We start from the raw sequence: 144,179 nt of genomic DNA on the forward strand, positions 1-144,179 counted from the left end.
AATCACATTAAATTACTAAGATACATTTGCCATCATTCCATAAAAATTTGACATGTGCATTTTTATTTGAAAGTTGCTAATACCTTTATTTAATTATATATATTAAATTTTAACATAATATAAAATTAATTATATATTAAATTACTAATATTTCATTAAGATTATCAAAATGTTCTTATTATTCTTTGACAAGGAGTTGACACGTGTTTTAAATGATTATAATGTAATTTTTATTATAATTACGAAAATTTTCATTTTATTACAATTAATTAACATTACTATGATGTTTATGTTAACAAAACTAGTTAAAATTATTATAATATTTTTATCATAATTTCAAAAACATTATAAGAAGTTGACATATAATATTTTATTTAAAAATTATTATAATATTTTTATTAAATTATCTAATAAAATAATAATAAAATTGATAAATAATAATAATAAAAATTTTAAGAAAAATAATTCACCTCACCATTGTGGATGGCTATTTCTATTACCGTTTTCATATAAGCACTGTACTTTTTTTCCAGAAATATTCTCACCAAATACATCTCTGCGTGCAAACAATGATTGGAAACTAAAATTGGCAAATACCAAATAAATATGGTCCTTTCAATCTGCTGCTCATCCTGATACGACAAATGCATAAGATGTTATATTATATTATATTATATTAAAAAAATTTTAAATTTAAATATTATATTAATATTTTATTATAATTCATGAATCTTTGTAATATTAATCCTTTGAATTATGCAACATTCTTCAAAGGGGGAAAAAAAAGCTATGTGCACAAGAAAATGTAGTTTTGACTTTTGGTCAATGGTATTAAAGAATGTAATCAAGTTAAGTAAGATGGAGTAGTCTTAAAAATAATAAAGTAATATGATTTGATCCCCCTTAAAAAAGGCCAAAAGCAAAAAGAAAGAGATAATCCTCTCTTAATTGTAATTAATTAACTAACTAACAACCCTCTTTTTCTGTTTGGGAGTTCAGAAAATTGCAAAAGCAATCATTGGAAAAAGAAAAGAAAGAGTAGTTTTTTATAACCTCTTTGTTTTCTATATTTTTTAAATGAAGATCGAAAGCAGTTTTGGCTATCAAAAGAGATAACGTAATCTCCCGATTAGTGTCATTGGTATCCAATGAGTGCACGTGGCAAGGACTGAACCTTATATTAAGAATCTAAGTAAAAGTTGAAGGACAACTTCATGTAACTGTTGTTGTAAGTATGCCGCATGGCAGGCACTCACTAAGACTGAAAACTTGCTTCTCTCTTTTTCACACATAAATTTTTTTTCTTCTTTTGTTGTGTACCCTTTTGTTAGTAGTTTTCTTTTTCAGGGTTGTAATAAAGAGAAGCTGCAAAAAGAATTTGCTATATCTTCCACGGATTTAAGTTGCAAGAGGTATGTGGGTCTCCATAGATCAGGCATCTTTTCTCACTCGGGTATTATCTCAATTTGTGGAGGTTTTTGCTGTAAATTTTTAGGTTCATCTCTTGCTTTCTGAAATCTGCATTTGTCTGAACTTGATATGATGTTCCTTTGTGTAATTTGCTTCATGTTTTTGCTATGTCATACTCATAACTTTGCTTGATTGGTTTCTTGATGATTTACCTTTACAAATTTTACTGCCATTATTGTTCAGCATTTAATTTATGTGGTGGATAACTTTTTTTTTTTTCTGGTGCATATGGAGTAGATAAATTGTTATCTCACTTCCCCTCTCTCTTTTGCACGTTTATTTCAATTGCATTGAATCTTGTTATCTGTGAGCCATGCAAAGTTTGAATCATGTTATTAGGAAGATATTTTCAATGAAAATAAGAAATTGTCAAACCGTTGATTAATGTAATCACTCTTAGTAAATGGTTCTCAGTAGGTTTAGGTTTGAATTTTAGCACTTGCAAGCTCTTTATCTATTCTTGCTTTTGTATAAAAAAATTATAAAAAAAAAAGTTGTCTCTGTATTTTGCTATATTTTCATGTTGCTTGGTTTGTTTGTTTTTCTTAATTAAGTCCACTACGCAGAGAGTTCAAGTAATTCAGTCATTAAGCTTAATATTTTTGTGGGGAAGTAGATATAATCACGTGCTTGTTTTGGAAACATGTATAAAATGGACTGGTTTCTGGTGCAATTGTTCAAATGATTACAGGATTGAGGTTTTTTTTTTTTTTTTTTTGCCACACATGATTGAGGTTCAAGAGAAGCCAATTTATGTAAAAAATTCTAAGGTTAACCTCAACTAAACCTATGCCAAATAAATAACAAATAAGCTGCATCAATAGCATTCATGGTTATATGAACTTGCTTTCTTTGGAGCAACAATGTCAATCGACCACTGGAAGACTTGCTTTTGGCTTGTGGTGCTACACATGCAGCCTTTGCTTGTAGTTTGATCCCTATATATTAACTGAATGATAGACGAACATCAAAACTACTATTGATTTTAGCAAAATATTTTAGGGTATAGGACCTTATTTTGTTTTTGGATTTTTATTGAACTCAATGTACTGTTTCACTAGAATTCATTTCTATGTGGTCTTTGAGATAAGAAATTAGTCACTAGCAGCATTTAAATATCTATAGAGCTCAGATATGCATGGATTGAGTGGTGGATATACCAGGGAATGCATAGAAGAAAATTAATATGTTTTTTAAAATGCAAATTTTCATGCAAAGGGATTTTTTGTAATTCCTAATCTACCCTTAATCTCCCAACACCTATCTACTTAACTCACCTGAGGAAGACATTACGTGACTAGGTCTTCTTGATCCTGCAACCTCCAAGAGTCTGTCCAGCATGCATGCTATTTGAGTGAAAGCTCAAATTTTAATGTTGTTACTGTGGGAACTGTAAACAATTATCCTATGCAATGCTGCCAACTCCTGGACATTCAAGTTGTCTTGCCTTTGAACTACCATTCAGCTACTAAAATGAATTTGGAATGGTTAATATTGGATTTCCATGATAGAATTGCGTTTGATTTGAATTTTCTTGTTGCTGTTTCAACATCCTCACTCTTCTAGTAACTAATGAAGTTTCTGCAAAAAGTCCAATGACTTTGTTAATTAAGTTGCATATGCACGGTGGCTTACTCACTTTATTATGTATCAGACCGAACTACTAATTAATCTGCTGTGTTACAGACAAATTAGCTTTGATCAATGCTTTTCCAAATTTGGTATGACATGTTCTTTAGCAGCATATAATTTTATTTAAAAAGGAATTCAACTGTTGCTGATGTAGGTAGACAAAAATTTGTGACTTTATCATGCAGTAATGTACTATATGAGTGGATTAGAGAATTGGACGATTCTCAGTATGAGATAAATTAGTCTTTTTTGCATACTATCTTACTTTGGGTTGTTGTCATTGATTCTAGATAACATTACCCGTACTTCCGATCCATAGACTTGAATAGTTAGTTTTTTAATGCCTAACAAACAGAAAAATCTTGTTTCATTGTCAATTTGTTTTTTGTACAAGGGCTATCAGCTTTAGTAATTATTCACTGTAAGAATTTAGACCTGACATTAACTCTCATTTCAGGGTTGCAAGCTGAAGGGGCCATTCAACAAAAATGAACGTGGAAAATGAGAACGTAGATCTGGTGACTGATTTAGGACTTGCTCTGGGGTATTCCAATCACAAGATTCAGAGAATATTGAGCAATGATCTCGGTGCAGGTGCAAATGCAGCTTCAAGGATAGACGTGAAAGTTGTGGCCACCGACCCCTTGTCAGAATTAGTTTGGTCTCCACAGAAAGGTCCCAGTCTCAAATGTACTGACTGCAGCTTTTCTGATAAAAAACATTCCATTGTTTTGGGTGCAGGACCAAGCAATGTGGTTCTTTCACCACAACAAATTAATAAATCTGCGAGGTCAAGTAATGACAAGCCTATAGATGAAGAAAATTTCAATACATCCATATCCACATTTCATGATATGAATACTAAAGTTGCCAATATAAATAACTTGGACAAATCTGCTAGGGATAATGATGGCATCAGGTTGTGTCATGAAAAGCAGACAGAAAATGATAATACTTTCCAAGGCATGTTAAGTTTGTATAAATTATTTAGTTTTTATTTTTATTTTTATCTTATCGAATCTTTCCCTCCTTTTGCCCTAAAATTGCCAAGAAACTCTTCTTCTGCAGGAACTGCTGGCTTTCTAGAGGAGATAAGCACAAAGAGAGGAGAATCTGATGATAATCTAATTGAAGAGAATGATCTAGGAGATTCTAAAGGAGCATATTTATATTGTAGAGACAATAGCCAAGTCGCCGAAATAGCTGAGGCAATGGAAAACAATTTTCGAAGTTCACCAGGTGCTTGAAGATGCTGACTTTTTCGCTTATTTAGTACTTTGAGAAAGTAAAATGTCCTAGAAAGTCTCACAGCTTCTGTTTTGTGTGATAAAATGTTACAGATATATGTATATACATATCTATTTTGACTTTCTTTAGTTGAATAGAGTTGACATGTAACTGATATATTCTTTTCTTGACAAGCAACAGATGAAAGGAAACTGAATGAGGCACAGATTGAATCTTTGTTCAACTATCGTGCCAATGAAGCCAGAGATGTTGGCAGTGGGACTCAGTTGTCAAGAATGGAGATGGTCTTGGCATCTGAAGTTCAAACTCACAATGAATGTGAAGCTTGTGGACCTCCAGAGAAAAATCTGATATCCCCTGGTAGAAAACAGGATGAATTGACTTCATTAATGGAGAAAAAGGGAAAAAGTAAGATGAAGGGGGACATTTCTTCTAGTCATTGGCCTACAGAAAAACTGGAGGCAACTGCTGAAAATGATTTGCAGGCCATTGGTGATGCATGTGTTGCAACAAGTAAAATTTCAGGTTCAGAATCTGCATCTGAAGCTGAAAAGAACTCTCAGCACCCTAAGGAGATATCACCAGAGAAGATGTCCACTGATGAACATTCTGCCACTCACAGCAGCATCCGTAGATATAGAAGAAAAGGAAAGGAAAAAGCTTTATCTGATGGCGATGTTAAAGGAATAATATCAAAAGAGGAGGATGACAGCCATGAGAGTGTTGAAAGTTGTAATAGTGCTGGATTATTCTCTACCGGCAAAAAACGGTGGGGCTTTGAGCAACAGTTGATCGTGGGGAGCAAAAGAGTGAAAAAGCAAAGCAGTGAAAGTCCTTGTTCATCATCATTTAAAAAACAAGATAGCTCCTTCATGAACTGGATATCAAACATGATGAAAGGTTTTTTGAAATCGAAAGACAATGCACCATCTTTGGCGCTTGCTGTTGCAAACCCTAATCAGTCACATGAGAGTCCTGACAAGAAACTTGACACAAGCCATATGAACCATGAACCTGGGTGCAGAAATATTGGGTTTCAATCTTTTTTCCACTCAATATATTCTCCAAAGACTAAGGTCCAAGGAACAATAACACAAAATGAAAATTATCAAACGGGACTTGAGCTGACTAACAAGATTTGTGACATTGATGCTACTCCAATTGCCTATCATGGAGAAAATTTTAACTTCCATAAAGTACTTCTGCTTTCAAATGAAAAGCTCAAAGAACCAATTTCTAGTGGCAGAGCAGGTCCGCCAACCCAGCCAAAGATTTCATCCATGAATTTTTCTCCCTGTAAAAGAAGTAGTGAGGACAATTCTGCAGAGAATAAGAATTCATGCAACTTGGCAGTGGGTGTGGAGAAAGATAGAGCAAGCTTTAGTTCTTCTTTGGGTAAGCGTAAGTTGATGAACACTGAGAACAATGATTCTGACCCACCATCCGATGGAAAGACAGTTCATAACATCGGTTACAAAAGCAACCTTCTAGGTAGCTTGTGGATAACTCGATTTACTCCTAAGTCTTCTAGCAACTTGTTAAACCAGGATGCTGGTGGTGCTGTTGGGTGCTCAAGTGACTGCATGAAGCTTATTCCTTGGTCCCAGGACTATGTTAGTTTTTCTGGCAATTTCAAGATTCTGGAGGCTAGGCAGCAATCTGACGAAGAGCCACTAACCATCTCTGGTAAAGAATTACAGAATTGTGCTACTGAAATTGAGGCATCCATTGGTTTCAATAAAATTACAGTCCAAAATGACCAGAAATCTGAATGTAAAGTGAGCCCTATTTTACCCTCCCCTAGATTTAACGATTCAGAGGCCATGACTTCTCTTTTTGCTAGGAGATTAGATGCCCTCAAACACATCATGCCTTCTGGTGTATCAGACAATACAGCTTCTTCGGCTATCACCTGTTTCTTTTGCAAAAGAAAAGGCCATCATTTGCAATATTGTCCAGAGATAAGAGATAATGAGATTGAAGATCTTCTGAGGAATATGAAGTCATCTAATAGATTGGATGAATTATCTTGTGCGTGCATTAGATGCTTTGAGCTTGATCATTGGGCGGTTGCGTGTCCTAACACGTCCTCAAGAGGTCAACATCAATCAGCATGTAGAGCTTCTTTGCCTAATCTCAATGAACTGCAATGTTATGTAAGGTTTGAAGAGACTAACAAACTTTTAGATGACAACCAAGAAGGTATAGCTGCACGTATAGTTTGTGATGGGATTGATATCAGAAAAGGCCCAAGTACTAATTATGGGTTTACTGTAGACAAAATGAGATCAAACATCAATGCGAGTAAGAAATATGTAGCTTCCAGTTCCAAGGAAAATGAGCTGAAAGAAAACCAGATCACACCTTGGGGTGATTTCATCAATCAGCAGGTTTCAGATATGCCAAAGGCGATCTTCGATGCTGTTAGGATGCTTCGTTTGTCGCGGACGGATATCCTGAAGTAAGTAGACCATCATTTTCATTAGTAAATTCATTCTTAACTTGTGCTGTGTCAGATATTTTGCTTAAAGGTAGAGGTAACAGATTCAATCCAAGGACAAATGGTTGTAGAATCAGAGTTTCTGGCCGCTGTGTTTGTCGTTCTGGCTGATGACATCAGGAGAATAGGAAGACATGGGGACACTAAATTGCATACCACTAAAAGCATCCTCCTGCTTTCTTATACACGTTTTGACCCATAAAAGCTTGACTGTGAAGTATCTAAAAGAGTGGGAAATAAATATGATTCATTGAAGGGTGGCTGTATGCTGCTAGTGTCTTTTATGTTACTTAAAATTTAATACATTTGAATTTTTAATGCTACATGAACATCAGGTGGATGAATTCGCAAATATCACTCTCACATCTTGAAGGCTTTTTCCTGCGTTTGCGGCTTGGGAAGTGGGAGGAAGGATTAGGGGGAACTGGATATTTTGTTGCCTGCATTACTGGTATGATACTGAGTAGATTGTTAATTGATGCATAAGTTATGTAGGGACATTTTCCGAGTTTTCTCTTTTTTAGTTTTTATTTATTCATTTTCCTTCTTCTAAGTGCACAGGGGCACACAGACAGGGCACACCATGCAATTCCAAGAATTCCGTCTCTGTTAATGTAGGGGGGATCAAATGCTTAGTTGAGAGCAAATACGTTTCCAACCACGATTTTCTTTTGGTAAATATCTTACTTCATTTTCTACCCTCCAATTCAACTGCTTGTTTTGTGTGTTTCTTTGTTTGTAAGCTGTGAGGGTCTTTTTCATTTTCCTGTAATAGTCATCAGTGACAAAGGAATTTACTGGCATTCAACTTGATGATAGCCACTTTTGCCAAAGGGATTCTCCTTTGACAGTTCGATGCAGAAATGTCAAGACACTCTATATCATACATGACACAATTTCAGGAAATTTAATCATTTTGAGTAGCTCCTAGCGGCCGTACCAATGCCATTCATGATAATACAATAGCCAAGCATGTCACTCGTAAGATGACAGTCAACTCTTAGAACCCAACTTGGTAGGGAGGTTACTTAGGTTGAAAGTTTGTGATGTATAAAATCCGATTCCAACTCTCATTCACGTTCATATTTTGCTTGAGTAGACAGCCTAACCAACCAAGCATTTCGCAGGATGAGCTTATGGCCTGGTGGCGTGCAACCACAAGGAGTGGTGGCAAGATTCCATCTGAGGAAGAATTGATAATGAAAGTTAAAGAGAAAAGAATGCTAGGCTTTTAGGCACTTTTTTTTTTCTTTCAGTTTCAGCAGTTTATATGCATTACCTTGTTTCATACAAAGTTTTTTATTTGTATTCAATTTTTGCTTTCTCCATTTTTGGAGTCTTTGGACCACCATTTTTCTGGAGCTTAGTGCAAACAAATAAATAACTCCCACTACTTGTAGCTCTTATATTGTAGAGCTCTTATATTTAAAATATATATATTTTAAAATTTTTAATCAATATTTTTTAGCTAAACTGTAGGATTATTTGGATATTATATCTTTTACAAATTTATTTTAACAATATATCTGTACATATAGCTTACAAAAATTTATGTTTAAGCAAAATGAATCTCTAATCATCCTATTGAAATTTATTTACATTCAAATGAATCTTTTAATTTATCATTTTCTAATTCATTTTATCAAAATGAAAAAAAATTTCAACAATAGTTATTTTTTAACTATTTTTATAATTAGTTTATTTCTTATTTATTTATTTACGTAATATATTAACTAACTTCTTTGATTTTAAATTAATAGAAAAATAATAATGTAGAAAATTAAATATATAATTATTATAAATCACAAATAAAATTATTACTTTTTAAACTTTAATTTAAGTTTTGATCATGATTAAGTATTAAAATGAATGAGAAGCTCAATAATTGAGCCTAAAAGTAAAAAAATACCTGATTCGTCTTTTATTAAATAAAAAAATAAACTTCAATCCATCCATAAGGAAGGTGTTAATAAAAGAATAAAAGAAGTCACCTAGTCAACTTTTACCCTGTCATGATCTTTGATGTTATCTTTCATACTTTAAAATTGCATGACAGCCACCCAATTTAATTAATTAATTAATTAATTAATTTTTGTCTAGAGAAGCATGAAAAACACAAGTTTTTATGCACGGTTTTAAATGCATCAAGAAGATTTGCAATCCTTTAAAAAAAAAAAAACTGCAATTTCTATTTGTAAAGTTAAGATAAGAAGAGAAAACTAAAGCCTTTATCCATTAATTTTTATTTTATAGGGTACAAATTAATGCATAAAATGAAAAAGAATGTATTAATTAAAAATTTATATTTGATATATTATTAATATATAAATTTTATAAATTATAAATAAATTAAATAATATTATTTTATTAATAAAAAAATAAAAATAAAAAATTTTAAAAATAAGTAAATTTTTTTAAAATATTAATTTTTATATTTTTTAAAATTAACATTTATTTATTAATAAAATATTATTATTTAATTTACTAAAATAAATAAAATTTATAATTAAAAAAAATCAAATATAAACTCTATAATCACACTCATTAGTTCGACTGACAGTGTACTTATTAGTATTATTTATGATATCTAAATGTGTTCCCAGCTCATACTAATGCTTGCGGCTGCCACATGAATCAAGCAGGCTTTTGGACTTGAATTTGTAAATTTTAGTTTAAAATTATTATTATTATTATATTATTAAATAATGTATTTATATTTAAATTTTAATTATAAAATCTATTAAGATTATATTTGATATATAAAATGATGAATATGATTAATATTTATCATTTTATATTATATTTAATTTACATATAAAAAATTAATAATTTTTTAGATAAAAGATGATTTAAGTTTTTTCAAGTGAAAAAAATTATTTTTAATTTATAAGATTTAATTTACATATCTTATTATATTTTTAAAAATTATATCAATAATTTAAATTATATAAATTTTAAAAAATAATTTTAATCAATAAATAAATTATTTTATTCTAATTTTTATAAATATCAAATATAAAATAAAATAATTTAATTTATAATATTATATTATATTATATTATTTTATTGTAATATTACATATCGAACACATTCTAAAATATTAATATAAATTTTTTTTTAATAATTAACACACTTTAAGACAGGCCGATTTCATGCTTTTAAAATATCAACCCGACCTGACGGGAGCAAGTTGAGGACATGAGCACCTCGAAAATTTCTATTTTTTAAATTATTGTTTTCCCTAAAACAAACGTGAAAAGACTGCTAAAGTAGAGTTAATTTTAAATATTCTAACTTTGAAAAATTCTTGTCGAACTTTTTTGCTTTCTAAGTTTGAGCTAGCAGATTAGATCAAACTGTAAGCTTTTTGTCAAAAAAAAAAAAATGCTAAATCTCGGATTTAATCAAATTCCATTGATTTTTTAAAGTGGGTGGTTGGAATTTTTTAATTATAATGAAATATTATAAATATTAATATTTAAATATTTTAAAATAAAAAATAAAATTTATTAACAAAATTAAATTTTGAACCGAATTAGTTTGAAATTTAAAAGTTATAATTGAAGCTTGATTTATAGATAAAATAAAATTCGAATTTGTATAATTGAAATTATACATTTGGTGGACTTAGAATTTCAATTTTTTACCATACAAAAGTGATATTCGTCCTTGAATGGGTTTAAGTAAAGAAATGGAAAACGTCCCTAAAAAAAAGTAAGAAACGTAAAACGTGTTGACAAAGCAAATAGTTTGAAGCTATGGTTAGAAGGAGCAAAATTATTACTTTGCCTTACTTTTTGGGAGCAACTTTATTTTTGGACTGTGCCATTAATTGTATTATATGCGACACTAAATAATTCATGATTTGTAATTTGGTATTAGAAAGTTTTGGTTGCGGTTGGTTAATGAAATTTTTTTTTTATTTTTTGAAAATAATTTTTACTTTTTCTTTTTTGAATTTTAAAAAAATATGTTTGGTACATAAAATGAAAAATTGTTTTTAAAAATGAAAATTGTAAAAATGTGTTTGGTATGTATATTTTCAAAATAAAAAATATGAAAAATAATAATTAAATAGTTAAGTAAATTGCATCTTTTAAAAATGTAATTAAACAATAAAAGCAAATTGCAATTAAAATAAATACAAAATTTCATATAAAAATCAATTCATAATGTTAACAAAAAGAACAATAAAATGTGCTTTAATATTGAACAACTAACATGATCTTTTAATTGTTATGGCTTTTGAAATCTCAATTTTGCCTATAACTATTTTATAAAGATGTAGCAATTTCTTCTTTAACTTGAACCATTTCAACTGTTTTGTAACATATTAAATGCAATATGCTCATTGTTCAAACTAGTAGAAGTTGCTTTTGTGTTATCAAATTTTTGCATGTTTTTTCCTTCACCATTTTCAAACAATTAATCTTTTTCAGCTTCTAACCTAATGAAATTATGTACAGTATAATATGCTTTTGGTATGTGACGTTGTTTTCTAAATGGATAGTTAGGTATATCCCTCAATATGGTAATTTTTTTCAGCACTCTGATATTTCATTCAATCACATTATGAATAGAAGAGTGCCGTATATTAAATAATTCTTCTTTCCTTCTTGGTTGGTGCCTGCTTATAAAGTCTCATGCATGATATCTTTATCTATGAAATGGCACTAAAAATTTAGGTATGTTTGGGTATCCGACATCCACCATGTAATATTTACCTACAATATCATAAAAAATATGAAAATAACAAAAACGACATTAACCAATTAAGTAGTTCTTATAAATAATTATACAATTAAAATATACAAGCGCTTGGCATTGGAAAAGAATTTTGTGAAGTAGAATTACTTAATATTGTATCAACAAAAACTCTTATGTCATGAGTTGTTTCCTTTTATCCAACACACATAAATGTAAAAAACATGTCATGAAAGCAAGCTACCATTACATTTTGTGACATATTTTGCTTTCTATTTTGAAATGGTACTTGTTTCGATGCAGAAGCCCAAGTAAATATTTAAGTGCCATTACAATCCTTAATTAATAAAAATAAATATATATAAATTTTGTTATACATAAAAAAAAACAATTTTTCAAAAAAATAAAAAATAAAAAATATATTATTATATATAACATACCTTAAAATATATGAACCAATAAGGATTTCTAGCAATTTATGGTTAAACCTCACCTCGATTTCTAGGACAAATAATTTTAGTTCCTAATTTACAACCAACAATAAAATATTTTTCAAACCATAAAGAAACAATCTTAGTTGAATGTTGCAATTGACCACTCGTAACTTTTTATGTTCATTGTGACCAATTATATATAAAAACATTGCAACTACTTCTTCCATAAATACCAATTTTTCATTTGTAAAAGATGTTCCATTTTTAACCTATCACAAATATTAAAAAATAAAAACGTGTTTTCTTATACGAAATATTTCATAACATGCTGTAAGATTTTTATTTAAAATCTCCATAACATATGCCTTTCTACTTAATATAGAAGTTCTACATGGCATCTTAGGTAAGTTGGTCTTGTAGTACTTACTGACAGAATTTATAAGTATAAATCACCCCATTTCATCATCTAAATCAAACGAACTTTTTGAATTAGAGCTAATACTCACTGTAATTACTTGTAAAAATGACAACTATTAATGTTTTATTAATGCATTATACTTGCTGTAATAGTTACTATAACAAAGCAAAAAAAATATTTATTATTCATTCAATAACCATAAATTTTATAATTTAATAATAAAATATCATCACATATTCTGTACATTCTACATTTGAATGTTAGAATATTTTTACATAACATAAAAAAAGAAGTCAAATAGAAGTCAATTATTGATAAGTGAAAAAAAACTAAGCTCAAGTAAGACTATCAACCTAATCTTTTCATTTTACATCATGCATTTCAACAAAAATATATCTCTATTTTATTGATGTGAACTTTTCTATTACTTTTTATAACAACAGAAAGAAACACCTTTCAATTTTTTCAAAAGACCCATGCATATACTTATAAAATAAGGATTAGAAAGAAAATCATAATTGATACTTTCACTATTAGTAAATAATTTGTATCTCTCAACTTTTTATTTAGCATCTTATTCTTTTGCATTCAATGCAGTAGCTTACTTTTTCAAAAATGAATCCATCTTATCAATTTTATTCACCTTGCTAGATTGACGCTCACCAGGAATTGAATGAATATGACGTTTTTTACCTTGTTGATCATTTTCACCTTCTGAATTGTTATCACTTAAATTAACATGCATAGTATTAGATAAAAATTTTTCTTTCAAACACCTTTTTTTAGTAAGAGATAATAAATCTTCAGTAGATAGTTGTTAAAGCTTTCCAGTTGTAGTCTTTGTGTTGAATATTTCACCAAGTAATTCATAATCTACACAACCTTGTTTTTTAAACTTTTTGAAATCCTTATTTTTCTGTGCCATAAAAAAACAAATGCATAAGATAATTAAATATATATTATAATCTATAAGATAAAAGAAAATTGTAAAATAATTATACCTTAAAAAAATCTTTCTAAACTTGTTGTGTTGCATTAACAGTGTTAGATGTCACATCTCGTTTAACTCTAGTATGTCCAATTAATTTGGAAAAATAACAATACTTTGTACATAATCGATTAAACTTACCCTTCAATCTTTCAATACCATAATGTACTCTAGTTGTATCATGTAACTCATTATTTATCTCTGATCATACTTCTTTCTTAAACGTAGATGATTGTAACTTTTCTTCTCTTACTTTTTCAATTAAGAGATGAATAAATGACGTCTCATTTGCTTTTGGCCAATCTTTCACATCAACATTTTTATCCTTCCCCCCATTTAAATACTATTTATAATATGAGTTAATCATCAATAAAACAATAAAATTTTGCAAAACATATGCAACTCCAAACTTAAAGGAATTAATAAAACTAAAAGGAATATATCATAACAAATAAAGGGAATATAAATCAATTATTCCTAGGGAATTAATAAAACTAAACTATTTACAAACTCTTATTGATGGCATTAAAAATCAATTATTCCCTAAAGACATGTTTGATATAGGGATGCTAGCTCTCAACTAGGAAAGTATACTTTTTTAATTAGCGTAATAGGCTCTTCTACCTCATATTGGGAAAATTTCTTTATTAACTCTACGAAACCAATTCAATTTGGAAAATACTCCAATTTGTAACTTGCAACTTCAATCCTTGAAACTAGGGAACTACCATGTCTTTTAATAGTTTTCTTAAGGTTGCAAGTATTAATCATCAAATGGTATCCTCAATAATGTACTATATAAGCTCCATAAATCTCTAAAATAAGCTAATTATAGATAGGTTAAACCCTACACCAAAGTTATTATTCAAAAATAAAATGTTTCTCTAAATAGGACAAGTTGTTTTCTAAACCCCCACCTAAAATAAATGTGTACAAAATTTAAATTATGGTCTTTATTATAGACTTTAGTACATTTTACTCCTCAATATTTGTAAAGCAACAAAGTGAGTTGGTGTGTCTATTATGCCAATGGTTTAGTTGTACAAGCAAATTGATAAGAAACTTCAATTAGCATAAAGTTTTAGTTAAAAGATTAAAATAGTGATGACTAGATAAACCATCCAATCAATAAGGCAGGCACTTAGACCTGTGCCTTTAGAAGGGAATGCTTTTATGATTATTATAATTAATATTATTTGGTGTTGTTGTTGTTCTTATGTTTTATTTGTTGAAATTATAAGCAGCTTGTGCAACTTGTTATTCTTTAGATGTTTTTCCTAATTCAAATATAAACCATATTTTAGAAATATTTCATTATTAATTTACATTGTTTATTCAATTTCTTTTTTCTTGCTATTCTATTGTGCTTATAACTGACAAACTGAAATGCAATCATAGAAAAGATTACTGCAAAAGATTTTTGACAATGTAATTCTAGCTGTATAATTTGGTATGTTCTAATCCCTTAATGATTGAAACATGGATTGAAACATTTGAAATGAAAACAATCCATTTGGTTGAGACAAGTAGACATTTTGACAAAGGTTTACACTTTTGAATCTAAAGATTAACTTTGCATAAAATAGAAATGATTTATAGTACTTTGTTTTAGTTTTGGACGTCTCTAGAATGCTATATGTTTTCTTCTTTTAAGTTTTCTTTCTTTTATATCATATAAATATTATAATTTTTAAACATAAAACCAATATACACAAGAAATAAATAAAGGACTAGATTGCCAAAATGATGTCTAGAAGATCTAACTAATAACTATTTAAATCATTCATGAGAAAATATTGAACTGAACTATCTTGTATTGTACATTCTCCAATTTTGTTAGTTCTTATAAAGTGAAATAAGTGAAATTATGGAATACACACACAATATATTAAAAAGAAAGGCATAAAAATAATTTCAATTTCCTCCACATCTGAGAATGAACCAACAAAGCCAATGTATTTAATCATTAAAATAAAAAAAAAGTACCCATAAGCCGAAGAACCAAAAATATTTAAAACATGGTACAATATAAAAGCAAAACGGGTGAAACCTAATAAATGATGAGATTAACATAATAAAAAAAAAGTAATAGGATCATGGTTTATGGGAAAAGAAAACATGAAAATAGAGTTCAAACTTCTAGGTTTGTTTCAGAGAGAGAGGAAAAGTGAAAATCCTTTTAGAAAAAGATAGATGAAAATGAAAGATATTTAGGTTTTACAGTAGAATAAAATATTTATTTTGGAGACATAATTATTTGAACAAGGCTTTCCTAGGTACTTGTCTCAAAATACAACAAAAATTTTAAAAATCCCGTGTTTTGAACTTTTCCATTTCCTCTAGATTGTTTTCATTGAAAAAAAAAAATCAAAACAACAATTTTTTTGTTTTCTAATTTGGGCCTATTTTCATTTACATTTTCAAAAAAACATTTTTTCAACTAAACAAGTTTTTTTTACTCATTCTCTATTTTTTATGAAAATGAAAATAGAAAACAAAAATATTTTCATGAACCAAACACATACTAATATTTTCACTGTATACCAGTCATTTAGTTTTACTGAATTTAAAAATAAATTGATGGTGATAAATATATATTGGCACACAAACACTTAATAAAATTGTTTTTTTTATTTGGAATAATAAATAAGACTTTGAATTTGATAAAAATAATAATAAATTAAATTTTTATTGTAAAAAATTAAGATTATAAACTTTTTTTTATTATGATTAAAACCTATATGTTATGAAATATTTCATATTGGTTAAAATCACTTCCACTAAATGATATAATTTATAAAAAAATTATTATCATGGATTTATTTAAATGAGTTAAATGATAAATATTTGAAGGAATGTTATTTTAATAATGTTGGTAATTAAAATTTATTCACTCATTTTCAAGGTTCAATGAATATAATTATAACAAAATAAGAGTTTATAATATTAATTTCATATAATTAATAAAATATAAAAGATTATTTTCATTTTTTAAAGCTCCGAACTTATTTATGTGTTATCTCTTTTTAATGTTTATCACTTAAGTTTATATTCCATTATACGGTAGAGCAAAATTTGGTTCAAACTAAAAAATCCAATCAAAATAGATGTTTTCAATTAAATTGATTTAGGTTTGTCAATTTATTTGGTTATTTTGGTTAACCAATTGGGTCATACGATTTGAGAGACTAGTTTTCAATCTTAGATTTTAACACTTAAACCAACTGAAAAAATTGATTAAAAATAATTAAATAAAAATATTAATATTATTTTTAATTTTTAGTTTTACAAATTACAATATTGTTTACTTTTCTTTTACAGAAAACCTTAGCCTTAATCTAAAACTCATTTTCATTTTTTCATATTTCCTACCTCCCTCACATTCATTCTCTTCTCCATTTCTCTTATCTGACATTTACTTTCTTTTTTATTGAAATCCTAGCCCTAACACCACCGGTGCCCTACCATCAGTGACCTTTCAACCTTTAGTCCTTCACCTTTGGCTATTTTGAGTTTCGATAATCAATAAAACTTCGTAGCTTTTCGAGTTTATACCATCAATCGAAGGTTAATTGGGCAATGGATTGGTTTCACAAATGGTTTGATGATGTAGTGGCTACTGGTTTAAATGAACCATATGCTATGACTTAGATGAAAAATTGTATGCTTCTCTAGTTTTGCTTCAATTATTCTACTTTATTCATACTTTTTTCTTTTTCATGAACTTTAATTCCTTGAAGCTGTAAAATGTGTCAATTTGGGTTCTTATTGCTATCTTAAGACTACATATTATTAAGGAATAAGTACATATTTTGAAGCCCTTTTGCTGATCTAAAAAGATATTTAAATTAAGATATTTAAATATTAAGATATTTAAATCAAAGAAAATTTTGGCCTCTTTTAACTTTAGTTCAAATGGTGGTGAATTCTCATTTTCAATTGCAATTAATGGTGTCTTGCTATATAAATTCATATCATTGTTAGCTTCATTCAAAATTGACAATCGAGAAATCCAACCATAACTGACTAGCTTAAGTTGCTTTGGTTACTTTTAGTTTTTCTATATTTGTTAGTCAATTTGGTTTTCACAAAATTAATACAATCATTATAGGAAATAAGACATTTTGTGACATTTTTTTAACAATGTTTCACTTAAAAATATCATCAAGTTCTATGTTTTTATAATGTTAATAGCATTTGTATCTTAAATGCTTTTAAATATTTACATAGCATCGTTTACTATATAAAACACCATGAAAATAAACAATTTAGTAGTGTTTATGTTACAAAACATCACAAAATGTTCTAAAATTTTATTATATTTGAAAAACTATTTTTTTAAAAAAAATTTCTTCTAAACTTGAAACACAGAGTTTATGCTTATAAATGACATTATGTACAAGAAATTAATGGCATTTGTTGCAATAAATGTCGCTAAATTTTTCCCAAATCGAATTTGTATATGCTTCATTTTCATTCAACTAAGAACTCTTTCATCTCTTCTATTCGATTTTCATTTTCAATCCATAACTGTTTCTCTCATTTCTTATTTTTTATTTTCATTTTCATTTCCATTTCCATTTCATTTTTGTTTTGTATTCCATTTTTGGTGCTAGCCAAAACCATTCAATTTGAGACGTTTCCCATTTGATTTACATTTTTGTTTTCTGTTACCTATCGAATTACCAGTAGACTTGGCCTTCTTCGACTAACCAAAACATCTTATTTTTCTTTTTCAAGTAATATTGGTTTTGGGTAATGTAACAAAATATGTTTTTTGTTTTTTGTTTTCAATTTTTTTTATTTATTTAATATTAATTTTTAACAATACTAACTATATTTTTTTGTCACTTTTCAATCTAAGATTAAGGTTAGCTCATGATTTATAATAGCAAAACGTCGCTGAGGAATAATAATATTACCTGGTAAGCCTTATGACATGTTTATGAATTTGTAAATATTGTTTAAACATGCTTTAGAGACAGACTTTCAAGCATACAATCTATTGCTAAATAATAAATTGAGTTCTATTAGGTGTAACTAGAATTTAGATGCTTAAAATTTGTTTTGAACCTTCAAAATTTTGATATACTATGAACATTGGATAGGTTTTTATAGAAACCCCCCATGATGTTTAGAAATTAAAGAAAACATGTCTCGAGCCTTTAAACTTTAAAAAGTTGGATTAAGCTTGAAAAAATTAATTCAAAACAAAAGGACATTGTGATGAGGATAAAAACGATCTTAAAATGAAAAATTAGTATATTTTTAATTAAAATATACTCCTAATTTTACATTATGTTAGTCATATATAATTATAACATAAATAGTCTAAATATGTATGTTAGAGTTCGTTTTCAAATAATTAAGTATATAAGTTATGTTTGATAATATAGCAAGTACTAATAGGATAAAAGTTGGATACAAAATGTAAAGGTTAAGTCAAAAGTATCGAGTCGAAATAGATAATTTTCTTAATTTTGCTTTTGAGAATGCATGTGAAGATAATAAGATATAATGTCCATGTTTGAAGTGTGTTAATATCGACTGGCATATTTGTATAGTTATGTTGGAATATTTAATTTGTATTGGATTTCTCATAGTATCCATTCATTGATATTTTCATGGAAAGTTTACAACTTTAAGGTCATAAACTAGAATTCTTTCAACATCAAGGGCTTTTCAAAATCAACATGATTTTATTAGACAAGATGACATATAAGGCATGTTGCTAGAAGCTTTTAACATTCATAACTAATGTTTACCAAATTCGTCATCTCAAAATGATAGATTTAATGAATCAAATATTAAAATGAATGATTTTGGTGAATACGAGATAAGTGTAACTAACCAATAATCTACTCCATTTGGAACCTTTGAAGCCTTTTTACAACCATTTTTCTAGCTTAGTGCAAACAAAAAAATAACTCCCACCACTTGTAGCTCTTATATTGTAAAGTTCTTATATTTTAAAATTTTTAATCAATATTTTTTAGCTAAACTATAGGATTATTTGGATATTATATCTTTTACAAATTTATTTTAACAATATATATGCACATATAACTTGCAAATATTTATGTTTAAGCAAAATGAATCTGTAATTATCCTATTGAAATTATTTACAATCAAATAAATCTTTTAATTTATCATTTTCTAATTTATTTTATCAAAATGAAAAAAATTTCAACAAAAAAGATTTTTTAACTATTTTTACAATTAGTTTATTTCTTATATATTTATTTACATAATATATTACATAATATATAACTAACTTCTTTGATTTTAAATTAATAAAAAAAATAACATGGAAAATTAAATATAATTATTATAAATCATAAATAAAATCATTACTTTTTAAACTTTAATTTAAGTTTTGATCATGATTAAATATTAAAATGAATGAGAACCCAATACTCAATAATTGAGCCTAAAAGTAAAAAAAATACCTAATTTATCTTTTATTAACTAAAAACTAATCAACTTCAATCCATCCATAAGGAAGGTGCTAATAAAAGAATAAAAGAAGTCATATAGTTGACTTTCACCCTCTCATATCTTTGATGTTATCTATTATGATTTAAAAATGCATAGAAAAACACCCAATTTATTTATTTATTTATTTTGTCTAGATAAGCATGAAAAACACGAGTTTTTATGCACGGTTTTAAATGCATCAAGAAGATTTGCAAACCTTTTGAAAAAAAATCTGCAATTTCTATTTATGAAGTTAAGATGAGAAGAGAAAACTAAAACCTTTATCCATTAATTTTTATTTTATAGGGTATAAATTAATGCATAAAATAAAAAAAATGTGTTAATTAAAAATTTATATTTGATATATTATTAATATATAATTTTTATAAATTATAAATAAGTTATATAATATTATTTTATTAATAGAATAAATAAAAAAATTCAAAAATAAGTAAAATTTTTTTAAAATAATAAATTTTATATTTTTTAAAATTAATATTTATTTATTAATAAAATATTATTATTTAATTTACTAATAATAAATAAAATTTATAATTAAAAAGATCAAATACAATCTCTACAGTCATACTCATTGGTTGGACTGACAATGTACTTATTAGTATTATTTATGATATCTAAAGGTGTTCCCAGCTCATACTAATGCTTGCGGCTGCCATATGAATCAAGCAGGCTTTCGGACATGAATTTGTAAATTTTAGTTTTAAATTATTATTATTATGTTATTAAATAATATATTTATATTTAAATTATAAAATTTATTAAAATTATATTTGATATATAAAATAATGATATGATATAATTTTATGATTTTCTATTATATTTAATTTGCATATAAAAAATAAGATAATAAAAAAATTAATAATTTTTTAGATATAAAATGATTTAATTTTCTCAAAATGAAAAACATTATTTTTAGTTTACAAGATTAAATTTATATATCTTATTATATTTTTAAAAATTATATTAATAATTTAAATTATATAAATTTTTTTAAAAATAATTTTAATCAAGAAAAATAAATTATTTTATTTTAATTTTTATACATATTAAATATAAAATAAATGATATAATTTAATTTAATTTAATTTATAATATTATTTTATTATATTATATTATAATATTATATATCAAACACGTTATAAAATACTAATATAAAAATATTTTTAATAATTAACATACTTTAAGGCAGGCCGATTTCAATCTTTTAAAATATCAACTTGACCTGACGGGACCAAGTTGAGGACATGAACACCTCGAAAATTTCTGTGTTTTTAATTATTATTTTCCCGAAAACAAACGTCAAAAGAGTGTTAAAGTAGATTTAGTTTTAAATATTTTAACTTCGCGAAATTCATATCAACCTTTTGCTTTCAAGTTTGAGGTGGCAGATTAGATAAAACTCTAAACCTCTTGTCAAAAAAAAAAAAAAAACTCTGAATCTCTTTATGGATAGGATTTAAGCAAATTCCATTGATTTTTTAAAGTGGGTGGTTGGAATTTTTTTAATTATAATAAAATATTATAAATATTAATATTTTAATATTTTAAAATAAAAAATAAAATTTATTAACAAAATTAAATTTTGAACCAAATTAGTTTGAAATTTAAAAGTTATAATTGAAGCCTGATTTATAGATAAAATAAAATTCGAATTTGTATAATTGAAATTATACATTCGTTAGACTTAGAATTTCAATTTTTTACCATACAAAAGTGATATTCGTCCTTGAATGGGTTTAAGTAAAGAAATGGAAAACGTCCCTAAAAAAAAGAAATGTAAAACGTGTTGACAAAGCAAATAGTCTAAAGATTTGGTTAGGAGGAGCAAGATTATTACTTTGCCGTACTTTTTGGAAGCAACTTTATTTTTGGACTGTGCCATTAATTGTTTTATATGCGACACTAAATAGTTCATGATTTGCAATTTGGTTTTAGAAAAATTAGGTTGTGATTGGTTAATGAATATATTATTTGTGTTTATTTTTTATTTTTATTTTTTATTTTTTGAATTTTAGAAAATATGTTTAATACACAAAATAAAAATTGTGAAAACGTGTTTGGTATGTGAATTTTCAAAATAAAAAATATGAAAAATAATAATTAAATAATTAAGTAAATAGCATCTTTTAAAAATGTAATTATATAATAAAGGAAAATTGCAATTAAAATAAATACAAAATTTTATATTAAAATAAATTCATAATGTTAACAAAAAGAACAATAAAATGTGCTTTAATATTGGACAACTAACATGGTTTCTTAATTGCTATAGTTTTTGAAATATCAATTTTGCCTATAACTATTTCATAAAGATGTAACAATTTCTTCTCTAACTTGAATCATTTCAACTGTTTGTGACATATTAAATGTAATATGCTCATTGTTCGAACTAGTAGAAGTTGCTTTTGTATTATCAAATTTTTGCATGTTTCTTCTTTCACCCTCTTCAAACAATTCATCTTTTCAGCTTCCAACCTAATGAAATCATGCACATTACAATATGCTTTTTGTATATGACGTTGTTTTCTAAGTTGATAATTAAGTATATCTTTCAATATGGCAATTTTTTTTCAGCACTCTGATACTTCATTCAATCACATTATGAATAAAGGAATGCCTCATATTAAATAATTCTTCATTCTTTCTTGGCTGGTGCCAGCTTATAAAGTCTCATACGTGATCTCTTTATCCATAAAATGGTGCTAAAAATCCAGGTATGTTTGGGTATCTAGCATCCATTATGTAATATTTACCTACAATATCATAAGAGATATGAAAATAACATAAACAACATTAACCAATTAAGTAGTTCTTATAAATAATTATACAATTAAAATATACCAACACTTGGAATTGGAAAAGAATTTTGTGAAGTAGAATTACTTAATATTGCATCAACAAAAACTCTTGTGTCATGAGCTATTCCCTCCCATCCAGCACACACAAATGTAAAAAAACATGTCATGAAAGCAAGCTACCATTACATTTTGCAACATATTTTGCTTTCTATTTTAAAATGGTACTTGTTTCAATGTAGGAGCCCAAACAGATTTTTCAGTGCCATCACAATCTTTAATTAATAAAAATAAATATATATAATTTGTTATTCTACTTAAAAAAAATTTTCAAAAAAATAAAAAATATATAAAAATATTATTATATATAACATACCTTAAAATATAAGAGCCAATCATGATTTCTAGCAATTTCTAGTTAAACCTCACATTGATTTCTAGGACAAATAATTTTAGTTCATAATTTGCAAACAACAACCAAAACTTTTTCTAACCATGCAGAAACAATCTTAGTTGAATGTTGCAATTGATCACTTGTAAGTTTTTATGTCTCATTTTGACCAATTATATATAAAAATATTGCAATTGCTTATTCCACAGATACCGATTTTTCATTTTGTAAAAGATGTTTCATTTTTAACCTATCATAAAAATAAATAAAAAAAATGTTTTCTCATACGAAATATTTCATAACATGTCGTAGGATTTCTATCTAAAATCTCCATAACATATGCCTTTCTACTTAATATAGAAGTTCTACATGGCATCTTAGGCAAGTTGGCCTTGTAGTACTCATTGATAGTATTTATAAGTATAAATTGCCCTGTTTCATCATCTAAATCAAACAAACTTTCTAAACTAGAGCTAATATTCACTATAATTGCCTGTAAAAACGACAAATATCAATATTTTGTTAATGCATTACTTGCTATAACAATTTCAGTTACTATAACTAAGTAGAAAAAATATTTATTATTCATTCAAAAACCATAAATTTCATAATTTAATAATAAAATATCATCACATACTATGTACATTCTACATTTAAAGGTTAGAATATTATTACATAACATAAAAATAAAAGTCAAATAAAAGTCAATTATTGATAAGTAAAAAAAAATTAAGCTTAAGTAAGATTACCAACCCAATCTTATTGTCTCACATCAGGCATTTCAACAAAAATTTGTCTCCATTTTATTAATGTGAACTTTCCTATTACTTTATTATAAGAACACGAAGAAAAACCTATCAAATTTTCCAAAAGACCCATGTATATACTTATAGAATAAGGATCAAAAGAAAAATCATAATTGATACTTCCACTACTAATAGATGATTTGTATCTCTCAACTTTTTCTTTAGCATTTTCTTCTTTTGCACTCAATGTAATAGCTTACTTTTCCAAAAATAAATTCATCTTATCCATTTTATTCATCTTGCTAGATTGACGCTCACTAGAAATTGAATGAATATTACGCTTTTTACCTTTTTGATCCCTTTCATCTTCTGAATTGTTATCACTTAAATTAACATGCATAGTATCAGATAAAAATTCTTCTTTCAAGCACCTTTTTTAGTGAGAGATAATAGATCTTCAGTAGATAGTTGTTGAAGTTTTTTAGTTGTAGTTATTGTGTTGAATATTTCACCAAGTAATTCATAATTTACACAACCTTATTTTTTGAACTTTTTGAAATCTTTATTTTTCTATGCCATAAAAAAATGCATAAGATAATTAAATATATATTATAGTCTATAAGATAAAAGAAAAATGTAAAATAATTATACCTTAAAAAAATCTTCCTAAACTTGTTGTGTTGCATTAATAGTTTCGGATGTCACGTCCCATTTAATTCTAGTATGTCCAATTAATTTGAAAAAATAACAATAATTTGTACGTAATCGATTAAACTTACCCTTCAATCTTTCAATATCATAATTTACTCCAGTTGTATTATGTAACTCATTATTTATCTCTGACCATACTTTTTTCTTAAACGTAAATGATTACAACTTTCCTTCACTTACATTTTCAATTAAGAGATGAATAAATGCCATCTCATTTGCTTTTGGCCAATGTTTCACATCATCAACATCTTTATCCTTCCCTCCCATTTAAATACTATTTATAATATGACTCAATCATCAATAAAGCAATGGAATTTTGCAAAACGTAAGCAACTCCAAACTTAAATGAATTAATAAAACTAAAAGGAATATATTGTAACAAATAAAGGGAATATAAATCAATTATTCTTGGGGAATTAATAGAACTAAACCATTTACAAACTCTCATTGATGGCATTAAAAATCAATTATTCCCTAAAGGCATGCTTGATACAGGGATGCTAGCTCTTAACTAGGAAAATATACTTTTTTAGTTAGCTTAATAGGCTTCTCTACCTCATACTGGGAAATATTCTTTATTAACTCTACCAAACCAACTCAATTTGAAAAATACTCCAATTTGTAACTTGTAGCTTCAATCCTTGAAACTAGGAAACTACCATGTCTCTTAATAGTTTTCTTAAGATTGCAAATATTAATCATCAAATGGTATCCCCAATAGTGTACTATATAAGCTCTATAAATTTCTAAAATAAGCTGATTATAGATAGGCTAAACTCTACACCAAAGTTAATATCCAAAAATAAAATGTTTCTCCAAATAAGACAAGTTGTTTTCTAAACCTTCACCTAAAATAAATGTGTACGAAATTTAAATTATGGTCCTTATTATGGACTTCAGCATATTTTGCTTTTCAATATTTGTTAAGCAACAGAGTGAGTTAGTGTGTCTATTATGCCAATGGTTTAGTTGTATAAGCAAATTGATAAGAAACTTTAATTAGCATATAGTTTCAGTTAAAAGATTGAAATAGTGATGACTAGATAAATCATCCAATTAATAAGGCAGGCACTTAGACCTGTGCCTTCAGAAGAGAATGCTTTTATGATTATTATAATTAATATTATTTGGTGTTGTTGCTGTTACTTATGTTTTATTGTTAAAATTATAAGTAGCTTGTGCAACTTGTTATTCTTTAGATGTTTTTCCTAATTCAAAGATAGAGCATATTTTAGAGATACTTCATTATTAATTTACGTTGTTTATTCAATTTCTTTTTTCTTGCTATTCTATTGTGCTTATAACTGACAAACTGAAATGCAATCACAGAAAAGATTGCTGCAGAAGATTCTTGACAATGTAATTTTAGCTGTATAATTTGGTATGTTCTAATCCCTTAATGATTAATACATGGATTGAAACATTTGAAATGAAAACAAATTTGGTTGAGACAAGTGGATATCTTGACAAAGATTTACACTTTTGAATCTAAAGATTAACTTTGCATAAAACAGAAAAGATTTCTAGTACTTTGTTTTTGTTTTAGACGTCTCTAGAATGCTATATGTTTTCTTCTTTTAAGTTTTTTTTCTTTTATATCAAATAAATATTATAATTTTTAAACATAAAACCAATATACACAAGAAATAAATAAAGGATTAGATCACCAAAATGATATCCAAAAGATCTAACTAATAACTATTTAAATCATTTATGAGAAAATATTGAACTGAACTATCTTGTATTGTACATTCTCCAATTTTGTTAGTTCTTCTAAAGTGAAATAAGTGAAATTATGGAATACACACAATATAATGAAAAGGAAGGCATAAAAATAATTTCAATTTCCTCCACATCTGAAAATGAACCAACAAAGCCAATGTATTTAATCATCAAAATTAAAAAAAGAAAAAAGTACCCATAAGTCAAAGAACCAAAAAGATTTAAAACATGGTTCAATATAAATGAAAAACAGGTGAAACCTAATAATGAGATTAACATAATAAAAAAAAAGTAATAGGATCATGGTTTATGGGAAGAGAAAAACATGAAAATAGAGTTCAAACTTCTAGGTCTATTTCAGAGAAAGAGGAAAAGTGAAAATCTTTTTAGAAAGAGAAAGATGAAAATGAAAGGTGTTTGGGTTTATAGTAGAATAAAGTATTTATTTTGGAGACATAATTATTTAAACATGCGTTCCCTAGGTATTTAATTGTCTCAAAATACAACAAAATTTTTAAAAATCTCATGTTTTCAACTTTTTCATCTCATCTAGATTGTTTTCATTGAAAAAAATCAAAACAACAATTTTTTATTTTCTAATTCGGGCCTATTTTCATTTTCATTTTCTAATTTTTTTTTAATTTTTTCAACTAAACAAGTTTTTTTACTCATTTTCTATTTTTTATGAAAATGAAAATAGAAAACAGAGATATTTTCATGAACCAAACACAAACTAATACTTTCACTATATACCGGTCATTTAATTTTACTGAATTTAAAAATAAATTGATGGTGAAAAATATATATTGGCACACGAACACTTAATAAAATTGTTTTTTTTATTGGAATAATAAATAAGACTTTGAATTTGATAAAAATAATAATAAATTAAATTTTTATTGTAAAAAATTAAGATTATAAACTTTGTTTTTATTATGATTAAAACCTATATGTTATGAAATATTTCAAATTACTTAAAATCACTTTCATTGAATGATATAATTTATAAAAAATTATTATCGTGGATTTATTTAGATGAGTTAAATGATAAATATTTGAAGGAATGTTATTTTGATAATGTTGGCAATTAAAATTTATTCACTCATTTTCAAGGTTCAATGAATATCATTATAATGAAATAAGAGTTTATAATATTAATTTCATATAATTAATAAAATATAAAAGATTATTTTCTTTTTTTAAAGCTTTGAATTTATTTACGTATTATCTTCTTTAATGTTTATCACTTAAGTTTATATTCCATTATAGGGCAGAGCAAATTTTGATTCAAACTAAAAAATCCAATCAAAATAGACGTTTTCAGTTAAATTGATTCGCGTTTGTTAGTTTATTTGGTTATTTTGGTTAACCAATTAGGTCATACGATTTGATAGATTAGTTTTCAATCTTAGATTTTAACACCTAAACCAATTGAAAAAATTGATTAAAAATAATTAAATAAAAATATTAATATTAATTTTTAATTTTTAGTTTTACAAATTACAATACTGTTTACTTTTTTTTTATAGAAAACCCTAGCTTTAATCTAAAATTCATTTTCATTTTTCCACATTTCCTACCTCTCTTACATTCATTCTCTTCTCCATCTTTCTTCTTCGACATTTACCCTCTTTTTTATTGAAATCCTAGCCCTAACACCATCAGTGCCCCATCTTTAGTGACCTTTCAACCTTTAGGCCTTCATCTTTGGCAATTTCGAGTTTCGACAATCAATAAAACTTAGTAGCTTTTTGAGTTTATACCATTAATTGAAGGTTAATTGGGCTATGGATCAATTTCACAAATGGTTTGATGATATAGTGCCTACAAGTTTAAATGAACCATATGCTATGACTTAGATGAAAAATCGTATGCTTCTTTGGTTTTGCTTCAATCATTCTACTTTATTCATACTTTTTTCTTTTCATGAACCTTAATTCCTTGAAGCTATAAAATGTGTCAATTTGGGTTCTTACTGCTATCCTAAGACTACATATTATTAAGGAATAAGTACATATTTTGAAGCCCTTTTGCTGATCTAAAAAAAAAAAAAGTCAAGATATTTAAATTAAAAATTTTTTTGGCCTTTTTTAACTTTAGTTCAAAAGGCGGTGAATTCTCATTGTCAATTGCAATTAATGGTGTCTTGCTATATAAATTCATAGCATTGTTAGCCTCATTTCAAAATTGACAACTGAGAAATCCAACCATAATTGACTAGCTTAAGTTGCTTTGGTTACTTTTAGTTTTTCTATATTTGTCGGTCATAAAATTAATATAGTCACTATAGGAAATAGGACATTTGGTTACACTTTTTTAACAACGTTTCACTTAAAAATGCTGTCAGGTTCCATGTTTTTATAATGTTAACAATGTTTGTAGCTTAAATGCCTTTAAATATTTATGTAGCATCATTTACTATATAAAAAGACCATGAAAATAAACAATTTAGTAATGCTTGTATTACAAAACATCACAAAATGTTCTAAAATTTTATTATATTTGAAAAATATATATTTTTAAATTTCTTCTAAACTTGAAACGCAGTGTTTGTGTTTATAAATGCCATTATGTACAAGAAATTAGTGGCGTTTGTTGCAATAAATGTCACTAAATTTTTTTCAAATCAAATTTGTATAAGCTTCTCTTTCATTCAACTAAGAACTCTCTTATCTCTTCTATTCGATTTTCATTCTCAATCCATAACTCTTTCTCTCATTTCTTATTTTTTATTTCCATTTTCATTTTTTTTCATTTTGTATTCCATTTTTAGTGCTAGCCAAAACCATTCAATCTGAGACTTCTCCCATTTGATTTACATTTTCATTTTTCGTTGCTTATTGAATTGTTAGTAGGCTTGCCCTTCTTCGACTAGCCAAGACATCTCATTTTTCTTTTTCAACTAATTTTGGTTTAGGGTAATGTAACAAAATATGTTTTCTGTTTTTTGTTTTCAATTTTTTTATTTTTTTAATATTAATTTTTAACAATACTAACTATGTTTTTTTTTTTGTCACTTTTCAATCTAAGATTAAGGTTAGCTCATGATTTATAGTAGCAAAACGTTGCTGGGGAATAATAATATTACCTAATAAGCCTTATGACTTGTTTATGGATTTGTAAATATTGTTTAAACATGCTTTAGTGATAGACTTTTAAGCATACAATCTATTGCTAAATAATAAATTGAGTTCTATTAAGGTTTAATTAGAATTTAGATGCTTAAAATTTGTTTTGAGCCTTTAAAATTTTGATATACTATGAACATTGGATAGGTTTTTATAGAAACCACCCATGATGTTTAGAAATTAAAGAAAATATGTCTTGAGCCTTTAAACTTTAGAAAGTTGGATTAAGCTTGAGCAAATTAATTCAAAACATAAGGACATTGTGATGAGGATAAAAACGATCCTAAAATGAAAAATTAGTATATTTTTAATTAAAATATATGCCTAATTTTACATTATTTTTGTTATATATAATTATAACACAAATAGTCTTAATATGTATGTTAGAGTTCGTTTTCAAATAATTAAGTATATAAGTTATGTTTGATAATATAACAAGTAATAATGGGATAAAAGTTGGATGCAAAAAGTAGAGGTTAAGTCAAAAGTATAGAGTGGAAATAGATAATTTTCGTAATTTTGCTTTTGAGAATGCATGTGAAGATAATAAGATATAATGCCTATGTTTGAAGTGTGTTAATATTGACTGGCATATCTGTGTAGTTGTGTTGGAACATTAAATTTGTATTGAATTTCTCTTAGGATCCATTCATTGGTATTTTCGTGAAAAGTTTACACCTTTAAGGTCATAAACTAGAATTCTTTCAACATCAAGGGCTTTCCAAAATCAACATAATTTTATTAGACAAGATGATATATAAGGCATGTTGCTAGAAGCTTTTAACGTTCATAACTAATATTTGTAAAATTCGTCATCTCAAAATGATGGATTTAATCAGTTAAATGTTGAAATGAATGATTTTGGTAAACATGAGATAGTATAATTGACCGACAACCTACTCTATTTAGAACCCTTGAAGCCTTTTTACTCTAAATGATATGATGCTAATGCCAAGGTGTAACTTCTGATTAATGTTGGTTTGTTGAATTTTGACACTTCAGGAGGACCAAACATTAATGAAAATCCATTGCCAAATCATGCTAATGGAACAACTAATGCTATAAATGATGAGAAAGCCTGTTACATCAAGAAAAAACATGAAAAAGTATAAAAGTTTTATAAGTTACTTGAGGATATGAATAAAGAACTTTATGAGGGATCTGAGTATTTATATCCTTTTTCACTTGCATCTTTTTCACTTGAAATGTTTATATGGCTGGATTGAAAATTCTTTGGCCTTATCAATTAGAGTTTATGAAAGAAATCTTTCTTTTTGCAAAAATTCTTGAATCTTGTAAAGATTCTAAGAAGATGATCAAAGAGTTAGGCTAGGATATAAGAAAATTCAAAACTGTCCAAATGATTGCAAGTTATATTAAGGTGATAGAACAAATTAACAATCTTGTTATATGTGTGAAAATTCTCATTGGTTGGATGCAAATCTTAAAAAAATCTTGAATGAAATGCTGATGAAGTACATGTTAAAGAAAAGCATGCAAAAGTTTTATGGCATTTTCCATTAATACCTAGAGTTCAACGAATTTTCATGTCTTTCAAAATCTAATATTCTATGAGGTGACATCATGATGAATGAACAAATGATGGATCATTAAGGCATCCTGCTAAGTCTTTAGCATGAAAATCATTTAACTTTAGGTTTCCAAACTAGTTTTGATCTATAAAATGTTATCCGTGCACTAGAATCTGATTGCTTTAATCTGATCAAAGTGATAAGTACTTTTTATAGTACCTAGCCAGTTATTGTCATTCCTTGTAATTTGCTACCTTAGATTGGCATGAAACAATCATTTATCTTATCGATAATAATTCTTAATGAGAAAGGTTCGAGAAATGATATAAATGTTTATTTCCACCTCGTAATGAAGTATTTATATTTTTTATCTATATAGATTATTATTATAGTAAATACTTGTTTTACTTATTCAGTAGGCTCTCAAACACGTTAGTGATCTTGGTGAAAAAAATCATTCATCTAATTATAATGCTTCTATTTTCCACAATAATCAATTTCTTACTTGTTGACTTTTTATTTTATATATTTGAAAAACAAGTTAAATTTAATTATATTTTACTTTTTAACATATTCAAACAAATGATGTATTTAGATATTTAAATGTTTCATAATATTCGGTTAATGAATCTTAAGTAAATTTTATGTGTTTCAATACTTTGTTTGTGTTTAATATAATTGCAATAGTAACTATTGAAAGAAATAATCATTAATTTTCAATTATATTTAAAAAAACAAAGTAAAATATTAACGGTTTTTATTCTTATAAACATCATCTAAATTTCAAAATTTAATAACATTTGTAATACAAAAACATCATTAAATAAAACTAAAGCCCATTTATAAGTCAAATGCCATTAAATTTCATAATTAAGCAACAGTAATGATTGTAAACACTGCTAAACAAAATTTTTTGAGACTTGGGTAACAACTTAAGGTTTTTAAGCAACATTGCTAAATTACATACAAATGTTGCCGTTATACTTTGTGAAGTTTTATTTAAAAAAATAAAAAAAACATTGATAAATTTTCTAACACTAGAAGAACTAGTACTTTTAGCGACATTTTTAAGAAACACCTCTAAATATTTAGTGCGATGCAAAAAAAAAAAAAAGTTGGGCTATTTTGCTTTGAGATATTCCTCGATTATTAAGTTTGTCGTTTCATTGTAAGTATTTGCTTCCATCCCAAAATGCTCTTTCATGATTGTATGTACCTAAGTTCTTGCCCAGAAGAATAGTCATATGGTGATTTTGTGTTCATTTAATGCTTTGCTTGTGGATTGGAAATGCAATAAAGTCAGCCGTTGATTATGAGATAGATATCAACATAGCTTCGTACCTGAATTTCTGGCATATTTGTTCTGAAAGTAATCTTTCCTAATCAAGATATAGACTATGGACAACCTTCTTTCCTAAAAAGACAGGAAACATCGCTAAAAGTGTAAAACAAAAAAAAAAAAAATCGCTGAAACCTATTTTCTTGCAGTAGGTTTAGTCGATTTTTTAATTTTTACAACTAAATTAATTGAATTGACGTTTTCTTTGTCTTATTCCATTATAATGAAAATTAACACAAAACTTATTAAATAGGATTTAATTAGATTGTACATGTCTCATTTATTTATTTATTTATTTTTATTTTTTAATATATCTTTAACAGGTAGTTATAATCTTACTAATTTCGTTGATGGAGTCTAAAAGGTTCACTTGAATACAATAATTTTTTACTAATTAAATAATAAATTATTTTATTTAAAAATAAACAAATTAATAATTGATGAGGTAAAACTAAAAGGTGAACCATACACGGTAAATGTATACCTATGCATTTCAAAATTTTGAAAGTCAACTTTATAGTTTTAATTTCTTAATTAATTCTTTCAAACAAATATTCTTTTGCTTTTACTTTTTATTTTGAGAAACAAAAGAAAATTAGTAAATTATAAAATGATAAGAGTCTCAAATTATCATGTATATTTTTTTTGTACATGTAAGTTATTGAGTATACCAGGTAGAACATCATCATGCATCAAAATTTTTATATATATTTAAAATTATTAAAAATTAAATTAAATTATTAAATTAAAAATTTAAAAAATTTGATATGCATTAATTTTTTTACCTTATTGATTTTATAATTATAAATGTGAAAAAACTTAACATTATTTTTGTCCCCAAACTTAAAATAATGTAGCATTGTAAAATCAGCACGAAAAACGCGTTACACGTTCAATGCATCACGCTGATATGATTATGGTTTCCACTTCAAAGCAAGATGATTGGTAAATTGGTAATGATGAAAAAAGAAAAATGGAAAAAAAAAAACTTTTCTTAAAGTTCTATCATTGGACAATCTTGTCTGAGCCACTATTCTATTTAGAATTTTTAAATGAAAATTCTGAATTTGTAAAAGAATATTTAAATAAAATTAAACTAATTAATAAATTAAAAAAATTATTACATAAATCAAATATAGATTTCAAAAAATTAGTACTCTTTTTAAATAAATATTTTTATTAAATTTTTTATAAAATTTTTATCGTTAAATATATATTATTTAAATTTTGATTACAAACTTTATTTTAATAATTTTTTTATTAAAATTTATTAATTTATAAATTTTAATTTTTAAAATAAAAATTGTGTAATTTTTTTATAAAGGCCATGATTAACTTCATTTAAACAATTCTATCTAAATTTTATCTCTTTTCCATACTTGATTTTATAGATTAAAATATAGTAGAAGGGTTAAAAATTTTAAACAAAAATTTAATAATTATTTAATTTTATGATATTTTATTTTAATTAATTAAATCTTAAATTTTTTTATTTTAGATCAATTAAATTCTTAAATATATATTTTTATTTAATTAAATATTTTAATATTTATTTTTATTTCAAATGAATTTTAGATTAAAAAAATAAATATTAACTGTTAATAAATTTTTATTTAATAAACATTTAAATTATAAAATTAAATATTTAAAAGTTAAGATAATTTAATAAAATAATAAAAAATTTTATTAGAAGATTCTTTTTTGGACATTGCAACAAATTCCACATGATGCTGTACAATTTAAATTCTTAATTTTATTTTTTTGAATTCGATAATTATTTTATATTTAGATTATTTTAAAATTAAATCAGATCAGACTTTAAAAAGGAAAGAAATTTTTTTAATACATATTTTTTTCATTTACAAAATTTAAAATCAAAATTTTACTTAAAAAAAATCAAACTTTTTATTTTTCGAACTAATAATAATTTAAATTCTCATAATTCATTTCTAGATTTGTTTAGTCCCAAAGATGTAGTGCCGTTTCCTCCTTTTAGCGTATAAAAATATCCGTCATCTCTCAACCCATCAAAGCCAAACCCAAAATTTCATCTTCCCACTACAAATTACACTTGGAATATTCTTTCTCTGGATATTTTCAACGGCAACATGCGTCATGGTAATTACCTTATTATTCTTTTTCTTTAATTTCTGATGGTAAAGTTCCCTGGTTTTTGTAATTTTTTGTTAAAATCTCAGCAGAGGATGGCCATGGCAAAGTCATCATCACCGGCGTCCTTGCTGCCTTTGTCATCGGAGCCATAGCAGCAGCCGCCGCAAGTTACTACCGGCGGAATAGTAATCCTGTTAAGGATCAAAGTATCATTCCACTGCTAGTAAGAACAGAGTCAGGCCGAGTTAGAAACCTGGAAAGATTCTCCCACTATGTTGGTATATATCCTTTATATTTAGCTTGATTTCCCCACTTTACTTGGCTGATACTAAGGGTGTAATCAGCTGATATACTACGTCCCAGATTGGTTCGACTCGCAAATTTGATGCTTTAAGCTCAATTCGAGCTTGATCAAATTTTATTTTTCATGCCGAAATTCAGATCGTGATAATTGAGTCGAGCTTAGATCGATGGACTCCATTAAATTCAATAACATATACATTACATATATTATAAAATATAAATTAGATTAAATTTGCAAACTTATCAAATTAGATATTAAATTATTTAAATTTGACTTGATTCTTCAACTATAAACGATTTGAATTTAAGTTTTTTGTCGAATTGAGCTTAAATAATTCACAAATAGTTTGATTCAAATTACATTTTTAACTGGTACAAAACAAATAAACCTTTTTTTATTTTCTTTTTGTAACAAGGTGTAAAGAAATGCTTATTTGTTGATTTTGGGTTTGGGATGCAGCTAGGCAACTGGGATTTGTAGATGCAAACGAGTGTCCACAGCTGTGCAAGTTGGCTCATAACTATCTGATGAAACCCAAAGATTGCGAGGTTAGCATCCTTGAATATTTTGGTGATGAACCAGAAGCTAAGGCTTTGTACGTAAAGCTAATGGAGGAGTTTGAGAGATGCATCCTTAGTTATTTTGCTTTCCATTGGAGCCATGCTCCAAACATGATTGGCCAGGTATATATGAACCAGAATTGTTTGGATCGAATTAATCCCAAAATAATTTAATTGATGATTTCATAATTAAATTTGTTTGAATGGCAGGCTTTGGGTGTTGAATCTGAGAAGAAAACAAAGCTAAAAGACTTTGTAATGGCAGCTACAAGGTGGTTTTAATTTCGTTGCCTTTAGCCTTCAATACATATTTTTATGTTATTGTCTTTAATTTTTAAATAGTATATATTTCTAATTATAACACAAAACCTAAGCTAGATAGTTCATGTCAAATACGAATAATTTGTTTTGATATATTAAATATAAAATATATTTTTAAAATTTTTATTAAATTTATAAACGTTTGCTAAAATTTTTAAATTGTGTTATTTTTATGTTTTTTATATCATTTTTATATTATATTATTATATTATATTTAAAATTAATATTAATATTAATATTTTCTAATTTTTTTAAAAAGAAAATACATTAATAGAAAGGACTGTACAAGGAATTAAACCACAAACCATAGGATCAAATTTGTTCAAAAGGGCTTTTTAGGTTTTTTTTTTTTTTTGGCCAGAAAACTTTTAGGATCCAAAGTTGATTTTATTCAACTTTACTATTAAATAATAAAAATTGAAATTTCAATTTAAAAGTATATTTTAAAAACTCAAACTAAACTCTGAAAGAAGTATTTTTTTTAATTTAAACAATTTTTGTAAGTAAAATTATTTTATTATTTTTATATTATTAAAATTTTATTATTTAATGATTTTTAAACATTTTAATTTATCATAATATTTTTACAATAATATTAAATGCTTAGAATTTTTAAATTATATTTTTATTACATTTTAAAACATATTTTCTTCAATTAAATTTTTTTTAACTGTCACAATAATTAAAACCAATCATTAAATAATCAGTTTGGCTGTGAGTCTATAACCTTTTTAGGTTTTTGTCGCCTCACAACTATTGAGGTAAGATACTGACATATTGAAATATTGAGGTACTGTTACCTGTACCCCATAAATAGGTGCAAGAACAAATTTTTTTTATTCAGCAGCAAAAAAGTTTTGAACTTTATCCTGTACAATTTTTTAATTTTTTAAATAAATCTATTTACGTTAAATTTAATAAGTTTATTAAATTTTTTTTTTTAATAATTTTTAACAAGTTTGAACTTAAATATAAAATAAAATACTCTTTTTACTACTTTATCTAATCATATGTTTATATGCTAGTACATTTTTGAGTTTTTTTGTTAATGTACTATTTAAATATGATGATTTATATATTTATGTTATATAAAACATTAAAATTTATATATTTATATTATATTTTATATAAAAATTATGAATTATAATTTATATCTAATGAAATATATATTTTTTATTTTGTTAAATCTAAATATAATTATTATTAAAATTTTAAATTATCTTATTTTATATTTATATCATATTATTATATTAAATTTTAAATTATAAAATCTAATATTATTAATATGATGTACTATGTCTCCCATCACTTATTGAGCAGTATTATATAAAATTCTTTAATGTACTATTAATATGATGTACTATGTCTCCCATCCACTATTGAACAGTAATGTAACAAAATATATAAAAATCTAAATTAAAATAATAAAAAAAACTTTAAATGATAAATTTTTATATTTTTATTATATCAAAAAAAGTTTTTAATTTTTTACTTTATATTTAAATAAATCTTTATATTTTAATTTAAATTTAAATTAACTTTTAATATAAATAAATTTTTTATTTGAAATAAGAATATACTTGAATATAAATTAAAAAGGAACGACTTTATTAAATTATTTAGATTAAATAATTTTTAACCTAATATTATTAATGATAATTTTTTTATTGTAATTTATTTTATTATCATTGTTACTTTTATATCTAAATATATATAATATAATTAATTTTAATTTTATCGTTGTATTAATTAATCTTATTTTTATAATTGTTTTTAATCTAATTGAAACCAGTCCAATCCAAAAAGTAAGAAAGATGGAATTTATCAATTAAAAGGACTTGTTTTTAAAATATTTTGGATTGAATATTGATTTGGTTTGTTAAAGGCAGAAGAGATTTGAGAGGGTGACCAAGGATTTAAAGGTGACTAGGTTGTTCTCCACATTGGTAGAGGAGATGAAAGCGATGGGACGAGTCGACGACGAATCAAAATACACGGACGTAATGGTGCCCGTGGCTCACAGCCAGAGGAGTCCCGTCCTCTTGCTTATGGGGGGCGGTATGGGGGCTGGAAAAAGCACTGTTCTCAAAGATATACTCAAAGAGTAAGACTAGCAGCCAATTCAACGTCCCCTTTAAAATAATCAGCATTATTGCAACGATTGTGTGGTAAGCAATATTGCATGATGAAATCTGGACATTGAAAAAAATAGAGATTATATATAGTACCAAACAAGTTGTCACTCACCAGAGTTACTCCGGGTTTACATTTTTTTTATCAATCAGGATTTGGTTTTTGTGTTAGGTATATTTCCAGAGGAAAATTTTGGAGGATACTCGTAACTGTATTATAAAAAAACCTTTGATGAAAGAGAGTGGAGCTTAATAAAATTGAGATATTATATATTAAGTATTGATGTTGTAATTGGCAGATCATTCTGGGTAGGAGCTGAAGCAAATGCTGTGGTTGTAGAGGCAGATGCATTCAAAGAAACAGATGTTATATACAGAGCTCTGAGCTCTAGGGGTCACCACAATGATATGCTTCCAACAGCTGAACTAGTAAAAATTCTCTCCAACTTTCAATTTTCTTAGCTGCCATTGATGCTTTTTAAGCACATCAATTACTACTTAAATAAGTTACTTATATTTGAAGTGTATATATGTACACTTATCTAACCAGGTTCACCAATCCTCCACTGATGCTGCATCATCACTGCTAGTAACAGCATTGAATGAAGGTCGTGATGTGATAATGGATGGGACTTTATCATGGGAGCCTTTTGTTGAGCAGACAATTGCCATGGCTCGAAACGTTCACAAATACCGTTACAGGATGGGGGTTGGCTACAAGGTGGCTGAAGATGGCACCATTACTGAAAACTATTGGGAACAGGTAAAAGAAGAGGAGAAGAATCAAGAAGAAAATGCTGATCATCAGACACACAGGAAACCATACAGAATAGAATTGGTTGGGGTGGTTTGTGATGCATATCTAGCTGTTGTTAGAGGAATAAGGTAATTGGCGGTTGCCACTTTGATTAATAGTCATCATTCAGAAGAAATTTATTGCAGATTTGGATTGAATATTGGCTTATATATATGTTTGGGAAACTGTGCAGGAGAGCTATAATGGAGAAAAGAGCAGTGAGAATAAATTCGCAGTTAAAATCACACAAAATGTTTGCAAGTGCATTTCCAAGATACTGCCAACTTGTTGACAATGCCAGGCTCTACTGCAACAACGCTGTGGGAGGCCCAGCAAAGGTAAAAAAAAAGCTTATCGATTAGGGATGATTCCTTCACTTTGGTCAGCTTCTCCTATCCATCAACAATTATCACCGATTAAGTCTTCTTAATTATTTGTTGAGTAATCTGTGTTGTTTTTTTTTTTGCTCTCTTAACATACATTTTTATATATACAAATGCAGTTGATAGCATGGAAAGATGGAGCTAACAAGCTGCTGACAGATCCAGATGATATCAAATGCTTGTCAAATGTCAGCAACCTGAACCCTGGAGCAGAATCTGTATATGAGCTTTACAATGAGCCAAGTCCAGTAGACAAGCCTGGCTCGGTTTGGAAAGACATTGTTTTGTCCCCTTCAAGATCAAGCATTCAATTGGAGCTAAAAGCTTCCATTCAAAGAATGGAAAAATCCAACATTGAAACACACGAACAACTGTAACATAAGCAAAATCCAGTTTGAAACTCTCTCTCTCTCTCTCTCTCTCTATATATATATATATATATATTTATTTAGTTATTTATATGTATGTATCACCCTTTGGCAAACCCTTCAATTTTCCCTTCAGCTGATGTGGAAATTAGGTTTGTTTCAAAAGGGACAAACAATTGTCTAGTAAGTCTTGTGTCTTCCATTTTTGGTTGGTTTTTTCCCTCCTCAGGAATTTTATCATGGGTGTGCATCTACACAAAAAATGAATGTCTACTTCCAATGTATCGCTTAATGTAATTGTTAACAAATGATCAATGGTATTTTTTGTTTTTTTAAATTTTGGTGAAGGAAGATTCGAACTCCAATCTTTTAAATCCTGCAAATGCCATTTTCTATATTCTAAAGTAGATAGCCTAATATATGCAAATTAAGTTCTAGATTATCCATTTGAGTAGTCATTTGGTTTGCATAAAAATTTGCATTATGGGGATATATGCCTAAGCTTTGTAACTAAGTGTTGGAATTATAGTTATATAAATAGTATGGTCCAATTCAGAAGAACAAAAAAGAAAAAGTAAATTAAATTTTGATGCAACGGTTATTTCAATTAACAAAGAGATTAAATTTGATGAATGAAAATAATGATGATAGAGAGACTGAATATTATAGCAGACAAAACTATATATTTGGATGTAAATGTAATAATAATGGTAAAATTAGATATAATAATAAATTATCCAAAAAAAAAGTAGCCAACTACTATAAGCCTTCATTTTTCATTTTTATATTAAGGTACTCGACTGCCACAAGTGTAGTGAACCAATTGATCCTTCTCCTTCCGGTCAGAAATTGGAGGGAATTGGAACCAAAAACACTATTATATGCTATCAAAATACCTTTGACGGTCCAATTAGGCCGATAAACGAAATCCAAACTAACCCATAATGAAAAAGCTTTGGGGCTTGGGCACGTTCCTTGGACCAAGTTGAGTTAGCTTCCGAGCAAGATAGTAAAAAGTACCATTTGCCACCAATCTGACCAGATCGAACTTTGAAACTCAACCACTAAATCCAAACCAAGCCACAGGCCTAGGCCCAACCAAAGATAGACACTTTCCCTACCCTAATTTGAAATAACAAAACCCCAGGCCCTCAAAAGCAAACATTTCTGAAATCTGATTCTAGGGTTTTCAGCTATTCTATATATAAAACATACCCACTTCTTACACCTCAACAAAGTAAACCCTAGCTGCCACGCTTCAGCTTCAGAACCCAAAGCTTTCAACCATGGTGAATTATGTCTATCCCCTTCTTCTTCTTGTTCTTCTTCTCTGTTTTCTTCTTTTTCATTTTCTCTTACTGTGGGGTGAATGGGTAAATTTTGACAGGCGGATGTGGAGACAGAGGTGGCGGCGGCCGGAGTGCCCAAGAAGAGAACGTTCAAGAAGTTTAGCTTCAGAGGCGTTGATTTGGATGCTCTCCTTGATATGTCCACCGATGAACTTGTCAAGCTCTTCCCAGCTCGTGCTCGCAGAAGGTAATAAGGAAAAAAAAGATTCATCTTTGCAAATAGTTATTTTTTTGTTTGAGCTGAAAAGTGTGAAATTTTTTTTTATTGCTTCTATTATGTGATTGTAGGTTCCAGAGGGGTCTCAAGAGAAAACCCATGGCTTTAATCAAGAAGCTCCGCAAGGCGGTAATTTAATCTTTACTTTGCTCTTTCATTTTTTTTTATCTATTAATTTATTGGATTTTTGTTTAGTTCTAAAAGGTTGATGTTGGTTGTTGAGTTACTGGGGAGTGTTTATTTTATTTTGTTAAAAGTTTGAGCTTTGCCTGAGGCCTAACTGCCATAATGTTACTTGAAACTTGTGTTTATGCTTAAACAAAGATATGATTAGGGAATTTCTTATGTTAGGGTTATTGGTTCCATGACTCATAATTTCCTTTTATGATTTATCTTTTTCCATGGAGGGGGTCAATTTTCATTGGAAATGTATTTTGTAGCAAATCCTACCGGCTGAAGTTTGAGTCTTTTTTGTTATGTGTTGTAAATTGTTATTTTACTGGCTTTTTAAGCATTCAGTTCATTGTTTATGTTTGAAGTTATGTGCAAAGCCTTGAATGCGCTTGACAGAATATATAATCCTGATTTGATGAATTTTCGATTCTCAAGTTGTTCTACTTGCAAGTTACTCTCAACCTATGTTGGATGCGTGATAACTATCTGCTCCATTTTTTCTGCAATTTCTTAATTCATTTTCCTTTTAATTTTTCGCACTCATATTCATTTTCAGATAGTTATACTTGTCCAATTTTATGGTGATTCAAGTCCTAGGAGATTTTTAGTATTATCAAGATTACCTGATTATAACTCAATGTACAGTTTTTGTTGTAGAACTTTTGTTTGTTTGTTGCTGAATTGTCATTGTATCGGTTATCAGAATATTATCTTGAGTATCACTACTGTTTGATTGTTCTATTTAAGTCAACAATTATGCTTACATAATATTTGTTCTGGTGTATTGAATCAGAAAAGGGAGGCCCCACCTGGTGAGAAGCCAGAACCAGTTAGAACCCACCTACGTAATATGATCATTGTACCTGAAATGATTGGAAGCATTATTGGTGTGTACAATGGCAAGACATTCAATCAGGTTGAAATCAAGCCTGAAATGATTAGCCATTACCTTGCTGAGTTCTCTATTTCATATAAGCCAGTTAAGCACGGTAGACCTGGTATTGGTGCTACCCATTCTTCTAGGTTTATTCCTCTTAAATGAGCTGCTTTTCTGCAGCTTGGATACTTGTTCTGGTGTTACCATGAATGGATATTTAGTTGACCAATTTTTGTTTGTTGTACCTTTAGTATTATAATTAATGACAATTTTATATGTTTTCCTTTGTTATATTGGAGAATGAGACGTGCACTTTGCTCATGTTTTAAAGAGGTGCTTTGAAATGTTTCATTTATTTTTGTCCTAGTTGAATATGTCAATGATTTGGTAATTTTCCCACTGCTGGTCTTTGAAATTTATGCTATATAGTTTGTTAATTTAACTGCCTCTGGAAGATCTGATTTATAACTCGAATTTGATTAGTCGCAAAAAATAAAAAATGGTAATTTGTGTATTTATGTAGTGTTTTATATGAAAATTATGTCATAATCCGTTTTGGCATAAAAGACAAGCATATTTCTTGGTTTTTGTTAAATATATATATTGTTATTAAAATGTTGATTTGTGCTGTGGCATAACTGCTTATAAGTTCTGTCATTGGCAACAATAGTCAGCGTGTCGATACAAGAGTTGTTAAACACAATTTCTCTATTGGAGTCGCAGCAGGATCATTGTGAACAACACAGGTGAGAGTAAAAATGATGAATAAAAATAGATGAATGCCCAAATTTGTATTGTTCTTCCTATCCTCTAACGAGCAAATATAACCAAGTAATTTGCAACATTTAATGAATCAAAACATTACAGTAGTAGCAACAGTAGTTTTAACTAGGCTTTCTAATCTTTACCACATTTTTCAAACACCTATCGTCAGGAGAGCTGACTTTTTCCAAAGCCTATTTAAAAAAAAAAAAACTATTCCAGTTCAAGAGTGAAGACGATCTTTGCTCTTTTAAGTCAGATTGCATCACGGTGCAAGCAAAATCAGTCAATTCAAATTCAGAAGGTGAGAAACATTTTAGACAAATAAGAATTCTACCACAATTTTCAAACACCTAACGTCCAGAGAGCTGACTTTTTCCAAAGCCTATTTAAAAAAAAAAAAAAAAAAAAAAAAAAAAAAAAAAAAAAAAAACTATTGCAGTTCAAGAGTGAAGACGATCTTTGCTCTCTTAAGTCAGATTGCATCACGGTCCAAGCAAAATCAGCCAATTCAAATTCAGAAGGTGAGAAACATTTTAGACAAATAAGAATTCAAACCTGTTATTATTAGCAACTAAATTGGCCCATATTTCCCACGTTAGTAATTGTTACTGCTACACTTTTTAACTAAATTAATTAGTTTATGGTCTATTGACCTGATCTTTTTGCCCTTCTTCTATGTTCTTTGGTGACACTTGTGGTTTTCCATTGGTGTAAGATTAGAAAATTTGATCAACCTTCTTTTGTTTAGCATCTGGTTTCAACGTTCCTGAAGCTTCCTCTCAGCTTCTTGCAATGTTCTATTTACAGCGTTTTCTACTTCGGCACCTCCCATCTGTCAAAAAAGTGAACGTGACTAGGTTTACTATTAATAGTAGCACTATATTTAAACATTAAATCATATCTTTATGGTATTTTAATACAATTTTATATGTCAATATTTGGGTTTGGTATGATATAAAAATAATATAAAAAATATAAAAATGATATGATTTAAAATTTTAGTAAAAATTATATATAAATTTAATAAAAATAAAAAATATATATTTTGTATTTGATGTATTGATGTGATGTAATAAGTTTTATTTTTTATATGTGTTAAATATGAAATAGACGAATAAAAATTGACTGACCTAATAAATGTTGAAGGGTGAACTGTACGGTATTTACATGCATAAGATGAATCAATATTAAGGAAGAAACAGGGTAAACCTCAGTTTCAATATCGATCACTGCAAGGAATTCTTGATTAGTAAACTTTGACTGAATCATTCTGGGTTTCGAACCCAATTGCTTCAAGCATTTCAAAACCGCCAACATGGAATCAATCCCAGATTTTGGATTGACTATCCTGACTCTAATCTTGGTTCCTTCAGTATGTTGGTTCTCGTTCATTGCAGCCAATGTTGCCTGCAGCTCATTGTTTCTCCCCTCCAGATCCTTCTTTAGCCATTCCAGCTCCTGAACTCTCTTGATTGCCGTTTGAACAATCGAGTTCTTATCATTCTGCAATGAAAGATCAAAGCAATGCTCAAGGAACACAACATAAATAATTAGTAGTTATAAAAAACAAACGATACCAAACCTTGGTGCCAAGAGGGAGCATGGAATGCAAGTCAAAGTAGCTTCTTTTCTGCTTCTCTCTTCTCTTTCTCTCATTCATCATGTGATGGAAACTCCTCTCTTTCTGGGTGTCTTTGGTTTCTGTCGTTGTACGCCAACTCTTCCTCAAGAATTCAATCATTCTCTTGTTCGCGTTTCCAGAGCTAACTCCATTGGTACAACCTGCAGGACTCTGTAACCTCAGTTCAATTTTAGGTGTATTTGCATATGGCACAAAAGCACTTCGGCCGACAGGTGGAGCAGGGGTAGTTTCATACCAGAAGGTTTCACCCTGCAACAGTTGTTTTATCAACTGGTCCATGGCTTGTCCTTTTGCTTTACCGGGAATTTTTCATATCTTGACTCGAAACGTTTATATATAACGCTCTTCCATTGTCCTGGATTGCTTGATTTCTCTGAGTTGCAACTCATTTAAGACATACTACAAACGTGGTCAAAATATGTTCATTTCCCTTTTTTATGGGTCTTTCTTGGCGAATTGGAATTGGTCAAAGAATACCCAAGTAGTCAAAGAATACCCAAGTAGTCAAAGGGTTTTGGTTGAAACTAGGATGAGTCTTGTTTTTCCACGCTTAGTTAGCCCACAAGAATTGCCCATGGGAATGGGAGTCGGGCCTTGAAATGAAGTCCTAACCTTTGATGTCAAGATCAAGGCGTCAGGTAATTGCCCACATTCGAGGGTTTTGAAGCGTTGATTTCGAAACTTGTTTTGGCTGATTCTGCTCTGACACTGAATTGGACAAGTCAAAGATAAGCTGACCACACTTCACTTATGGTCCTCTTCCTCTTCCTCTTTCTCTAATTTCTAGTTTATTTCTCTTGTGATGGAATGGCATATTAATCATGGAGATGAAATGGAGTCAAGAATGCAGAATGAAGCTGAGTTGGTGAAATACGCTGGAATGAAGCTGAGTTGGTGAAATGCGCTAGAATGCAGAAGGAAGCTGAATTTGTTAAGGACGCTGACAAACTGAAGCAGGTGTCAGCTGAAGGAGAGAAGAAATGCCAATGGCAGGCATGGGTTGCTCAGCTGCAGCAATTGAGTAGTTAGTTATGTGACATGTAGCTGTTAGTTACCGCCACGTGTTTTATTGTATCAGTTATATTATTGTTATTGAAATTATGATGTCAGTGAACTGAATAATCCATCTTGTATGCTTACATTTGACACGTGAATGAAAATTTACAAATTTCCTACTCCTATTTTCTAACTTTCTTCTCTCTTTTTTCTGGTCTCATCTCTTTCTTCTCTTAATTGTATTAGCTGAGCCATTAACAGATTATTCTGCTACATCTTTATTTCATTTTGTTTTTTTAAACTTAATAATTACGAATTACATTTTAAAATTTATTAATTAAATAAATAGATTACGAAAACAATAAAATTTTAAAAAAATTAATTTATGTTCGATTGGCTTACCGCATGATAAGATTTAGCATACATTCATCAATAATTTCTTAAATTCTTACTATTACACAAGTTCCTCGAATACCAGACATGGAACCTCGATATGCAAGTGGTTTGCGGCTATCAACAATCAATACAGTACAAATTTTGAGCCCTGATGACTTCCCCGAGATAGTGATGAAAACTTTATCTGCTTAATTCTAAATAACAGGGCTTTGGGAGATCAGGGGCACTAATTAATTACCTTGCCTGATCTTGCATATTTTTTCTAGAAATGATATGCCAGAAAGATTTGTACATAAACACAGAAGGCCTATGATCATTGATCTTTCGTCACTTCCCAGTAATTTAACACATCATCTGATTTCTCTACTTCATCAGTTTCGTTTCTTGATGTAAGGAAAAATGTGTGTGCAAGTGCTCAAAGAACATCAGATTCTATTCCGGATTCCTGCTGTTGGTTATGGAAAGGAAAATTTGTTTCAAAGTGGAGATTGTGAATTGATTTGTCATTTTCTTCTTCACCATCATTTTCACTGTCATATGTCCCAAGATATGCCTCATCTCCTTCGGAGTCCGGTAGAAGGCAGAAAAATCAAAAGAAACAAAATGTTAGATTAACTATCTTGCATCAAGTGGCAGCAGATCGAGAGAGAATTATTTTGACCTCTGTGTCATCATCATCAGTAGGATATGAAGAATCTATTCTTTCATAAAACTCGTCGTCTCCTTGGTCTTCCATGCTGTGCATTTGATCCTATCAAAGTGCAAGAAAGGTTAATGCATTTATATTCATGGCTACACTGGCCAACCAAATAAAAGCAAAAGCTAATATGCTACATAAGAAAACCATACTATTTCAGATCTTATTTTCTCCACTTTAGCCTGCAGAGCTGAAATATGCTTTAGTAGAGCCTGTTAAAACAGAATAAGTAGAAAAATGAGTCATTTCAGAGGTGTCTGCAATTTTAAGAGGTAAACTAAGGAGTTTTACATTAAAGGTGGAATTTCAAAAGCATAAGGGACATGCTATGTAGTTCCATATTTGCCAATGAAGGAGTTTCTGAAAGATACCTCACGTCTTTGAAGCTCAATTGAACGTGCCAAAGCCCTACTCTTTGTCAAAAGATTCCTTGGCCTTATTGTAGAAGGCCGGTCATAATCCTTTCCTCGGTAAACAATTATGGCGTATCCTTTGGAGATTCTATCAACTGAAACCAAAACTCCACCACTTTCAGCTTCAAGTGCTATTGCAATCTTTTTTACCTGATCGAAAGTTTTTGACTTCATGGTGATCTTAACCAACTCCCTGTATTTCCAGTGCAAGTGCATTTTTTCTATAGTACCATAAGAAACTCCACGTCTCCCTGAAGCAAGACATTAAACTCCCATATAAATCTCAAATTCTAGAAGGGAAGACTGATAACTCTTTGACAACGCGATATACCAAGAAGAAAGAAAGCTTTCATCCTCAACCTGAGCTTGCGAAACATAAACCTTTCCTCATCAGTTATGCTTTCAGGATCTGCCTGCCTGTCTACTGGTTTTAAATAATCCTCGGCCTTAGATAAAGCTCGTTCAGCTTTCAATAGCTTTCGCTCGGCCTGAACGGCAAAAGTTCCTCATTCACACCTATTTACCATCTAAATATACAAATCACAGATAATGGCAGTTATCAGAGTATAAAACTAAGAAATAATGCACGAAAACATAGTGACTGAGGATTCAAGGAACTCACAAAAGTTAGGTTTTTTTCAAGTTTCTTGACTAGGTTGGTGTTAAGGGCATTTTTAGGTTTGAAGGGCATAGTGATCTTTTTCTCATTAGAGGTTGCCAATAAACAATTAAGGGTATTTTGGATTTTTGGGACAACCTAACATATCAGACCAATTTGACATGTTTAGTGCCACATCAGCTCGGCTATATCACTATTATGTCCCATAAACCCCTCACCTTCTGTCTATAAATAAAAATATTTGCGTACTATCATTTCCTTCCATTCTATCTCTATTATATTAACCCTTTCTTACTTTCCTCTCATTCTGACCTCCTCTATATCAATCTTTTACTTGTATGTCGAAGTGCAAATGTAACGAATACTTTTTGCCTTTTCTTCTAACTACTCTATTCTCTATCTTGTATTTCTAGTATTCCTTTATATTAGAGCTCGACACAAACATTTGACATTTCAGGTAGGAAGTATTCATTCATTAGCTGAGCCATAAATCATACCACTCAGAAAGAGAGCTAATGAGAAAAAAGAGATAGTTGCTCCAACTGCAATAGAAACACATAATAGCCAACATTTGGGCTAACTTGCCCTATGACAAGCTAGTCCAATCATGGAGCAATTCCAAGCTTTGGCCGAGCAGATACAAGCCTGCAAGCAAATGTTACACACCATAACTCCACCTTGAGTTTCAAAGGTGCCTGCTTGGTCAACCTTGGTAGACAGGTTGTAGAAAGACAACCAAGTTATGAGAAAGTAGAAGCCTTTTTAGCCTTTAGGGAATAAGAGCATGCTATCCTGGCTGCCCACCTTTACCCTAGCTATATTTTGACTCATGCTACAACCCAAAAATCAAAATAAACTGACTTGGAACCCCAACCAATCAAAAATCAAAGAACTGAAGGGGAAGACTATTGTTTTTGAGGACGAGCTTAGGTTCTTAGAGACTTCGCCCTTTATTGAAGAAATTGATAGGGCCATGTCTCCAAAAAGATTCAAGATGCTGACCTTGAAAACTTATGATGGTACATCTGATCTTTTGATTATTTGGAGCTTTACAGAACTAATATCATGATACAAGATATAAATGAAGCACTGATATGTAAAGGACAGGCCACAACTCTTAAAAGGATAGCTTGGTCCTAGTATTGTAGCCTCAAGTTAAGGTCAATTACAACGTGCAAAAAAGCTTAGCCAATCCTTTCTTTCCTATTTTGTAAGTAATAAAAGAATTAAGAAAATGACACTAAGCCTGATATCAATTCATCAAGGTAGAAATGAATCTTTGAAAGATTACATTATGCATTTTAACACGGAGGCTTTAGAAGTGAAGGACTTAGAGCAGATGGTAGTTGTAGCTGCCTTAACAAGTGGACTCAGTGATAGAAAGTACCACTTTAAATTGACCTTGTCATTAAAGCCACAAAAAATGCTAGTCGATGTTTTACTTATTGCCGATAAGTAAATAAATGTTGAAACTACAATGAGAAATAACCGAGGTGAGAAAGGTTAATCCCCTTTCCTTGGCAGTAAAGGTGAAAGAGGCTTATTCTTTTCCTTAGTATGAAAAAAGGCAAAGATTTCTACGATCTTTTTCAAGAGAGAGATGACACAAGATTAAGAGCTCTAATAAAAAAAAAAACTATACTGCATTGAATACCTTTTGAGAGAGGATTCTAATTTAAATAGAGAGAAACCCAAAGCTCAAATGGCGGAAGCCATTGAAACAAAATACAAGAAGGGATTTGACCAAAAAATACATATTTCATAGAGACATAGGCCACAATACTGAAGACTGTGTTGATTTGAAGAATGAAATTGAGAATCTAATCAAGAGAGGCGAGCTAAAAAGGTTTGTGGACTGAAAAAGATAAGGTTAGAATAGGTCGAATTACAGAAGAAGGGATTGTAAAGAACCTACAAGGAATAAGGAAGACAGATGGGATAAAACAGGAGAAGAGAAGTTTAAAGGGATGAATAGAGGGAAAATGAAGGCTTAGTTGTCGATAATTGACCTATTATTGGAGTAATCAATGTAATCATTGGAGAAAGCTTTACCTTGGCCAAGAGAAAGTTTGATTATGGCTTGGTCATGGCCATTAGCTCTTCTGTAAAAAGGAAAAAGTATTGGAAGGATGAGTTGATCTCTTTCAACTCAGAAGATTTAGAAGGAATCCAATATCCTTATAATTATGCCATACTAATTATAGTTATGGTGTACAATTATGTAGTTAAGAGGATCTTGTTTGACAATGGAAGTTCGACCAATGTTTTGTATTATACCATTATAAAAAAGATGGGAATTAAAGAAGACCAATTACAACCAATCACTATCACTTTGATTGAATTTAGAAATGAGTAGGTACTAGTCAAAAGGAATATCAAACTTCTAATCTCCCTAGGAACTAAGCTAAAAACAATCACCTTGGTCATAGAGTTCATGGTCATAGATGTCCCATTAACCTACAACATGATATTGGGCTGACCTAGTTAGTCTGTTATGTGGCTTACAGGCTTAGCTCTCTACCTGAAAGTAAAGTTTCCAACACCTCATGGGGTTAGAGAAATTAGAGGAGATTAGTTCATGGCACAACAATGCTATGTTATGACGGTAAAAGGAAAGACTAAAAAGCAAAATGACATTTTAGCTAAGACTGAGGAGAGGGAAAAAGAGAAAGAAACAATAGAAATTGAAGAGGAATGAGAAAGCAAGGGTAAGTAACAACAATAGTAAAAAATCGATAAAAAAAAAGCTTGTTCTTAAGTCGCTTTAAGCTATTAAGGTCTATACTTGTGCAAACCATAATTTTTATAATTTTTGAACAGACTCTACAATAACTGAGCTCTTAAGTTGGCACACACATATACATGTCAATAAGACCAAGCTAATACGTTGATCGAATGAGAAATGAAATAAAAATACGTTTTTGTTTGGTTTTTCATTGCTACTACTTATCATTCCATTAACAACATATTAACTACCATGTTGGAATTTGTCCTCGTAGGATACAATCTTAACCTGATTGAGTAGAAATAAATACTTGATGAAAAATCAGAGATAGATGAAAATCAATTTGAATCGACAGAAGACCTTGTGTCTATACTATTCTAAGAGAGCACCCTAGAAAAATGCATGCAGATTAAGATTAAACTTGAACATAAAGAATAATTAATTCAAATTTTTAAAAATAATATTAACCTATTTACCTAGATGCCATCCGACATGCCAAGAATTGACCTCGAAGTGATGGTCCATAGGTTGCATACTAATTTGAGCACGAAACCAATTCGATAAAAGAAAAGAACTTTTGCCTCAGAAAGGCAAAAAACTATCGATGAGAAGGTCGGCAAGCTATTATAGGCATGTTTCATTAGGGAGGCCTATTACCCTAAGTGAATAGCTAACATGGTCATGATTAAGAAGCACAATGAAAAATGGAGAATGTGCATTAACTTTACTGATATCAACAAAGTTTGTCCAAAGGATAGTTTTTCTCTCTCCAGCATAGATTGACTAGTAGATAACAGTGTTGAACATGGCCTTTTTAGTTTCATGGGTACCTACTCTAGCTATAATCAGATCAAACTACTAAAAGAATGTGAGAAAAAAACAACATTCATCATTAAGAAAGGCCTTTATTGTAACAAAATCATGCCATTCGATCTAAAAAATATAAAAGTAACTTACCAGAGATTAGTCAACAAGGTATTCAAAAATCAGATTGATCGAAATATAAAGATTTATATAGATGACATAATAGTGAAGAGTAAGAGTTCGATTGAGCACTTAAAAGACCTAAAAAAGACTTTTAATACTCTGAAAAAATATAAAATAAGACTTAACCTAAGCAAATGTGCCTTTAGAGTCATGTTAGGCAAGTTCTTCAGCTTTATGATCAATAAAAAGGGGATAAAGGCAAACCTAAAAAAGGTTCAGGCCATCTTAGATATGAAAGCAACAAGCTCAATAAAAGAGGCACAAAGAGTAATAGGACGAATAGCTCTTCTAAGCAAGTTCATATCTAGGTCGATAGAGCATTGCTTGCCATTTTTCAAGATCTTCAAGAATATTTCTAACTTTAGATGGACTCCTTAATGTCAAAAAGCATTTGAAGAGCTCAAAGAATTTCTTTTCTCTCCATTCATTCTCTCTAAGTTGAGATTCGATGAGATATTATATTTGTATATAGCAATAACCAACCTAGCCATCAGTTTGGTATTGATTCGAAAAGAAGGAAAAAGGTAAATGTTAGTATATTTTGCAAGAAACATATTGATAGGGTCAGAAATAAAATATGCTAAGATGGAAAATCTGGCCTACGCAGTGGTTACATTAGCTAGAAAGCTCAGACCATACTTTTAAGCTCATATGATTTATGTGTTAATTGACTTACTACTCAGGTAGGTTTTGTAGAAACTAAAGTTGTCAGGTAGACTAATCAAATGGATAGTAAAATTTAGTGAATATGTCCTGCATATATATGCTCCCTAGGTTAGCCTAAAATCCTAATTCTTGACGGACTTTATTATGGAATGCACCTCAGCTTAGGCCAACGAGCGGCCTAAAAAAAGTAATGAAGTCAAAGAAAAGAAAATGTGGAACTTTTCATTGACAGATTGGCTATAGCCACAACAGTGGGGTTAGTCTTAATTTGATTAGCCTATAAGATTTACAATACCAGTTTGCCTTTATATTCGAATTCAAAACATCAAACTATGAGGTTGATTATAAGGCATTATTAGCTAGTCTAAGATTGGTAGTTAAAATGAATCTAAAATATATTATTGTGTATAATGATTTGTAGTTAGTGGTCGACCAGATAAATGGTGAGTTCAAAGCTAAAGAAAAGGGGATAAAGAGATACTTAGATAAAGCATTGGCTCTCATCACCATTTTTTACAAGGTTGAGGTAAAAAAAATATTGAGGTTATAGAACACATTGGCAGACTTATTCCTAAGCTGGCCTCAGGGATGATAACGAAAATTTTTTACCAAGTCTTGGTAGAAAAATTGACATAAAAAAGTATTGTGGAGAAACTGGTTAGACAGATTAAAGAAAAAGAATCATGAATAACCCCGATAAAAGGCATACTTGACCACGAGAGAATTGACTAAAGATAAAACCTGAGCTAAGGCCTTGGTAGGGAAAGCTCATTCATACACTATAATCAATGAGAAGCTATATAAGAGATCTTTCAGTCGACTTTACTTGAGATTCGTAGATGACAAAAAAATAAACTACGTCTTCAAAAAAATTCATGAAGGGACATATGAAAATTACCTCGAACCTTGATCACTTGCTACAAGGTGCTTAGATAGGGCTACTATTAGCCTACTATCAAGAAGAATGTAATTGACCTGATGAAAAGATGTGATAAATGCTAAAGATTTACCTATGTACAACATCTCCCATTGACTGAGCTCACTTATATTATCAACTTTTGGCCCTTTATGTAGTGAAAAACTGATGTCTTCAGACTATTCACCTTGGCCATAAGGCAAAAAAGCTTTGTTCTAATAGTAGTCGACTATTTTATGAAATGGATTGAGGTCGAGGTCCTAACTACAATGATGGAAATGTAGGTTGAGAAAATTACTATGAAAGAATATAGTCTACAGATTTGGCTTACCTCAGTCTATCATAACAGACAATGGTAAATAATTTGAAAATTTAAAGTTCAAATAGTGGTGCTCCAACCTTCACATTGACCTAAGATTTATGTCGATCACCCATCTTCAGTTTAATAGGCAAGCTGAAGTGCCTAATAAAACAATACTAGAAGCCCTTAAGAAAAGGCTAGATGAAGCTAAAGATTAGTGGGCCAACGAGTTTTTTAAAATTCTATATGCCTTAAGGATGACCATAAAGATCCTTATAAGATAGACTCCCTTCAATTTGGCATTTGGGATAGAAGTTATAGTGCTTATTAAGATTAGTCTCCCAAGCTTCTCGAATTAAAAGAGGAAAATAAAGATGCTTTTAAAATCGATCTAAATTTGATGGAAAAACAGAGCGATGTAGCTCTGACTAGAATAGTAGCCTACCGATAGATGTTCAATGCAAGATTATAAAGAAGAATAACTTAGTGCCTAAGAAGATTGAAACTTTAAAAGTAGATGGCCAAGGTGGCAAACTAGCCCTAACTTGGAAAGAACCTTACGTAGTAAAAAAGGTCATCTATGATGTGACCTACAAGTTACAAGACATGAATGGTAGTTCTATCCCAAGGACATAAAATGCAAAAAATTTGAAAGTTTACTACCAATAGCTTGGACAGAACCGAGCTTACACTTTAACTTGAAGATTATAGAATAAAGTTATTTGATTTCATTTATTATGAGTCATAAACTTGAGCTTTGGCTGATCTAACCTTAAAACCAACTAAGTTCGACTTGAGACTTAACATCAATTCAGATTCTCTAGTTAATTTAAGATATTCTTAAACAATTGATTAAATTCTATTAAGCTTGCCTACTCCGAACTGAGATTTGTTCATTAAATCATTATAGATTACTTAAACTTGACTTGTCCAAGCTAAAACTTAGTCATTATTTGGTGAATTGGTTAAAGCATAAATAAAGATAAAAGAGAAACAAATTGGAAAACTAAATTGAGACTTAAGTAAAAAAATCTTTCTATTTCATTGACAAAATCATCATCGAGTGAATAGAAAAAAAGATTGACAGAAGTTTCATAGGGTGATCAAATTTAAGGTATATACAAAAATTCCCGGACCACATACTTATAAAAAATTTCTTTCAAGAAAAAAAAAGAAAAAAATGAGCTCTTCACTCATTCCTTTGATCAATAGTAGCAGTAATAGGCCCTTTCTTGGCTTTAAGTGTTAAAGTAGCCTTTAGCTTGATGTCCATAGCCGCATCTTCATCTTCATCCTCATCCTCATCCCTTTTGGATTTTGGTGGTAGAGACCTTAACCTTAGGTTATAGAGACTGATGTCCAAGATGTCGAGGTTGAGGTTAGCGAACTTGAAACCCACTTCATCTTTGGCCAGTTCAAACATGTCGAAGACATTATTCTTTAAGAAATCCACTAGAAATTAAGTGTATCTCTCAAAGGCCATGAACTCTTGGATAGCCTCTTTCTTGCATTTTTCTTTGGCTTTTTGCTTGATTTCTATTTTTTTCTTCACCTCAATATCTAACTGAAATCTCAGCTTCGTTATCTTAGTTTAAGCCCCAATAAGCTTAAGTTGATATTACTCCTTCATTAACTCAGTCGAGGAATTTTTTATCTGTATCTCTTCAAGCTTGGCTACCATTTTGTTTAACTTTTTCTTATGCTCCAACTCCTTTTTATGTGAGATGGTAAGGCTGGACCATAGATTGGTCAAGGACTCAGTATTTTTTTTTTATTTTTTTGGCCTCAAACATTCAGGTCTATGTCAGCTTTTAGGACATATGCCATATTCATGTAGGCATGGTGCAGGGCTTAACTAGCACAAACGATAGGCTAAGGTAGAAACTTTTTATAGACTACAAAAGAAATCAAGCTCAAACTTAAAAAATAATAAAAATAACAATAGTATGGGAATCGGGTTGAAACATGACTTACTGCTTGGAGGGGTTATGACCTTAACAAACCTTTGGCCATGTTGACACTCTCCAACTGGTTCTTATTGGGAGTGTATTCCAAGCTTATGTAGAATTTTTCTAAGTTGGGTTTTAGAACTTAGGCTTTAAGGTTTTATATAGAGAAAGAGACCTACTAAGATCTCCCTATGCACCATTACCTTTTATTTGCCTTTGGCGACGATGGGAGCTTGAGCTAAGAAGCTTTACTTGTTGGGGTAAGGGTTTATTAGCTTATTCCCTATTAAAAAAGGGCCTTGAGCTGATGACTTATCTTTTCTTACCTTTCTTGGGCTTCAGTTCGTGCATGAACAAATGAAAATAAATTCCTTGGATGACTGAGAGGACATCTTTGCAAAAATGAGCTAAGAGTTAGAAAAAAAAGTAATAAAATTAAAGATCCTATGAGGTTACTTTACACTTACCCTAATACTTAGACTCGTTTACTACTTCATATGAGGCAACTTATATACATATATAACTAACTCTTCCCTTTAAGTGAAGTTTATTATTTTATCCCTATCTGCGAAGTTAAAATATGGAGAGAATAATGGGCACGTCATCATAAATCCTAAGCTCTTTCAAAATCTCCCATACCTTAAGCTTACCATCCTTATTCTTTTATTTTTTTGATACAGAGGAAGAGTAGCTTCTAATTTTTTATTCAACTTGAAGAATTCGTGAATAACTTTTTTGCTAGATGAGTTATGGCATAATACCATCTTTTATCACATGGATGTTTTTTAACCGAAAGAAACTCTCTGAATAGAGAGAGGGAAGAAAAAATACCTAAATATTGCTAAAAAGTAATGAATGCAACTATATACCAAAATGAATTGAAAGTGAGCTGGGTATGTGTTAAATTATAAGAAATTTTTTTTTCAGTAAACAAAACATGAAAAGGGAACCTTAAACCAGCCACTATTGAGTCTCTTAATTTGCCAATTCTTATTAAAAGTATGCAAGGAATTTTTATCAATGAATATAATAAAAAATATATCACTTACTCGAAAAAGAGATAATTGGATAAGTGATTGTTTGATTACATGTATTGAAAGAAATATATTTTATAATATTGAAAATGAAACAATTATATAATAATTTTAAAATATAAAAACTCTTTGTGGTAATTGTGAAAAATATATTTACATTGAATAATTATTTTTATTAATTTTTCTTAATTTTTTGTAATGACATTGTTATTACATAATATTATGTATGAAAATTTTATATTTTGTGTGTTATAAAAAATAATGCTCCTCAAGTTTTTTTTTTGTATGTTTCCTTGGATATTTATAAAGATTAAAAGAATGTTTTAACCTTAGCGTATTTTATATTAAATTTTTAATTTTTTTTTATAAAATTGATGTTTTATGATTTTAATATAAAAAAAATCAAAAGTACATATGAAGTTTTTTAAAAAATAGTAAGAGTATTGAGTATTATAAAAAACATAGTTGTTTTGAGAGTTCAAAGAAAAAGATGAACAAAATAAATAAGATGTATGTTATAACTTATTGACTTCACCAAAAACTTGCTATTGAATAAGACATATGTGTTCGAACATGGACATGGACAAAAATTAAAAAAAAAATGAAAATCACATAAAGGTGTAGAACTCCAATTTTCATTGATTTTATTTTAAGATGTTGAATTACATAAGTTTTTATAAGTCTAGACTTAAAACATGTTAGAAATATTTTTAAAATATAAAAATAATATGATCAAGTTTAATCAAAGAGAAATCAAATTAAGTTATTAAATAATTTAGGATTTGGTTTTAAGATAATAATATGATTCTAGGCTTAAAATAACCAAATAAAAAAGAATGATCATATAGGTTGTCGATTGCCTTTGGCTTCCAGGAAGAGCAATCGACTACCATTAGCGTAGAATCAATTGCTATGACAAATATAAGTTAAACATAGTTTTTGTATAAAAAAACAGTCCACTGCCAACTTAGAGTAATCGATTGCAATGGCTGGATATAAGTAAAACTGATTCCAAACCTTAAAGGAATCGATTACTATTAATTGATAGTCTTTTGAAAAATGGTCTGAGGTTATGACGATCGACTGCTAATAAAGAGAAGTTGACAGTCCTATAAGGATGTAATTGGAACTATTCTGAAAATTGATAGGAGTTGCTGTTATATGAAGCAATCAACTACCCACATATCAAATGCATTCTATAAGTTAAAAAAAAAGTTGATTGCCTTACTTCGAATAGCATTTTGAAAATTAAAAATATAAAGAGGTAGTTGATTGCTTTCTTGGTGAAATCGATTACTCTGTATGAAAAATTACAATTTCCTGTAATGTGAAAAATTATGTCTCATGGTATGAAAAGTTTAATTAATTAATAAACCAATTCACCCTTAGTTATTTAGAAAGACATCTTTCTAATAAAATGAAGTAATTTTTTATTGAAACAACACAAACAAAGAGTCACAATATTAAAATTAAATCTTTATAAATAAAGATTGTTGTGAGTTCATTTTATATATTCAAAAATTCATTTTCTTCTTATCTTTGCTCTCATTTCTTTTAAGATAAAGGCTTGTTTCTTTGGTATTGTTTGTTGTAGAAAAACTTGTTAAAGAAGGTATTTCCAACTTTCATCAAAAGGCTTTTAGTGGTTGGTTTTTCTAGTTTAAAGTAAGCCAAACATAGGCTTCATTGTATACTGGAAGTTATTCTATACAATCTCTTTTGTATACTATTATTGGTAGAGATGAAAAAAACCTTAAGGATAGTGGTGTGAGCAGCATGCCTTGAAGCCATTTCTGTTCATGATTAAAGTTCCATTTGCTCCATTCAATTTGCAGAAGAGAGTCTACAAGGAGATTACAAGTTCCATAACAAATACACATTATTGTTTGTATTCTTAAAGCTTTGTATTTACCAACATTCTTAAGGCTTATCTAGCAATATGGACAAATTCAATTCTGTAAAAGAGATGGCAACCAATTTCCAAAAATGAAAAAGATTTTTTGGAAGCAACTTCTTAAGATGGCAATAAACGATGCATATTTTCCTTAGCACATTAAAGATAGCATATGTTCTCACTATTCCAAGACTGGAAGCAAGAGGAAACTCACAATGAAATGCACAAGAAACAAAAGTGGGAAAATGATGATTATACATGTATAGGCTGAATTTTAAATGGTATGTTCGATTCTTTATTCGATACCTACATTTCATGCACATTAAAGTTAGATATAAGGTACATCAAAAAAGATGCTACAAGTAAAAAAATTTCTAGTTTTAAGATGAAACACATACAAAATAATTGATTCTAAACTGATTATGGATCAATTCTTTAAAATTAAGATCATCTTGAACAAATTCACTTAATACAACATGGATGTGAATGAATCTTTCATTATATCTCCATAATTGACAAACTTCTACCAATATGAAAAGATTTTGATAAAACTCTAAAGCATAAAAAGGAAGAATTATGTCTTGAAAAACTTGCAAGACATCTTCGCATTGAATACCAATATTGCAATGAGAAGGAAAAATAGGCTAGCTCTTCCAATGTCCATGTGGTAGAAGATGTTAAGGTAAATAAGTCCACAAAGAAAAAAAGACCTTTCTTTTAATGCCAAAAAGTTCATGAAGAAGAAAAATGCATGTTTTCATTATGTGAAGTAAGGTCAATTCAAGAAAGATTCCCTTGCAATAAAAAAATAAGAAAGAAGCATGAAATACAACTAAAGATAACTTTGTTGCTATAATTTTTAAAATTAATGTCACTGAAGACAAAAAGAGATGGTGGATTGATTTCAACACTACTAAATATGTATGCATTAACATAGACATGTTCAAAACTCTCTAAGAGGAAGAAGGCAATGTGCTTTACATACTGAATTCTTGAACAATTGAAATCAAAGGCAAAGGAACAATTAATATGGAATTTACATTCTGAAAAACATTAACAATTACAAATGTTTTTTTATGTTTTGAAAGTTTGGAAAAATCTTGTTTCTACTAACTTGCTTAATAAACATGATTTCAAACTAGGCTTTGAAAGAGACAAATTTATGAATCCAAGTAATTAAGAACTAGATATAAATATCATTTAAGGTGAATTGATCAATCTAGACTTTCAAGAATATTATGACAATCAGTATTGAAGCAATCTTTATCAAGTGGCTTGGTGACTAGTTTGTTCAAAGTGTTAACCTATTCAAGCACAAATCATATTTTTACACATAATTTCTAATGAAAAACATTCAAAGCATTAGAATTAGTAACATTTTACTGCTATCCTTATAAAGCTTTGATGATGTGCTCATTTAAGTTTCAATCCTTCATTCCTAATGTTTTGAGCAAGTTCTTAATATACTTTAACTTTATTGATAAAGATATTATGCTCATCTCAAATTCACCTTACATACCTTACATAGACTTAGAAAAATTCTTGGCAAAAATATTCATTAGTAGCACCAATAATTCCAATTGTTAAATTATACCAATTGTTAGATTATAATTTTTTTATTTTAAGTGCAAGTCATTATAGGCAAAGGAAAATATGTTCATTAAGCATAAATTGCCAATAAGTATTCTATCAATACATATTAGGCATTCGAAGTTAACTCAAGCCATGTGCCACATATCATATTAGACTTTAAATATTATAAAGGTCACACTAAAGCTATAGTTCTCATATAATGTGCAAATGTCAATCCTTTTAGGTCATATAGAAATAATAAGCATAAAGAAAACATTCAACATTCAAGTATATGTCAAGAAGATTTTACCACCAAAGGATAAATAAGTCAACACAAAATATAAACCATGATCAATATTGACTTAAGTTAAAAACATAAGTCAAGTTTAAAAAATATGAACTTTAGGCGTAAGGTTCAAAGTCAAGCTAAACAAAGTAATCATATAAGCATACTTGACCAAGACAATAGGTGAACCAAGAATCAACATACATTTCATTAAGCTCAAGATATTCATCATGCATAAATTGACAAGTATGAGCCAAAGATTGAATCTTGAATAAATATTTAAGCATGGATAAAGTATATTTTAAGTCCATTTCCATGACCAAGCATTTTATTAGTCAAATTTTCATCAAGAATAATTTATAAATATGATCACATAATCAGTTAAGAGACAATATCAATAAATAACAAGTGTGAAAAATTTTAAATTTCAAGCATTAAGGCAAAATTCTTATTTAAAAAAAATCATTAGCACCAAGGTAGCATTTTAAAAAATAATGAAATAAATATCCACAATGTATACCTTTTTCATTTTGAAAGGCTAAGATAAATTGTACAAGTTTAATTCATATAAAAGAAGATTCAAAATAGAAATTTTATGAAAAATAAAAACAAAAATCAAGAGGTACAACATAGTTTCAATAGACATGTAACTTGGGATTCTATCAATAAAAGTATGGTTTAGGATGCTAAATCCAAGAATTTAATGTTTTTGGCCAAAAAATAAAAGTTGGAATATGTTTAAAATGTCATTGTACACTTGTGAGAACATAAACTCTTGATTAAAACAAAATTTGAACCAATTTGGTATGCATATTTCAAATATTTCAACTATGTCCCTTTTTGAAATTAAGAGTGATAAATATTTTAGACAAAGTTTATGCATTAAGACCACTTCCAACAAATTTGCAATATGCAAATAGACATGTTAAAAACAATGATATTCATCAAATTCTTATGATTTGTATTTTTATTTGTTCTATTATTCTTTCTTAATTTGCTTCTTTATTGGAAATGAATTTCTCAATCAATTTTTGTTGATTTAAGAAAAAGTTGTGTATTAGTTCTTAGAATATTAATGATATATAGAAATATATAGAAATATATATATATCTTTTCAATAAAAACTTTATAAAAAATAGAATTTATGGATTTATTGAATATTTCTTCTTTCTAATATTTGCCAAATTTTTTTTGATGATTTTAATATTTTATCTTGATAAGTTATTTTGTTAGAACTAATATTTATTTCTTGAGTTAGAAATTTGTTTTTCTTGTCTTTTATAATTTTTTTATTGTGTTTGTTCTCCTAGTAAGATCTTTTATCTTTTTTTTTCCTATTAATGAATAATTTATCCATTTCATAGACTGAATTTGAAGGGATGATTTGTGAATCATTTTATTATTGATTATCAAATTTTATTTAGTTTTGCCTAGGTCACTAGTCTAGTTCCCTATCCATGATTCTACTATTTATTTTTATTGAAAAAAATTTACTAAAATAGAGGAGGAATTGTATTCCCTTGGTGGATAGAAAGAATAAAAGAAGTACGATTTTGCATTATTTACTTATATACAAAGTAAGAAAGAGTCTAATTGAATTTGTGAATCATTTTTTAGTCATTTATTGAATGATAAATAACTACAACTAACGAATATACCTAATTTAAATAAGGAAAGATCCAATATTTAAAAATTGTACAAGATTTAAAGGGTCCAAACCCCAATTTTGCAATAAATAGTGCCTAAACGACACAAAAAATCAAATATGCTCATTTTCATTCAATTGATAATGAGACAAATATATAAGCATATTTTAAAAGACAACAAACTTGTCTGAGTCATAAAAACATATTCATATAAGCAAAATTTTCAAGTAAGCTTTTTAGACCTTGTACAAATCAAATATCAATACTTCACATACAAGGTGCATAAGGTTCATTAAAATGATATTTGTAGCTCCAAACTCATTTAAGCACATTCATTTATACAAAACTAAATAGGATAAACCATTCAAAACTTCATATATTCAAGATTTTATTTTATTTTATTTTTTGACACCTAAAAACTCATTTTTGCTTGAAAATGCCTTATATAGTAGTCAAATTTTGCTAAGCTTATTTTTAATTATCTTGAACTATTCCAACAAATTTAAATAACAAAACAAAGTTTTTCAAATGCAAAGGGAAAATATGTTAAAAATGTCTTTTGAGCTTTTTAAACTATTTAGAAAAGTTTTATATCATAATTTTAAATTATCCAAATTATTTTTATGCCCATACATGCTCAAAAGTAAGAATTTATCTTTTAAACTCTAAAAAGTCTTTGAAAACTTGTATTTAATGCTTTAAATTAAAATCATTGCAAATTATCTAGTTTCTTTGCTTAAGCAAGTATAAAACATTAAACTCAACATTGTCAAGTTTATTTTACACTTAAAAACTTGCTAAAACAAGATTTCACATTTTTAGCTTGATTTTCACAAAAATGATTTTCAAAGCAAAATTTTAAATTTCAAAATCATTAAGCTTTGTATGCTTCCCTATATTTGTGCATAGATATAATTTAATCAAATAATCACAAAACTCATTTGCATAAGTATATCAATCATAAACCATCAATATCAAGCTTTTAACAGAGGCAAAGCTTACAAAATATTTTCCTTAAATTGAAATATAAATATATCTCAAACAATTAAGTATCAAAATCAATTTCAACAGAAAAGAGAATATATTTATATCAAAATCATAATCCTAAGAGCATAAATAAATACATACTCAATTTAAGCACACATTTTTCAAAAGTATACAATTTATAACATGTATCATGTTCAACCAATTTTGTATAATCAAGATATATTAATTAAGCTCAAACGATCAATATGCATATAATATTTAAAAAGAATAGGCAACCAAAAAAATATTTCAAAAAAATATTTGTCTTAAAGGTTACCAATTTTTTCATTGTGTGTCTAGAACTTTAATTTTCAAAATTATATTGTAGCTCATTGCTTTAGAATACCTATAAGAGACATTAATCATTTGAATTTTGGTATCCAAACTGTTCCAAGTCCTTGTAAGTTAGTTATGAAATCTCTTATTCCTTTCGAAACCCATACCTGTCTAGTTTTAAATGGGGTTTCTTTTCTTGTAGGACAAGTGTGTATAGAATGACCATAAAATTTATAATAATTGTATTTGATCATTTTAATATGTGAGGGATTATATAAAACTTTGTTTTCATCTATCAACACATCAAAGTTTCTTTTCAAATCAAAATTTTCTCTTTCTAAAAATTCCCTTCTTTTTTTGGGAAGTTTCAAAATTTATTTTCAATTTTTTATTTTGAGTTTCCAAATCACTTTTTGTATTAATCAAAAATTCATTTTCAATATTAAGCTTTGAAATCTTTTTCTTGAATTTCAAACTTATAGACTCAAATTCCATAAATAACTCATTAAAATCATTTTGTAATTCATCAAATGAATATTCACAAAATTGAATTTAAGAAGTTGATACCTCGATTTCTTAAAGAACCATGAAGCATGGTTTATTTAAGGATTGGATTTCAATAGAATATTCATTACCCCTTGTTCAACATAGGCTTCCATAGTATCTTTCTTCAATTGTCTCTACCATTTTTGTTTCTCCATACATGTCTTCAAGTTTCTCCTATTTCTCTTTTGCATTGGAGTAGATTGCAATCAATCTGAAGTTATTGAAGTTAAATTCTTTGTAAAGCATATTCAATAGCAATTGCATTAACTTGCATGAACTTTATGTGATTCTTATCCCATTCTTCTTTACTTAATAGAACATTAAACCCATTGATGATAATCTCCCATGCTTTCATATTTTTGGTTTTGATGAAAACTTTGATTCTTGCTCTCCATTGAGTGTAGTGTGAACTATTGAACATAAGGGACTCCATAATGGATTGCCTTTCACCAACTGTTGTATCAAAGGCTTAAACCATGGCATCACTTTTAGGTTGTTAAACCTATGGAAAAAACAAAGTCCAATCTTTGATACCAATTGTTAATTTGAGTGTAGATAACAATCCAAGAGGGGATGAATTGAATTGTCTCCAAATTTTTTCTCGAAATTAAATTTCAATTAAATTGAATAAAAAATTAAAATCAATATAATCATTATTGAAAATTTTATAAAATAAACAATAATTATTTAACTTGAAATAAATATAAAAAATAAAAATAAAAAGGAGTAGGGCTAAAGAAATCAAATACAAAAATTTATGAAAGTTAAATTTTTTTCCAAAAGTGCTTACAACCTATCCCATAGCTATTCTACCCAAGAATAATCCATTATATCTCAAAAACTTACAAATAGCCTTTCCAAGTCTAAGAGTATAATCACACAAAAACCCTTAATGATTTTCCTATGTTCCTTACAAAATTACTTAAGGGTTACACTCCCATTGAACTCACAATCTAAAATGAGATAGGTTAGTTTTTTCAAACTAGATAACCTCATAAAAGTTTGGTATTTGCCAAATAAATTCAAGAAGAGACTAAACGGATACAAATGGATGTTGAATACAAAGATATAGAATTTAACCTCTAAACACTTGACTTTTCTTAAATTGCTTGAAGAAATTGGATGAATGCTCTTTAGGTGTTGTCGCTTAGCTTTAATAATGTTGTAAGACTCCTTTTTATAGTTGAAATTTGTTTGGAGGTGTTAGAATTGAGTTGGTGAAGAAAAAAAACTGCTATTTCATTGAAAAACTAGTTGTTGGAGGATGTCAAGACATAGAGGATCGATCTGGTTCATTAAGGGATTGATTATGTCATGAATTTTTTTTTCAAATCTTGATTATTATTGTGGCTTAAAGGATCAACCAATTTTGATATAGGATCTATCGAGTCATGCTTATTTTCAATTAAGAATAATTCTAGATGAATAATACAGTTGATTGCTTTAAATTAAATATTCTTTTGCACCCTATTTATTAATTTGGTTATATTTTAAGTTATACAATTCCAAATCAAGATCCGTTTGAAGATTTAAAAACTAGACTTAAAGAGTTTTTTATACATATAAAAATAAACGTTTAATTAAATGTATAAAAATTATAATTGATTTTCAAATCTTCCTCTTATGCTATTGTAAGTCAACCTACGTAGTCTATAATAAAAATTTAAAATATTTTCTTAAAAAAATTGGATTTTGATTTTGTGTGATCTACTAAAAAATAAACTAAAAAAGCTTTTCAACCATATGATATTAAAATATTAAAACTTTGTAAATCAATATAGAAAAATAAAACAAATTCAATGTTGAAAAACCTTATTCTTATGAAATATCTTTCTCTTGTTAATTCATTTCTCAAAACTAATATTATAAAAAATTGTATTGAGTGCAAGATGAATAAATTCACTTAAAAAACAATAAATTGACTTTCATTTTATTTCAAATAAATAATTTTTAAAGATAGTTTTGGTTTGAGAAATACAAAAACATAAAGAAATATTTGTTTAAACTTTGAGAAAATTAAATAGTTGTTAATCTTGGAAATTTGTATTTTTGATATAAACATTAAGACCAATCTTTTAAAAAAAATTTTCAAGATTTTTTTCAAATCAAATATCACTTTGAAAGACATATTATTTATTTAGTACAAAAAATAATAAAACTTAAGAACATGCACTAAATAAATCATTTTCAAAATCTTAATCATATTTATTTAGCTTAATGTTTTATCATTACAAAATAAAGGTCAATTCAAAACTAACAAATTAGATAAGATTCCAAACCCTAATAGAATCAACCACTATAATTGATAGTTTTCTAGAAAATTATTTGAGGTTATGACAGTCAACTGCTAATAAAAAGAAGTCAACTAACCTTTAGGAGGCCGTAACTGGAACCATTTTGAAAATTGTTAGGAGTTAAGTGCTATATGGAGTAGTTAACTACTCACATACTAAATGTATTTTATAAATTTAAAGGAGCCGATTGCCCTGCTTCGAATAGCATTTTAAAAAGTGAAAATACAAAGGGGTAATCGATTGTCTTCTTGGTGAAATTAATTGCTTTTATGTAAAAAAATATCAATTTTTTGAAATGAGAAAATTGATCTCTCTTGGTATGAAAAGTTTAATCAGTTTAATGAACCAATTCATTCTTAATTATTTAGAATGACATTTTTCTATTAAAAGGAAGTGATTTTTTTTTTATTGAAACAACACAAACAAATAGTCACAACCTTAGGTTTAAATCTCTATAAACAAAGATTGTTGTGAATTCATTTTATATATTTTGAAGTTCATTTTTCTTCTTATCTTTTCTCCCATTTCTCTTAAGATAAATGTTTATTTCTTTGGCATTATTTGTTGCAAAAAACCTTGTTAAAAATAAGGTATTTTGATCTTTCATCAAAAAGCTTTTAGTGGTTCGATTTTCTAGTGCGAAGTAAACAAAACATAGGTTTCATTGTATCTTAGAGGCTATTCGATACAATCTCTTTTGCATAACATTATTGGTAGAGCCAAAATAAAAGTAAGGACATATGCATTAACACGCCTAGAAGTCATTTTCATTTGTGATTGAAGTTCCATGTTCTCTACTCAATTTGTAAAAGAGAGTCTACAAGGAGATTACAAGTTCTACAACAAAGTACACATTATTGTTTGTATTTTTCAACCTTGTATTTACTAACACAACATTACACACAAATAATACTAACTAAACGTATCCATATTTATATTTAAAATAGAAAATATATTTGATATATTGTTAGTGAAGTTTTTTAACTTTACAAACAAAGTTAACAAACTAACATAAATCTCACTTTTTTAATTTATTTTTTTATTTTTTTAATATGCTTAAGGAGTATGTGTTACCTTACTAACCTCGCTTATAACTTTTAAAAACTCCACTCTTATTATATTTGTTAGCCGATTTTAGATTTGATGCATTAGCAATATATAAACTTTATACATTGTCATGAAACCACAAATTGCCACATCATTAATGAGCACATTTTAAAAAATTAAAAGTCCTAAATTGTAAATAATAATAATAAATGACTTAAATTTATTTTTTAAAATTTTCCTTTGAAATTTACTCATTAATTACGTGATAGTTTTTATTATCACTGATTGTATATAGAGTCTATATACCAACAATGCATCTAAAGTAAACTCTTTGTTAGCCATTACAATATGTTTAATATAATTTTTTGCTATAAAAAAGATGGAAGCTGAGGCCAATGAGGCATGAGACAATAGCAAGCCCGTGGGAGGGTTTTAAAACTGCGCAATCACGGTGGTCAAAAAGTGCATACCCAATGTATGAAGCGGCCACTTCATATTGAAAACTCTGTTGATTTGAAAAATTAAAAAATGTCACTTGAAAGTGGGTGGCGACCACAGCGAGAGAGAGAATAAAAGCCAGGGCATCTGATAGAACAAATGATTTAAAGGCTGCGTTACTGATGAGGAAAGCAATGCCTTGGTCTGTGCCTTTCTCACTCTTGTAACCACCGGGAACAGCTATTGCTGCTGTGAATGTGAGGGTTGCTATAAGTGTTGCTACTAATAAATGAGATTCTTTTCCCTTCTCAACGTTACTTTCAGAGAGGAACACCAGATTATTTCGAATGGGATGAATTGTTCCTCCGCCACTTCTTCGTCCTCGATATTTTTCACCAGTTTCGCAATTTGTTCCTACCACATTAGTTGATTATCAGTCATTATTTTATATATCCAAAACCAAAGTTATTATTATTATTATTATTATTATTGTTATTGTTGTTATTGTTGTTGTTGTTGTTATTATTATTATTTTTTTAATTTTTCTAAAAGAAGCTGCAGCTTAAAAATATGAGAAAATGTTGCACATACTAACATTTGAATCCTAAAACTTTTGGAATTCAAAACTTAAGTTCTACTTTAAATTTCCCACAAGATAGTAAGAACAACATAGTTTTTCTCCCTATTAATCTATGAACAATTCTAAAAACAAAGATGTTTAAAATAATTAAGGATGCGTGTTTTAGATTAGAATTTATATCTGTTTAGAATATATATTTGAACATGGAGATGTTGTTTGAAAGTGTATTTAGAGTAATTAATTAAATAGAAAATCTTATAAATTAATTAATACTGCTAAGCTATTTTTCTGCAAGACCTCTCTTAACCACCAAGTTCGGATTTAATTTCTTTAATTATATATATAAATATATTTGTCTTTAATTTCTCAGGAAAATTTTGTGGTTAATTAATTAGGTACGTAATTAGAAAGGCGTTGCTGTAATTTGTGCTAGGCCATGCAGGGGTGACAGACTCACCATTTTCTTGGTACGGTGATTTCCATTGACAGACCAGATCGAAACGCAGTAAATACTTGTCGAGGTGTGATTCCACGGCCATCTTTCTCATCTCTAAGGTATCTGATTGGTGCATATGGAGTAGTCTCATTATCACCCTTCAGAAATTCTCCGAATTCAGGAGGCCAGTGTCTAACCGCCACATAATGAAGTAAATCCCAACCTCTTTTGTCCACCATTTCGCAACAATCTGGACACTGGGAGATAATCTCTCTTATTATTCGTCCATTACCTTGCCTGGCTGCCATAAGAAGTGCTATCATCTCTCACTTTTTATCAGCTACATTGGCTGCAGACTTATCCCATTTTAACAACTCTATCACGACTGAACAGTGACCTAAGTGTGCAGCGTAATGAAGAGGGGTCTCTCCATTTTCATCTGTTCCCCTTGTCAAATTCAATTTCCCTTTCTTTTCTAGTATTATTCTTGTTGCCTCTGAAACCAAGAAAGTGGAAAAAATGTCAATAATTAAACTATTTTTTCATGAATAAAAACCTAGTTTCTTTTTTTTTTTTTTTTTAAAGTGCTAGAGAGGAAGTCAGGGTTTTAAAAAAGGATGCAATACATTATTTATTCCAAACAACAAAGACAATATTGATGAATGTCATTGGTAATGTGTCCGTTGGTAAAGTACTGTACTCTTAGTTTCAAACAACCTCAATTAAAAAAAAAAAAAGAAAACAACCAGCAAGCTCTTACATCCTCTCCTTGATGAATTTATTCTGTGAAAAAACTGTTTTATAAATAATTGTTCCACGAAAGAATTTTTTCATATATAGCTATTTTGTGAAAAAAATTATTTCATGAATAGCCTTTAACGAAATAATCTTTAGTGAAATAATTTTTAATGAAATAATCTTGTTACTTATGCTTAATTACTTTTATCTTGTATACCGGCGTGTGATTCCTCTAAAATAACTTTCGAGAAGTTTAAATAGATAAAATATTAATAAAAAAAATCAAGTATCTGCAATGATCTTTCACTAGTTATTGGGAATGTTAGTTTTAAAAAGGTCCCAACAGAAGTGAATGGCCTTGCTAATCATGATCACCAAGCAAAGTTGGGTGTAAATAAGGAAACTTTATTTGGGTCTTGGTGGTGATTTCTTTTTAACGACTTTTCTGGTCACTGATTGTATAATGTTTTGGTGCTTCTTAGCTTATGATCCTCCTGGTTTGGGGTTGATTTCTGTCTTTATAATTTTATTCCCAATTAATAAATCTATTTGCTTAGAAAACAAAAAGAAAATATTTTTTCACCTTAGATATACTTTGCAATTTATTGCCTCGTTAAAGGCCGGGAATTGTAAATTTAAGGACATTGTTTGGGCCGTAAAGCTGACATCTCAAAATTACGTTGAATATGTTTTGTGCCTAGAAATGGTAGTCTAATTCGTCCTCGATAGTTTTAATTTAACTTGATCTTTTAAGAATAATTTTTTTTTTAAATCAAGTTTTAAATTTGGTCAAGTAATAGTAAAAAAAATGTCAAGGTTAAATTTTAAACAAATTCAATTCGACTTGATATATATAAAAAAATTAATTAATTAATTTTATATTTATATAATTATTTAATTTTATATTTATATTTAAAAAATAATATTTTATATTTAAAATATAATATTTTATTAATTTTGGGTCGAATTAAATTGAATACAATTTATATAATATCAGATTGAATCGAATCGGATCAAGATGAGTAAAAATCTATTCCGACACGATTCATTGTTATCTCTATTAGGGATGTTTTCTTACCTTGATATCTAAAATGTTACAATTATTTTGGCGTATAGCATAAAAAACTTTTGCTGGAAATATTAACATCCGACGCTTTATTAGCCTCTATATCTCCAAGTTAATTTTTGTGGGAAAAATTAAATCATGAGGCGGCATATATCCTGACTTCTCCGATATTTTTTGGACCAAATGCCACGAGTATTGTACCGTTAATTATTTCTCACTTTTTTCAGTGTTCCTACCTAAAAATGACATGCTTTCTGATGATCAAAGGAATTTGTAAAATACAAAGAGGTAGAAGAAGGTTAGAATGAATTGAAAAATTAGTTTAATTGATTTATATAATTATTTTTAAAAATAATATTCAAAATCTTAAAATTCAAATCTCATTACTTAAAATTCATTCTTCCATCTATAAGTAAGAGCTAAATAATGATTTGACATTTGAAAATCATTGATAATCATCTGAATTTGAAAAAACAAATCACTTTTATTTAGGTAAGTATTATATATTTACAAGAAATTATGTATCATATAATTTTCTCGCACCCAATATTAGTTATGCATGCCTCTGTCACTAACCAAAAAAATTAAACGCATTCCATACAATATTACTATAAAATGCAAGCGGAAAGAAGCTGAAGCCAATGAAACAAGTGGTAATAGCAAGCCCAACGGAAGGTTGCAAGATCGCAAATGCGCCTGTAATGAAAGCTATCACCATTGCTACAACTGCAAGAAGAGTGGCTCTATAGGCGAACCGATACGAAATAATTGAGTGCGGGATTCGGAAACGAGGTCTTGCCATGAGAAAGTAGATCAAGAGAGCAAAAAGAGAACAAGCCATGGCTGTGGCATCGGATATAATAAACATCTTAAACGCTGCATTATGAATTAGGATTGCAGTTCCTTGATCTGGGCCTTGTTCATTTTTGTAGCCACCGGGTACTGTGAATGCTGCAGTAAAAGTTACTGTTGCTATTAGCGCCACCACTACTAAATGTGAGTCTCTTGTTTTCTCCAAATGAGCATGAAGCTTCCAATAGGTTTGCCTGGGAGAAACCGATACCCCTGCAACTTCTCCACTACTAATCTCTTCAAATAATTTCAAAATTTTTTCCTGCAGACAAACTTCATTAACATTTTGAGAAATGAAAACATTGGGAAGACAAGATATGAATAAGCAAATAGGCAAACATCCATGATATTTGTATAATATTTAGTATTAAATAAAATCATCAAATGTAATTAAGCCATCCCATGGTAAATGTATATATTATGCAAGTAACGTAGGCTGGACTTACCTCCTCCGTAATAAGATTTTCCTTACTAATTTCCACTTTGTCATTTGCTAAAGCCTTATCAGCACCATAAAACATAGGGCAACAGGATACAAGCACTTGGAGAGGCGTGTGGCCATTTTCATCCTCCTGAGCCAATGGATTTCTCATTGATACTTATCCGATATCAATATCATCTCCAAAGAATTGAAGTACAGAAAAAACATCTAAAGTAAATGCAGCGAAGTGCAGAAAATTGCGATGATTTTTATCCACTTGTTCACAACAATCTGGACAATATCGGATAATATCTTTCATTATTGATGCGTGGCCTTGCCTTGCTGCCATGTGAAGAGCAGTCATCTTTCCCACTGAATCGGCTGTGTAGGCAGTAGATTTGTCGCATTTTAAAAGCTGTATCACAATTGAACGGTAACCTAAATGTGCAGCAAAGTGAAGTGGAATTCGGCCATTGACGTCTGGTTGGTTTGCCAAAGTAATTTTCTTCTCTAGTATTATCCTTACCGTCTCTAAAACCCAAACGAACAAAACAAAAAACTCTATCAGTGAGCAATTTTCGAGGTCAATAACACAGATAAAAAATATTTTTTTTGTTTACAATGTCCCCAAGACCACCATACAATCAGATGCTTAATAACGATAACTCTCTGCTCCACATAGAAGCAGTTGGAGTTGGAAGACAAGTAAATTTGTTCGCTGTTTCATTGAAATTAGCTTGGGGAGGAATGACAATTTTTGGCAGACAAAAGAATACTGAAGTTAGCATAAAATGTTGTGGACTTTCAACAATTTTTACTCAACTTTTAGAATGCATTTGGATGGACATTTTGAAAATTTAAAAATTTTTGTAATCAAGGCATCTTAAATTGCATCAATTAAAAAATCTAGTATTTGCAACTATATTATTTGTTTAAATATTTTTTAAAAAAGAAATGTTGACTATATATTGGAATATAATGAGATAGTAAAATAAATATAAAAGAAGAATAATGATATATTAATGACAAGAAGAAGAAAAACACTATAAACATATGCAATATTGATATGATTAAATTTGTACAAATTAATAATATAGAAAAAATAAAAAAGATATATTAGAGGCGTTAAATGGGTTGGGAAGTCTGTGCAATGACACAATTCGACGCAATATGATTTGTACTTGGCACGACCCTTTGTTATATTAACAGGCTATGCTAAGTATGACTCATGTACTTATGCTACGATTGGTTAAGGATTTTGAACATATTGGATTGGTGAGACCCATCCAGAGTTAGTGCTTGTGCACTTATTTAAGGAGGAGTTCTGAATCTTACATCAAATATAAAAGTCAGTACTTGTGTCACGCACTTAAGGAGGAGTTTTGATTCCCACATCGAATATAAAAGGAGGGTCATTGGAGTATAAGAGGGTTCACACCATCTCTTCTTTATGAGACACTTTTTATAAGATAAAACTGTGAGATCAGAGCGAACAATACCTCACAAGGGTGTGAACTGTGACAGGTAGGCTAATCTGAGATGCAGGATGAGTGGATGTCCGAGTCTCGAAATCGTGCGGATCGAAGCTAAAGTCTTGACCCGTGACAAGTGATATCAGAGTCAGTCCTATATCATTCAATCCACACTAAGCACCTCGAGGGAAGTAGATAGGATAGCCAGCCTCCGTGATGAGGACGTCATGAGATTAGGTGGGTGAGAATGTCACGGACCTAAGGAAGAGTCTTAAATCTCACATCAACTATAAAAGGAGGATTATTAAGGTATAAAAAGGTTCACACCATCTCTTTCTTGTGAGATGTCTTTTGTAGGACAAAATTGAGGGGTCAGAGCGGACAACACAAAGGTGTGAATCGTGATAGGTAGGTTGATCTGAGACACCGAATGAGTGGATGCCTAGGTCTTTGAACTGTGCTAGTCGAAACTTAAGTCTCGACCCGTGACATTTGCACGTAACATACGATATTATGAATGAGCTTATTCTATTTGTTTTTGAGTTGTGTGCAAGTGTCACAAGTCGAGACTTAAGCTCCGAACCCGCGCTGCTTCAGGACCCAGACATTCACTCTTTCAGCATCCTAGATCAGCCTTCCTGTCACGGTTCACACCCTTGTGAGGTATTGTTCGCTCTGACCCCCTAGCCTCACAGTTTTGTCTTACAAAAAGTGTCTTGTAAGGAAGAAATGGTGTGAACCCTTTTATACCCCAATGACCTTCCTATTATGTTTGATGTGAGATTCAAGACTCCTCCTTAGGTCCGTGACATAAGTTCATAGCTATTATGAATAAGATTAGTCTGTTTGTCATTGAGTTGTATTTTACATTACTTTCATCATACGATGAACTTGTATTTTATGTTAGAAATGATATTAAATTGTGTCCTTAAATAGACTTATATTATTGTAGATAAAATTATAATTTTTTCATTTTGATCTATCACTTAAAAAAAAAAAGGACCATGAAATATATATTATTTAAAAATTAGTTCTGAAAACTCTTACATAAAACAAAACACATGATATAAGTGAATTGTCAGATATGATAAGAGAAAATGAAAAATTAAATGATAATGTGATGTTTATGTATTTTTCTTTTTTGAAATTTAGAGATGGAATATTAGTGTTTGTTAATTTTAACATATTTTTTAGTTAATTCTTTCAATTTTTTCTCATAAATATAGATATTTTATTGAATTATATAAATTATATATCTTACATATTAATTTCATGAACTAATTTTAAAAAAATTAAAAAAATTAAAAAATTAATAAAAAATTTTTAAAATTGTTAATGGGTTATACTAAACACGACAAATAGTATCGTGCTAGGCATGACATAAAATTATGGGCCATCTTTTGTATTAAATCAGGCTCTTTGCCTATACGGGCCGTGTGAACATGGCACGTTAATAGTGCTGGCCTATCACGGCTCATCTAATTTTTTAATTACTTGTACCAACATATAATGATATGCTTGACACCTTTTTTTCTGAAGTAAAATAAAAAGAAAATTTTAAAAATTTTAAAAACCATCTCTTTGTTTGGATTTTCAAAAAGATTCCACCTAAAATTAGTAATTTTTTTGCCAAAAAAGACCATTGAATTTTAAACTTTTGAAATTAATTTTTTATGTAAAAAAACTTTCAATTAAATAGCTTAAATATAAAAAACAAGCTTTAGTGACGAAATTTATAAATTTTTAATAAAATATTTTTGTTAGTAAAAGTTATTGTATTTTTTATAGAAATTTTTTTTTGCTTATTGAAGAGTTTATATGATACAAAGCAAAAGCAAAAGTTAAGTGTTTGGTTTTCAAATTTTAAGAATTTTAACTTACGTGGAAAGCATAGTGCAAATTTTAAGAACAAATATTTAATGAAAATTTTTATATTCTCACTTTATTCTTCAATAATTCATAAAATTTATTAAAAAATTTATATTATTTCACATTATTATTGCATTCATTTGGTTTTTTTATTATAATTAATAAAAATACTCTTTATTTTATTTATTTTTCACCTAAAATCTTTTGGTTTAATTTAATAAAATTGGTTTTTTTATTTATTAAAAATCTACAAAAATACTATCAAATAGTTTTTTAATATTCTACAGCATTTTTGTATTAAGTTTACCAAAAGCTAGTTTTGCTTCTCTTTACTGTATTTTTAAAATAGCTTTACTCCATCAGCATATAAAAACTCGAGCCGAGCCAAGCGGACTTTTAACGACTTCTCAACAAAATGGAAAGCTTTCGTCGAAAATTGATACTTCCACTGTTAATTAATGTATTTAATATAAGATGAAGATATTCATAGCAAACTTACCAGGGTTATTTGACATAACGGCTGAATGCAAAGCCGTTGTACCTTCGGGGCCAGCATGAGCCACTGAGTTGCATTTATCTAACATCTCAGCCACCAATTGATGATATCCTCTCCTAGCAGCTATGTAAAGTGGAGACTCGCCCTTTTTGTTTGCAGGGTATTCAAAACCGGGGTCTGCTTTGATTAATTCTCGCACCACATCAAGATGACCATATCGAGCTGCATTGTGCAGCGGCGTATTTCCTTCCTCATCATTTATTCTCAGCATTTCCTTGGCTGCATCTAACCCCTTCTCTTTGTCGCCCTGATAAGCTGATTTTGCTCTTTCGAGAAGCAACTCTACAGTAGGACGATACCCGAACGTCACTGCAATGTGCAGTGGAATTTCACCTTTTGCATTCGCTTTTAGTAGCAATGATGGGCACTCGTCAAGAAGATGAGCGGCGAAGCTGGCGTATCTCAAAGTTGGACGACCTCTGTATTTGTACAAATAGATCAAAGCCAGATTAAGTGTTATAACCTTGGGCCTTTGGTTTGCCAAGTGAACATGGAGTACTGTGTCTTGATTTCGGGTAACTAGGCAATCAAGACGCCCTTTGTAATCATTGAATGCTTCTATTTCACCATAAACTGCAGCTTTATACAAATCAACGTCCATATATGAGGCAGTGAGAGGTGAAGGATCTATTGTTTTTCTACGGCTAACAATTCCCTTTGGACGTCGATATGAAAAAGGACCTGACCTTGCTTGTTATTTTATATGCAATCTTCAACAATTTCTTCATTTTCAATCAACAACTGCTTATGCGTTAATTATGTTTGAAGGCTGAATCCATAAGCGGGAATCATGGAAGGTATTTTGATCAAGAAATTAAAAAAGGGAACTGCCAAACGAGAGGATGATTCTTAATTTGCATACTTTTGCAAAAATTAGAACTTAATTAATAGGACAATGATATGAACACGCAAGAATTATTCCTTCAAGTTTTGCTTTTCTTAAATACCTTTCAGTATATTAAAAGTAAACCCCCCAACAAAATGACCATTATGCCCTTATAATTATTTTATAATTGCTTGATATATGTCCAAATTTACTGTAATATCTCTCTTTTCATAATCGATCAAAATTATTACAATATGCTTTTATTATAATTATTGAAAAATCATACTATTATAATTACGAAAATATTCTCTATTATAATTGATTAGAGTTATTATAATATCTTTATTATTATAATTACATAAATACCCTCCTATCACGATTAACCAAAATTATTATAATAACTTTCCTATCATAATTATAGGAATGTTTTTTTTATTATTATAATTGGTCAAAATTATTATAATACTTTTAAGTTATGTTTGAAACACAAAATTACTATAATATATCTCTTATCATAAAAACGAAAAATCTTTCTTATCATAATTAACCAAAATTACTCTATTGCCTCTATTCAATTACATATTATTTTTATATTAAAATAATTATAATATATTTATAATAATAAAAAATATTAAACAATAATAAAAAATTTTACAGAAAAAAAATTCACCCCGGGTGGTTATTTCTAGTATATACCATGTTAGTCTCCTAAATCTTAATAAACACATACATTTTTTTACTTTTACTAGTATTGCTTCCAATCAAGTTTTTAAAATTATATAATCATTTAAAAAAATGTTATAACAATGTTATTGTCACTTTTATTCAGTTTTAAATGTCCATAATTAATTATGTATATAAATAAAAAGAACTAACCGATTATAATATGCTTAGATTTACTTCAGATGATTATACATCGGTCTATGATATAATTCTTTAGTTTAAATAAGACAAATTGAATTATCCCACTTTTTTATCAGCTCCATAGGCTGCAGACTTACCCATTTTAACAGCTCTATCTCGACTAAGTGTGCAGCATAATAAAGAGGGGTCTGTCCATTTTCATCTGTTTCCTTTGTCAAATTCAAATTCCCTTCTTTCTAGTATTATTCTTGTTGCCTCTTAAACCAGCAAAGTGGAAAAAAATGTCAATAATTAAACTATTTTTTCATGATCAAAAGCCTAGTTTTTTGAGTTTTTCTTTTTTAAAATGCTAGAGAGGAAGTCGGGGTTTAAAAAAAGGGATGCAATACATTATTTATTCCAAACAACAACGATAAAATTGATGAACGCCATGCCATCAGTCATATGATCTATTTGTAAAATGCTGTACTCTTAGTTTTAAACAACCTCAAATAAAAAAACCATATTGCTGAACAACTTACTCGCATCTCCAGCCATAGCTGCTGCAACCCAAACTGTTCTAATGTAGGGGCCGCCAATAGCCGGTGATTTGAATTTATCTAATATCGCAACCAGCAAGCTCTTATATCCTCTCCTAGCTGTTGTGTAAAACGGAGTCTCCTGGTTTCTATTGGCAGTATATGAAAAATCAAGGTCTTCGAACACCAGTAATTCTTTCACCACTCGAAGATGGCCAGACTGAAACTGTACATGTAAAGCTGAGTTGGATTGTATATCCGTCTTTCTAGGCATCTCCCTAAACTGCTTTTAATTCAATTTCCTGCTTCTCTATGTCTCCATGAGGAGCTTTTGCCTGATAAGTAACAAGAAATTTGACAATAGAAGAATGGCCATACCTTGCTGCAATGTGTAATGGAATTTTACCTTTACCATTGGATTGCAGTAGCGGTGATGAACACTTGAATTTGTTTGATAAAACTGGTTGTGAGTTTTCGATTTTCATTTCGGAGGAACGGCAGACCAAGACAACTGATTACTATGCGAAACAATGCTGCATATTTGCAGTACCGAAACAACTCACCAAAAGGATAATTGGGACCATGTTGTGGTTGTTGGGCAACAAAAAGCTTCTAATCCAATAACACCAGTGAAAGTAAAATCAAATAATCAATCAAACATACAAGAGACAATAATTTAATGTGATTCGGTTCAACTGATCTATGTCCACAGATGAGAAACAATATCTACTAGTTGTAGAGAATTACAAACATACATCAAAATGTGTCAACTACTCAACAATCAATACTCATGACCCTCTCAATCTCCTTTAATCCTATGGAGTATTCTCAATCCAAACAAATACATACCCATAAGCATATTTTCAATACAATCAAACACATACCTATATGCACCCATACATCATACCTATGTGTACCTTCTTAGTCTCCTTTAATCTACTCACAAACAAACATACACACATATAAAACATAAATATTCAGTAGTCTTATAAGGTGTCTACCCATAAAACCCCATAACTATCTTACATCTTTTTCTCATATTTAAACTTATAAAGACTTCATCTATTTATAATTATATAAACTTGACTATTAAAAATTTTTTTCTTTTTAAAATTCTTCTTTTACAAGTCTTTTTGTCCATCAAGTAATATCTAATAAATCTCAAACAAATCCCTTATGGGATTTGAGTCATTATTCCTAACAATCTCCACTTTGACTCAAATTTCATCAATCATCTATCTTTATGCTAGACATGCTTGGTTCCACCTACAATGGAAGTCTTATAATCATCTTCTCTTATGTGTCTTCATGCTTCATGCAAACTGATTCTCAAAATATGAACTCGAACTTCTTTCTTGAATCAAGCTCCTCTAAGCTTGTCTCTTCTCATGTCTAGAACTATGCTTTGATACTACTTGTTGGGGATCACCATAGTCCTGATACCACTTGTTAAGAATTACCACAGCTCTGATACTATTTGTTAAGCCCAATGGTCTCCAATCAATCAAGCCAACGAAAGTGAAATTAAATAATTAATCAAAGACATAAGAGACAATAATTTAACGTGATTCGGTCCAACGACCTATATCCATGGATAAGAAATAAGATCTACTAATTTTAGAGAATTACAAACATACATCAAAACGTATCAACCGTTCAACAATTAATACGCATAGACCCTCTCAATCTCTTCTAGTCCTATGGAGTATTCTCAATCCAAACAAACATATACCCATGTGCACCATTTTAACACAACCAAATATATACCCATATACACCCATACATCATACCTATGTGGATCCTCTCAGTCTCCTCTAGTCCACTTACAAACAAACATACACACCTTTAGTCTACTTATAAACAAACGTACAAATCCATAAGACGTAAATCTTTAATAGTTTTATAATATGTCTACCTATAAAATTTTATAACTTTATTACATCTTTTTCTCATACCTAACCTTACAAAGATTTCACATATTTATAATCATAGAAACTTGCCTATTAAGAATATTTTTCCTTTTAAAATTCTTCTTCTACAAATTTTCTTGTCTATAAAATAATATCTAACAAATCTCAAATAATTTTTTTATGAGATTTGAATCATTATTCCTAACAATTTGAGGTCGAAGTGACTCAAGCTCTTGGTAAATACTGATTTCTTCCATTTCGCCAGGTGCTGCAGCTTATACAAATCGGCTTCATGTAACTTAGCTGCTGGCTCATCAAGTTGACTATCTTCACTAATTTCGGAGGAAATAACATGGTTTGAACTTTGACGAGGGATCCATTTCTGTGGCTCCTACTTCATCTATTGCACTCAGCTTTCTTTGAACCAAATGGAGATAATTACTCCTGCTTGCCTGTCAATTACAATATATATCTTCCCATCAACACAAAAGTATTACACAAGAAACTGACATGCACAAATTCCTTACTTGAACAATCATTAAATAATATATATACTTTGGCATAATCTTGCTGTATGCTTTATTGTACTTTGGCATGAACTTGCGTTATACTTTATTAACATTTAACTTTGTACTTGTGTACTTATTTTGTCCTAAAAAAATTATACTTTGCTTGCTTGTTCTATCAATTTTTGTTCAAAGCTTATTATTAATGACTATTGTAGTATAATTAATTTAGAATATGTAAATTTTAGTATAAAGTTCATACTTTTAAGTGATAGAACTTATAGAATTCTTTGCTGTGATTGACAAATTATAAGGTTATAGTAAAAAAAAAAAATTATAGATGAAATACTTCTGATAATAACATTTATAGTAATATTTTGAATTTAATTAAAATAAAAATTATAGATGAAATGCCTCTGATAATTTCATTTATGGTAATACTTCTGATCATTTCGGGTTTGAAGTATAGGATGACGAGATGAAATTTATTAGATGAAAAAAAACTTCTTTAGCTGTCAATTACATGTACCAAAAGAAAATTGGTAAATTTCTCATTAAAAATAATAATTAATAAATTTTATTTATCTTGTTAAATAAATCAAATATGAAATTTAAACTAATTTGAACAAGTTTTAGTACTTCATTTTAATTGCATTTTTATTATAAAATAATAATTAATGTTATACATGCATTTTTTTGGGGCAATATTTTACCCATGAGCGTAGCGAAAACCTTGCTAGTGGAGTGACTCGATCCACTAAAATGTAGAATTATTTTACATAGTTTACGGTAAAATTGGGTCAATATCTGGTATAAAAAAATTGGGTCAAGTTATTGTTATATTTGTCTTTTGTTTTTAAAAGGATTAACCAAAATGTAACAAACACAAAAAAGATATTATTTAGCTATAGCTTTTTTTCTATAGAACTCTTAATTTGCCAATTGTGATTGAAAGTATACAAAGAATTTTTTTAGCAATGAATATAATAAAAAAATATATTACATACTTGAATTAGAGATAGTTTGATTACGTATATCAAAAAAATGTCTTGACAATGTTGATAATGAAACAATTATACAATAATTTCAAAATATGAAAACTCTTTATAATAATTATAAAGATTATCTTTATATTGAATAATTATTTTTGTTATTAATTTGAAGTAATTTTTTGTAATGACATTGTTGTTACATAAAAATTATGTATAAATATTATGAAAGATGGTACACATATATGTGTATTATGAAAGATAATTTTATATTTAGATATATGTGTTACATAAAGATATATGTGTATTATGGATGAAAATTTTATATTTAGATATATGTGTATTATGAAAGATAATGCTCCCCAAGCTCGTTTTTATGTCTCCTTTGGATATTTATAGAGATTAGAAAAAAAAAAAATTTTAAGTTCAGTATATATTTTATATTAAAATTTTTATTATTTATAAAATTGTTGTTTTATGATTTTTAATATAAAAAATAACAATACATTTAAAATATTTATAAATTAGTAAAATTATGAGTATTAAGAAAAGGAATGGTAATATAGTGACTTGATATGAAAAAAATATAAAGGTAACATGATTTAAAATTTTAGTAATAATTATATATGAATTTAATAAAATAAAAAATATATATTATATTTTCATTTTGGCATAAATTTTTGCATTTTACAAATCGAATACACCACATAGGTTACATATTGTTTACATTGTTCTATTGCTAGTTTTCCGAGTTGGTAAAAAGTAATAAACTGAGGACAAAAAAAGACGCCGATACAACATGAGGCAATAGCAAGGCCCGGGGAAGGTTGTAAAACTGCGTAAGCGCCGGAGCTGAAAACAATCACGATGGCCCACACTGCATACCCAATGCAGTCAGCGGCCACAGTATATTGAAAATCCCTTGCCTTCGGAAAAATAAAATATGAGGCTTGAAAGTGGATGGAGATAGCAGTGAGAGAGAGAATAAAGGCCAGGGCATCTGATATAACAAATGCTTTAAAGGCTGTGTCACGAATGAGGAAAGGAGTGCCTTGGTCTGGGCCTTTCTCACTCTTGTAACCACCTGGAACAGCTATTGCTGCTGAGAATGTGACGGTTGCTATAAGTGTTGCCACTAATAAATGAGATTCTCTTGCCTTCTCATCGCTACTAAAAAGGCGGAACAACGACAGATTATTACCTAGAATGGGAAGAACTGGTTCCCCCGCCACTTCTTCGTCCACAATATTTTTCACCAAATTTGCAATTTGTTCCTATCACATTAGTTGATTATCAGTATCATACATATATATATAGATACATACATACATACATACGTATATATATTTATATATATAATTAGTAAATGCATACCTTAAAAGATTTACTACATAAACATATATGTGAACAATTTTTTTGCATAACACCTATGATAGTTGTTTTAAAGACTAAAACTAATTTTAATTACAAATTGAATAATTTTAAATTTATCAAATATAAAAAATATTAAAATTAAAATCTAAAATATAAATTTTATTCAAATAATTTTAATTGTTTATCAAATAACTTTATTTATTAAATTATTTAATCATAAAAATCTTTCAGATATGTTTAAAAATTATTGCAAAGATTAATTTTATCTACATTTTTCAAAATTCACTATATACTTTTATCTTGATTTGTATCAAGCAAAAATTATTTTTAAAAAATTTAGGTAAAATATTAAAAATTCAAATAGGCTTTTTTTCATATTAAACTAGGATCTATATCTATCTAAAAGTTTCCCACAAGATACTATGAACAACATTTTTTTTTTTTTTTGGTTTTCTGGATTAAGAGTATATAACAATGTATGAAATTACCGGTTAAAGTTACAGAATACCCAGTCAGGCAGGAGTCGTCATTTCTTACGAAAATTATTCGGTTAATTAATTAGGTAATTAGAAAGGCGTTGCTGTACTGTGTGCTAGGCCATTTCTAACTGTAAGGCATATATATGCAGGAGTTCAACGGACTTACCATTTGCTTAGTAGGCTGTTTAAATATTGACAGGAGAGATCGAAACTCAGCAACTTGTCCAGGCGTTATTCCACGGGCATCTTTCTTATCTCTAAGATATCTGATTAGTTTATGTAGAAAAGTCTCACCATCACCTGTTACAAATTCTCTGAAGTCAGGACCTCCGTATCTAAACGCCACAAAATGAAGTAAATTCCAACCTCTTTTGTCCACCATTTCACAACAATCTGGACAACAGGAGATAATCTCTCTTATTATTTTTACATAGCCTTGCCTGGCTGCCATAAGAAGGGCTGTCATCTCCCATTTTTTATCGGCTACATAGGCTGCAGACTTATCATGTTTTAACAACTCCTTCACGACTGAATAGTGACCTAAGTGTGCAGCATAATGAAGAGGGGTCTGTCCATTTTCATCTGTTTCCGTTGTCAAATTTCCTTTCTTTTCTAATAATATTCTTGTTGCCTCTAAAACCAAGAAAGTGGGAAAAAAAATGTCAATAATTAAACTACTTATTTTCATAAAAAAAAAAACTTGTTTTTAAGTTTTTTTTTTTTAAGTACTAGGAGGGAGTCAGGGTTAGAAACAAGGGGGGCAATATGTTATTTATTCCAAACAATAACGACTATTGATGAACAACTTACCTGCATCTCCGGCCATAGCTGCTGCATGCAAAACTGTTCTACCGTAAGGGCCACCATGAGCTGCTGATTCGAATCTTTTTAACATCATATCCAGCAAAGACTGATACCCTCTCCTCGCTACCATGTAAAGTGGAGTCTCCTGTTCTCTATTGGCAGAATATGAAAAATCAGGGTCTTTAAACTTCAGCAATTCCTGCACCCACTGAATCATGGCCATGCCGAATTGCTACATGTAAAGCCGTGTTGGATTCCGTATCCGTCTTTCTAAGCATCTCCCTGACTGCTTCCAATTCAGATCGCTGGTTCTCTAGGTCTCCATGAGAAGCTTCTTTCTGATAATTAATAAGAAATTCCACAATATTAGAATGGCCATACCTTGCAGCTATGTGTAATGGAGTTTGACCCAGACCATTGGGTTGCTGTAGTAGTGATGGACACTTGTTAAGGATTTGTTCGATAAAATCGGTTGTGCATTTCCTATTTTCAGTTTGGACCAACACACGAAGCCCAGTAATCCTAATTACTGAGTGCAAAAATGCTCGAAGTTTGTCGTCCGAATCCAACACATCAACAGGATAATTGGATGCTAAGTAAACATGGAGCACCGTGTTGCGGTTTGGGGTCCGTAGCGACTCAAGCTCAAGCCCTTGGTAATCATTGAATGCTTCAATTTTTCCACGTACTGCAGCCTTATACAAATCAACGTCCATGCAAGTGATATTCTTAGCTGCCGGCTGATCAGGTGGACTATCTTCACTAATCTCAGAGGAAATAACGTGGTATGACGAGGGATCCATTTCTGGGGCTCCTACTTGATCTATTGCACACAGCTTTACTTTGAATCAAATGGAGATAATCACTCCTGCTTGCCTATCAATTACAATATATATCCTTCCATCAAGACAAAAGTATTAAACAAGAAAGTAACATGCATAAATTCCTTACTTTAACAATCAGTAAATAATATATGCACTTTGGAATAATCTTGCTTTATGCTTTATTAACATTAACTTTGTACTTGTGTTATTTTGTCCAAAAAAATTATATAAATTCCTTACTTGAACATATGTACTTTGGCATAATCTTGCTTTATGCTTTATTAACATTTAACTTTGTACTTGTGTTATTTTGTCCTAAAAAATTACACGTTTCTTGCTTGTTCAATCATTTTTTATTCGGAACATATCATTAATAATTATTATATTATAATTAATTCTATAAAGTTCAATATATAGCTTACACTTTTAAATAATAGAACTTACAAATTCTGTGTTGTGATTTAAAAAATAAATTTTAGGTGAAATATATAATATAATTTCATTTATAGTAATATTTTGAATTTAATTAGAGTAAAAAAATAACATAATATAGAGTGCAAAAAGAATTAAGTTGGACGCATGCATGTGCCAAACACAACGGGTAGCCAGATTGTCGTTAGACCGAAATTGTTAGAAATTCTTTTATAATACATGCATTAATATAGGATAAGCCATATATTGATCCTATGGAAACGAAAATTTGAGGATAAATTGATCCCATTAAAAAGAAAATATGAGAATCTTAAATTGAATAAAAATAATATTTATAAAAAATAATCTATAATAATTATATATTAAAAGAACCTTATAAAGATTTTTTGTTTGGCACATGTCTAATATAAAAATTATTATTTTATCCCATTGACGCATGCCTTTGAGATCAGAAATTGAACCTTCTACTTTGGGCATCATTCAAGTGTCCCAAGTCCAAGATCAAGTTGAAATTAATTCAAGTCCAAGTCAATTTCAATTTCAAATTAATTCACCAAAGAAAAATATTAAAAAAAAATTCTTTGAATTATATTAATTTACATTTTTTGTTTTTTAATCTATTTTGTTTTGTATTATGTTAATTTATTGAATTATATTTTGAAAAATCAAGTTTGCAAGAAGTATATTAAAATATAGGATAATTTATTCATTTAAATATTCAATGATAAAGCTTGACTAGAAATAATGATAATTTCTAAAATAAAATTTTAAGTGACGAGAATTTTATTGAATTCACCAAAGTATGAATGAAGTCTTAGAAATTTTTAAAATGAGAATTAAATAAATTTTTAAAATAAATTTTAAAGATCAGTTGATTTTTATTAACTCTACCAAAAATAAATTTTTAAAGTCTTAAAATTTTTAAACATGAAAATTAGTTAAATTCATAAAGAATAAAATAAAAATAAATTAAAAAGAAAATTAAAGTTATAAAATTTTAAAAAATGATATATGGTAAATAATAAATAATGGATGAAAAAACATATATAAAAAATTAAAATAAAAGATTTTTTCTACTCACAAAATCTGTTAATTTTTTTATGCCTGTCAGTATGGAGTATAAAAATAGAGATTAAAATTTTTAAATAATGAATTTCAATTAAATATATAATTATATTAAATAAAAATTAATTTTCTCAAATTTGAGTTGAAAACTGACGGAGCATTTTGTATTTCTTTTCCAACAAATTATTTTGATAAATTTATTTCGGGGATAATTTATTTGTAATTAATTTAATTTTTTCTTAAATTAAAATTATTTTAAAAAATACTGCAACAAAGCATAAGACGCATTCCAGTATTAATAATAAAACTAACATAATTTTTTTTCAAACATTAATTTTTTAAAAAATAAAATAATAATATTTATTTTTTTACTATATTCTTATCCTTTTTAAGTAATTTTTTAAATTTAAATCATGCATAAAATGAAAAATTAAATAGTTAAAAATTAAAAATTAAAATGGGTTAGAAAATATCCAAATTATTATTGAATTTAACTCAAATTTATTCAGTCCAACAAGATTGATCCAAATTAGGTCTGGTCTTCCATCATCACTTTTCATTTCTTTATCGCGCCTTTGATGATTTAATCATGAAATTACTCATTTCTCACTTCATATCCTCTTTTAATGGTTTATCTTCTGATTTAAAGAATTTTTTCTTGAAAGTTGTTTAAATTGTGGATTTATTTATTATTTATTTTATTACTTCTCGCCATGTTTGATTATGTAACAATTTTTGGAAATTTTTATGATTTAGAGAAATTTCTTACATTATTTTTGTAATTTTTATTATTTGTAATTATTTGATTTATTTATAATTTTTATAAACTTGAAAATTTTGAACTATAGATTTAAAACAAAAAAGAGAGAATCAAAATTTAGTTTAAAGTTTTGGGTATTTGGATTTTGATTTGAATTTTTGCAAACCAAACATTTTGCGTATTGGGTTTGAATTTTTAAAAAATTTTAATATTTGTATCCAATTTGATTTAATTCTTTGCAATTTTTCTTGAATTTTTTATTTTTTTCTCTTAGAACTTTTCATATCTTTAATTTCTTTCTTTCTTTTTTTTCTTTTGTATTTTAACTTTAGGAAAGAATAAAAATAACAATAGTCTTTAAAAAAAAAGAAGAAAATTTTGTAACTGTTTGGTTTAACTCTTTATAAAATTTTTTTTGTTTTAATTTTTCATTTTCTCATTCTACATTTTTACTTTTTTTGTATTTTAACCTAAAAATAAAAATAATAGTGGTATTTTAAAAAATTACCATGTTGCAATTTTTTACTTAATTTAAAAAATAATTAAAAATAAAAACTCATAATTTTTTATATAAAAAACTACCCTATCTCTGTCAAATAGGTTGTCACGTAAAAATCAATGTACTATTTAAAGAATTTATATATATATATATATATATATATATATAAAAGCATCCATAATATTTTTATAAAAAAAAGGCAAACTCAGAAAATATGTTGCAGTTAGAGGCAAAATAAAATTCACTCTTGATGTTTAAGATGTGATATTTAACTTCCATGTGACTCATTTCCTTCAATTTTTCCTTAATGCTCCAACCCACATGATTTTCACATTGTCTTCTTCTCCTACTTATAAAGGTGTTAATATAAAATATGATATAGTTATATAATATAAATATGATAAAAAAATATAAAAATAATACGATTTAAAATTTTAATAATAATTATATATTGATTTAACAAAATAAAAAAAATATATTTTTTTATTTTCATGTCAATATAAATTTTCACACATAATTTTTATATAAAACATTATACAAATATATGAATTTTAATTTTTATATTATAAAAATATACGAATCTCCAAACTTACCTATGTGTCTTTTTTTTTTTCATACTTTTTTGGGTTTATCTTTTTTTATTATTATTATTTCTTCTGTTTATCTTCTTTACGATCTTTGTATCAATGCTTTCACACATCCTTCAAAAAAGGTTTAAAATTTTAGTTTCATACTTCTTTATAAAACAAATCTATCTCAAAAAGTTTTTTTTTTTTCCATTAAGACTAATTTTTTATATTTGCATAGTCAATATCTTACTATTTTTTTAATCCAATAAAAAACCAAAAAAAAAATTATTCATATAACAATGTTCAAAGCATCCAACGAGCCAATCCACAACCACTAAAGAAATTTAAATCTCATAATTTCTCTCCAATCAAAAACTTTTTTCATTTTCTTGCATTTGAACAAACTTATAAAATTTGTGGTTAAAAACAAAATTCTTATCGATCAAATTCTCATTTTCATCATACTTAAAGACAACCAATATTTCATCATATTCCAAATCATTATTCACGCACCAAAACCCATACCTCAAATTCAACAAATTAGACAATCTCATAAAAACCCAAATAAAATAATAAAAATCTAAAAGTATTGATCAATTTGATATTGTTGGTAGCATTTGAGTAAGCTTTGAGTAAGATGGGAACAAATGGATTTTTGGTGGAAGGAAAAGGATAGGGTAAGTTGAAAAGGAAAAAACAAAAAGGAGAAGATGCGAACAACCTTCACAAATACAACAACAAAGTTATGGTGGTTGAAATGAGAAAGATAAAGAGATGTGATTAAAGAAAGAAATAGAAGAGTAGTGAAGAAAAAAAAAAGGAAAAAACAATGAAAAAAAAGGAAAAAGGAAATGCAAGAGAAAAGAAGAAAATAAAGAATCTCTTAAAATTCCCTAAACTCAAAAGCTAATCAAAGAGAAAAAAATCATTATGATTGTTTTTGTTTTGTTTTGTTGATCGTGGTCTTTTTTTCTAGTTATTAAGGATATTAATGAGTACCATATAAAGAGGGTAGGATATTTTAATTCTCATCTTTTGATTTTTATATTATATATATTCCCGTACTCATATATTATGTTGAACCTATTCCATTTCCATTTTCTGATATATTTAAGAGATATGGGTAATTCTCATACTTGTAGATTTTTAAAAATAAAAATAAAAATAAAAATTTATTTTTCTAGTTTTTTTGTTTTTGTCTTACATATTTATGTAATTTTTCTTAAATATATTAATATATATTTTTAAATAAAAATTTATTAATTCTAATTAATCTAAAATAATAATATATATTATTTAATAAAAAATCTATTTACTATATATATGTAAATTATAGGTGAGACAGGTACTATAATACACATCTTCATCTCTGTATCTGATAAAAAATTCAAAATCATACATATCTTTGTTTTCATCCCCACAATATAATACTTATCTCCATCTCTATTCAGATAAAAAGTTAAGTTTCCCACTAGCTATAGGTAAAATTAACATCCTTACTGGTTGTTGAGGTTGAAATCAATTTTTTTTTTTGTTTTTAGTGTTTAGGATTCAAGGAAAAGAAAAAAGTTTTTAAAATTTTGGATTTAGATTTGGTGGATTTTTTTTTTTTTGTTTATGTTGTTTTTTTTTTTTTTCTTGATTATGTAATTGTAGGTTGATAATGCTAATTAATCTTAAAGTTTTTTAGGCTTATTCTTATATTGATATAAGTTATAATATAGAATTTTAAGAATTTTTTTATATATATTCTTAGTTTGTTTTTTAATTGTAAAGAGATTAATGCCACTACTAGTGGCAACCCTTCCTTCCTTGTTTCTTAATTTCCTCTTCCTTAGTAAAATAAAAAAAAATTTTAAAAAAGCTATCACACGAAGATTGCAAATAGCAAGGGATGTTAATTTTACCCAAATGCAATAGGGAATCTGACTTTTTATCTGAATAAGGATGAAGATAAATATTACATTATGGGACAAAGATTGGAACGGGTATGATTTTAAATTTTTATCAAATACAAGAATGGAGGCAAATAATATAGCTTTTGTCTCGTACTCATATCCTACATATATATTTTTATATATTTAGTAAATAGATATTTTATTAAATAATATAAACTATTATTTTAGATTAATTAAAATTAATATTTTCAAAATTTTATATTTATATATTTATAAAAAAATTACATAAATATAAAGAAAAAATAAAAAAAAACTAAAAAAATAATTTTTTATTTTTTAAAAAAGCTATGGATATAGGGATTACTTATATCTATTAAATTCTCGTAGGAATGAGGATAAATTTGAAATACTTGTTGGATATTAATACTGAAATTGATATAATATAAAAATCTAAAGATAAGGATAGAGAATATTTTACCCATCTCATACCCTATCCATTGATATCTCTACAAATGGCTTATCACGTGACAGTTAAATAACTCTTTGCGGATTGTTTTAATATATAATATATTAGTTTATATTCTTTCAAAAAAAAATATTATTCTATGTTTAGATTGAAGTTAGCAAAGTAAATCAAAGGAAAAGAAAGGAAAATAACAATTTTTAAAGGAAAGTAAATGATACTTTGTTCCTTTGTTTCGACTACTGAAATCAAATACGGGAAAAAAAAGAATAAATTGATTACAATTTTTGTTTGGTTAAATTATGAAAAGAAAAAAAGATAATACTATATTAGATTTCTAATTATAGTATTTTTAAATGAAATGTTTTATATGTGATAATTTCGAGATTAATTATTTAAAATAATTTTAAAAGGTAATAAAAGAAAATTTATTTTTATTAGAGAGAATATTATTGATAATTTATCCATAAAAAAGCTATGTTTGTGATTACTTCTAGAACTATTCATAGGCCAGGTTGAGTCGAGTTTGGGTCAAACTTAACATGATATTTCAATATTTTAAGCAAATTTAGGCATGGCCTAGCCAATTTTTCATGCCTCATTTTTTAGCTAAGTCCGTTCCTATATGTAACAATAAAGCCAAAGCCCGCTTAAAGTATTAGTATTTAAAGTTAAGAAAAATATTTTTTTTGTAAATTATTAATTTAACTAATTTAATTAATTTTAATTGAATTATGACTTATTTGGGCTTGGATCTAATTTAATTTTTTTAAATGCAATTTAAATTTGGATCATTATTTTAATGTTTTACGTAAAGAAAAAATTAGGTTTTGTTTTATTATAAGTAATAGAACAAATACGTCTTATCCATTATTAAAAAAATAAAGCAAATAAACTTTATTCCATTATAATAAAAATATTTTTTAATTTTCAAATTGAGCTGGACCTAGCCTGAGTCTTAAATGATGAAACACAAGCTTCGTCATATTTTTTAATCGGCCTTATTTATTTATTCAGACCCTTTTAAAGTTTTTAATATTTATGTCGAAGTTTTTTTAAATTTTGTGCAGGTTTTCAGTTCATAATGGCAGCCTTCCTCATGAACAGCTTTAATTACTTCTAAACAACAATATATATATATATATATTTTTCATTTTTAGAAAAAAAAAATCATAATAAGTTAATTATCATCAATATTTGAAATGTTTTTATTATACCTAAACCTTATCAATTTCAAAGGAAAAAAAATCAAACTTGCTATGATGAAATTCGTATCGACAACCTTTATTTATTATATCTAGCAAGAAAATTTCTCATAACCACTTAAAATTAGAAGAGGACTTCGAATGACATTTTCCAATTGATTGTTTCTTATGTGAGACTCTTGGATATTGTTGTCTCAATATCATGGATCATAAGATAACAAAAATGTACATCATGTGTACCAAAAAACATAGTGGAATAAAATAAACAATTGAACAGAGACAAAGGATAATATTTGTGTTTATATATGTAATTCAAAATTTTTAAACACAGATATGTTTAAAATCATGCCTAAACTTAAGATATCATAATTAAGAGTTAAAATAATTGTGTTTGAAAACTAAAAATAATGAATATTGGAACTTTTGAATCATATTTAATTTATTCATCATAATGTACTTTTAAATTTCACAATCCTTTATATATAGTTAACAACTTTAATCAATTTAATGATATTTATATAATTTAATTTTCATGAAGCATTTCTAATATGCAAGCCAATGAAATCATGTCACCTGGCATGAAATACGGGATAAAGACTAATTATATGTTATTCATAACACGTAACATAATTTAATTTATTTTCTTACAATTTGACCATAATAACATATTTCTTTTGATTCAACATCTAAAATTTTAAAAAATTTCACGCACACCAACCCATTTTACTATTCAATATTTGAAAATTTACCAAACTTTCATTTATACTAAGTTTTTTAATTCAACAATTATTATTAAATTTTAAAAATTCCAAATATCTAAATTAAAAATATATGTTTATGCTACCCTATATTAAAAATATCCCTAGGGGGTTAGAGAAGGACATGTGTATAATTTTTTTGGATATGAGAGATGAACTATGCAGCGGCTGCTTGGGTAATAAAAAGCATGAGCTTTGGGCTTTGGGATATTTGGGTTATTATTTTTGGTCTATTTGGGTGAGATTTTTTTTTGGGTTTTGGATAATAAGGTTGAGCGTTGAGTAATCTTTTATACCTTAAGTATGAAAAGAATCCTAAGTATTTATGAATTAAATTGATTGTGTTTTTTGTTGTTTATGTTGATTTTCCTTTATAGTTGATTATTTGAATTTTTTTTATTTTAATGTTCTACATCTATAACAAAAGTTGTTTTTAATGGTGTAATTTTTGGTCAAATTTAGGCAAAACCTAAATAGATATGGCTTGCATACTTAGAGATGACAGCCCCACTCGTACTTAATAAATTTTGATTCAATTCGACTTTTATGATTGATTTTTTTTTTAAATTGGATTTCGAGTCAATTAATAGTAAAAAAATTTGAGGTAAGGTTTTAGGCAAATCTGCCTCAACTCGACCATTTATATATATAATTATTTTTAATTATTTATTTAATTATATATTTATATAGTTATTTAATTTTATATTTATATTTAAAAAATAATATTTTATTAATTTGGATCAAATTGAGTATAATTTTATATAATATCAAATCGAATCAAGTTTGAGTATAAAAAATTTTTAAAAAAAGTCGAATTCGAATATTATAGATATAAAGTTAAGATAAATTCGGGACAAACAAAAATCCCACCCAACCTGACCCATTGACATCCCTATGCATACTTCATCTTAGAATAAAAATGTTTAATGCAAATTAAATATCTTAGTACAACTTATGGTGTATATTTTATCTATGTTATTACTACTATTTTGACAAAATTATTACTATGAATTAGAAAGATATTTGAATTAAATCGTTTGTCATTGTCTTAATACTTGAATTGTTATTATTTTTTTTTTATGTTTGATAATTTATTAAATTTTTTATCAAAGAAATAGAAAAAAAAAAAACAACCATAGCAAATCAGGGGCATCACACTAATAAATATTAATACTCAACCAACACTAATTTATCATCATATCAAATTTAAAAATTGCATCTACAAAATTAAGACCCAATAAGTCCATAATAGACATGTTCAAGCGTCAACCAACTTGCCTAAACCCGAAGGTTCACGTAAGTTTTGAAAGAGTTTGGATAAAAAATTAAACCCATTAAACAGGTTTGGACATAATTTTTAAGCCCGTTTAAATTTCAGGTTAGATCTTAGACAATAGAATTAAAACCCAAGTTCGTCTCAACCCCATTCAAATAAAATATATGTAATTAAAATATTATAATTATATCAGTATATATATATATGTGAATTTTTATTTTATATTTTATTTTTATAAACAAGGATTTCTTAAAAATTGTTATTATATAAATTAATTTTAATGAGTGGGTTTGAGATTTTATTTTTAATTTGAGTCAGTTTGGGAAAATTTTGAAGTATGAAATATCTGGTAGAGTCAGACTTAAATAAGCATATAAACTATTAATACTCAGCATGAACTTGACCCGAACTTGATCTAACAGGGCCCACGAACACCTCTAATCTATAACAACTAAAACTCAAAAATTAAATAATAAAATAAACTTTTAATTGAACAATCATTATTGAACTTTAAAAAAATATCAAATATAAATCTAAAATATCAAATTTTAATATAAAAACAAAAAATTAATTCCCATCCAACCCCAATGCCTATGAACATTAATACAAAATTAACACTTCTAAAAATTAGGGCTAATAGCTGGTAACAACAAAAAAACAACAAATTTCACTTATATAATGTAAAATAAAATTAAATAAAAATTCAAATCAAACTCAATATAATTAATAGTGAAAAAAAAACTCAATATAACTAACAATAATTCACTAAAAAATAAAAATGTCAAATGTCAAACATATTTTGTGATAAAAAATTTGCTAATTGTCTATAGTCTATCTACCAAATACTACTTGAATTAATTACAATATTTATTATAAATATGAAAATAAATCATTATCATTATAAAATTAAAAAATAAAAAAAATTACTTGCAAGGGATCATTGGGTGATATGTCAAGTGTTATATATGATGTAATATATATTAAAAATCAATGATCATTATTAGGTATCCATGTATTTTTTTTACTATAATATGGAATTAATAGCACACGCGATCCCAAAACTTTGGATCAAATTTTTTATTGATTCCTAAATTTAAAAAGTTCTAATTGAGTCCTTAGTTGTCCAAACATGTATCAATGTAATTCCTCCGTCTGCTAAATCGTTTAAATTGATGGAAAATCCAATGTGGTATGATACAAATCCAACGTGGCATAACACATACCTTTATAAGCGTGGCATTACATGTAAGGTTAATATTCTGTCCTTGATTTTAAGCAAAAGAATTCTCAACTAAATAAGGATTCAAACAGTTAGAGAGACAGATAACAAGCAATCAAAGACAAAAGTAATCAAGCACACATCAAACAATACATAGGGGGAAGCAATTCAGCAATAGACTTAAAGCAATTTTACAACAAATTCAATTGGCCTCCAAATAGAAAATCCATCAAACCTATACCCAAAAACCCACCAAAAATCACCAATAAAAAAACCACCAACTATTCAATCCACAATCTCCAATATAGTAAAAACCCACAACACCAGCAACCATACCCAAAATCATCCATACTTATAACCCATAAGTAACTACATCTGATAATTGACCATTAGCTAAACTAGTTTGTAAAAAATCAAGAGCTTCAACCTAAAAAACATAATCCATTAAGATTAAATAAAAGCTGAATATAGAAAGAGAGGCATCACAAAAGAAGGGTTTGGTAATAAAATTTTTCAAAGTCTGGTGGTTCTGTTTAGGTTTTCCAAACAAAAAAAAAAAAAGCCAAATTCATTAGATTTGCGTTGTAGTTAGGTTTTAGTCAATGAAAAGAATAGGGGATTTGAAAAAACTTTTTGGCATAAGCACGGAGACCGACGGTGGTCACTAGCATGACTGATGGTCAACAATGGAAACGGTGGATAGCTTTGTGTTGGTAGGCATTGGCATTTGGGTTAATACTATTAATATTGATTACATTTGAAAAAGAGGAAATTTAGAAAAAAAGTTGGACAAGAAAGGGAAGCTTAGAATGAAAATAAAAAACTGTTGATTTTGAAATTTTTTACTCCATACAAACGATGCCATTTGGGCCTGAAGAAAAGAGACCACACCCATTCAACCTACGTGAAAAGCCCAAAATACATCTGTCCTTGATTGTAAGATTAAATGTCATGCCATGCTAGATTTTTTGTCAATTTTAGACAATACAGCAGATGAAGGGACTATATTGTTATACGTTGGGATAGTTGAGCCCTCAATTAAAATTTTTTAAAGTTTAGGGACCAATATAAAATTTAACCTAAAATTTAAGGATTACGTGTGCTATTTACTCTATAATATGATAAATTTTTTATCTATTGTTAGTGTAATTTTTAGACTATACAAGTAGGATTAATAGGGTGACACATATCCTTAAGCTATATCTAAAAAATAAAAAAAAAATTAATTAAATAAAAAAGGACATGTGTCAATTACTTAATTTCATTTGTGAAATTAAAAATTTATTCTGACTGTATGTTAAATACTAATTCAATATTATATATATATATATATACACACACATACACACATGATTACACTCATCATTTTTCTTCAATAAAAAAAACAAATTTATTCATAATTAGTAAGCAAATTAAATCATAAGAATGCATAACATTTCCAGAAGAGCAAAAAGAAAAAAATGATTGGAATCATTTGATGGTGCAAACCCTATTCCCAAAATTAGATTCTCAAATAACAAAGTGGAATAAAATATCATAAAATTATAAGTTTTATTAGTCTTCCATAACATGATACAACATACTTAATCCCTATAGCATAAGTCAAAATCAAATTATCCATCTAATTTAGTAGTAAATTATTGATAATTTAATAATCAAATATTGATAGCTTAATAGTAAAATATTGATAACATGGTAATAAATAATGATAATTTAATTGTCAATCATTGATAATTTTTTATGCTTGAAGTTGTCAATGATTGAATTTTTGTTACTAGTAGAAACGAAGTTAGAACTTTTGTCTTGGAATATTATAATAAACTTATTGTGAATCTATTCAACAAAAAAATTTTAAATTTAAATGAAATAGTAATGTTATTATGTAAAAAGAAAATTCTCTCGTACTAAAATATAACCGCATTTCATTGTTAGATATATGATGACACATATTTTATCAATGATTATTGAAAGTATATCATAAATTATCAAAATTTTATGAAAAGTTATCAAAATTACATCAGGAGCTTACCAAAATTTTATCAAAGATACCAAAATTGTAGCAATGGTTACAAAAATTACATTATAAGTTACCAAAATAATATCAAAATTATCAAAATTTTATCAAAAAATATCAAAAGTTTATCAAAGATTTTCAAACTTTTAGCAAATGTTACCAAAACATATCAAAAGTTATTAAAATTATATCAAAAGTTATTAAATTTTACTTATATTACACTAAAATTAAAACTAAGTTATTAGTATTTATCTTTATTATCATGATATTCAAAAAAAATATTTATTGAATTGAATTTTTAAAAATAAAAATTACACCTGCATTAAGCACGTTGATAAACTATAATATATATATATATATATATTTAAAAGAGGATACAGAATTCAATCATTGCATAATTTTCCAAAACAACCCAAGGAACAAAGTCCCAATCTCAACACTCCTTTCATCACAACATAATTTTCGTAATTATTTAAGGTAACAAAAGACAGTTGTAGGAACAGTAAGCTCTTGGGACATCTTTTAACTGGTTTTTATGGTGGTATATATTGGTATAAGTAAAAGCAAAAAGGCAGAGAGTGATGGGATTTTGCGATGTTAATCTCTGGCTTGATTGAAATTAAGACTTAACTGTGGTTTTTTATCAGAGAACTCACCCTAATTTCTAGGCCAACTATTATAGATGTTTGGTCTATGTCTAACACACACTACATATGTTTTTCTTCTCTTTTAAGGTTCTAAACTGGTGTGCTTTAATGGCATTTTTTAAGTTGTGAAAGGTAAATCTATCAATTATCCGTTTTATTTTTTTTTTATTATTATCCTAAAATGTTGATTTCCCAAGTCTGGCCAGATTGGTATGAACAGAGTGAAGATATTTGAATGAAGATGTAGATTGGTTGTTGCAGCAATTTTTATGGAGATTTTGCTTGGGTTATTAATATGCTATTTTTATGTTTAGAAACTTTGAAAAAGAAGTGCAAACGGAGCTTGATCCAAATAAGGTTCACTTTAATGGAGGGTTGAATGGAGGGTTAGGTTGATTTTGAAGAAATTGAATATAGTGTTGGTGATGAAATTAATTATTATATAGTAAAATTAAAATCAATAATAAAAATATGTTTTTAAATATAAATACAATAATAATGATGAAATGAGATTGAATATGATATAATTTACATCTTAAAATTGAAGGAATCACGAGATCTTTCTCCCTTCAATTGAGGATTGGAGGAATAGTGGGATTTTTTGCTCTAAATTGCACCATTTAGGTGCTTCCAACAGTGCAATGGTAGCAAAACCCCTATGATTTTTATAATTTTTTTATCCGGAAGGAAAGAATTAGAATCTGACTTTGAGTAAGAAAAAGACGTACGTACTGCTACAAATAAGCTAAATGCGAATCTCAATATTTTCGAGTTTTAAAAAAAAAAGAAAAAAAAAACAAATTGTTTAGTTAATCATGATGTTAAGAAGGAAAGGCGCATCAATTGATCTCGACTTTGAGCTGACCACTTCGTGTTTCTTTTTTATGTACCATTTCATGGGATAAGTGAAGCAATCGGGAACATGTCATATTGTCATTATCGATCAGCAGGCAGCATAAATTTTATTTTATGAATGCTCAGTGCTCAGACCAGATGTTTTGTTTTGTTTTGTTTTTATAAAGTGTTCAGATCGGATGATTTGTATGAACAATTGAATCCAGTCTTGCTGTACTTCATTTTTAACAATTTACAATGTTCCTTTTCGCTTGGGCACTTAGCAGAGTTATGGGCTATTGTTTGCCAGTTTTCCACCAGGGAATGTTCCTTTGCCTTCGCAGAGTTATGGCTTCTGCCAATTAGCACTAGGTCTTCACTCCTTTTGGTACATATAACATACTTGTAAAGAGTAATGCCAAAGTCTTGAGCATCCACAACATTTGAAAAGCCATAACCAAGCTCGAAGCGTGCACAAGATTTAATGAAATCACTTTGTTCCTCGTTAATTCAAAAGTTTCAATAGCAGCTTACAAAATACAGGAATCCAAAGAAACTAAGAAACCAAAAAACAAAAAAGTGATGAGCCAAAGCCGAAATGACAAACAAAAAAAGAGAGAGAGAGAGAGAGAGAGAGAGAGAGAGAGAGAGAGAGAGAGAGAGAGAGAGATTGATGATTGTCTATTTTCTATGATAATATACAATAATGTAAGGATGTGAGTCTATTTTCTATTATATCGTATGACATTAAGAAGAGATGTACATAAAACTTCACTTAGCCCTGCACCGCAAGGGTCTGTAAGTGATCTATGAAAACTTGTAAGCTCAAATCATCTGTAAATATGATATCTGAACCATCCGTGTAAGTCGAATCCTGAGTAACAGATGGATTTAACTTGGCAAGAAGAAACCTTGCCTGACTGCTATGCTGGTCACATTTAACAAGCTTCGGAGGTGGAACTCGTTCTGCCACCAGTTGCTCTGCATCAAGCTCGGGGGCCTCCAACAACTTTCTCAGATTCTCATGGTTTGGGTCTTTATCATAGCCAAGCTTTCTCCATTGAGCAATCTTGGATCCATAATGAATAACCACATAAAAGTAAGAGTCAAAGAGTAAAATAACATCTGGGGATATAGAGCGAATATCTAAGAGGACTGGAACTGGAGGACCATCAAAAGAATACTGCAGAAGTGACGGTTGTATCATGACAATAGAATCCATAACTCCTTCACGATTCAACATCAGCCGGAAGAATGCAGTCTCATCAGGGGTACTGTTAAAGACATCAAGAAATTGGGACCTTCTTAAATAGTACATGAATTGGGGGAAAAGAGAGAAGTTAGATGAAAGATGAAAAGATGAAGGATCTTCCTGTACATAGTCTCCAAACTTGGAAGCAAAACGGATTAGCGTATCATCCAGCCATCTGATAACATCTCTGGCATGACATGTCTCTGCTCGGTGGATGGCAAGTCTGCCCATAACTGAAGCTGCTGCTTCTTGATCAAACCCAGCAGGAATTTCTGGAGACTGCTTTGCAACCCATCTTCTAGCAGCGGTTGTCACCCTTTTCCGAATTCCCATGTTCCCATGTCTATAACGTGTTATGAATTGTATCATAAATGCAGCTCCAGGTTGAGGTTTATGCTCATCATTTACTTGGAAGAAGAAAGCAATACACGTTTTATTAGTAAGTGTACCCAACTTCCACATACATGTACCACCTTCACCAATTTCATTTTCACTCACCAAATTATTCTTTTTCTGGAGAGAAATGCAAGGTCCAAGGGCTCCACAGAGTTTTACATCTTTAGTGGACACTATCTCAATGGTTGCATCAAAATACATCTTCAAATTCCCCCCTTCATCACGACTAAATATATGGCGCATGCATTTTCTGAATCGGTCCAACTCAAAAGACTCCCCTAGAATCATGAATCCACCTGAACTCTCAACAGGTACTTTTAGCTCTGCTAATCCAACTTGATCCAGTGAACAAGCAAACAAGTCAAGAACAACAGATGAATCACACAGTCTCTGTGATAATCTCTTATAAAAGTTGCAAGATTTTCGATAGTGAGGAGCTTGACCATTTATTAGATCCCTATGATTTCTAATAGCATTACCAAGATCTGAGTCTACAACAATCCCAGGGCCCAGAGTAGCAGGTCCAGATGTGAAGACCATGATCCTGGACCCTGTGTTAACCAAGCATCCTTCCAGAAGTCCAAGTGCAGTTGATATTGCCACTCCAGTTGACCTTTGAGGTCGATGGCCTGGTGTCACCTGCGCAGAAGAATGGAGCTCCTCTATTGCAGATGTTATATTGAACTCACATTCAGATATGGGTAGCAGAAAACTCTGCTTTTGGATAGCATGACTCTTTCCAAGTTTCTGTAGCTTTGTACCACCAATTCCAAGAAATTTTTGTATCTGAGTGCATCAAATGGAACAAAATTAATTATATCACATTAAAACTTAAAAAGTTCCCCGCAAAAGCAGAGTGCTAGGACAGGAGGCTTGTGCAGCTTTAGCAAAAGCACCATTTTGGACTTTCACTCATACGTTCATACCATCAGCTCCTCTCTTAAAAATACTCATCTTTCAATTTAGGCAAAAGGGTAAAAAAAAAACCCTGAACTAAAATTCAAAAATCATCCAAGCCCTCCCCCCCTTTTTTTTGTGATCAATTAAATCCTCAAACATCTATTTTCACTGATTAAGCCTTTCTTAGAGGAAAAATGGTTATCTGTTTTCATCCTATCATGGGCTTAATTGAGTGAAAATAGATGTTTAAGGTTCAATTTGATGAATATAGATGTTTAAAGGTTCAGCTGACTCGCAATAGAAGATTCAGAACTGAATGATTGCAATAAATGATTATTGAATTTTTGCTTGAGGGTTTTTTAGACCCTTATGCCTTCAATTTAATATCCAAATAACAATATGAGAAACTAAAATTTCCCATCTTTCAACTTTATTTGGAAAGAAATTTTGGCCAAAATAAAAACTACATTCTAAACAATCAAATGGCTCTCGCCATTGCTATCAAAATACAGTCACTACTAATAAATCCAACCTATTTCGTTGTCACTCGAGGCTGCCAGGATTTCAATCCTGGTGAGTGAAACAGAACTTTACAAACAGGCCATCTTTCAATTTAGCATCCAAATAACAATACAACAAACTAAAATGTCCCATCTTTCAACTCTACATCCAAAAAAAAAAAAAAAAAAAAACCACAGCCTTAGGCAAAAAATAATACTATGCATTCAAAGCAATCAAAGGATTCTCTGAATAAGCTAATAATATACAATTCTTGATCACAATGCATAATTAAGTACAATAACAAACCATTCAAAACCAATAATCCAACAAATCATAGAAAATTGAAGTGTTGAGCTTTTTATAGTTTCCAAACCTCATTACCTGCTCCGAAGAAAGATCCCGATCACCATGAAACACGACAACCTTTGAAAACTCCGAAAATCCAAGGTCATACACATTCACCATTGCATCAAATGTGATCAACCCAACCAACGAGCTCTCCGGCAACTGTTCCACCACGCGCAACAACTCACTCTTAACCACTCTCATCTCCTCTTCCTCCAAACACCCATCAACCACGAACACAAACGCCGCCCCTCTAATCCCCGTCTCTCCGGCTACCGATGTCATCGACGATAATGAAGACGACGATAGCGATGGCCCAATAGGATTACTAACGGCATTAACGGTCTTTGCATATTCAACGGAGCTGTAATTAGGGAAGAGTTCAGCGGGAAGGTTGGATTCGCCGAGGGAAGAAGAGTAAGTTCGGGGGAAAGGGTTTTTGAAGAAACAGAAAGGGCAATACCAGATACGATAGGTGTAATCGACGCGCGCGTATGGGTTTAAAACGGCGCCGCACTTGGAACAAGTGAGAGGGTCGTAAGGGAGGATTGGGAGCTCCGAGAATTCCGTTAACGGAGTACACATGACGGCCAGTGGGATCGTTAATGAGGCGGCATCAGCCTTTGTTGTGGGCCATGAATGCCACGACCATCGAAGGCCTTCGATCGCTTCTAGTTCGTTGAAATCCATTTGAGAAAAATCTTTCTTTTTTTGTGTGGTTTTTTGCTTTTGTTCTTTTAGCTTGGTGGGAAAGAGTGGGGTTTGCTTGATAGATGAGAAAGTGAGGGAAAATCTAGAGAAAGTGAAAAACCCTGATTGGGGGGTTGGGTTTTGGGATTTTGATCGGAAGTTAAAGTTGCTGGCCGGCCGATCAAGTATTTTTCCTTATTCATTTTTTGGGTTTTGGCTTTGGACTTGAGCTTAAGCACGCTCTTTACCCAACCTTTTTTTTTAATTTCTTTTTCTTTCTTTATTATTTCTCCCTTATAACTTTTTTTTCATTTTTAAATTTCTACTTTCATGGAAAAATTGACTCTTTGAAGTTTAAACCTGAACAATTGAACAAACACCTGGACTGCAATTTCTTATGGACACTTGTATTCCAACTCAGCCCAGTAGCCCAACATCCAAGCTTGTATTTCCCACCCAACTTAGTAGCTCAGCTTCCAAGCTTGTATTACTACAGTACTACTATCAGTTTGGGCCACCTTGATCACATTTGTCTAGGCTTATCTTACTATTCCAGAAACTCTTACTCTCTGGCTTTTGCTCTGCGGTTGCTAACAGAACGCGCGCCAAAGCACAAAAAGAAATTTTGCTTTCGAGTGTCTCTAAATGTTTGGTATTTCATATGGAGAGCTCTTCCTCTTGATTGGAGCCGTTGCTGCTCTAGTTGGTAATTCTTCTCTCTCTTTAAATATGCTTACTTTTATATATATTTTTGAGGTTTGTGGGGGTTAGGATTATTGGATTTGAATAAATACTTTCATTGTTGTTAAAAGGAAAGCTTTTTCGACCCAAAAAATGAAATCGGTTTGGTGTTTTATCCATTGTAGGACAAAGGATCTCCCTAAAATTGCAAGAACAGCTGGAAGGTTAGCAGGTCGATCAATTGGGTATGTTCAGTTAGCTTGTGGCCAATTCGATAATGTTATGCAACAATCTCAAGCTCGTCAGGTACTTCTTTTTCATTTAACAATTTAACAGAATTGAAGAAAACCCACTTTACCAAATAAATTTTCTGTCTTTATTGCCATTCTTGTTCTTCCTGCGAAGAATTTTTAAGTGCTACAATGTCTAGTGGAAGTATATGTTATATAGAAAATGAACTGTGTATAGTGTACTTTAAATGTGAAGATAGTCGTGATGACAAATTTAGGGAGGTTTTGTGTTTCAACTTGTGATAGTCTGGCATTTTTAGGTTCCCAAGGAGCTTCAAGATACAATGGCACAACTAGATGCAATTTGGCATGAAATAAGAAGTTTATCTCTTATGAATCCTGCTCCTCTGACTAGAAGACTGATGGAAAGTCCTCCAGAGCCTGCTTCTGATAGTAATGGTAGTAGTCCTAGTTTAATTATATGCATTGCTATTTGTTACCTTGTTCTGCTTCATGTTTCTTAACTTCCTCCTGCACCCTTTTCTTTTCTTTTCTGTGTCTGTCTTTTATCTGGTATATTTCCACCTGAGATATGTGAAGAAGACAAGAATTCAGCTGATACTCCGAAGAAGGTTTTGAATCTAATCACTATTATTTATACCCTTTCTTCTTGATTTGTTTGTTTTTATTTATTCATAGAGCATGTCTTCTTTGCAATATCTTGATTCCTTCACATGCATCCTTCTTAGGACTATAATATAAAATCTTTGGCTTCAACAGATTTGCATAGCCAAGCAACTGTCTATGCTAGATTGGCTGAATCTGAAGCTGTTAAACCTGGTTCAGTGAGGTGCAGTGCAGAAGAAGAAAATCTTAATTATGAATTTGGTGATTTCTCCTTTCTTCCAGTTTCAGCTGAAAGTGCTGGATTTCTTCCAGATTGCATAGGTCATAAGATTTCTTAGAATCATTTATTAAATGTTGTTTTGCTTCAATTATGTTTGTTTTCACCTGTGTTTTGAAGGTTACTAGATATTGTTTTGCTGTTTCTATGTGTCATGTCTCCTTTGAAGAAGTTTTGGTTGCATATGCTCTTGTAAATTTTTGTCTCGAGCTTCTAAATTGGTAAAAGTACTGTGCTTTTATGTATGCATGTCCATTTGGGGATATATGTATATAAATATATATGCTTTGATGAAAATGTCTAGATCTTGCATCATATTTTTATTGCTTTACTTATATTTTTAACTCATGATATTAATTTCATGTCAATGTGAAGAAGTCTTAATACTTTTACACCCCCCTCTTATTCCCTCCTTTTCCAATATGGATTCAGTATTTAGCTGGCTCCTAACATAATAGATCTTGACTCTTTTCCAGGAAACAATGTACATTTTTCCCTAGGAATGAAAATAAATATTTTGCATGTCTAATTACTTTTGCAACCTTTTCCTAGTTTGGTGCACCAGCTGATATTTACTTCTTTTAAGAGTTACCTCATACTGATATGTGTTTGCAATCATTTCAAACAATATATTTTGCTACTTCTTGCTGATGCATTTTAGGTATATATAGTCATATAAGTAGCTGTTGATTGTGTTGGCAGAAAATGCAAAAGGATCAGACGTTGTGTTGGAAGCAGTAGTTGAAGCAGAAGTGGCACATAATGTATTAGCTGGTTCCTAACATAGTAGATCTTGACTCTTTTCCAGGAAACAATGTACATTTTTCCCATGGAATGAAAATAAATATTTTGCATGTTTAGTTAACTTTGCAACCTTTTTCTACTTTGGTGAAGCCACTGGTATTTACTTCTTTTAAGAGTTACTTGATGCTAATATGCTTTCGCAATCATTTCATACATAATATTTTAGTACTTATTGCTGATGCATATTAAGTACATATAGTCATATAAGTAGCTGTTGATTGTGTTGGCAGAAAGTGCAAAAGGATCAGACATTGTGTTGGAAGCAGTAGTTGAAGCAGAGATGGCACATAATGCCAAAGATTTCTTTTCTCTGCCTCAAAATCAAATTCAGTAAATAAGAAGGTATTGCCATTTAGTCTTTGCTACTTTCTGAGCCGTATAATCATGTTTCTTTTGTCTGCCTTGAAACCAAAATGTGAAGTATTGCTTTTTCATCCATACCAATTTGGAGGCCATTTAAGAATCACAAATTAATTTAACTTCTCCAGTGCTCTGTTATACGCTTGGATTGCCTTATGATTTATTTCTTTACTTTTATTTCAAGAAGTTATCTTAACTTTCTAGTTGAACTCTTTGATGTCTACTTTAATATTAGAAATCTTGGCCCGTACCAAGAAGTATATATATGTGTGTGTGTGTGTGTGTGTGTGTGTGTATTTGCTATTGATGTAACATTATTGTTTAGCATTTCACATACATTCGAAAAAAAGCACTCATAAGGGAGGAATGGTTCATGGTGATTGACCTATATGACTTTAATCAGTAATTTCACTAAGCTCTAACAAACTTACCTTTTAGCTTAGACAATCACAACAGTGTTGTTTAATTATATTTATTTATTTGTTTATTCTGGAAGACATTCAAGTTGTTGATTCTGGAGCCATGTGGAGGAAGTTGGAGACTGGAGAGGAAGAGCAGAGCATTTGGAAACATTCAATGATGACGGTAACAATATATTTGCCTGGGAACTGAAGTTCATATCTTTGAACACGAGAGTTTATATATGGTTAAAAAAGTGTTCTTTTATTTCCCTTCGCCATGGATGTTGATAAGGGAAATGACTAATAAGAGTCATTTGGGCATGGGGTTCCTGTCCAATTTGGGCACTATCTTTGAGCGTCGGTTGCTTGGCATGGGGTTTAAGCAAATACCAATTCTTTACTTCTGTTAGAACTTGTGTGTTAAGGATTTTTCCACGCCTTGGATAATTCAATCTCATCGTCTTGTAATTGGACGTTCAGGAAATTTTCTGTGTCATTTGGGCTTAGCCCAAGTGATAAAAGTAGGATGCGTTCCGGTAAAGAATTTAGGTTCGCCTCTTTAATTTTCTGTCATTTTGGTTTAACTAAAGTGATAAGATTAGAATGAGATTTGGGTAAAGGTTTTAAATTCGTATGATACTTTTTCATATGTGATGACAATTTATATTTAATCCCATCTCTTAATTAAAAATCTTCTTGTACTTGTTGGAAATTTTCAATTTCTAAAAATTTTATATTTAAATCATAAAAAAAAAAACCTATTTGCCATATATATATATATATCTATCTGTGTGTGTATATGTGCATATATAACAAAAATAACAAAAAAATTTTAAAATTTTATCACTTCATTTAAATAAATTTTTATATTTTTGTTATATTCAAATAAGTTTTTAATCTTTAACATTTAATTTATATTTAAATAAACTCATAACATAAATCAATATGTCGTTTGAAGTAAAAATTTATGTGGATATAAATCAAAAGATAAGATTTATTTAGATATAATAAAAATAAAGAGATTTATTTTTAAAAAAAGTGAAATAATTTAGATTTTTTTAGTATTATAAAAAGAGAAGGAACAACATTATAGAAATGAGCTAAATGTTACTGATCCCAGAGAAATCTATTGTTAAAACAAACAAAAACCAAGAGGCAGGTGCTGCTGCAAGCCACCATCTCATCATTATAGAGAATTCCACCCACATTCACCAATTAAATTTTTATGTTTTTGATTATCCCAAAAATACAGCATAAACTAATGGTCATGACTGAATGTCCCATCAGCCTGCACATGGCCTTGTTCCCCATCCCTCATGGGTTCCTGAAATTCTAATAAATTTCTACTCGAATATATATATATATATACATATATATTGAAAATAATGTATATTTAATTTATAATAACAAGATAAAAAATCCATATTAATGCAATAATTAAATTAATAAATGAAGAATATGGAATTACATGGTTTGAAGAATCTTTTTGATTGGGGGAAGAGCGAAAAAACCAAGGGGGGAGGGGAGGAATAATACACATACACAAAACAAACTATGACAGAAAGGATGACCAGACAACAGCAAAAACATGTGATTATTAAGCAAGCCCCATTAGCAATAAACAAGCCAGACAATAGGGTTAAGTTTATTGCTTCATGTCCATCACAAATGTCCCATATCTTTTTGCATATCTATATTCCAAATATATTGAAATAAAAATAGACAGACACATTCAAAGAAGCTGCAGCCAGCTAGCCTTTTGCTCTATTCCAGGATCTTATCAAATATATTGAAATAAAAATAGACAGACAGACAGAGAGACACGTCCAAAGAAGCTGCACCAGCTCGTCTTTTGCTCGATTCCAGGATCTAGTTACAGTAACTTGGAAAAGAGCCATGCAGCTGGACAAAGGCTAGGTATATGGTTTAGGTTCTGCTCTTGCATTTCTCCATTGCTCTTGGAGCTGAAATTAGTTTTAACAAAACTATCATTAATTACTATCATGTTGTTAATTGAATCAGGCTAAAGTATATAAGTGAATAATAGATCAACATACCAAGTCCAATTGCTTCTGACCCTTTCATTATGCGCAAGCGTTTGCACGAGTCAACAAACATCCTGTGAGAAAATTAAGCAAAGATCATTGGTAAAATTCACCTTATAGTATGTGTCAGTGCCTGGCATATCCAGCTTTTTTTGGCTGCAAGGGTGAATTGAGCTGGTAAAAGATGTACATGGAGATGGAGGCCTCCAATGAAGACTAGCATATAAGCTTTACGCTTTATATATTTTATTGAAGGGAATTGATATATATAAATATAAATATATATTTATATTTATATAGAACTTACTCCCATGGGACATCACCCACGAGCATCCAGTCGCCATCCTTATCTTCATAGGTTGGCACATAATCAGAAGTGTTGAGAAGATCCATCAACTTGCTCTCATTCATAAAGTCTATCATTCCTTGAGATCCATAATTACCTTCAAAAACAAAAAGAACCATGCATATATGCCAGTCTTACTTGTTTCAGAGGAAAAAACAATACCATGAAATTATTCAGAGTGATGTACTAAAGTAAGACATGCAACCTAAAAACTGTAGCCTCTTGCTATGACAACTCTAAAAAAGTTGCATCATTATTGATCAACTTCAAGGATATTGATATACTGCTGATATCGTGCCTTTTTTTATAGTTTCTTTCAGCCTATAAATCGGAACTTGTCTTCAATACTACAAAAAATTACAGTAACAAGGCAGCTTTTTTTCTCCTTCTGTAGCCTAAAAATACACTTTTTTTTTGGCATGTAACATCACCTAACCAAACATCTTTTCCTTAAAGTCAAAACCCAACTTTTAATTTTTGCCTTTTGTCATTTCAAGCAAAGGGGATATGTTTTTGGATAGGTTATGGACAAAATCACATGGATATGGATCTGTTCAAACTAAATATGGAACTGGCACTTGCATGTTTTTTTCTGGTCTGATAACGAAACAAACTGTATACTTACCCATAGTGAAGGAACTGAACATCTTAGCCAAGGCATCAGATAACTCTTGGTAGCTCTTGTACATCTTCAAATCTACCTTCCGCAGATATGGGGCACCATCCATGCAAACCTTCACAAAAGCTGCACCGCCACTGACACTGCCACTGCTAGCTTTCTCACTTTCCTCACTGCTATTCTTCTGGTTAGCCATAATGTTCTTCCTGTAAGATCGAACTGGTGGCCAACCCACAACTTGTGCCCTGAAAATACAACCCCAAGTTGATATTATTATTAGTATTCTTCTTTAAACAACAAATAATGTTTATTAGTGATACAAAAGAGAACTCTAATATCCTTTATGGAAAAGGAACAGATTATAATATTGTATGATAATGAAGTTTGATAGAAATATCAGAAAGTATAAAGAAATTTATTTCACTTACTTGGCTGGTGGTTTTGCAGGATCTTTGGTGCAAGGAGGGAGGAGGTTTTTTTCTTGTGAACCTTTCTCTATGTTGTTATTCAGATCCATGCCAGTTTCCTTGGACTGAAGATTAAGCTTCAAATCAACAGTCTCAGAGAAGCCTCTTTTCCCAGTAGTCTTTGGAGAACTTTCCACTTCATTTCCACCACCTCCACCAGGCAATCCAAGACACAGCTCAGTCTCTTTGAAGTTCAAACCACGCTCAGTTCCAAGCATGTTGGCCATTTTGCGACTAACTTCCATGGCAGAAATAACCTCTCTTGACCCTTTCTTTATTCTTTCTTTTGGACCTATCTCTTTCTCTTGAGTTTTTCTTGATATAAAGCTTTTGCTTCTGCTTATTCTTCTGTCTGGTTGCTTCTGCTATTATGTTTGCTAACATAGAGAGAGAAGAGAGAAACCCTCAATAATATAAACTGTGGGGTGTGGTGTGTACAGCTGCATGCGTATGTCACATCAGCTTCATGATCTGTGGTTTGCCAACACGTGGAGGGAGATGGCACGTTGGATCCTGAACCAAAGCACTTAGCTTTTCAAACTGACTTTGATCGCATACTAATCGTGATTTGACTCTTAGGTTTGGGTCCTTCGGGAGTCGTCTCCACTCTCCCGTTTCGTCTCTCTAGTCAACTATATTGTTGGGTTAAAAGCCTCCAATCCAATCACACAAGTGGAAGCGAAATCAAACAATAAATTAAACACACAAGAGACAACAATTTAACGTGATTCGGTCCAACTGACCTACATCCACGGATGAGAAAAAAGATCCACTAGTTGTAGAGAATTACAAACATACATCATATCATCAATCCCACTCAACAATCAATACTCATAAGACACTCTCAATCTCCTCTAGTCCTATGAAGTATTCTCTACCCAAACAAACACAAACCCAAACTCTTGTGCACCTTTTCAACACAACCAAACACATACCCATATGTTCCCATACATCATACCTATGTGGATCCTCTCAGTCTCCTCTCAGTCTCCTCTAGTCCACTCACAAATAAACATATACACCCATAAGACGTAGAGCCCCAATACTTCTATGGGGTGTCTATCCCACAAAACCCTACAACTCTCTTATATCTTTTTCTCATACCTAACCTTGTAGAGACTTCACCTATTTATAATTATACAAACTTGCCCATTAAGAATCCCTCTCCTCTTAGAATTCTTCTTCTGTAAGTCAAACTTGCCTATTAAGAATCTTTTTCTTTTAGAATTCTTCTCTTGTAAGTTAAACTTACCTAGTAAGAATCCTCTTTCTTTTGGAATTCTTCTTTTGCAAGTCTTCTTGTCCATCAAGCAATATCTGACAAATCCCAAATAAATCTCTAATAAATCTCTTACGGGATTTGAGTCAATATTCCTAGCATATATGTCACATGCAAACCACTTGAAACATTGGAGGGAGATTGGTGAAAGACCTTTAAACAAGGTGAAAGAAAAAAAAAAAGGAAAAAGCAATGTATAGGTATAGCCCCTTGTGGACCTAATTAATCACTTACCCTTTCTTTATAATCATTACATCAAGATTATAGCTATTAGGTTACTTTCTTGTAGAAGATAGGGAAGTTCAATGAATCATACGGGAGGTGATGTCTTTGGGACAATATTGTCCTTAGCCTAATATTGGAAAAAAATTATATATAGTAGAATAATTATACTATTTATTTTTAAACAGTTCGCATATATATTATTTATTTAAACAATTTGGTTCGAGTACCTATTTTCTCGTAAATAACACTTAATTGTTATATTAAAATAAAGAGAAAATAATTGTTCAAGAGGAAACAATGAATTGGTTGGAGTAGAAGAAATTTTGATTTTTTTTTTGTCAATTTTTAACATCGAAACCTATTTATATTTCATCCCAAACTCAAGTTTTTTATTATATTTTTTTTTATAAAAGATATCATAATTTAAAAATAAAAAACACATTACAAATGCTGAATTTGAACTATGAACTTCTTTAAAATGTTTACATGAACAAGTTAAACTAAACTTATGAATTAAGATTTCTACTATAATTTTACATATATCAATATTCTCTTATTATTTTTTGGAAAACCATTATCAAATGAATACTGTCATCTTGTAGGCGTAATGAGAAGTCACAAAAGTTTAACAAATCACATTCATGGGAAAGGTTTTTCATTTTTTATTCTTTGAGTATTGCCAATTTTTGGCCGTCTTCTATTTCAGCTTCATCAGTTGGGTGTTGGGAGAAGCATATGATTATGCACGACCAAAACTAATTATACTGTATTATATAAATTAAATCAAAATGTGCATATTTTATAATAAAGACACTTCTAAGAACCTCCCAATTATGCATATTCTCACATGAACCAATAATCCATCCCATGCAATGCAACACCCAGTTTTATTAAATACTATATTTCTATCTCGTAAAGCGGCAATATGTCTACACAGTAGAAATAAATTGTTTTTCTTCAATTTTAACCTTACTTTTTTTCAATTCTTTTTCTACTTGATAAATCTCTTAAAAAGAAGTCCATGAATTATTGACTAGAACAATTGAAAAGGACAAAACAAAGTTACTTTGGATCAGCTGTACCTAAAAGACAACTTTCTTGAATTGACACTTGCCCAGCCTTGGGATAACAATTAATGACCCAAAGCTGAAAATGTTTTTTTTTTTTTTAAATTTTCACTACAAAATTTTTCCTTCTAAGATTCTCTACTAAAACAGTATCTTAAAAACAGCTAGCACTACTACTGGGGTTACTGCTGCCAAAACAAAGAGATAATCACTAGGATAATTTGGAAACTAATTTTTTTTTTGGGGGGTCAAATTAGGGTTATCCACGATATTGTATTACCAATTTCCCCTGTAGGACACATTGAATATATATGAGTAGCAATTGCTATCAACATCACTCATTCTAAATTTGAAGGCCATGGTGGTGACTTAGAGGTAGGTCACATGTAACACCGGTACAATTTTTTTAAAAAAAAGGATTATTTTAAATATTTTTATAAGTGGGAAGATTTTTTAATAAAAAAATAAAAAATACATAAGACTTAATAATAATAATAATCCAACTTTTAATAGGATTAATATACACTAGTTGTTTGACCAACAATTGATTGAAATAAAAGAAAAAAGCTTATTTCTCTTCTCTTCTTTATACAGAGCAAACAAATTGAAAGATTTCAATTAAAAGTTAAGAATAAAATCTACAAAGAGATTTGTTTTTTAAATGTGAGTAAATAATCTCTTTCAATTTTTGAAAAATAATTTTTGATTGTTGAGTTTTAAAATTTAACTTGTAATGGAAAAACTTAAAAACCTTATAAATCCATTATCACTCTTCAAAATTAGTTTGGGTAAATCAATTAGACATTTGGTATAAGAGCCGACTCTGAGTGTATTAATGATGTGTCACCGAAGATGATAGACTTTCGTTAGGGTGATAAAGGATATCATAGTCCTAAAAAACTATGAATCATATATCAACTGTATACTAAAATTGATCTTAAGATATAATTGTTTACACCACATTTAACTTGATAAGTACCTCTTGTAGGTTTAAATTTTTACACATATATCATATATAATAGATCCTTGTAATATCTTGATATGAGATTGAGGAGTTATCACATCCCTAGCAAAAGGAAACATCCCTAACACAAGCTGTGCCCTTGCCTTGTCAACGTTCTCAAACCCATTTTGAATTGTTTCTTTCTAACCTACCTCTATGATATAGACACATGCAATTGTACAAATTATACAATTATCCCCTAGCTATATCATTTTAGCCGTTCCCATCCACATCTTCTTTTAACATTATCCAATTCAACCCCTTCAACAAAAAAAAAACACATACCCTTTTCATGGATTTTCATCTTTTGGACTAGTTGGTAGAGTCAAAATCAATATGAGAATACAAAGAAATTTCTTTACATTAATTTTCTTTTGGAAAAACCAAAAAAAAAATCCAAAATATATACTTCCTTTATTATCTCCTCAAGAAAGTGACTCCCCCACTTTGGATATTCAACTTCTTTTCTTTATTTTTATAATGTAATGTAATGAGGTAAGCTTTTAGAGGAATTTGGGGTGTGGTCCAAATATAAAACTGAGATATTGTGTCAATCTAGATTGTCCTATGGTTCTTTTATTGCTGCCACATAATGCTATGGAAGACACAAAAAAGTAAAAGATCGATATTGTTTTTGCTCCAAAGTTAAACAAGTGATTCCCTTCAACTTTGGACGACTTTGGATACCTGATGGTGTTACCATTACTTGTCCTATGTTATATCATTCTATCTTCATTTGTTTGCTTCTTTCTATGCCTTCATAAAGGGATGCATGCCTGGCTAGCTAGATAATTTCAAAAAATTATTAGAACCTTCAAATTAGAATGCTTCATCTATGACAAAGTGTTTGGATGACTATTATCTACACAAATGCACAATTGATATGCTTTCTCAATCATGTTTTAAAGTACTTAGTTGAATAGATAAAGAAAAGAGTTTCCATTACAAATGTCAATTCCAACTCGATCTTTGTAGGAAGTAAAATTTTGAATGCACCCAACTGATGTAAAAGTATACACCTTTAAAATTGTCAAGAGAATAGATTTGACCCAAACAAATTAAATGTGAGATATCCTATATTAAAAAAAAATTACTATCTTGTAAAAATGTAGCCAAATTTCTTTTACTATAAACATGATGAGTATAAGCTACTCACCAAGTTAAGTTCATAACAGCTAATTACTTAATTTAAAGGATCAATGAAATAAATCTCTAATGAAGGTAAATTATTTTGTAGTAGAAGTCATAAATTATATAATTTTTTTGTTGTATAATTCAATATCTTTAACCAAATTAATTAAAGTTTAAAACATCACAAAAAAATTTTAAAAATCTTCATAAACCAATTTTAATTTTGATGAGTTCACGTGTTTTATAACTGTGTATAAAATTTAACATTAATAATGCATAAACTAAAAAGTATAAAGTTTTTCAATATAGTATTAAATTTTGTATATACATACATATATATATATTAATTTGCATATGAAAAAAATTAATGCATACCTAAAATCAACAGTAACTTGTAAGACTTGTAAAATTAGAAAGGTAACTGCTACATCTACCCATTATGGTTAAAGGGTGTTTTGAAAATTAGGAGTAGATGATGCGATTTTTTTATGTTAAAAAAATACTATCGGTTTGTTTTTAAGAAGTGTAGACAACATTTCTGATCATTTAGAAATGATTATATTTTGAATGTGTGTGTCGGTTTAAAGTTTTATGTAGATTATGAAAAATATTGATTTTTACTACCATATCATTTCATCTCATTTAATTTGTACGTCAACATGCAGGGTGAGAATGTCTCCCAATTTACTCCTACTGATTAGGTTCACCGTCGCCATTTTCAAACTCTTTTGATCAAGTATTTCCAAAGTTGCTGTCTGGCGGATCAATGGATTAAATCTGAAACTGTTATCCTCTTTATTAGCAGAGTAGACATGTCACATGAAATGATAGTCCATAACTTCATTCACATATTAATTATGATTACTAATCTAGTTTATCGTCTTATGGTCCTACACATGATGAGAATTTTTTTTAGATGCTTCAGCTCTGAATAAGAAATTAGATTGTAAATATTAAATTTTAAAATTTAAATTTATTGAATATTATATTTTAATAATAATTATATAAATTAATTAAAATAAATATCAAATTCAAAAAACGTACATGAGAATCTCCTTCACAATAATATTATTCCAAATGTTGGTGGAACTAGGGACAGTGGACTCCATGGTGGGGCCTGACCTAGCCACTTCTTCCTTGGAACGTCTAAGCTCAAAATAGGGTCTCACCAGGCTGGCCTTTTGATTCATTATTTCTCTCCTAACGCGGTTTTGCACTAATCTATGATTAACCTTTTTCTAGTCCGTATCAATATGAAAGATATTGAAGTCAAACAACAGGTTTTGCTCTTTTTTTTTTCATCTGCAATTTCATGTGATTGATATGATTAGGGGTTCATAATCACGAAGTGATTTACTTAATGTTTAACTGCAACCAAAGAGGATATCGAATCAGTTTAGTGGCTTACAGAAGGAGCATATCAAACTTTTTAAAAGGAGATTAGAAGAATCAAATTCTTTGTTACTTATACTGGAAAGGATCCAAGTTTAGTTATTGTTTATTCTTCTTTAGAGTTGCTGGTTTGATACCCCTAGCTATAATAATTAGTTTAGGACTAAACGAGTTGGCATTGGGTTGTTTTTTACTTGCTGGGTCTCCAAGGCTAAATACATAGAGTTTTTTGTTTTTCTCAGGGTTAATTCAAGAATGATCCTATATTATATTAACATATTCATCGTAATACTGAATTTTAAAAATTTCTATTATTATAAATAAATTTGTTAAAAATATAATATTTGAAAAATTATTTTTCAATCACATCTTTAAGTTTATAATTTTAGAAATGAGTATCACGTTGATTAATAAATTTATAACGTAAGTACCTTATTAGAAATTTTTAAAATTCAATTACTACATTTAACATTTCACTATAATTTAAAAGTCATTCATAACATTAAATTTTATATTTATATTTAATGCATTGTCAGTATATAGATTCTACAATAAATTGGACAATGTCATCTCATTAATAAAATGAATAAAATAATGTCATCTTATTAATGAATAAATTTTTTAAAATATGTATTAATATATTTATTTTAATAATTAATATTTATTTATTAATGAGATGATATTATCTAATTTATTGATAATGTATTAAAGATAAACTCTTAAAATTTTCTTTGTTGGATTAATTTTAGTGAAGAAGATCAAGCATATCCCTGTAATCCAATTTAAATTTATTGTCCCAGGGATATTAAAAGAAGATTAAGCATACACTTCCTCAAACGAAAACTGGAGGGATTATGGACGTATAATATATATAATGATATAGACAAACCTTGGAGTTTTTCATTTAAGCAGGGCATGAAGGAATAGTTGCCCTCAAAAGTGTTGACATCGGCTTAGGAGGGAGATTGTTCTATCGTTAGCATATCCAAACTACATTTAACTTTTGGGGAATTTATGTGCCAAGTCCATCTCTTAGAAGAAGAATTAAGAAAAAAAAAACTTGTATTATTGATAGAGGTGTGATTTTCAATGGATCAGCTCCATGGAAACGCCATAAATCCCTGAAATAAAGGAAGAAAAAACGACGTATATCTTGAAAACGTATGGAGCAGGAACAATGTTTCTTCGAACTAATGGTGTTCAATTGTTGCAATGCCTTAATCAAGGGGTCCATCAGCGTTTAGACTGACATTAAAAGCCTCTTCCAGAGGCTGATCTGCATGCATCAGCACTGAACATTGTCCGTTCCGTATGCAAATTGCACTGACTGTCCTCTTAATCAGGCTCCACATAACAGATCTTACCAGCTCAACACTTTGATTTTAGTTCTGTCACTGGTTAATGCTTACCATTTGAGCTAGCTGCTAGCTGGCTAGCACACTGCAGGGTTGATTAGTTTTTAAAGGAAGTAGTTTTCACTCATTAACAAGAAATTTTCGGTATTTCAGTATAAAACTAATTCTCAAAGATGAATATATAGGTGAAACTGTCAGCTGCCTGATCTTATCAGACATAGATATAAGAATATACTTGCCTAACGAATTGACCCTTTCTTTAGTTCGGATATTTGCTTCAAAAAATGTTGTTGTTTAAGCGAAAGAAACCCTGCTTTAAACTAAAAATTAGTTCAACTGATTTATAAAATTATTTTTAAAAATAATATCTAATAAATTTAAATTTTAAATATCAATATTTACAATTTTTTTCCTCCTTTAAAATATATATAAAAAAATCATGTATGAATTTTAAATAAATTTCGTAGATTCCTGTCAGATTGTTATACCTGTTAGCCGACATCAATTAGCCTATATTACAAATTCTTCAGGGACCACCAAATCGAAAAGGTGCTACGATTATGTCCATGTAATTAATCGGATCGATAAAAATATTAAATTTAAGTGTGAGTTTGATTCAAAATTTGATGATCAAAACTCGATCGATTTTTTTTTTTTTAAATTCAATTCGATATAAAAATTAAGTTATTTAAATTTATTTGATTAAATTTGATTAATATGTAAAAATAAATTTAATTTTTATATTCGATAAAAATTAAATTATTTTTACTTAAACTGAAGCTCGAGTTTAAGATATTTTTTAATTAAAATAATAAAAATATATTTAATTATAAATACTCGATTAGGCTCGTGAATTATTTGAACTAGATATAAAAATATTTGAATTCGATTCGATCAATGAATCGAATTACTCAAACTTAAATTCGACTCAATAATAATCGAATTAAATTTAAATTTTATTTAAATTAAATATAAATAATTTATAAATATTAATATATTATTTACCTCCCTAATCTAAAGCTTTCTCAGCCCATCTTACTGTTGTAGCTAAGACCCACTGTGTTAGAAAATTTTCATAGCCCACTTGGGTTGAATAGGGCTGCAAGTCTGTGATGGGCGACTAAAGACCCCTTCAAATTTGTTTGTTTTGAAAGAGTGCTTGAATTTTAAGCTGGGGAAGGGGAACCCATTTAGTAATTCCTATTCAGTTACACCCTGCTCCTTTTCCTCCAATTTAATAGGGAAATTTTCTTTTAAGGAGGCGTTTGATTTGGAAAAAAAAAAAAGTAAGATTTTTTATAAAAATTTTTTTTTTAGTTTGATTCACAAAATATAATTCTTGAAAATTTTTAAGATTTTTAACAGTATCAATATATATATATATGCGTGAAAATTAGAAACATTTATTTCCTTAAGGTTTTTTTAAATTTCGAAAGAAAAGCAAAAATTTTACCTTATTAACCCTCAATTGCATTTTTAGATTACATTATCCTTTATAATCTTTTAAAATTATCAACCAAATGTAATTTTTGTTATCTATAATTTCAATAAATACTGAATTTCTAAGATAAAAAAAACATAATGGCTATTGAAATTATATTTTTGAAAATTTGAAATTTTAACAAGGATCAAGTTTTTAGCTTTTAAGATTAAAAAAAATAGTGACTTGGAACTATATGTTCAAAATTATGAAGTTTTAATAAATATCATATTTTTTAGATAAAAAAAAAGTGGTGGATATCAAAACTATATCTTTGAAATTTTAAAATTTTAACAAAAGCTACATTTTTAAAATAAAAATATAGTGGATGTTGAAAAAATATCGTATTTTTAAGATAAAAATATATATATAACGGATGTTGAAACTATATTTTTAAAATTTTGAAATAGCTAAATATAAAAATGACCATTATATTATATATGTGCTTATTATCAATTTAATATCTAAAGAAATAAATTTGTCAATTTGATGCTCTAACTTTCATTCTATCATCCTCTTTGATAAATAAGACTAATATTGTCAATCAATTTGTTGACATAGCTTTAACATCTAACAAATTGCTAACACGTGTCAAAAATTTTAATCAATATCATATCATCAATTACTACATCAGTATTAAAAGGAAAAATTTTAAAAATTTTAAATTTTTTTTAAAAGTTTGAAGTATTTTAAAAATTATAAAAAAAATTAAGAACTAAAAAATTTTAAATAGTAAAAAATATTATGAAAACTTAAAAAATTTTAAAAATTTTTAATAAAAAATCCAAAAAAATCCAAAAGATTCTAAAATTTTCAAAAAAAATTTTTTTTTAATGAAAGTAAATTTTTCTTTAAATTAAAAAAAAAAGGATTCACAAAAACTTTTACAAAAATTGAATATAAAAAATCTAAAACTTTTCAAAAAAATCTAAATATTTTTAAGAAATTATAAAAATTTAAAAAAAATCTGAAATTTTTTCTTTTTTTTAATCTTACAATTTTAATTTTATATATTTTTTAATTTTTAGATTTTTTAGATTTTTTGTATTTTATCAAATTTTTAAGTTTTTTATTTTTTCAGAATATTTTTAAAACTTTTTATAATTTTTTTAGAATGTTTCTTATATTTGAACATTTTTAATTCTATAGAATTTTTTAAAAATTTTAGAATATTTTTTAAATTTTTTAGTTTTTTAAAAATTTATAGATTCTTTTAATTTTCAAAATCGTTCAAAAAATTTTAAATTTTTTTGAATTTTCAATTTTTTAAAGTTCTTGTGAATCTTTTTTTGAATTTGAAGAAAATTTTGTTTATATTAAAATTTTCATTTTTTAATTTTTTGGATTTTTTTATCAAAATTTTTATATTTTTTTGAATTTTTAAAATTTTCATAATTTTTAAATCCATTTCAATTATCTATAATTTTTGTAATTTTTAAAAATAGTTTAGATTTTGTAATATATTAAAATTTTTTAGAATTTTTAAATCTTTTAAATTTAAAAAAAGTAGTGAATATTGAAATTTTATTTTTAAAATTTTAAAATTTTAATAAAAATCACATTTTTAAAATAAAAAACATAATGGTTATTGAAATTATATTTTTAAAATTATAAAATTTTAGCAAAGTTTATGTTTTTAAGATAAAAAAACGTTGTCCTTGTTGCTATCCATAATAAAATTAAAATAAAGTATAGAATATTTTTATTTAATATTATTACATATAAAATCTAAATATAATATTATTATATTTAATATTTGTTTTGGGGGCTCCACCCCCTGACACTCTAGTACGGGCCTTTACCACCCTTTCTAACCCTTACGTTGACCTTATTACGAAGGTGAATTTACATATTTTTCTACATAAAGATAATCAACATAAAGATGGTAACTAAAATTATAAAATTATCTTAGTTAAAAATATTAAAAATATATTTTTCAAAACTCTCTAATTTTAACAAAAATAATGTGTTATTCATATATGATATTATAAATGTTATGTGTTATTAATGTGTCATCAAAAATAATATGATAAAAAGTTTAATTAGGTAATTTTACATTTTTTTAAACCACAAATTAAGTAATTTTACATTTCTCTAAACCAAACAAAAAAATCTTATATTTCTTAAATAAATAAAATTTAAAAATCACACATTTCTTTTCAATATCACTTTTTTTACAAAATCACTTTTCTTCTCAAAATTTAAAAATCTACCAAACCAATCGTCCCCTAAAAGCATTCTTGGCTATGTTTCTAATATGAACCAATGATAAGTAAATAAGGATTTGAATTTGATGCCAATTTTAGAAAAAAAAAAAAAAAAAGGAAAAGAAAAAAAGAACGCAAGGAGAGGATAGAAGAGTAAATTGGCTTCCTATTAGGGATGGCATCGGGTCGGGTTCGGGGCGGGTTTTACTCGCCCCGAACCCAACCCGATTTTATGCTTTACTAAACCTGAAATCGATCCGACTCGAATTTTTTAATATCCGAACCCGACCTGACCCGACAATATGTAAATCGTACCCGACCCGACCTGACCCGAATTAATAAAAATATTATTTTTTAAATATAAAATATTATTTTTTAAATATAAATATTTAAAAATATTATTATATAATTAATTAATTAATTAATTAATTAAAAAATAATTTTTTAATAATATCGGGTCGGGTAGGGTCGGGTCGGGTTTTAGGCATACCCGAACCTGACCTGACCCCGAATGTTCGCTCTATTTACCCGACCCGACCTCGACCCGAAATTTAAAATCCAAAATTCAAAAAAAAAAAAACTCGACACTATAGGATCGGATCGGACCGAAACCCGTCAGGGACGGGCTTGATTGCCGTCCCTACTTCCTATTCACTACTACACTAATTCGTCTTTCCTCTTTTCTTGAAGGCTTTAAAACTTTGAAGTGAATGAAAAACACGCTCATATGTTTACTTAACCAACCACTATAAAGTTTCACCTAACCATAAGAATCTTGAATGTAGTATTCGTCGTAGATTTTATCGAAATACATTGTTTTAAAATGTTTATTAAGTGTTTTTCATAATGTATTTGATAAAAATACATGTAATTTGCATTTGTGTTCAATAAGTGTAGTTTAGAAGTATAAAAATAAAATTTAAAATGAAATTAATAAGAGAAGTCAATTATTCTTTGACTCGCAGTTGATTGTCCCTTCCTTTTTTCATTATGCTTGAAATCTCGCTGAAGGCAGTAGAATGACCTAAGGTGGACAGTTGAATATTCTACAGGGTTTTATGTATGAAAATTTATCGTGACATCATGGACAGACAGTCAGGCCAGGCCAAACAAACAGTAGATCGGCTTCTGATCTTCTGATATAAAAAAATGGGACACTCTCGTTCGCCGGTGCCCTGGAAGAAAAAAGACCCCACGAGACCAATCAGGTTGCATCAAAATGCCACACGTGAACATCCGGATGATGCTTCCAAGTTCCTACTGCTAGCTATTATTATTACTTATCAGTTATCACCATTGGAAATTAAAATCCTGGCTTGATTTGGTTTGTTCTGTCTGAAAACAAAAGTGTGCTCCCCACGGGCTCTTGTTTGAAGCTGAGACTGAGAGTTGTGGCACCAACTACCAATCAATTGGGTCCACCGCAGGTTGGACTGTGACCCAAATGAGCCCATCTGGATAATTTGACCCAACTATTGTTTCGTTAGAGATGATTCAATTCAAAGTAGGATGGCTGTTTAACTGTATCTTATAGTTTTAGACAATTTCAAGGGTTTATTTAAACGAGGGAGTTATCAACAAATAGTAGGTTCAATTAATTAAAATTTATTTTTTGATAAAAATATTTTGAGTTCAAATCTTATTGATAATTATTTATTGAGATCATCTTGAATATGCGATTTGTCAATAATTACATTAGACTATCAAATACGATACATTTATCTTGATTTGAAAGACTAAACAATTTATTTATCTCTAGATTTTTCTCAACCCAACAAAAATGAGAGAATTCTCATACCATTTCATAATATTTTCTTTTTTAAGGAATTTTCATACTATTTTTTATGCTTCTAGCTTGATTATACTTTTAAAATATATAAAAATAGGATATCATACATCCATTTCGTTTCCATAAATGTTGAATGGCATTACCCAAGTTAATGAGAGAGAATAGTTGTTTTAGTACTCCTTCCAGTAAACTTAGGCCATCTTGTACATGCAAAGCATGCCCTTTCATTTTCATATATTTGTAGCACTTAACTAATATATGGTGAGTTACTTCATGTTTTTTATATGATTAATTTTTGGAAAACTTTTGTAGTTTATTTCATACCATTTTTTGCATCAAACTTTGCCTATTCAAATTATATATAAAGTATATACCATTTTTACAAATAGAAATAAGAAACGTATCAGCTTTATTCTACCATTTTTGCAGGTTCAACGAATCTAAATGTTGAAGTTTATCTTAGATTGAAGCAATTATAAGGGACGTATTCTTGAAAATTATTGGTAATTTTATCGAAAATGACTTTAAAAAAATGAGGTATAGATAGAGTCCTAAGTTCATAACCCTAGTCCTTGTATCTCATTTTCAATACTCTTATATGAAGTTTTCAAAATGTCTCCAACAGAATCGGGTTAGTTCATTTATAAAGTTTAAATTAAATTTTTGTTTTTTTTTTAGTGAACAATCTGTAAATCCAAAGTAAATTTTTATTTTTTTGATATAAAAAGAGGTTGCAATTTGCGGCTAATTTGAGATTTAAAATTTATATTTATTAGATATTATTTTTTAAAAAATAATTATATTAGCCAATTGAATTAAAATTTTCAACAAAGCTGTGTATTTGACATAATTATCAAAATCGAATCTACATTAAACCGTTCAATGTTTCAAGTCACTGGATTAATGGTTTAACCACTAGATTAATTAAATTAATTGTCGGTTTAATAAAAAATATTATAAAAATTTTAAAATTTCAAATTTCAAACTTTTAGCTCAAGTTGTAATTTAATAATTCAACCATAAACTATAAATTTTAAAATATAAAATTCATAAAACAATTACTTACTAGTTAGAAATGAAATTACTTAACATTTTATTAAAATCATATTTCATTTTTTAATAGTTAGAAATAATATTTATATTTTAATAATATAATAAATAATAAATAATGACTAATAAATAATTATAAATAATATTTATATTTATTAAAAGATAAATATTATTTATTAATATATAATAATTAATCTTTATGCAATAAAAAAGAAAAATCTATATATAAAATTAATAAAAAAGAAATATTTATCTTTATATGAAAATTAATAAAAAGGAAATTAAAATCATTTTTATATTTTTTATATGAATGTAAATTTTTTATTAATTTTACATATATACATTTTCTTTTATTAATTATTTTCAATCATGATCAAATAATTAATCATTTTTATTAACATTTTATTTTTTATTAATTTTATATAGTATTAATTTGATAAATATTTTTAATTATGGTATCAATTAATAAAAATCTTTGTTAGATCATTTTTTTAAATTATTTATTTTTACACATGTGTAAGGTTTTTATAATATCATTATTCACATTTCTCAAAATATGCCAACATATCATTAATATAAGAATATAAGGGCTTTGATAATAAAAAATAACAATTGAAAGACTTATTTATATGAAATAATAGTATAATAGCTTAATTAAATTATTTTAAATGCTTAAAGGATTTTTTTTCATATTTTTCTTAATCTTATTAATTAGTATTGAATTGGTCTGATTCAACAAAAATAATCTAATTTACCGATTTATTAAGTAAACCGACGATTCACAAAAATAATTTAATTATAAAATTAATCTAATTATATAATTATGGTATTTGATTTTACACTTCCAATGCAATACCATATCAAAGATTTTGGTTAAGTTCATGTATGAACTTCGATTGCAGCAAAAAGTAATCATTTTGAAAAATCAAATCATGTCATCTTTACAATGAAGCTGGACTCATTTTCACAATTGTTTCTCAAGCTAGACCATGTGCAAGTTCAGTTCACCAAAAGATAAGAACCAAACTTAATTTACCCCCCAATGTCTCTGCTGCCACCAGCAAATCGATTGTTTTCTAGCAGAACATCATGACCTCAAAACATTGACAATTCATTCAACTTTATCACATTATAGATTTTCAAGGAACTCATGCACACGAATAGCAATTAATTCATAAAATCCCAAATGCCTGTTGTTTCTGTTTCAAGGTGTTCATGAAACAAGTAATTCACACAAAAAATTAAAAAAAAAATTCATTTATTGAATTTAGCTTTCAATAACATTATCAAGACATGTACACCACAAGCACATGAGGAATTGAAAGAGGAGGTGGGTGGGGTGGGTATATGTTGTGAAAAACACACGGTTTGGTCCAAAAAAAATTGTATATAATTATTGAAAGATATCAAAGGTGGAGACGCGTATTGCAGCAGAAGAATTGGTGGACCCTTAATGTGCCTTGGAAGTGGTCCAAAACAAAAGTCAGTGAGTGAATCCCCTCTGATTTGATGCAAAGGGATAGGTGCCCTCCAATTTTAGCAACCCCCCCCCCCCCCCCTACCAATTTAGTCTAGTTCAGTGCCCTTCATATTAAGGTCTGGGGGTTCCTTTAGTAGGGGTCAGGTTTCGTTTCTGTGTTGGCATACTGGCCTGTTTGAGAACACTGATTCTCATCTAAATTGTATTTTTCCTTGTTTTTTTTGTTTCCATACTCGTGGCACTCTACAGCCTGGAAACTCTCCTTTATTGCTCCAGCCTAGCTTTGAAACAGACCCTGGCATGTCCAATGTCGGTATCTTTTTAGTTCTGCTATAACGTGAACAGGAGTTTAGGATAAAAAAAAGGGGTATCAGAGAGCAGTCCAACACCGACTGGCTAAAGCAAAGTACAAAGAAATAGATCCAAGCTTTGATGACCTGTAAAAGGGGCCAAAATGTTTGCGTTGGTGACAACAAAAATAGATACCTAGTAATCAAAGTGTTGAATATGATTAGAGAATTGATATGATTGCATATTTGAATCATGTGTTTTTGTTAATTTTGGCTGCCGAAATTGAAATATTCTACTTTAAGTTTCTTTACTGATAAGAAGATATATTGCCATTTCAAGTTCATTCCTGTAACATGCTTGCATGCTTATTATGAGCAAAAGAATGTGTTCTTGTCTCATGAATTTTTCAACACGCGTTTTCTTCAACTGAAACTGATCAGAAACTTCAAGACAGACGCTGAATTTGATTTACAGAAAACCCTAGTCAATAATGGATGCAACTAATTTTTTCTTTTGAAGTTCTACCAACCTTTAATCAGTGTATTTAGCCTAATAAGGCAAAGGGTTAACCTGATTGAAGCAAATCTTATGTCCGGTTTGATATCAAAGTGGTTTGAATTTACCCAAGTTAATGAGAGAGAATAGTTGTTTTAGTACTCCTTCCATTGAACTTAGGCCATCTTGTACATGCAAAGCATGTCCTTTCATTTTCATATATTTGTAGCACTTAATTAATATCAGGTGAGTTACTTCATGTTTTTTATATGATTAATTTTTGGAAAACTTTTATAGTTTATTTCATTCCATCTTTTGCATCAAACTTTGCCTATTTCAAATTATATACAAAGTATATATATCATTTTTACAAAGAGAAATAAGAAATCTATCCGCTGTATTCTACCATTTCTGCAGGTTCAACGAATCTATATGTTGAAGTTTATCTTAGATTGAAGCAATTATAAGGGACGTATTCTTAAAAATTATTGGTAATTTTATCGAAAATGACTTTAAAAAAATGGGGTATAGATAGAGTCCTAAGTTCATAACCCTAGTCCTTATAGCTCATTTTCAATACACTTATCTGAATTTTTAAAGTGTCTCCAACAGCGAATTGGGTTAGTTCATTTGTAAAGTTTAAATTTAATTTTTGTTTTTTATTTAGCGAACAATCAAGATAAATTTTTATTTTTTTTATAAAATTTATGGATAGAGAAGAAGTTACAAATATTGAGATTTAAAATCTATATCTGTTATATATCACTTTTTAAAAATGATTGTATTAACCAGTTGAATTAAATTTTTCAACAAAACTATGTACTTGGCATAATTATCATTCAAAACCGAACCGGATATTAAATTGTTCAAAATTTTAGATCACTAGATTAATGGTTCAATCACTGGGTCAGTTAACTTAATTATTAGTTCAATAAAAAATATTATAAAAAATATAAATATTTTAAAAATTCAACATTCAAATTTTAACTCAAGTTGTAATTTTATAATTCAACCATAAACTACAAATTTTAAAATATAAAATTCATAAAACAATTAATTACTAGCTAGAAATGAAATTACTTAACATTTTATTAAAATCATATTTTATATTTTAATAGTTAGAAATAATATTTATATTTTAATAATATAATAAATAATAAATAATAACTTATAAATAATTATAAATAATATTTATATTTATATTTATTAAAATATAATTATTATTTATTAATATATAATAATTAATCTTTATGTAATAAAAAGAAATATCCATATATAAAAAGGAAATATTTATATTTATATTTATATGAAAATTAATAAAAAGAAAATTAAAATCATTTTTATATTTTTTATATGAATGTAAATTTTTTATTAATTTTTCATATATACATTTTCTTTTATTAATTATTTTCGGTCATGGTCAAATAATTATTCTATTAACATTTCATTTTTTATTAATTTTATATATTATTATTTTTATAATTATTTTTAATTATGGTATCAATTAATAAATTTTTTTGTTAGATCATTTTTTTAAATTGTTTATTTTTACACATGTGTAAGGTTTTTTGCAATGTCATTATTCACATGTCTCAAAATATGTCAACATATTATTAATATAAGGATATAAGGGCTTTTATACTAGAAAATAAAAATTAAGGGGCTTATTTATATGAAATAGTAGTATAACGGCTTAATTAAATTATTTTGAATACTTGAAGGATTTTTTTTAATATTTTACCTAAATTTATTAGTTTGCATAAAAATCATCTGATATATTTATTTATTATGTAAACTATCAATTTACAATAATTTAAAATAATTTAATTATAAAATTGATCTAATTATATAACTATGGTATTTGGTTTTACACTTCCAGATACAATACCATATCAAAGATTTTGGTTAAGTTCATGTATAAACTTCGATTGCAGCAAAAAGTAATCATTTTGAAAAATCAAATCATGTCATCTTTACAATGAAGCAGGACTCAATTTCACAATTGTTTCTCAAGCTAGACCATGTGCAAGTTCAGTTCACCAAAAGATAAGAACCAAACTTAATTTACCCCACAATGTCTCTGCTGCCACCAGCAAATCGATTGTTTTCTAGCAGAACATCATGACCTCCAAACATTGACAATTCATTCAACTTTATTACACAATAGATTTTCAAAGAACTCATGCACACGAATAGCAATTAATTCATAAAATCCCAAATGCCTGTTGTTTCTGTTTTAAGGTGTTATGAAACAATTAATTCACACAAAAAATAAAAAAAAAATCATTTATTGAATTTAGCTTTCAATAACATTATCAAGACATGTACACCACAAGCACATGAGGAATTGAAAGAGGAGGTGGGTGGAGTGGGTACATGTTGTGAAAAACACACGGTTTGGTCCAAAAAAAATTTTATATAATTATTGAAAGATATCAGAGGTGGAGGTGCGTATTGCAGCAGAAGAATTGGTGGACCCTTAATTTGCCTTGAAAGTGGTCCCAAACAAAAGTCAGTGAGTGAATCCCCTCTGATTTGATGCAAAGGGATAGGTGCCCTCCAATTTTGGCACCCCCCCCCCCCCCCCCCAATTTAGTCTAGTTCAGTGCCCTTCATATTAAGGTCTGGGGATTCCTTTAGTAGGGGTCAGGTTTCGTTTCTGTGTTGGCATACTGGCCTGTTTGAGAACACTGATTCTCATCTAAATTGTATTTTTCCTTGTTTTTTTTTTTTGTTTCCATACTCGTGGCTCTCTACAGCCTGGAAACTCTCCTTTATTGCTCCAGCCTAGCTTTGAAACGGACCCTGGCATGTCTAATGTCGGTATCTTTTTAGTTCTGCTATAACGTGAACAGGAGTTTAGGATAAAAAAAAAGGGTATCAGAGAGCAGTCCAACACCGATTTGGCTAAAGCAAAGTACAAAGAAATAGATCCAAGCTTTGATGACCTGTAAAAGGGGCCAAAATGTTTGCGTTGGTGACAACAAAAATAGATACCTAGTAATCAAAGTGTTGAAAATGATTAGAGAATTGATATGATTGCACATTTGAATCGTGTGTTTTTGTTAATTTTGGCTGCCGAAATTGAAATATTCTACTTTAAGTTTCTTTACTGATAAGAAGATATATTGCCATTTCAAGTTCATTCCTGTAACATGCTTGCATGCTTATTATGAGCAAAAGAATGTGTTCGTCTCATGAATTTTTCAACACGCGTTTTCTTCAACTGAAACTGATCAGAAACTTGAAGACCGACGCTGAATTTGATTTGCAGAAAACCCCTAGTCAATAATGGATGCAACTTTTTTTTTTTTTAAAGTTCTACCAACCTTTAATCAGTGTATTTAGCCTAATAGGACAAAGGGTTAATCTGATTGAAGCAAATCTTATGTCCGGTTTGATATCAAAGTGGCTTGAATTTACCGACACCTGGGCCGTTGTTGTTAGAATGTTATACTCTTATTCCAGTAACCAAAATTCTATTCTAACAGTTTCAAGTATCAAAAAGAAAAAATGGTTTGAATTCAATTCAATTTCACATGTGTTCATTATGTTGAGAATATTGACTCAAATTTCATAAGATATTTGTTTGAGATTTGTTAGAGATTTGTCAGATATTACTTAATGGACAAAAAGACTTACAAAAGAAGAATGCCAAGAGAAAGACGATTCTTAATAGGTAAATTTGATTTACAAGAGAAAAATTCTAAAAGGAAAGGGATTCTTAATAGTCAAGTTTGACTTACAGGAGAAGAATTCTAAGAGGAGAAAGATTCTTAATGGGCAAGTTTGTATGATTATAAATAGGTGAAGTCTCTATAGGGTTAGGTACGAGAAAAAGATGTAAGAGAGTTATAGGATTTTGTGGGATAGACAAGTATTGGGACTCTACGTCTTATGGGTGTGTATGTTTGTTTGTGAGTGGACTAGAAGAGATTGAGAGGGTCCATATAGGTATGGTGTATGAGAGTATATGGGTATGTGTTTGGTTATGTTGAAAAGGTGCACAAGAATTTGAGTTTGTATTTGTTTGGGTTGAGAATACTTCATAAGACTAGAAGAGATTGAGAGTATTTTATAAATATTGATTGTTAAGTGAGGTTGATGATATGATGTATGTTTGTAATTCTCTACAACTAGTGGATCTTGTTTCTCATCCGTGGATATAGGTCAGTTGGACTAAATCACGTTAAATTATTGTCTTTTATGTGTCTGATTTATTATTTGATTTCACTTCCGTTGGTGTGATTGAATTGGAGGCTTTTAACCTAATACATTATTCTGTATTTTTGTTTCCAATTTTATCCTTTTTAAGTTAGGCAAATTGGATAGGCATAGACAAATAAACACGTGCAAAAACCATGCCAATGCTTTCTGCAATAAATTTGATTCACTATCGATGCACGTCTCCAATCTTAGAACCAGACACGAACCAGAATCTTCATGTACCAGCAACGCCAAATAATGCATATCATGTGTAGGAATTAGTACACAGTCAAATCTTTGCCGACGATAACTTGCCAATTCCAATTAAGCGTTCAATTCTCAACTCCTTTGATGAGTCATATTTCAATGCATATCCAACCTGGAAAATTTTAGTGGATCAAATTCTGCAAGATAGACCATAACCTTGATTCGTATTTGTTATGCATCGCTATCCCTGTAGGGGAATTTCTAATTGAATGTTTCTCGGGGCACCACAAATATGCAAAAGCTGAATCAGATACGGCTTTCATTTTGGCAATGGTCACTTGGCCAGACGCCACAAGTTTTAACTAACCCTTGAAAGATTTTTAGTTCCTGTAGCTATCGTTGCATTCCTTGAGCAATAATGACAAAACTGTGTGATCCATGCCATGGCCAAAGACAGCGTAACAGCTCAAACATTCGTACTAAAACTTGTTGGATTCCTTAAAGTTGTAACAGAACCCCTTTTCAGATTTAAAGCTATGACTTTTCTGGGTGAAATGGATATGAGCAAACAGATGAAAATGGCCGTGCTCGGCATGGTAAATTCGCTCATGTTTGCTACAGGAAAAAAGAGATTTCCGCAAGAGAGTCTATCAAATATTAGGCGTTGGATGGTATGTGTATGGCTGTAGCAGAACAAGAATATTAATGATCAAACAGCTTTTTAATGAGCACGGGTGAGGCTGAAATGGACCCTGATGTTGATCATTTTGAATGCCTATCTTTGCGTCAATTGAGCATCCAATGGAGATTATTCAGACCAGAGGACAATGTGGGACTCATCCTCGGAAAATAAATGGGCAGTGTCCCATGATTTGTACCCATGTTTCATATCTAGTTCCTTCTACAGTTTGTTCTGGTCCTCATCAATCTACTATTTTCTTAATATTGTTATTAATTACCAGTTTTCTGCTTTAATTGCTTTGCAGCTTTCTTTAACCTTGGAAACTCAACACATGTTTCTAAAAAAGATATAATCAAGGTGAAATTATAGCACTTAGGTGGTTAGGCAACACTAGACTAACAAACCATTGGAATGAGTACCTCTATTGAAAAGTTCAACCTAAAATCCTAAATGATGATCTGCAGACTAGAGAAAATAAAGCAAACAAATACTAGAACAGCCCAAGTATCAAAATATATATCAGAAACCAAAATTTAATTTGATTGATACAATCATTTTAAAAAAAAAAATGATATTTAATAAATTAATTCAAATCTCAACATTTATAACATCTTCTTTTATTTCTAAGTTGTAATTAAAAAAAAAAGCATATATACTAAAATTAAACCTTTTAATCTCCTTAGATTAATGATTCTAGTGAAAAGTTTTAGGTCTAGGATGGGAAAAGGTTGAAATCAGAGAAGCATATTATTAACTACACCAAATTATTGAAGATTTTCTTATTCCCCTCTTAAACTGGAACAGATCCAGATATAAACATTAATGGAGGCTTTGATGTTTAGGAAAATAATTAATTTTACTAATCCTGGTGGTCTTTCCTAAAAGATCAAACAACTAAAGATCAAAGAAAATGACAGAAACGGCAAGATTTGGATCTTGGAATACTACAGACAGGCTGGGTCCAATGAACTTATTTTCCTTGGTTAGAATGGCTAACAGAGATGTATATAAGTAAATACTAGTAATTAACAATGTAATGCATTTTAATTGATTTCTTTTCTTGTTTGAAGTTTAACTACGAATAGGAATAATTCAGGGGCTGAACTTACCTGCACACATGACAGCCCACATGAAATGAACCCCACGATCCATTAATCAAATTGAAAAACCCTGCCAAATTCTAGCCCCACATGGCCATCTGTGCCCATACCCTACAACCCCATATGGACCCTTTTCACAGGGGATATGCCGCCTAGCTTTTCTTTCATTTAAAGATAAACCAACGCCCCTGATTTCCGTCCCACAACCCCCCAAAACGCATCTTGACCGTCCCACTGAAGCATCAGGTCTTCCATATAGGCGGCTGAGCTTGTCCCACCCTTGTCCCCCTATCCCAGGGGCAGCTTGCCTCAAAGTTGCCGCTATTGCTACCGACAGCTTAGCTTGCCTTTGTCCATAATTCATGCTTTGGGAGAATAACAAGGCTTTATCATTACTCTTAATCCACCCATAGACCACCCTTCTTCTTTACGACTTCCACCATTTCCTATAAAATACCTACTTCTGCACTCCCGTTTCAACCAAAAACTCAAAAACATTTTCATTTTCTCTCAAACTTTGTGCATCCTCAAAGGAACTACAGAAACTTTACTGAAAATAGATCTTAGATAAAATCAGCTTGCATTCACCTCTACATTGAATTAGAAGGAACTTTGGTTTGTTATACAAGCTGCTTTGGTGGATCATCTGAGTGAAGATCTTTGAAAAATGGAAGGCAGCGTGGCATATGAGAATGATCTAAACCTCAAGGCAACTGAACTAAGATTAGCTTTGCCAGGAACAGATGAAAGAGAGGAACAAGCAGTTTCTAATGTTAGAAACAAGCGACCATTGCAAGACTCTGATGAGGAATGTGGAGTAAATGGCAAATCTGATAGTCAAAATGAAACTACCCCTCCTGCGAAGTAAGTTATCATAACAAGTGGTATTACAAAATAAATTGGCCTTAAGAGGGTGATCTTCTTTGCTTATTTGATTTACTTTAAAATTACATAGAAACTAATGGATTCTTTTGAAGAATATGCAACATGCAGAGCACAAATTGTGGGGTGGCCACCGATCAGGTCCTATAGAAAGAATAACTTTCAGGCAAAGAAAAGTGAGTCTGAGGGTCCTGGGATTTACGTGAAAGTAAGCATGGATGGAGCACCATACCTAAGAAAGATTGACCTGAAAGTTTACACTGGCTACCCGATGCTCCTGCAGGCTTTGGAGAACATGTTCAAGTTCACCATAGGTAAGAATATGGATTATTACCGTTATTTTGTTGTCATATTATGGCATATATATGTGATTTTCTGCGAAATGGTGATGAATTTTATGATGACTTTGGTGAAATGACCTTGGATTCCACCTTTTTCAGGTGAGTACTCAGAAAGAGAAGGCTACCAAGGATCAGATTATGCACCTACTTATGAAGACAAGGACGGAGACTGGATGCTAGTTGGAGATGTTCCATGGGAGTAAGTCTCTCTCTTCTTCTCTTTCTCGCTATGCTATTCATCCTATATTTATATTTTCTGTAACTTACAAGGTTATCTTATTGCAGAATGTTCATCACATCATGCAACAGACTAAGAATCATGAAAGGATCATAAGCCAGGGGATTAGGTTGTGATGTATGACAAAATTCTCTCTACCATCAACATATCTAAATGCAAAAAATAAAAACAAAACAGAAGATCCACTTCTCTTATCGAGAGAAAATCTGTCGGCTTGGGTTCTCGAAGGAGATTTTTGGATCTGATTCTCAGTCTCCTCAATAGGTAGTATCGTCAGAAATTCGATGGACTGGGAAAGTTTAGATGAAATTAATGAAAACAGAAAATATAAAGTGGAGTTACATTTTCTTCCTCAGAAGTTTGGCTCGGCAAAGATACTTGGTGGTTTGAGCATCTGTAATGTTACTGTGTTTTGCTATTATACCCATCAAACCAAAACTAGATTCAAGAATCTGTTGCTTCAAGTGCAACTTTGTAAAAAAGGATTGAAGAAAATCACAAAAAAGGATGTGGCTATCCAAGTTTTGGTTCTGTAGTATTAATACAAAGAAACAAAGCTGTAAATCAGCTTTGAGTCTCTGCACAATTAAACTAGTCTGTGTTAACATGAGTTTGGTTTCTTTTTTTTCATAAATAAATTGTCAGCATCTGTTCATTTGTGTTCATATTCCCTATTCTGAGTTAGTCTGCACAACTAGTGAACAAACAAAATAAAACGAAAAGAAAAGATAAAAGAGAAGACTTTAACGCTATGATTGGATATATATAAATAAAGGAAAGAAAAAAAAAAAGAAAAAAAATTTTTTTTAAAGAAAAGAAAATGGTATATTTATCTTTTGTTTGAATAGTTAAAAAAAAAAAAGAATTTTAACGGCTATTATTTAGATAAATATAAAAAAATAATTTATTATAATTTTTTTAATTATAACTTTTTTTATAAAATAACATATAATATATAAATATATCTTTATATTATTTAAATAAATTTTTTTAAACAAAATTGAACATGTTTAATAAGATAAGATGTATTAGTTAGTTATTAATTTATTTTTAATTTTGTGTGTAATTCACATTTTAATTTATTTTGACAATAATTTAGTTTGTTTTATTGTTAAGACTTAAAAAATCATAAAATATTTATAAACTGTGAAATTATATAAAATAATCATAAAAAAATTATTTTTATAAGAAGTGTCTGTTATATATTCAAATCTAATGTCATAAATAAATTATGGATGTAATAGGTTTTTATAAAAATAATTTTTTTTCAACTTTTCTTTCCTTAAATTTTTTTTTTAAATTGGGGTATTAAAAAAATGAAAATTACAAGAAAAACCAAAGCTTATTGAATTTTCATCTCTTTCTTTTTTTTTTAAATTAAAAGTTTATCCAAATAAATGAAAAATTTTTCTGTTTTCATTACTTTCTTTTATTTTCCTTTCTTTTCCTTCCCTTCCCTTCAATCCAAACATAAGTTAAGATTATTAAAGCTTTGACACCTTATTAGTATGGCATTCTAGCATTAACAAGAGAAAAAAAGCATGTGTTTTGACTTAATGAAGTAGAATTACATATATGAAATGTATTTGTCCAGAATTCAAGCACCAGAAAAGGACTCAAACTTTATTTTTCTTTATAACAAAGGCAGATTATTGAGTGCAAGTAAAGAACCCATTTGTGCAAGGAAAATAGGAAATGATAGAGTAAATTTTCAATATTGATCTAAGATTGTTGTCTGATATTAATTTCAAGAATATGCATTGAAAGTGTGCAAAGACACATAGCTGTGTCTTCATCAGCTAATATACTAAAACTTTTAAATTAAGCAAATGTAATTTTTTTTTTTTAAGAAGCAAGGGGTTGCTAAGCTTTGTCCGGTACATCCTTTCCTGTCAGTCCAAATAAATTTATTTATGTCAGATCTAACGAATTTGAATCCAAATAACAAAGAAAGGTGCATTCTGTTTTTTTCACTTGAGCCGACCATCCATTGATACATATGTAATATCCTTTGTTAGATAGTCCAGAGTTCAAATTCTGATAAGTCTCCCATTTTATTCTAGGCTGAATGATCAGTTGAGAAATATATCCAGGGAGCCAAACCAAACAACTAAAAACTTAAGATACTCAGGGCCTCAAGGGAATTAGCACTGCTGTTCAAACTTTTACTTGGGATCAATTGATCTTGCTTCGCTTATAAATATATATATATATATATATCTTTTGTTTATTTTAATTTTGCTGGCAGAAGGTCTAAAATGCAGATGAACCTGGGAAAGTCAATTCCGAAGAGTCAGAAGCATTCAACAAGCATTGCCTATATATATCAGTATCAACATTTAGGAAATAACCTTGGTACTACTGCTACCTCTCAAGTCAATGGCTACATCCTTAACCATATTATTAGACCTCTAACATCAGGCCTTCTGTAGACAACAAAACTCACAAACAAAGCAATTTAATTTGATAACATTCAACCACCATAGCCTCACACTCGGCTTACAAAGTTGTATCAAGCAAAACCCTTTTACGTTTGACCATATTAGCCACTCACTCAATAACGAAGTTCAAGACCCAATAATATGACATCTAAGCAGAATAATAAAGTTTGACTTGCTTTAATATTTCAACTACTCCAAATTTATCAGTATTTTCGAATATTTGAATAGATTATAATTGATATAAAAACAGAAGAATAAAATAAAACTGTTGCTAACCAACTTTAAATAGCCCATAAGTTTTTTTTTTTACATAAAAAATTAAGGTGAGGAGAGGCTTTTTCATTTCAAGATTAGGTAGGTCTCCCAGAATATTTAATTAAACTTACATATGTCCACCAAAGAAGACTGTTGGCAACAGAAATCAAACCTAAATCTACCAAGTGAAGTATTCGATCATAACCAACCCTCAAGGAGCCCCTCAGTTTCTTTAATCTTCATTGATTTGATAAATGCATGAAGTTATCGACAAGGTCAAATTATTTTGGAAAAAGAAAAAAAGTTAAAAGGCCAAACAGCCTATCATAAGTTTCTATTAAAAAAAAGATTATCACCATCAATGATTTGATAAATACCTAATAAGATTACTGACAGAAAGGCCAGAAAACACAATTGACTGAAATGTTGTTTTCCACAGAAAAAGGCCAATATATGCCTAGAGTCTAGAAACAATAAAATTGGATGATAAAACATTAGTTTTTGTTTTATTGATTTTTTTACCTTAGGAATGGTTAAAAGTGTCAAAACATGCCATTCAAATCCTTTCAACAGGGATCTGTATGATCCTAGGATTTTTTGTTCAAACTAAAGTGCAAAAGATCTAAATCTTTCCCATCCAAAGTTGAAGTTGTATTGGGAACAGTGAGAACCAGAGAACTGAACATGCCACAAGATGCCAAACTGCGCATTCCAGTGGAGGAAAAGAGTCAGGTTATAGTTAATAGTCAGAATTTTTTTTTGTTGTTTTCAATACTTAGTCTCCCTCTCAGTTCTATAACAAGAGTGGACTTCATATGCAAGTATTGAATTTAGTGATGTCTTGAAAAGAATATGTAAAATCTTATATCTATCATGCGGAAATTTTTTATTACAGGTGAAAATGATGATTGGATGGGATTAAAAATATAATCGATTAAGTTCAAGTTTATATGGTATTAAATTTAAATTTAAGTTTGATTTCAAATTCGAAGTTCGAATTTTATTTTTTTAATTCGAATTAAAATTGAAACAAAAATTAAATTACTTAAATTTATTCGATTAAATTTTATTAACATGTAAATATAATTTTGACTTTATATTCAATAAAAGTTCGATATTTATGCTTTAACTTGAGCTCGAGTTTAAAATTTTTTATTAATTAAAATAATTAAAATATAAAAATTCGATTAGATTCGTAAATTATTCGAATTAAGTGTAAAAATATTTAAATTTAGTTCGATTAATAAGTCAAATTACTTAAATTTAAATTCGATTCAATAATAATAAAACCAAATTAAAATCTCATTTGAATTAAATCTGAATAATTTATAAATATTAATATATTATTTAAACTCTTAAATGAGATTAATTCACGTAATCTACAAGTGAAAGGAATAATCCATTTGATATTGCCTTTAATGTATAGAACAGTATGTCGGTAACTAAGTACTGGAATTAAAAATCAAATTTTAATTTAATTAATTTACGAAAATATATTTATAAAGATGACATCTAACTTATAATATCTCAACTGCAGTCACTTTCACAAAATGATTTAATTAAATTAAATAAATTTTAGTGCACTAAATTTTTTTTTATTTTCACGTTATGATTTTTTTTTTAATTATAATTAAGCTGTCCCTTTATGGACATTGATACCTAAAATATCTTTCCTAACCATATATGCCGGGAAGTGAGTTGTTAGTGAGATAATTAAACTAATAATACCTTTTGTTAGGAAAATCTTATCGAGCTATGAGAAGATTTTTGGGACTTTGTAAACATGTTCTTACCTAATGTTCTTTTGGCAAAAGGCTGCTTTGCTGGAAGGCCCACGCCACAAAGCAATTTTATCTGACTACTGGCTATTTTAATGTTGGTTTAGTCTGTAACAAGATATAATTTTACTGAGATTTAACTTTATTGATGTCTTTTTTTTTAAAACAAACATGATTATTCTCAAATTTTACTTGAATTTAATTTTTTTCTTTCAATAATTCTGATTGAAACTAAGAAAATGAGAGAAAATGTCCATTGTTTTTTTTTTAGGAGATATATTGTTGAATTATTTCAGCATTGGTGATTTAGGTAATATCCATTTTAAACCCTTGTATGTAAAAAATATTAAATATTATCCATCAGTCTCCATGTAACAGTAAAAAGGCCTAAAGTTATTAAGAAACAAGATCTGACAAGATTCCAGGATTTGACTATAGTGATCCTAAATTTATTTAGATGTCGGTATGATGTTTGATTACAAATCTGCTAACTATTCATTGATTTGGATATTTTTGTTTGTTGTTATCTGTTTAGTAGTCTGCAGATATTTCCTGGCCAGCTTGCTTATACGCTGCAGTTACAGTTGAAATTTAAAAAATTTCAGCCACTGGTAGTTAATCAGGATGCCGTAAACAGCAAAGAGCCTCAACTTCTGACAACTGTTTTTCCTGGAAGACAAGTCTAAAACAGAGCACATGACATGTTTGATACTTGTTCATATGTATGTTACTAAAACACAAGGTTAGCAACATTTATGTTGCCACTTATTACTCAATCACACTACCATAGACAACGTAACCAAGCCATAGCCTTAACCTGCCAGTGCCATAGAACAGATGCCATGTGCAGTTCATAGGAAGGGATGGCAGCCGAGCATGGTTTGATTAGGTGATGCACTTAATATCTGAGAGATTTGGACGCCAAAGCAGTTGCTTATATGTATCATTCCATAACTAAGGCTAGGACGTGTTCATATGCATAAAACATGCCTTTATCACATAGGCATTGATACTGGCTGCTGCATACCATATCAAGAACATTGCAAGCCCTACAGCACAGGAATCAGCCATCCAGCCATGTCAGTGGGAATTTCGGTTAAAAGTTTTTCGTAAGCAGGATGTTTTCAGATGGAATTATGTGCCTACATTCACATGCATTGTGTTCAATCTCCTAGTCCTCTTGATATTGTATCTATCTATTTGCTGTGGATTTAAAACTTCAAGTCAGATGGAATGAAATAACTGTATATACAGGTGAAATTGAAACTGGTTTAAAGTTCCCATATTTTTCATACCATTATGAAATCAAACCAAGACAAGGATACTCTTAAGATATAACTGAAAAAAAATAACAATGCTGATATTCTAAGACATTATTTTCTGATACTAAAATCCAGACCTTAAGCCAATTACTCTTTGTAGCTACATAATAACACCTTTTCTTTTACAATCTCATTGAGGAAAGTAGTAGTCAAAACTGCAGTATATCGGACCAAGAAAGTTTTTTCCATCTAGACATCAACCTTAGGGACAAAAATAAGTGGCACTTGCATCTTGGCCACACCTTTGTGGTGCTTTGCCTCTGAAAGTTACAAATTGGAAGTACAACTTGGTAGCAAAATTGTAAAAAATTGCAAGCAGATACAAAATTTCCAAGAGATATCATGAAGCTTACTGGTGGCCCAGAAGTGTGTTTCCTTAGCACCTGGACACTTGGAATAATATGTTCATCCACCGAAGAAAAAGAGTGAAAGTAATCATGTTATGCAATACATGAATAATACGTTCATCCACCTAAGAAAAAGAGTGAAAGTAATCATGTTATGCAATACATGAATAATACGTTCATCCACCTAAGAAAAAGAGTGAAGGTAATCATGTTATGCATTCCTGAATTGTTTCCATTCTGATTTGTAAGACCAAATAAAAACGTGAATGATGCATTAGATTCTCACAGGCTGGAAAAATGTTGATGGAGCCGTTGACAATGCCCAATAATAACAAAAAATGGTTATCTTTTGCCAAAAGACAAATAATCATTTTTCTGACAAATCTTTTGATCAGCCATCTTCCAAAATGTTATACAAATACACATCAGAGAGCCAGAAAGCATGGTATGGCAATACTTCTTCCTTTTCTGAATCTCCTATAAATCCCAAATCTTTCATTTCTTCACTAATCAAATATAACGTTAAGTATATTCTTTCGGAATCAAAATGAACAGCATCTCCTGTGACATTCATGGACAACACACCCCAACTCAATCCAGCTAGAAGCTCTATTCTTCCCAACTTGATGCTTCCTAATCATTGCTCTCATTCTAGAAAAGCCATCCCACCTCCTGGCAGCAGCATAAATATTAGACAATTTTAAATAACTCATCAGCAGCAATTTCAGCTAGTTGTACATTGCAATGGACCCTACAAACAGCAAGAAAAGCTCCCCCAAACAGCTGCACTAGGTAAAATCCGCATGTTTCTTATAAGGTTATATGCCTCTTCAAGGCACCCAACTCGACCAAGAAGGTCAACAATACATGCATGGTGTTTTTCTGAGGGGTGAATTCTATATTCTTCCAGCATTCGTTTAAAGTACCTCCTGCCCTCACTAAGAAGTCCCCCATGGTTATAAGCAGTCAAAACCCCAAGAAATGCAACTCAATCTGGTTTTACATGTGTCCTTTGCATCTCCTCAAACAAAGAAATAGCATCTTGAGCCATGCCATTATTTGCAAATGCTGTGATGATTGTGCTATAACAAAACAAATTTTTTGATAAGCCATCTTAAAAACTTGCAAAGCACTGTCAACGTTTCCACTTTTTGCACACATGTCAATTAAACTAGTGACAATTTGCAAACTAGAATATAATGGTGGTCCTGTAAAGTCATGAATAATTGATTCAGCTGCATCTGAAATTCCTAACTGTGAGCAAGCTGAAATGATTCCTAACACAAATGGTTCATCCGGCTTAATACTATGTTTTTTTAAACTGTTCATACAATTCCAAAGCATCACAAGGCCGCCCATTTCTAGCATAGCCTCCAATCATGGTAGACCAAGTGACCAGATTCTTCTCAGGCATCTGATCAAACAAACATCTCCCACAACTGACATCCCCTGCCTTAACATAGCCATCTATCATTATGGTCCATGATGGAAAATTTTCACCTCGCATTTTGTCAAAAAAAAATATTTTGCAACTTCCATCTCCCCTGCTTTACAATACCCAGCAATCATCAGATTCCAAATCCAAGCATCTGAAACTGGCATGGCTTCAAAAACAGAAAAAGCAGAATCACGATCACCAACATCCATATATCCAGAAACCATGACATTCCATGACGCCAAGTCTTTGGTAGTCATTCTGTCAAAAAGAACCCTAGCCTCTTCCATATCCACAGCCCTAACATATCCCTGAATCATACTAGTCCAAGAAATCACATTCCTTTCTGGCATCTCATCAAATAACTCCCGTGCAAGATCCACTCTACCGTTACTCCCACGCCCCGAAATCATTGAATTCCAAGAAACCAAATCTTTTTTCTCCATTTCATCAAATACCATTCTTGCCAAATCAAGTTTCCCACATCTTGTGAACAAATCAATCGCCACATTTTGCATTATCAAATCAAAACAAAACCCACATTTTAACCCCGAACCGTAAACAGCTTCCCCATCATTAACCCTCATCAACCTGGCTAAACTCTTGAGAACCGAAGCCAACGTAAAATTCAAGGGAAAAACAGTTTTTACACATCTTTGAAAACAAAAACAAAGCTTCCGGGTAGTTTCGATCCTCAACATACCCATGGATCAAAGCTGTCCAAAGAAATGCATTTGGTTGGGGAATTTGATCGAACCACTTGTGAGTGTATTAGATGGAACCAAAATGTGCATAGAGTCTATGAAACTTGTTGGTAACAAGATCGGATGAGGCGATAGAGCCATCAACTAGGAGACAGGCGTGGATACATTTTAACGGTTTGAGGGATTGGACTTTGTTGAGGAGCCGTCAGAGAGAGTGATTCAATTCATGGCGCCAAATGTAATAGTAACAAGTCCTAACGGTCGTGATTTTCATCTGCAACTTCTTTTCAATTTTCAAATGCTTTGGAATTTGAAGAATGTATGGGCTTCTTTAAATGACATCTGATGTTCGGGCTTAAAACAATGTAGCCTAGTTTCATCATGGACGGCTTTCTTTCCCTCAAAATTAATTATATTGAGAAGTTAAACGTTCAGCCCACATCTACCAAGTTTAAAGGCAATCAATTTTTCTATGTCAAAACGTAATTTTTTTATAATAAGAATTAATTATAGTACAGTAATTAAACGATAGAGTTTTTAAACTTCAAAATTAAAAAGTTGATGCATACACATAAAAATATATCATAGATCTAAAATAATTCTCGAATAATTATAATTATTTGTTTCAATTTGGTAGACGTAAAAATATATTAATATTATCTTTTTATTTTAAAATATTCATAAAATCAATATAATAACAAATAATATGTGACAATTTTTAAACCTTATTCGTAAAATTTAAAAACTCCATCATATATAAATAATAATCCTTAAAAAATGCATAAATTTTATTCATTGTACCAGTACCGTATGCAAGTAACCTAGCCAAAAATCGCGTGACATTTTAATAAAGCATTCATGCAATGCTGTTGGCTGAAGGAGAAAGTAACAGAGGATACCAAAGAGGGAATCATCAAAATATTATTTCATTGAATTCTTGTACGTCAAAGAAAGAATTTTAGTCATCGTTCAACCAAATCCTTCTGATCGAATCTAACAGAAAGAATCAAATATGAAAGGTGCGAACGCCATGGTTTCCAAGATTGAAGTCCTCAAGAGAAAAGAGACCCCTTCCAGCAGCCCCGAATCAATGGCATCCCAACTAAACTGGTTGAACCTCGAGCAACTTCCAGACCGCCGTGTTCCAGCAACCCCGGAAGATGGCCTCAATCACAGTAATCAACCTTAGGAGCAACCATGTGAAATGTACAAAAGTTCTGTAAATTTTGCTAAGTTACAAAGGCCCTGTAAATTAACTAGTGCCTATTTTCATTTCGCCACATCACAGCCAGCAGAACAAACATCACAAACATCATCAAAATCCGCTTCATCTTGCAGTTTACGACTCCAACCTCAAATATATACTCATCCTATTGACAGTTGTTGCCGAATTGCTCAAACCTATTGATTATAGTATACATGCTGTCAGAATGGAGATCAATCAATTGTAAGCATCGGGTTAGATGCCTAAGTAAGATCAAATGTCAGACCAGCCAATATTCATCAGTCACGATCGATCTTTCATGAAAAATAGGACAAAGGAAAGAGCTGAGACTTGGTTCCATCAGGCGGTTTAGGGCACAAACTACCTATAGCTTACTATGCATGCCCAAGAAGCCTTTTCACGATTGAGATGGATCACTCTCTGGTTCCCTCTCAGTCGATTCTTTAACATTGCCATTGTTGCTGTCAACAGATAGCGATAGATTAGCACTTTGGTCAGGAACAACAACTACAGCATGGCTCTGAACCACAGTATCTTTTTGTTTTGCAGAATTATCTTCATGAGGTTTATCAACCGAAGCCAGATATGGCATGCCACACTTCTGCCCATCCATGAGTTAGTCCTGGACAAAGCCCCTGTGAAATAAAGAACATAGTTTCTAAGAGAATGAAAAAAATATCAATGTGCTCCACAGAAACTTTGAGGAGTTATCGCAACAAAAAAAAAAAAAAAAAAGCCTCAAATCCATAGCTGTTCTGAATTCGTTCTGCTGTTTCACTGTAAGAAAAAGTACATTAAAAGTGATGATAGTATAACTAGATAACCAAATTCCGTTGGGAGACATCTGAAATAGCCTTTTTTTTTTTTAATAAACATCTAAAAAGCCTTTTTGTTTTGTGAAAACCTGTAAATGAAGATCACAAGTAGAACAACCATTAATCAATCTTTTAGTAACACTTCATTATCTATGATTACCATCAACCGATAACAAACAAAATACAGAGAAGAGGGAATAAAAGTCACTCTGAGTCAGAAAATATTTCAACACTAACCTTAATCAGCCCTGATACAGGAGATGCCTCCAGATAAGAAGAGTCCAATGGAAATCCAGTGCGAACCCAACCCCCAGAAACTCTACTACCATTAGTTTCTTGAGAATCAGCAAACAAGTCTAATGCAGAAGGCTCTTGTTTAAAGTCATCATGGTTACAATAAGCCCCAAAATATGAACAATGCTCTTGCCGTAGAGATATTTGAGGAGTTGCAGGTAGTAAATGGCCCTCAGTGCTAAATATGTACCTGTCAAAGGAAATTTTCCACAAAAAACAAAAAATAAGAAATTGTAGCTTCTTTCATGGAATATAAATGTTAAAAAAAAAAAAAGAAAGCAGAAATTACTTGTATGGTCCATTTTCAACAATTGTCCGGACCCACAGCCAAATCGAAAAGGAGCCACAAATATTTCACCTAAAAACATTGAGAGGTTAGAAACAAGATTATACTGGAAAGCAAAGACAACATGATTGAAGATAACAAAAACCATCCAGGGAGGTGAAGCTCAAGGGCCGGTCATACTGGAGTCAAATTCAAACCAAACAAAATCCTAAAATCTGGTCTTGTCCCCCGTCTACAACAAGGTGTATTTAGGGAAACAAGGAATATGGATAAATACATGTAAATCCCTACTTACTGTTTCTGCCAGGAAAAAGCTCTCCATGTGATATTCCCTCTTGTGAAACTCAACTCGGGACGCAAGGGGTAACTCTTTTGCCCATGCTGCCAAAAGAAACATGGTATAATTTAGACAGATAGATAGAGAGACCCAACATATGCTTTTTATTAACTGGAAAACCAAGAGGTAACTCTATTTCCTATGCTGCCAAACAAACATGTTATAAGTGTGACAATTTTTTCTTTTAAAAGAACAAGAAAAATATCAGCCAACGGAAGTTGCGGAACTTTCAGTGGCGTTATGTTTAAGATTTTAAATGGGAATCACCATAGAGCACACGCACCAATTTCAGAAAACAGAAAACAGTGTACTTCAATAACATGGCATATTTAAGTGTTATGAGGTACACATAAAAACTTAGTAAAACTCTAATTTGAATCCCTGAACGAGAATGGT

The 144,179-nt window shown here is 29.3% G+C and overlaps 10 protein-coding genes, 1 long non-coding RNA gene and 4 pseudogenes across 24 annotated transcripts in view; 6 read left to right on the forward strand and 9 right to left on the reverse strand.

Annotated features, from left to right (window-relative positions):
- Positions 1–1,222: 1,222 nt before the first annotated feature.
- LOC111280085 (uncharacterized) lies at positions 1,223–8,308 on the forward strand. 7 transcript variants are annotated; one of them, XM_089756454.1, is made up of 8 exons: positions 1,223–1,412; positions 3,560–4,065; positions 4,171–4,341; positions 4,531–6,552; positions 6,628–6,811; positions 7,186–7,301; positions 7,412–7,524; positions 7,978–8,308. In XM_089756454.1, exons 2-8 carry the CDS (start codon positions 3,591–3,593, stop codon positions 8,083–8,085), a joined length of 3,189 nt encoding a protein of 1,062 aa, XP_089612580.1. In that variant the 5' UTR covers positions 1,223–1,412; positions 3,560–3,590; the 3' UTR covers positions 8,086–8,308. The 7 variants fall into 7 exon arrangements, with proteins under 7 accessions (XP_089612580.1, XP_089612578.1, XP_089612579.1 ...); XM_089756452.1 differs by lacking the exon at positions 7,978–8,308 and adding an exon at positions 7,626–7,971; XM_089756453.1 differs by lacking the exon at positions 7,978–8,308 and adding an exon at positions 7,626–7,971 and having other exon boundaries at positions 3,560–3,892; positions 4,004–4,065; positions 4,531–6,811.
- A 25,905-nt stretch (positions 8,309–34,213) lies between these two features.
- On the forward strand, positions 34,214–39,567 carry LOC111279320 (calmodulin calcium-dependent NAD kinase-like). 2 transcript variants are annotated; one of them, XM_089756653.1, is made up of 9 exons: positions 34,214–34,374; positions 34,458–34,646; positions 35,132–35,355; positions 35,443–35,504; positions 37,439–37,657; positions 37,985–38,114; positions 38,236–38,570; positions 38,675–38,819; positions 38,984–39,567. In XM_089756653.1, the coding sequence occupies exons 1-9, from the start codon at positions 34,365–34,367 to the stop codon at positions 39,239–39,241; spliced, it is 1,572 nt and encodes a 523-aa protein (XP_089612779.1). In that variant the 5' UTR covers positions 34,214–34,364; the 3' UTR covers positions 39,242–39,567. The 2 variants fall into 2 exon arrangements, with proteins under 2 accessions (XP_089612779.1, XP_022722079.2); XM_022866344.2 differs by having other exon boundaries at positions 34,227–34,374; positions 34,455–34,646.
- Positions 39,568–40,371: 804 nt separating this feature from the next.
- LOC111279656 (small ribosomal subunit protein uS19x) lies at positions 40,372–42,140 on the forward strand. The gene is made up of 4 exons (XM_022866632.2): positions 40,372–40,521; positions 40,620–40,768; positions 40,870–40,927; positions 41,766–42,140. Exons 1-4 carry the CDS (start codon positions 40,519–40,521, stop codon positions 42,012–42,014), a joined length of 459 nt encoding a protein of 152 aa, XP_022722367.1. The 5' UTR covers positions 40,372–40,518; the 3' UTR covers positions 42,015–42,140.
- A 468-nt stretch (positions 42,141–42,608) lies between these two features.
- LOC111279655 (transcription factor bHLH92-like) lies at positions 42,609–44,630 on the reverse strand. 3 transcript variants are annotated; one of them, XM_089756289.1, is made up of 4 exons: positions 44,492–44,630; positions 44,197–44,396; positions 43,745–44,117; positions 42,609–43,446 (listed from the first exon to the last, which is right to left on the reverse strand). In XM_089756289.1, the coding sequence occupies exons 2-4, from the start codon at positions 44,353–44,355 to the stop codon at positions 43,412–43,414; spliced, it is 567 nt and encodes a 188-aa protein (XP_089612415.1). In that variant the 5' UTR covers positions 44,356–44,396; positions 44,492–44,630; the 3' UTR covers positions 42,609–43,411. The 3 variants fall into 3 exon arrangements, with proteins under 3 accessions (XP_089612415.1, XP_022722365.2, XP_022722366.2); XM_022866630.2 differs by having other exon boundaries at positions 44,197–44,618; XM_022866631.2 differs by having other exon boundaries at positions 43,824–44,117; positions 44,197–44,612.
- Positions 44,631–44,772: 142 nt separating this feature from the next.
- LOC149510853 (uncharacterized) lies at positions 44,773–45,431 on the forward strand. Its single transcript, XR_016334629.1, has 2 exons — positions 44,773–45,009; positions 45,107–45,431. It is a non-coding gene; the product is annotated as an uncharacterized LOC149510853 (long non-coding RNA).
- Positions 45,432–65,566: 20,135 nt separating this feature from the next.
- Positions 65,567–68,319, reverse strand: LOC149510854 (uncharacterized). Its single transcript, XM_089756319.1, has 3 exons — positions 68,052–68,319; positions 67,078–67,394; positions 65,567–65,587 (listed from the first exon to the last, which is right to left on the reverse strand). The coding sequence occupies exons 1-3, from the start codon at positions 68,317–68,319 to the stop codon at positions 65,567–65,569; spliced, it is 606 nt and encodes a 201-aa protein (XP_089612445.1).
- Positions 68,320–70,348: 2,029 nt separating this feature from the next.
- LOC149510855 (protein ACCELERATED CELL DEATH 6-like) lies at positions 70,349–75,571 on the reverse strand. The gene is made up of 4 exons (XM_089756320.1): positions 74,896–75,571; positions 71,285–71,604; positions 71,099–71,251; positions 70,349–70,914 (listed from the first exon to the last, which is right to left on the reverse strand). The coding sequence occupies exons 1-4, from the start codon at positions 75,569–75,571 to the stop codon at positions 70,372–70,374; spliced, it is 1,692 nt and encodes a 563-aa protein (XP_089612446.1). The 3' UTR covers positions 70,349–70,371.
- Positions 75,572–75,669: 98 nt separating this feature from the next.
- On the reverse strand, positions 75,670–77,908 carry LOC149510856 (uncharacterized; annotated as a pseudogene).
- A 3,337-nt stretch (positions 77,909–81,245) lies between these two features.
- LOC149510857 (protein ACCELERATED CELL DEATH 6-like) lies at positions 81,246–84,074 on the reverse strand (annotated as a pseudogene). The gene is made up of 3 exons (XR_016334647.1): positions 83,247–84,074; positions 82,603–83,069; positions 81,246–81,857 (listed from the first exon to the last, which is right to left on the reverse strand). The product of XR_016334647.1 is annotated as a protein ACCELERATED CELL DEATH 6-like (transcript).
- Positions 84,075–98,363: 14,289 nt separating this feature from the next.
- LOC111279184 (protein transport protein SEC23 G) lies at positions 98,364–102,051 on the reverse strand. Of its 2 annotated transcripts, XM_022866099.2 has the most exons (3): positions 101,561–102,011; positions 101,134–101,461; positions 98,364–100,137 (listed from the first exon to the last, which is right to left on the reverse strand). In XM_022866099.2, the coding sequence occupies exons 1-3, from the start codon at positions 101,785–101,787 to the stop codon at positions 98,479–98,481; spliced, it is 2,214 nt and encodes a 737-aa protein (XP_022721834.2). In that variant the 5' UTR covers positions 101,788–102,011; the 3' UTR covers positions 98,364–98,478. The 2 variants fall into 2 exon arrangements, with proteins under 2 accessions (XP_022721834.2, XP_022721833.2); XM_022866098.2 differs by having other exon boundaries at positions 101,134–102,051.
- On the forward strand, positions 101,871–105,814 carry LOC111279186 (uncharacterized). Its single transcript, XM_089756321.1, has 9 exons — positions 101,871–101,878; positions 101,954–102,493; positions 102,654–102,774; positions 103,019–103,157; positions 103,299–103,330; positions 103,448–103,646; positions 104,305–104,366; positions 104,637–104,748; positions 105,263–105,814. The coding sequence occupies exons 1-8, from the start codon at positions 101,871–101,873 to the stop codon at positions 104,673–104,675; spliced, it is 1,140 nt and encodes a 379-aa protein (XP_089612447.1). The 3' UTR covers positions 104,676–104,748; positions 105,263–105,814.
- A 969-nt stretch (positions 105,815–106,783) lies between these two features.
- LOC111279185 (auxin-responsive protein IAA14-like) lies at positions 106,784–109,557 on the reverse strand. Its single transcript, XM_022866100.2, has 5 exons — positions 108,606–109,557; positions 108,184–108,422; positions 107,520–107,655; positions 107,225–107,286; positions 106,784–107,131 (listed from the first exon to the last, which is right to left on the reverse strand). Exons 1-5 carry the CDS (start codon positions 108,887–108,889, stop codon positions 107,094–107,096), a joined length of 759 nt encoding a protein of 252 aa, XP_022721835.1. The 5' UTR covers positions 108,890–109,557; the 3' UTR covers positions 106,784–107,093.
- A 21,963-nt stretch (positions 109,558–131,520) lies between these two features.
- LOC111279644 (auxin-induced protein 22D-like) lies at positions 131,521–133,203 on the forward strand. Its single transcript, XM_022866614.2, has 4 exons — positions 131,521–131,947; positions 132,077–132,279; positions 132,406–132,505; positions 132,592–133,203. Exons 1-4 carry the CDS (start codon positions 131,751–131,753, stop codon positions 132,638–132,640), a joined length of 549 nt encoding a protein of 182 aa, XP_022722349.1. The 5' UTR covers positions 131,521–131,750; the 3' UTR covers positions 132,641–133,203.
- Positions 133,204–139,019: 5,816 nt separating this feature from the next.
- Positions 139,020–141,273, reverse strand: LOC111279631 (pentatricopeptide repeat-containing protein At5g15300-like; annotated as a pseudogene). The gene has a single exon (XR_016334851.1). The product of XR_016334851.1 is annotated as a pentatricopeptide repeat-containing protein At5g15300-like (transcript).
- A 1,037-nt stretch (positions 141,274–142,310) lies between these two features.
- LOC111279352 (alpha-mannosidase I MNS4-like) overlaps positions 142,311–144,179 on the reverse strand; it is a 6,863-nt pseudogene continuing 4,994 nt past the window's right edge. Inside the window, exons 13-17 of the transcript XR_016334649.1 lie at positions 143,742–143,827; positions 143,627–143,678; positions 143,450–143,518; positions 143,104–143,350; positions 142,311–142,686 (exon numbers count right to left, since the gene is read on the reverse strand). The product of XR_016334649.1 is annotated as an alpha-mannosidase I MNS4-like (transcript). The remainder of the gene's footprint in view (positions 142,687–143,103; positions 143,351–143,449; positions 143,519–143,626; positions 143,679–143,741; positions 143,828–144,179) is intronic.

This window comes from Durio zibethinus, chromosome 27 (genome assembly GCF_047325235.1).
Source record: "Durio zibethinus cultivar Kanyao isolate XHJ-2024 chromosome 27, ASM4732523v1, whole genome shotgun sequence".
Classification (NCBI taxonomy): Eukaryota; Viridiplantae; Streptophyta; class Magnoliopsida; order Malvales; family Malvaceae; genus Durio; species Durio zibethinus.

Bases quoted from the DNA above. Each gene is read 5' to 3' on its own strand.
- LOC111279655 (XM_022866630.2), bottom strand. From the start codon at position 44,535: ATGGACCAGTTGATAAAACAACTGTTGCAGGGTGAAACCTTCTGGTAT. The intron at 44,118-44,196 runs GTTTGGTATCGT...CTTTCATTGCAG, and splicing joins TGCTCCCTCTTGGCACCAAG to AATGATAAGAACTCGATTGT. The intron at 43,447-43,744 runs GTCAGTCAATTT...CTTTTTTGACAG, and splicing joins CACCCTTCAACATTTATTAG to ATGGGAGGTGCCGAAGTAGA.
- LOC111279644 (XM_022866614.2), top strand. From the start codon at position 131,751: ATGGAAGGCAGCGTGGCATATGAGAATGATCTAAACCTCAAGGCAACT. The intron at 131,948-132,076 runs GTAAGTTATCAT...TGCAACATGCAG, and splicing joins GAAACTACCCCTCCTGCGAA to AGCACAAATTGTGGGGTGGC. The intron at 132,280-132,405 runs GTAAGAATATGG...CACCTTTTTCAG, and splicing joins CATGTTCAAGTTCACCATAG to GTGAGTACTCAGAAAGAGAA.
- LOC111279184 (XM_022866098.2), bottom strand. From the start codon at position 101,787: ATGGATTTCAACGAACTAGAAGCGATCGAAGGCCTTCGATGGTCGTGG. The intron at 100,138-101,133 runs GTAATGAGGTTT...TGATGCACTCAG, and splicing joins GGGATCTTTCTTCGGAGCAG to ATACAAAAATTTCTTGGAAT.
- LOC149510855 (XM_089756320.1), bottom strand. From the start codon at position 75,571: ATGGACGTTGATTTGTATAAAGCTGCAGTTTATGGTGAAATAGAAGCA. The intron at 71,605-74,895 runs TCTTCATCTTAT...TTTGGGTTTTAG, and splicing joins TGGTAAGTTTGCTATGAATA to AGACGGTAAGGATAATACTA. The intron at 71,252-71,284 runs CAATTCTTTGGA...GATATCGGATAA, and splicing joins TAGATGTTTTTTCTGTACTT to GTATCAATGAGAAATCCATT.
- LOC111279185 (XM_022866100.2), bottom strand. From the start codon at position 108,889: ATGGAAGTTAGTCGCAAAATGGCCAACATGCTTGGAACTGAGCGTGGT. The intron at 108,423-108,605 runs GTAAGTGAAATA...TTGTATTTTCAG, and splicing joins CCTGCAAAACCACCAGCCAA to GGCACAAGTTGTGGGTTGGC. The intron at 107,132-107,224 runs GTATGTTGATCT...AACTAATTTCAG, and splicing joins GTCAGAAGCAATTGGACTTG to CTCCAAGAGCAATGGAGAAA.
- LOC149510854 (XM_089756319.1), bottom strand. From the start codon at position 68,319: ATGATAGCACTTCTTATGGCAGCCAGGCAAGGTAATGGACGAATAATA. The intron at 67,395-68,051 runs GTCTGTCAATGG...CTAATGTGGTAG, and splicing joins ATTTACTGCGTTTCGATCTG to GAACAAATTGCGAAACTGGT. The intron at 65,588-67,077 runs GTGACATTTTTT...AAATGGTTCCAG, and splicing joins TGGTCGCCACCCACTTTCAA to TTACGGCCTCCTAAAGGTTA.
- LOC111279186 (XM_089756321.1), top strand. The intron at 102,494-102,653 runs GTAATTCTTCTC...TATCCATTGTAG, and splicing joins AGCCGTTGCTGCTCTAGTTG to GACAAAGGATCTCCCTAAAA. The intron at 103,331-103,447 runs GTTTTGAATCTA...CATCCTTCTTAG, and splicing joins CAGCTGATACTCCGAAGAAG to GACTATAATATAAAATCTTT.
- LOC111280085 (XM_089756451.1), top strand. From the start codon at position 3,591: ATGAACGTGGAAAATGAGAACGTAGATCTGGTGACTGATTTAGGACTT. The intron at 4,066-4,170 runs GCATGTTAAGTT...CTTCTTCTGCAG, and splicing joins AAATGATAATACTTTCCAAG to GAACTGCTGGCTTTCTAGAG. The intron at 7,525-7,625 runs GTAAATATCTTA...TTCCTGTAATAG, and splicing joins CCAACCACGATTTTCTTTTG to TCATCAGTGACAAAGGAATT.
- LOC111279320 (XM_022866344.2), top strand. The intron at 34,647-35,131 runs GTATATATCCTT...TTTGGGATGCAG, and splicing joins AAGATTCTCCCACTATGTTG to CTAGGCAACTGGGATTTGTA. The intron at 35,356-35,442 runs GTATATATGAAC...TTTGAATGGCAG, and splicing joins CTCCAAACATGATTGGCCAG to GCTTTGGGTGTTGAATCTGA.
- LOC111279656 (XM_022866632.2), top strand. The intron at 40,769-40,869 runs GTAATAAGGAAA...ATGTGATTGTAG, and splicing joins CCAGCTCGTGCTCGCAGAAG to GTTCCAGAGGGGTCTCAAGA. The intron at 40,928-41,765 runs GTAATTTAATCT...GTATTGAATCAG, and splicing joins TCAAGAAGCTCCGCAAGGCG to AAAAGGGAGGCCCCACCTGG.